At 37.2% G+C, this 144179-nt stretch overlaps 5 protein-coding genes across 7 annotated transcripts; 2 read left to right on the top strand and 3 right to left on the bottom strand.

Annotated features, from left to right (window-relative positions):
- Positions 1–13559: 13559 nt before the first annotated feature.
- On the bottom strand, positions 13560–20355 carry LOC129762237 (uncharacterized). Its single transcript, XM_055760311.1, has 4 exons — positions 20257–20355; positions 15272–15380; positions 15072–15216; positions 13560–14894 (listed from the first exon to the last, which is right to left on the bottom strand). Exons 2-4 carry the CDS (start codon positions 15289–15291, stop codon positions 13695–13697), a joined length of 1365 nt encoding a protein of 454 aa, XP_055616286.1. The 5' UTR covers positions 15292–15380; positions 20257–20355; the 3' UTR covers positions 13560–13694.
- LOC129762227 (uncharacterized) lies at positions 20330–40432 on the top strand. Of its 2 annotated transcripts, XR_008740585.1 has the most exons (10): positions 20330–21291; positions 21399–21674; positions 29618–29710; positions 29796–30933; positions 31002–32345; positions 35675–36867; positions 36930–38365; positions 38440–40046; positions 40113–40242; positions 40317–40432. XR_008740585.1 is itself a non-coding variant. In XM_055760296.1 (9 exons), the coding sequence occupies exons 1-9, from the start codon at positions 21112–21114 to the stop codon at positions 40166–40168; spliced, it is 7323 nt and encodes a 2440-aa protein (XP_055616271.1). In that variant the 5' UTR covers positions 20330–21111; the 3' UTR covers positions 40169–40355. The 2 variants fall into 2 exon arrangements, 1 of the variants encoding a protein (XP_055616271.1); XM_055760296.1 differs by having other exon boundaries at positions 40113–40355.
- Positions 40433–45737: 5305 nt separating this feature from the next.
- Positions 45738–57086, bottom strand: LOC129761897 (ER membrane protein complex subunit 1). Of its 2 annotated transcripts, XM_055759733.1 has the most exons (7): positions 56540–57086; positions 55361–56478; positions 55241–55258; positions 46997–47806; positions 46785–46937; positions 46548–46718; positions 45738–46489 (listed from the first exon to the last, which is right to left on the bottom strand). In XM_055759733.1, exons 1-7 carry the CDS (start codon positions 56653–56655, stop codon positions 46095–46097), a joined length of 2781 nt encoding a protein of 926 aa, XP_055615708.1. In that variant the 5' UTR covers positions 56656–57086; the 3' UTR covers positions 45738–46094. The 2 variants fall into 2 exon arrangements, with proteins under 2 accessions (XP_055615708.1, XP_055615709.1); XM_055759734.1 differs by lacking the exon at positions 55241–55258 and having other exon boundaries at positions 56540–57082.
- A 2920-nt stretch (positions 57087–60006) lies between these two features.
- Positions 60007–67217, bottom strand: LOC129762623 (transcription factor grauzone-like). The gene is made up of 5 exons (XM_055761073.1): positions 66247–67217; positions 66089–66139; positions 65892–66029; positions 65630–65833; positions 60007–65578 (listed from the first exon to the last, which is right to left on the bottom strand). The coding sequence occupies exons 1-5, from the start codon at positions 67155–67157 to the stop codon at positions 64846–64848; spliced, it is 2037 nt and encodes a 678-aa protein (XP_055617048.1). The 5' UTR covers positions 67158–67217; the 3' UTR covers positions 60007–64845.
- An 8908-nt stretch (positions 67218–76125) lies between these two features.
- Positions 76126–89508, top strand: LOC129762414 (5'-3' exoribonuclease 2 homolog). Its single transcript, XM_055760648.1, has 4 exons — positions 76126–76360; positions 76516–78463; positions 88107–88559; positions 88625–89508. Exons 1-4 carry the CDS (start codon positions 76286–76288, stop codon positions 89143–89145), a joined length of 2997 nt encoding a protein of 998 aa, XP_055616623.1. The 5' UTR covers positions 76126–76285; the 3' UTR covers positions 89146–89508.
- The last annotated feature ends 54671 nt before the right edge of the window (positions 89509–144179 follow it).

A 144179-nucleotide genomic window follows, 5' to 3' on the forward strand; every position in this document is an offset into this window, starting at 1 on the left:
CTCAGCTATCTTTGGATGTGCGACGGTTAGCTTCTTGTGCCAGAAGTTCTGAACACCATCGGGGCCCGGTGCTGCCCAGTTCTTCAGGTACCGCGAGGCTTCGCGGACATCGTTTTCTTCGACGATGATAGCTGGCATCTCTCCAATTTCACCACAACTCTTCTCCTCCCGTCTTAACCACATTTGCCCGTCGCGATGTTGTACTGGGGTCTCCCAAATACCAGCCCAGAAGTTCGTCACATCGCTAATATCTGGCAAACCTTCGCGGTAGTCGGGCTTCTCGTCGCTAATGTGGTCGTAGAACGCCTTTTCGTTATCTCTGAACATCCGATTTTGTTCCTGGCGCTTTGTAGAGTCAGAGTAACGTTTCAGCCGTTTAGTTAGGACGCTCAATTGCTGTACCAGTGTGTCGAGTTTTTCCGTCAGCTGGTGAGCTCCCAGCTGGCGAAGTTCAGTAGGCCGCACGATCACAGCAACTTGGCGACATAATTTCGCCGATCTGCTGCCTCTTTTGTACGCCATCAGTCTTCCAATTGCGGCGCGCTTGTTTAGGATCCGTTGCTCCAATCTCCTTCGCCATGGAGGCTCACGCCTTTCACGGAGATGTTGGAGCAGTTCGCCTCTTGGCCTAATACGGTATCCTAAACTTTTGGCGGTCGCCACAACAGCACAGTAAACTTTCAGTTGCAGCTCCTCCATGTTCTCAGCATAAACCAAGTGCAGCGGAAGAACGTGCTCGTTCATGAGCTTTACTGCACTTGTCAGCCTGCGGGAATGCTGCAACTTCGGGATCCTGGGGCGCGACAATGGGTCTGTGTCGCGGAACTGTGAGATCGCCTCGTCGTAGTGGAAGACCAGATCGCGTAGTAGTTATTGATCTGGATGTGGGTCTTCCGGCTCAGGGGGTTGTTGTACTGTGGCCTCCACTGGTGCTGATTCGCGTGCCCCACTCGCGAATGAATTGCTCAGCCGTACAGAACTTCGTCTCGACACATCGCTTGCTCTATTGTTCCTGGAGCTTATTTCTCTCTGCACCTGCTGCTTGATCTCGTCGATTTGCGTTTGGGAGAGCATGTTGTTGCGTACTATCGCTCTACGCCTCGCGTTCATCGCTTTCTGATCAAGCCTCCCGACGAACTCTGGATACGCTTCCTCGAACATTGTTAGTATTCGAGGGCGACCGCTCATGTCCGTCTCCAAAGCAGTGCAGATGTAATAGGCGCGGATCACGAATTCGTTCATTTCGTGTGTCCACATGATCCGGCGCCTAGTGGTACCCACGAGTGTGGACGACTGCCGTCTGGCAGTCACAACACGCCTCGTAGGCGCAGCGTTTCTTGGGTGATGTCGATGGCTGCTGTTTCCGTGTGGCGGTAGCTCTTCGGGTTGAACCCGGCTGGTGGCCCGCTCTTGCACCTCGCCCTCCAGCCGCTGGCCGCTCGCTCTTACGCCCGTTCCAGGACCAGCTCCAGTTCGGGGACCCTCCTCGGGCGATCGCATTGTAAGTATTCTTCGTGAACGTAGCTCCATTTTCTGAGTGTATCTCCTTTGCCCGGGAGACAGCGGGTTGGCAAGGCCTCCATGACCCGGGAGGCCTTCCCCGGGAGAGATATAGCCCGATTTAAAAATGTCGTCATATGATCTTCGTGGAGGCGTGAGATAGGAACATTTGAGACCAACGGGCAGGCTCCTACCCTAGTGTTGATCCCCATTTGAGAACCTTTTTTTTTTTTTCTTTCGGCGAACATGGTAGTTTGTATGCCTCAGGATAGCAACCGTAGCTGCTTGTGTTGTGTTTTGTGTATTGTTGTATTGTTTTTTTTTCATCCGCTTTAGCCATTGCTGCCGCACGGGGCCTACTCGAGATGAGCGAGTGTAAGGCGTGTGACGGCAAAATAATGATTAGCGATGATCCTGTCGCTTGTGTAGGTAAGTGCGGTGTTCGATTCCATCGGCGCTGTACTTCACTTACAAAGGAAACAGCGAAACTGATTGCAGATAATGCGAATATTCAGTTTGTATGTGACGAATGTTTGTCGAACCAGAAATGTGGCGTGCGAGATGATGGTTTAGATGTTGTGGGATTGCAAAGAGAGATGGAAAAGGTCTCGCTTTCTCTCACTAGCATTCAAGAAAACATCATCGAGCAAATAAACATTGCGATTGAGAAGGAAAGGGATAAGCTTGTTAAATCTTTCGACGAGCTTTCCAAAGAGAAGCTTGCAAGCTTGGAAACCAGTGTTGCCAAAAAGTTTGAAAATATAAAAAGTTTATTCTCTGAAAAAAATTATGTAGATAGGGACACAGCTGTTATGAACAGGAAGCGACATGTTAGTCCAAGCACAATTAGTGCCAATTTGGACACACAGAGTAAAAAAATTATGTTGATGAATAACAATAATGATTTCATGCAAAAAGGTAATTTGAAAGAAAAGGTGATGCTGAATAATAATAGCAAGAACATTGTAAGTTATGCGAATGTCGTTGCTCGTAAGGCTCGTCCGGTGATTGTGGTGAAAGCAGTTGAGTCTAATAAAAAGAGTGAAGAAACAAGAAAAATTTTAAAAACTAAATTAGATCCCAAAATACACAAAATAGCCAATTTCAAGAACGGGAAAGATGGCTCGATTATTGTTGAATGTGCGGAAGGGGATAATGTAGAAAATGTAAAACAAAGAATTGAAAGCAATCTTGGAGAGAGGTTTAATACGTTTATACCAAAACCAATCAAACCAAAATTGAAAATTATTGGGATGAGTGATCAATATTGGTTTTTATCGATAATTTAAAAAGTCAGAATGATAACATTTCTATCACTGAAAGTTGTTGCGAAGTATGAAAATCCACGCTTGAAATATAATAAATATAACACGATTATTGAAGTTGATCATGACACTTATGGCCACCTGATGACTGCTGGTAAAGTAAGTGTTGGGTGGGATAAATGTAATGTGATTGAAGCCTTTAATGTTCTGCGATGTTTCAAATGTGGAGATTTTGGACATAAGAGCACCGACTGCAAAAAAGAACAAACATGTTCAAGATGTAATGGAAAACATAAAACATCTGAGTGTTCATCAACAGAATGGAAATGTATAAATTGCTTGAAAGTTAAAAAGGAACAAAAAATGAATTTGGATGAAAATCATCCAACTTATAGTACACAGTGTCCTGTGTATCGGAGATTGCTGGAGAAGAAAAAAAGCAACATTTTTCAAACTAAATAGCAATTTCGGAAAACTACATGTGAAAGTAAGTTGGCAATAATCTATTTGAATATAGCTGGGCTTTGTACAAATTACGCAGAAATGCGATTACTTGTAGAAAACGTGCGTCCTCAGACGGTTCTCGAAGCTACTAGAATTTCTAAACATAGTAGAACTCTGATTGATCACGTCCTTTCAAATTTTGCTACTGTTCATTCTTCGACCGAGGCCAAATTTAAAATAACTGACCATGAGACAATTTTTGTTTACATTGAGAATGGACAGCATGACAGTGATGGAAATAAAGTAAAGATCAAATGTTGGAAACGATATTCTAAAGAATCCATGTCTCAGCTTGTGTCGGCAAGCCTGGATTTTGTGGCAATGACTGGACATCTGAATGATAAAGTAGCTGTTCTAACTAATATTTTGAGAGAGTGTACGAATAAATTAGTAGTTGAAAAACATATTGATTTGAGCAATTCGAACAGCTGGTACTCTTTGGATCTGATGCGCCTCAAACGCAAAAGAGACAAAAAGTACAAAAAGTTTTTGAGAACTAATTCAGAAAACCATTGGAACATGTACACCTTAGCGCGGAACATATATTCACGGGCCTTGAAAAAGACTAGATGTGAATATATACAGAGGAAAATCGATGAACATCAAAATAATAGTAAAGGACTATGGAGAATATTAAAAACATTATTAAATTCGAAAAATAGTATACCGCGTTCCATAGTTTTCGGAGGGTCAGAAGAACAGTCAGACCAAATTATTGCAGATAAATTTAACAGTTATTTCGTTAATAGTGTTCTGCTGATCAACCAAAGTATTGCGTTGGTCAGAGAACCTGACGAAATAATACAGCCGAATACTATCAATAGCAGACTATTTGCTCCATTTGTTTTTCACCTATCACTTTTGTTGAATTGAAAGGTATCTGTTTTTCATTGCAAAAATCGGCTGGTACCGATAATGTCAACGCGAAAGTGCTTCAAGATTGCTTTCACATCATTGGACACGATCTGCTGGACCTGCTAAATGGCTCTTTACGAACTGGGCACGTGCCAAAGGTTTGGAAGGAATCCCTTGTGATTCCAATTCCCAAAGTTAATGGGACGGATAAAGCCGAAGAGTACCGCCCTATTAACATGCTGCACATATTAGAGAAACTGTTAGAACTTGTTGTGAAAGGTCAGCTGATACATTTTATAGATAACTAGTTAACCCGGCAAACTTCGTTGCGCCCATTTACTTGATTAATTCTCGAGTAATGCAGAAATTTGTGTTTTATTTGTATGGCAGCCACCCCTAAGAGAGGGGGGAGCGGTATCTAACCACCATAGAAACATTCATTGCACCCTAAAGTTTCCATATGCCTAATTTGGTTTAATTTGCTTGATTAATTCTCGGGTAATGCAAAAATTTGTGTTTCATTTGTACGGCAGCCCCCTCTAAGAGAGGGGGAAGGAGTATCTTAACACCATAGAAACATTTATTGCATCCTAAAACCTCCACATGCCAAATTTGGTTTCATTTGCTTGATTAATTCTCGAGTAATGCAGAAATTTGTGTTTCATTTGTATGGCAGCCCCCCCTTTGAGTGGGGGAAGGACTGTCTAACCATCATAGAAACATTTATTGCACCCTAAAACTTTCACATGCCAACTTTGGTTTCGTTTGATTGATTAATTTCCGAGTAATTAAAAAAATTGTGTTTCATTTGTATGGCAGCCCCCTCTAAGAGAGGGGAAGGAGTATCTTATCACCATAGAAACATTTATTGCATCCTAAAACCTCCACATGCCAAAGTTGGTTTCATTTGCTTGATTAATTCTCGAGTAATGCAGAAATTTGTGTTTCATTTGAAGAAAATGTGTATTTCACACGTAAAATCTGTTTTGTAAACAGGTTTTATATTTTTTTTCCTAAAACATTCATTTATGTTTTCAATTGATAAAAATTAATAAAATTTATTTACAGGTTAAACTACCATGTTCGTACTGATGATGATGATTTTTTTTTGTTTTGTTTATGTATATTGTAAAAAAAAAGTAATAAGTGTTGTCTACGAGAGTTTGAGCCTCGCGCGCGTTTGGTCGGCCTGGACTATGTTAATGGAACACTGGCAGAACACTGATACATAATGAAATTTTTATGTGGGTCTGAAGTGGAAACTGGAATGGGGATAGCTCATTCAGAATTGTCGTAAACTATCTTATCATTAGATGGTTATATCGAGTATTTGTGAATGTGGCAGATCTCTATCATGTTCTAAGTAGACACTTTTAGATATTGGGTTCTCTTCCCAATCTGTCAAGGATCTTCCCGGGTTGGAAATTTTCTTGACATGCCTTAAAAAAACTTTGGGTCTGAAGTTGGGATTATCATTATGATAATGTCGATAAGGATAGGACCATTGTTTTTCTTTTAAAGTTTTTGCCTATTTATGATGGTCGATTAATAGAAATTCATGCCTGCAACAGAGTCAGTTCGCTGTTTTGTTTTATAATACTGATATCTTAATTTGGTTAAATATAAATATTATCTATTAGATAAATCGGCCAGTTCAAACCTTTGTAGGGGTATGAGGTGGGTCATCATCATCATATTAAGGCTACGATGGATGGAATACAATGATTCGTGCGAATATCGGGTGGATTATCTGATTCATTTGAGTCCCGCAGGGGGCTTCGACAAGGTGACGGTTTCTCTTGCCCACTGTTCAACATTGAGCTAGAGGGTATCACGAGCGGTGATTAACTTGCGTGGTACGATTTTCAATAGTGACTGGATCTTCATCTGCTTCGCTGATGATGTAGACATTGTCGGCAGAACATTTGAGATGGTAGCTAAACATTACACCAGGCTTAAGCACGAAGCAGAAAGAGTTGGACTGAGAATCAATGCGTCTGAAACCAAATACATGCTGGCTTCCGGATCCGAACCCGACAGGACTTTATTAAGTTACCCGTAGGACCATCCTCAGAGATGAACAGCGATTGAATGAAACCTAGGGCAAATTACGACATTCCATACAATGTAATCGAACCTTCTCGTTCAGTATAATGGGTCGAAAATGAGAATCAGAACAGATGCCGAAGTGTATGGTCCCAGAACAAAAATCTCGTGGCTATGGGAAACTAGCCAACAGTTAAACAATGTCCACGTGGACAGCCAGGTGGAGGGGTATAATCAATGTCCACGCAGGGTGTAGTATGATTTCAAATCCCATTTCCAAATCTCATTTCAAATCCCATATTTCATAGGCCATATATCATTCCATAACCCATTTTTTAAATCCATCCCCAAAACCCATCCTCATAAGCAGTTGATTGTTTCTTAATAAATGACTCATGCGTAGTCACTTCGATTTACAATTCCCATGAAACATTCCTCAAGCACAACTGCATTATTTAGTTAATTGCTTTTCCCCACATTCATTCATAGAAACAAGCCAACGTGCGCTGACGATATGAATGTACTCTTACATCATATCGCGCGCAGCTAAAGGCAATAAACCAGTAGCCAAAACAAACCTAGTTCTATTCTGATGAAATACGCGACCATATACAAAGTCGTCGTGACACTTTACGATTTCCCATGAAATCGATATGCGCGCTTACGAGTGCAGTAAGCATTATTATTTCTTGACCCCATTCACATCGAACACTGCATTCGATTGATTGGCTATTCCCCTTTGAAATCAACTTGGCTCCTCCCAGTGAAACTCTACACAAATTGTTGTAACTACTAGCTTAGGACTTTAGTAACCAGTGTTAAGGGAGTTCTAGAGACTCACGCCACGCGATAGGTCGTGTTGAGTTTTCTTCAGATAATTTAATATAAAGAGTATCGTGTCTTTGGTAAAAAAAAAAAGAGAAATAAAGTGTATAGAAGTTATTTGATGTTGACCGTGTTTGTGAACTAAAAACAGTTGATGACAACCGTGAGTTGAGCATGGGTAGAAAAACATTTGATGGCGACCGTGTTTTAAAAAGAATTCATGCAATCTTCGGATGCGAGTGCGATATGATAGTGCTCGACACGTAAAACGAGCCACAGGAAAAGCGATCCGATGTAACAGCTCTAGATGTGCGACGGTATTTGAATTCATCGGAAAATCGGCGGAATTCCAGGAGATCCAGTGCAATATTATTGAGGATGAAAGTGAGCAAGAGTACTGCGGTGCAAGAGTGAAATGAAGTTCGCTGATAAGAATTAGTAATCGAAATTCTTGGTGTGGCTGAGTGAAACAAAGCAAGAAAAAGTGTGTGCAAAACCAACCAGCCGTATCACAACAATGTACTAAACTGTGATAGTAAATGTGAACCCAAAAATTGGAGTGAACAAAGCATGGACGTTACTGATTATCACTTCAGAACTTTTTTATCGCAGTGCGAAACGGTGCCAGAGAAAAAAAAAAAGCAGCTAACTGAGTAGTGAGAGAAACAGTGCCAGAAGAAAGACTAACTGTATCGCAGTGCGAAAGGGCCATGTAAAAAAAAAAAAAAAAAAAAAAAAAGTCAGATAACGGACTGTAACAACAATTACCGAAGTGTCCAGTGAACAACGACCTGTGCAATGAACATGGAAAAAAGCTGCCTAAGAGTTGGCTCGCAAGTGCTCCTTGGAAGGCGAGACCACTGCCAGCAGTAAGGAACTGGCAGGCGGGTAGATAGAAAACCAAAAGAGGCGCAGAAGAAAATTCCCGGCGAAGGCCATCAACTAGCAGCAGCAGCGTGAGCAGCAAACAGATGAGCAGCAAATCAACCTAGACGGTGGTCCAAAGGAAGTTTTCAAGTAAATGATTAAATCTGTTTTTTTTATCGATTACGTCTGTAGATTATATACGATGAAAGTTCACTTCAGAAATTTTTTTTTAATCAAAATGATATGATGAAACAAGAGTGAGTTATTTGAAAAAAAAAAAGAAGACTAAATAAATGAAATGCAAGTAGATATTATACAATTAAATAATTTTTATCATTCAAATATCATCAAAGAATTAATGAAATAAATTAATGAAATAAATTAATGAATCACGAATGTAACACGAATAATAATGAAACTTTAAGGAATTCGAATATGAACTAACATGGGATTGTTTAGCTCTAAAAAGGTAACGAATACTGGAGATCCACAGGTCACAGTTCTAAATTACCTTGAGCAGCATTCTCGATTCCATGAAACTAATGAAGTTATATTGTGTGTGATTTTAATCATCACACTATTGCTTGCATTAAACAAAGTTTACAAACTGTATAAAAATTGTACGCGGACAGAAGCTTTGAGAGCCGCTCGAACTATCGCTGGTCTACAGGAGATAGCATAAAAACACATATGCGTATATACATTTTTTTTTTCTCTTCCTCTCTCCTCCTATTTAAAAATAAATTTAATCTTTTTCTCATCAATAATTAAATACAAATAACATACAAAATGATTTCGGAAGTCGAGCTCAAAGAATTTCTAGAATTCCTAGATGAAGTAGGAAAAGGTAAAGGAACGGGACCATTTGCTCCATTACAAACGAGCGAAGTATTCAATTCTTGGGAAGAATTGTTAACTCGAATACGTGAATTGCCTGGAGATGATCCAATTACCTGGATAGATTATGAAACTGGCAAGAGATTACACCAACAAAATGAGAAGTAGGGTGTACAAATTAAACGAACAAGTTCTCTTCAATGGATCGACTTAGAGAAATCGAATTCCATTTAAAGAAAGAATTTCAAAACCTAACCAAAAATAAACTTCGACCTAGGACCTTACAAAATATTGAAATAAAAAGACAGCAAATACAAGAAAACTTGGAGGAATATAGAATAGTTTTAAAAACATTCGAATTCAGAATCAATGCATCTAAGTGGAATGAAGAAGTAGAAACCTACGGAGCATTGAAGGTAATATACCAAAAGTGTATAAAATTACTTGACAATTCTCAAGTTATACAACGAGAATATGACAGTGAGCCGGAAACAAGCGAAAAACCTCCTGGCTTACTCCAATATTTGAAACCAGACACTGAAGACTCATTGTTAAGAGTGCGCAGTGAAATAAATCTGGTCAAGAGAAAATTTAAGCTCAAAATACTAGCAAAAATTGTAGTTTGGTATCTAAGAGCAAACAACAAAAAGATAATGGCGTTAAGTATTAAGACAGCTGCTGAACTAGCAACACTTATACCCACCTATGATGGAAGTCCAGGTGGAGTAAAATCCTTTATTGATGCAGTTAATCTGACTAGTACAATAGTACCAGATGTAAATAAAGCTGCAGCGATTCAAGTAATATTGACAAAGTTGAGTGGAAAAGCAAGAAACTTATTTTCCACAACTCCCATCGAATACGACGAGATCACAACCAAGATAAAGTCAAATTGTGAAGAAAAAGGAAATTCAGATTTAGCATTAGCTAATTTGAAAAATTTAAAATTGAAAAACGCCAATGAAATCGAGAATTTTATTAAACAACTCGATGTTTTAGCAGACAAATTGAAAGACACTTATATTAGAGAACAAATTCCTGACAATGTAGCGAGGAAAATGTCTCAAAAGGCAGCAATCCAAACACTTATCGACGAGACATCAAATAAAGAAACGAAAATGATGTTAAGAATTGGAAAATTTGATAATCTCCAAGAAGCCATCAATGTCATGGTGGAGAACGAGAAGACGGGAAATAGAGACACAAATGCAGTAGTACTGCATTCGATAAAAAACAGGCAACCAAACAATTCTGGACAGAATAATAACAAGTACTTAAACCACAATATTAACCATAGAAATTCAATGATGACCGATCGATTCAACCAGAGAAATTATTCTCAATGCGGATATCAGAATAGATACCCAAATAACAACAGAAATTTCAATCGGAATTGGCAACAATATCCCATTAACAGAAATTTCAACCAAGGGTCACAACAATATCCTACTCAAAGAAATTTCTACCAGAATAACAATAGAAATCCTAACGGAACTTACAATAGAAATAACATTCCAGCTAGGATGTACGCTGTAAATCATCAAAATATTCCTCGACGGAACGCACATACTAACAATAATCAATTTTATCCACAAATTGAATCGGATAATAATTGCCAAGCTTTGGTACCATTCAATAACAACAATACAGTACCTAACCCCAACAATCAAACGACGCAATCAGGAAATTACAATTCTGATTATTTTTTAGTCAACCAGTAACAATTGAACGCAGATGTCGACTAACTGGACAATTGTTACGGTCAGACTCACCGATTTTGACAATAAATTTAAATGCATCAAACTTTATTCAGGTCAAAGTGCACATGACTGGAAATAAAGTATGCAACCTAATCATTGACACCGGTGCAGATATTTCGTTGTTTAAAGCACGAAATATTCTCCCAACTCAACCTGTAAATAGTAACAATAAAATTAAATTAACCGGAATTACGGAAAACAGTGTAGAAACTTTAGGTATAACAAATACAGCTATGTGTTTTAATAATACTTTAACTTTAAATCATGATTTTCATCTAGTTACCGCAGACCTACCAATACAAGCAGACGGTATACTAGGAAGGGATTTTTTAATAAATTATAAGTGTTTAATAGACTATGAATATTGGCTACTTACCTTTAATATAGCTAATGTACAGATTTCAATACCAATAGAAGATAATTTAAAAGAAGGCTTCATGTTACCAAGCCGTAGTGAAGTAGTTAGAAGGATACCATATTTAAATATTATAGAAGATATGGTAGTTCATTCGGAAGAAATTTATCCAGGAGTTTTCTGTGGAAATACTATAATTTCACCAGCAAAACCCTATGTAAAATTTGTAAATACCACAAACAAACCTTTGTATATACACTATTCAGAATTTAAACCTACATTAAGTATTTTAAATAATTATACAATACTTAATAGTAATAACAAAAATAATAAGAGATTCGATGAAATTTTTAAAATCATAGATACAGAAAAAATCCCCATATATGCTAAAGACAAGTTTAAAAATTTAATTGCTAGATATCAAGATATATTTTGTCTCCCAGAGGAGGATGTGACTAGAAAGAATTTCTATTCACAGAATATTGTTCTTAACGACAAAGTACCTGTATATATTCCTAATTACAAGACGATTCATGCTCAACATAATGAAATAAATAGACAAGTGAATAAAATGTTAGAGAGTAATATAATCGAACCCTCGGTTTCACCATATAATTCACCAATTCTTCTTGTACCAAAAAAATCTTGTGACAATGACAAGAAATGGCGTTTAGTTGTCGATTTCAGACAACTGAACAAGAAAATTTTAGCAGACAAATTTCCTCTACCAAGAATTGATGATATTTTAGACCAACTTGGAAGAGCAAAATATTTTTCAACTTTAGATCTCATGTCAGGTTTTCATCAAATACCTTTGGACAATGAGTCTAGAAAATTTACAGCATTTTCAACACAAAATGGACATTATCAGTTTACGAGATTACCGTTTGGATTAAATATAAGCCCAAACAGTTTTCAACGCATGATGACCATTGCAATGGCTGGTTTAACTCCAGAAATATCCTTTATTTATATTGACGATATTATCGTCACGGGATGTTCAGTTAATCATCATATTTCAAATTTGACTCAAGTTTTTGAACGATTAAGATTTTATAATTTGAAACTTAATGCTCAGAAATGCAAATTTTTTAGCACTGAAGTTACCTTTCTAGGTCATAAAATAACAGAGCATGGCATGTTACCAGATGATTCTAAATTTTCAGTAATTCAAAATTACCCAATCCCAAAAAATGCAGATGAAGTCAGAAGATTCGTTGCATTTTGTAATTATTATCGAAAATTTGTACCAAATTTTGCATTGATTGCAAATCCACTTAACCAACTTCTAAAAAAGGATTCAAAATTCAGATGGACAGATAATTGCCAAAACGCATTCAACATATTACGAAATTCATTAATGTCACCTAGATTACTCCAATATCCAGATTTTACGAAGCAATTTATATTAACAACAGATGCTTCAGACATTGGCTGTGGAACTGTATTGTCACAACAAACACTAAACGGAAATTTACCAATAGCATTTGCAAGTAAAACTTTTACACCTGGCGAGAAAAATAAACCAGTTATTCTGAAGGAATTAACAGCCATACATTGGGCTATTAATTATTTCAAACCTTACCTATACGGTAGAAAATTTTTAGTACAAACAGACCATAGACCATTAGTTTATCTGTTCGGAATGAAAAATCCAACATCAAAATTAACCAGAATGCGTCTTGATTTAGAAGAATATGATTTTTCAATTGAATATATATCAGGAAAATCGAATGTAGGAGCAGATGCTTTGTCGAGAATAATAACAACTTCTGACGAACTAAAAAATTTAAACATATTAGGAGTAAGCACGAGAGCAATGACTCGTAACATAAAAAATGATGACAGAATAGTAACATCAACAGATAAAGAGATTTCTGTACCAAGAGAACTTGATCACTTCTCTACGTACATGACAAATAATCCATCAGAAACCAACAAATTAATTAAACTTGAAACAAAAGTTGACAAAAATGAAATAAAATTTATATTAAAGAAAAACAATAAAATTATTGCGCAAGTGCATTGCATTCGATTGATTGGCTATTCCCCTTTGAAATCAACTTGGCTCCTCCCAGTGAAACTCTACACAAATTGTTGTAACTACTAGCTTAGGACTTTAGTAACCAGTGTTAAGGGAGTTCTAGAGACTCACGCCACGCGATAGGTCGTGTTGAGTTTTCTTCAGATAATTTAATATAAAGAGTATCGTGTCTTTGGTAAAAAAAAAAATGAGAAATAAAGTGTATAGAAGTTATTTGATGTTGACCGTGTTTGTGAACTAAAAACAGTTGATGACAACCGTGAGTTGAGCATGGGTAGAAAAACATTTGAGGGGGGTATTCATAACGGTACATTTTCTGTCCACGTGGTTTGTGGACAGCCTCTTAATTATTCATTATTCATTTGTCTATACATTTCCTGTATTTTCCACAGACTATAAAAAAAATATATAGTTATCATTAGACACAGTTTTCGTTTAAATATGTTTTCGTAACTTTCGTAAGATAGTAACTAATAGTACTTGGTTGCCAATTTTCCGAATATGTAGTTGTAGTTTTTCAAGTATCCACAAACAATGTATTGGAAGAAATAAGGTAGCTAGTGTGAAATACAGTATTTTATGTTATGTGGACAGAATAATGCACTGGGTTAAATATTACCAGGGAGCATCATGGTACCTGGTTTGAAAAAGTTTTTCACACATGAAATATGAAAAAAAATGTGCGCATGTTACTTAACAACGGAAGTAGCGGCGCTCATATAAAACCGAAGTTGAGTTCATTTTTTGTACTGTAAAAAAAGGGATGTATATATCATTGATCAATTCTTTTTGTTCTAAATGAGAAAAGTATACGTCTTAAGCACATTTATTCGTGTTCAAAGTGCATCAGACGACTTCAAATGATTGTGTGTTGTTTCTCCTAGAACCACTACCGATTCGTCAGCTAGCTGATAAATCATCGCCTGACATACCTTCGATACGGTACATCTCCAAACAATCCATCCATTTGTTTTTCTGTAGTAGAAGCTGTATCTGTCGCCTTGATATATGAGTACATTTCGCTTGTTGGCGTTCTTTATTATTTTATAGTTGAATGTGCCCGAAGGATTCGGATAAACTTCCTCTACGTTGGCCGATATATCGCTCAAGCTTTGTCCCCTATTTATCGAACGTTCACGTTTCGACTGTATTTTATCCTTTGAATGTACGCTATCTGCTAGTTTGAAAATCCGTCCATCGATACATAGATAGATGGAAACGGTACAACTCCGATGAGAATTACATTTCCATATGCGACATCCGTCTTTACGGCTGTGTGAATATGTGTACCTATCACCGCCATATAAAAGCACATCACCACCAGTTCTATTCTTTATTATTTCGTACGGTTCGTTCAAATATACGTTATCTACTTCTCGAAAAGCATGAATGAGAACTGTTTTTGGTTCTTTGTTCTCGAAAGGCTCTGGTGGATGGTTGTGTTGTGGCAGAATGCTACCAAGTATTTGACCGTTGGCTTTCGTACCGATAGTTCCTTTACATTCTTTTAACTTTCGCCAGCAACAGCTCCACGTTATGGAGTCAAATTTGGGTCGCGAAGACAACAGTTGATATGCGTACCCTTCATAGAGTAAAACTTTTCTAAATCGTTTCTTTTTTTCATGCAACTTTTGGTGTTGGTTGATGCTTTCGTTAGTTGGTGATTTTCCCTGGATTTTCCCATGACCATTGCTTCTTTGTAAGCTAAGCGAGCAAGAATTATCTTCATCGTTGTATGTTTTCTTGAAAGCCATGGCCAATCCTGAATTAGATTGCCGCGAATCTTCACCTTCAATTCTTTCAATACTATTTTGATAATTGTTTTCTAATGGATCATCAACGATTTCGTCCAGTTGCTTGAACGATTTTTGATCGTCACCTAAAGGCGAACATATTCTTGAGATAATCCTACGCTTTCGTGGATACTTAAGTTTTTTATCGTTTCTCAAACACTGCAACCGATATTCACAAAAATCGTTCACTTTCTGGATACATTCCTGACAAACTTGGGCGGTTGAATCTTCGTTGAATGTAATCTGCAATCGAATTGGATTACGAAATTATTTCGCCCGGAATGCGAAGAGTAATCTACTGATTTTTAAATCCGAAGTATTCATATATGTACCAACTAACTTTTGTAGATGGATTAAGTTACATATCAAAAGGGCTACATTTTAAACAACGCATCATTAGTAGTATCTATATATAATTACCCTTAAAGTCGTACATTCGAGGATCATCCACAGCAGATCCCGGTTTGGAGCCTTATTTTCCGGAAATAACTTCGTCATATTGTCTGTGTGACCGCAACATAAACGGCAAATATTATCTTGCGAAGCTGAAGCTTTGTGGAGATGACTGGAAATGTATTGTTTATGAAAAATTGCACAACATAACACACCTCACTAATTACCTGTCTATTACGCTACTCATTTGTATTTTTGTATTACAGGCTTCAGCCTTCGATATTCGCACAAATTTGATTATGTTATGATCCAAGGCGCGTAGAAGTATAGACCCGTCTTGGTTATGATCATTATTCGTAAATATGTAAAGATAAACAAACTGGGGGGTCACGCAAAGTTTTGTTTCGCTGGATGTAATATTTCGATGCTTTTTAATTCAATTCATTTGGCCACACTGTACCACTAAGGGTGCTCATACACTGTTTGACCAAAGCCAAATATTTGACTCTTTTTGACAGATAAAATTTGGTCAACGTGTACTGATCAAATATATTCTACACAAAACACGACAAGCAAATATCCAATTATTGGATGCCTAAAATATTTTTTCAGTCTGTTCTTCGATCCATGTCGGTACATGGTTAGGTTACCTTGAATATTTCAGTTGATTTTTTCCATGTTCGGTGTTTGATATTGTTTACTACTGTTGAAAATTGAAGAGTGGCAAACAAAATAGTGTTTGTACAAATATCAAATCAAACCTTATCTGTCAAAAATATCAAATATTTGACCTCCGGGCAAACAGTGTACGGCCACCTTAACGTAATATAATTATTCCACCCAAGTTGTATATAATATAGATGATGGTTGTTTACCTCACATGATAATACATGATAATAGAAAAACAGATTGTTGATAACCATACACAAGTGTTTTGTAATTTGTTCACGAAATAAACTATAAATCTATCGTCGTTACCCAAAAAATGCGTACACATTATTTACAAACGATGTACTATATGATTGCTCTTGAGAACCCACAAAACTTATTTACTAAAATACGCGGCGGCGGAATTTGTTTTGGTGACGCAATAATAGCGAATTCGTTTTTGTTGAGTTTCAACCCCAGTTACAACATAACTGCTGTCGAAAAGTTTCAAACTATTTCGCACTAGGTTCGACCCGAAAGCTGTTGGGTTCACACTGAAATGTTTCACAGGTTCGCACTCGGGTTCACCAATACAACTATACTGAACCGTGAAGTTCCGAGTATTGTTTTGGAAAATCTAAAAATATAAAAATGACTAAAAATATGACTATGAAAATGGAAAGCCTGCTGCTTTTGCTTTTGTGTTATTGGAATCGTAATCCAAATCGGGTTCTGATTCATATATTCGCGTAAACCGCATTAAGCTTCGTGTGGCTTTCATTGAGAGGCAAAATAATTATGGATTTTCAGGTGGAATAAACATGCTTTTAAAATAAAAATCATGAATAAAAATTTACTTTTAGGTATCAAATATGTATTCTATGTGATGAAATAAGAGTGTTTTTTTTCTCGAAATTGCAAAACCATATTAAACCTAAACTGTGTCTGATGATGATTTTATATTATAATGGAAATTATATGTGGAACAAACTGAAAATGTATCGATAAATGGTTAAGTAAGTGTCAGAACTTCATGTGTTAGGTAAACAAACAACATGAAGCAGAAATTGTTATCCAAACTATTATAATTTTACACTGCACTTGGTCCTTCTGATCTGATAGATAATATTTTACCTCCCAAGCATTAATATCGCCACCAGACGTCATTTCAAATACAAACAAATTAGACCCGAAAACGTTTTTTTTTATTACTGAGTCAGTTTGGAACGCAGTTTCAAAACCGAGTTCACTATAAGTTAACTGATAGAATAATTTACATCCGATATCGTAATTTATTATTAACTCAACATATCAGTAAATTATCACATCCTTATTAACGAATCTACATTAGATTTACAACCAGATGGCCAGCAAACATTAAATCGTATAACAAGCGTATATACAGCATCATACAACCCATATTTAGGGTGGCATATGATGCACCTAACTGGCATATACATGCAAAATGGGAGGCGATATATATACATGACAATTGGATGAATACACGTGAAGTAATGAAGTTAAAATTTTCATTCAAATTTTAACAATGTAAATCTGCTTTCGGACCCGCTGATCTGGTTGAGATAAATTTGCCTCCACCTCCTCACCAGACGTCGTCACTTTACATACGGCATCGCGGATCTTGATATGTCACATTCCCAATATGATGTAAAATGTCCTCAATTACGATATAATATGATTTACTGTTGAACAATTTTCCACAGTATGTAGTACAATTTTTCTCAGAACTTCATGGGTTCGATGATTACGTTCATGCGACTCACTAGCTGCATCAGTCTGTGATGCATATATGATTTCGTTTAGATTGATTTTACGATAGCGTCTATCATGAAACCGACGATTGCTATACCGAATTACGACTTAATCTGTAGTGATAGATAAAATCGAGGCTTTTGCATTTTATATGATTTTAGATAAACACAATGTATACCCAGTAAACATTAAATCGAATAAAATGCCACAATTGAAGCCGATGTAAATACATCCAAGCCACATTTGGGTGATATATGATGCGTATAACAAAAAAGTAGAGGCGATATACGAATATGGCATATTCTATTTGTATATAAAGCCGTACTTTGGTGCGTCAAGGTCATGCACGGTGTTCATGTCTTCATCCGGAGAAAAACGTTAGTATACTCAGGTTGTTCTCCTGAATGCGATCGAAGCTTGCAGCGTGCAGAGGTGGTGAAGCTGAGTTGTACACCGACTGGGAGAAGCTCGCAAACAGATTAGCGTCATCGCCTGGAGAACTGACAGTGATTCCGTTGAACTCCATTGTATCCGGGATGCGATTGCATAAGCGATGGGATTTCACATACTCCCAAAATGCCGATGGATTTTGCTAAGGATTTACATGAGTTTGTTGAATGTATTCTGCGTACTTGGATCTCAATAGTGCGTTGTAGTTCGTTTTCATTAATCTGATACTATTCCTATCGTCCGTTAATCTTTTGCTATTCTATAACGTTTGCGCGCCTTCCGCAGTATGTTCGTAAGTTGCGCAAACCGTCGGAATTGGCTTTACGACACGTCGTTGGACGAGAATTTGTGCGTAGAGGATCTCATACAATTTGCCGTGCACGATTTTAGGGGTGCATAATGAACCGAATTTATATGAAGGAATTGGATAAATATGATTTCTGACGGAGGTGGGGGTGCAAATCGACTCTTCTGCCTCGGATTCGACGCAGATTCTTCCCTGTGTGCAAATGTTTCTACTTTTCTGGCGGAAGCTGGGGTGCAAATAAACTCTTCCGCCCCGGGTGCAAAAAATTCACTCGACGCCACTGCGTTCAGCTATAAGAACGCACCTCCGCGTAGTATGGCTTTACCTCCATCCAGAAGGTAAAGCAATACAATAGAGGACAGTACATTGTTCAACGAGTAAAAGTTGCACAACCTGAAATTTAATACAGGTGGAAAAGACACATCGTCACAAACGTTGGCAGAACTATAGAGGGCGTCTAGGTTTGAGACGAGGGGCCTATGATGATCATCGGCTGTCAATAACGGACCCGGAGAATCAAGAAGATTCGCAATGTCCGGTTCACTAATGAACGCCAAAACGAGGAATCTGTCATTAGAATTTGAAAGCAAATTCACTTGAGTTAATCAAGTCAGTATCGGTGAGTATTCGTATCCAACTATGTAAAACTATATTCTGAAAAAAAATAAGAGCACAAATTGTTCTCGGACAATTGAACAAAAAAGAGATCGTTCCTATGAACTTCCTGAGTTATCGATTCAAATAAACTAAACTAAGTACAGTAAGCTACCTCTAATTCGACATCTAGCTAATTGGACAGACCTGTAGTGAATAATTGACCACTTTCGCTTCTAATTGGACTTTTTTTTCGTGAACATCGTGTTTTGAACCCAAATTATGACTCCAGATTGAGAGTCATCACCAAACGTCGACATCGTCATCGCGAATGTTCAATTACAGGTCACAATCGCCTCTAATGCGACACTGAGTGGTGCCCCGAGTACTAACGCATTAGCGTCACCGGTGCCGAAATTCAATTGATAGCAGTTTTTTTGTTCACACGTGCACTCATTTATCTTTTGTATTGTTGTTGCCTTGTTATTTGCAGTGTTCTATTATTTTATAGTGTTACGAAAGTGCAGATTTGCGGTAATTACGCATGAACGCCACCGGAGCGCAATTTTCATTATGAATTTACTTTTTTGTAATGGAATTTATTCTAGGGTCAATGTAATGATGACGAAGTCTCCATCTATCGCGGATAAGAAACCGAGGCGGCCCCAAGCCGCCGGGGTCACGCAATCCGAGTGGACCGCCGACCCACCGTCGGAGGTGGTGGTCTCTCGCAAGGAAACCTGTGTTCCACCGATTGCCCGGTTTGTTTGAAACAAAGGAGAGGATCCTTCAGTTTGGCCCGACCGACCGTTAGTGAGTACATTACGTTTTCCCGGTTAATTTTTGCTTTGAAATATGAGTGACGCTCCAGTGGCTTTCATTCGTAAATACCGCAAATCCCAAATACACATTTTCGTAGTATTAAAAAATTACAAAACAGTGCAAACAACAATACAAAAAATAACCGTGCGAACAATAAAATTGCTATCTATTGAATTTCGGCTCCGGAGACGCTAATGTGTAAGTACCGTGCCTCAGTATGCTGAGTTAGAGGTAGCTTACTGTACTTAGTTTCGTTTATTTGAAATGATAACTCAAGGAAATGATGGAATGAAATGATAACACAGTTCATTGTTCATCGTAACCAGGTCGTTCCGAACTATGTATATAGTTCATACGAACTGTTGTCCAGTAAAAAAGAACGACGGTTCGTTCACTCTTTTCGCTGAACTAGTTTTTCTAAACAGTTCTTGAACGGCTTGCCCATCTCTAAACCATATGTCCGAATAGATTTACAGGTGCTTGTGATCGACAATCACACTCTGGTTTCAAGTAAATAATTCCTCTTTTCTTTTTTGTGTTACTGCTCAAACAGACCTCGCCTCTAAACTTACTGTCGTAATTGTCCCACCTTACTTGTTTATACAGATCTTGACGTACCTGTTTAATAATTCAGCACAGAGACATTCAGCAATGATGCGAAAATTGTATTTCCAAATGTTCTTATTAGTTGTTCTACGTGATTCTATTTTGGTAAACGGAACAGCAGCATAAGAAATATGACAGCAACATAACAATGTTGTTTATTCGGTTTATTCTAGTAGTGTGACGATCCTAATTTAGAAGTAAATCACCAATACATGACTTTTGTTTGTTTATCCTATGATTGAGAGAGCGAAAGAGAAAATCAGTGAGCAAAAGAAGGCAGGGACGCGATTTGATCCATGGCATTCTCTCTCTGTTGTGTAGTGTATCAGAAATGGTATTTGGATTCCCTGTGAAAATTACCGAAAACTGTCGAAGAAAGTGATCAAAGTAGTCAAATGTTGTTTAATTGGTGAAATAAAATATTCCAGATTGCTTTTCACGAAGAAGCGATAGAGTTTTAGCAGTGATTAATGGTCTAAGACTGAATTTAAGGGTGGTTGAAGTTTCTCAGTGTTGTTCAGGATATTGAACGCCTGTCTATTTTGTTCTGTATCTTGTTCTTCGTGCACACATGCTCAGCAGCAGGTACGAGGCGATGGTCGACGCAGGCTGCCAATGATTCGGTTGTCGCTGTTCGACATTACCGTACTCAGCGTCAGAGTGAATGGACTATGTATTACCTGAGTTACGCTGCAGTAGTGCGAAAACAGAGGTTTCTTCAAAAACGAACCTGGTGGACGTTGCAGGTCTTACTCGTATGTGGTAGTTTTGTCTTCTCTTCCGTGTGTGTTTCTGCTGTATGATTTCTGTTCACGTTCCGCCGCAGATGTTGTGTAGTGCGAGATTTTGAACGATCAAGACAACAAAATGGATACTGCTCAAGTGGGTGAAGAAAGTGTCGCAGTATACGACCAAACGGAGTTGAAAATTTGTCGGCTCTGTTGCAGCGATGATCAACAAGAATTGATTTTGATTTTTTCGGATAGTTGTTCATACGAAGCTAATAAGTTGCTGCTTAAGAAGATCTTTGAATGTACTACGGTTCAGGTAAGGCATAGACGCCATCGAAAATATCGATCCGATTTCAAGCGGATGTACAAGTAGAAAAATCAACCCAATACTCCCTCTCTTATCTTTTCGCCTCACATATACAGATCACCAGCGAAGGGGACGATCAAAACGCCCTGATTTGTCAGCTATGCATCGCTAAAATTGATGACTTCTATGCGTATCGGGAACAATGTAAAGCAAATGATGACCGTATTCGACAGCGAATACACAATTTACCACAAATATGCATCAAACAGGAGAAAGACCTGCATTTTGACATTAGCATCAGTGAACCGATTTCGACCTGTGAGGGTGGTTTTCAACAGGAAGAATCTTCACAGCCTAGGATTTCTTCCCATTCAACGACGGCAGCGAACGAGGTAAGTTACAGCGCAGGTCCATTTTTACGTCATGCACTATACAACAACAGCACCAATAACAAAAACAAGAACTCTTCAAGCGACGTGAAATGAGGTACTGCTGCTCTGTTGTACACGATGCTGAACTCGGCCTTATAAGTGGACCGAAACCGAATGATGACGAGAGGAGTGCTGGTTTGCAAAGAATGTTCAAACACTTGGCTTCCATAGCAGAAAACGAAGATGAAACTTTTTCGCCCCTCGTGTGTCTTTTCTTTCGCGTTCTGTCTAACAACGTCGAAGGCAGCAGCAGTTTCATCAAGCTTCGCGGATGATTATTATTTTCGATTAACTTGGCGTTGCTGCTCGTAGAAATGTCTATTTAAATGGTCGAAGTATCAACCATTATCATTGTTATCATATTGATATTTTACCTAAAATTCCAATGCAGTTTTATGGTAACAGGTTTCACCGCAACTGGAAGAACATCTACTGCGCTGGATTATAACTTTTCAGAAATTTCTTGACCGATCAACATTTTGACAATTGATTATATTTTTTCGTATATTGTGTTTATGCGTATGTGTAGTATCAAATACACATTTGTAATATAGTACACCCTCATTAGAATTGTGCAACATGCAAACTAAATTTATATTGGTTGAATAATTTTTGAATTTTCTACCGATGTTTGTCTTATGAACGCTACCGTGTGAATATTCGACGTAGTGTCTAAATAATTATTTGTTCAAATTGAAGGAAATGAGACATCCGGTTAGGATATCCGGAGCGGGTATTTGAAAGACATAGGCATTCAAAATAATTTCTTTCCTGTGACTTTCGGTCAAAACGAAAAAAAGGAGAAGCCTATCGAACCGCGAATACTACTCTTCAAGGCCAAAACTGAAGACAAATGCTGTCACGTAATCGAGGCGACCATCCTTTTGTATTAATTTTTGGAATATTCAATATTGATGTTCATCTATCGTTTCTAGTTGCTCTAAAACGACTTTGTACAACTGCGACCGAATTCCTACGCCGGGTTATGAATCGGAATAGATATGGCGAGGTTTACGAAGACATGAACATTTTAGGGCAAGTTGTAACCATCAGCAATACTGATATCTGTCTGAGAATTCAACGTTTCTGCGGGTTTCTGTCTACGTTCTGAATTTCGAACTGAATCGTCGTGTAAACAATTTTGAAAATGTACAATATCCAAATTAATAGTTTTATGTGTAAAACTATCATTGAAATGTTTCTAGTAAAAGGACATGCAGTTCCTACAACAAAACTTTCATACATTAACAAAATTTGAAAATAGGATGAATTTAGATATGTAAGTATGCTTTAAAGAAATCACAATGAGTTTTGTGTCAGATGTTTGTAGAATCCACAAATAATCATCAATTTATGGATCAAAGTTTATGATGTCACTTCATCTTCAAATTAACATTTTTATCGCTGTACGAGTAACTAAAATTATTATCCGAAATGCAGTACCGGCAGTACGGGAGTCTGCATTTTCATGACAGTTTCGATTTTTCGATAATCAGTTACTGATTTTATATTTGATATAAGGTAGATAGGGGCAATATGGTCTCCCTGAGAACGAAACGTCCTAAATCGTGTAGGAACATTTGTAAATTAAGCTACATGTTAAAATCTCACAATTTGAAAACTTATTGATCGATGTACATTGTATGAATTTGATTTATGTGAGAAATTCACACTTTCAGAAATGTGTTGACCATGTTAGTTGATTCAATCATTTAATCATGTTTCCGCTAGAAAATAACGTAACAAGCTCATAAAACGAAAGTTTATTTTGCACATTTATCACGTATATTTTATTGGAATTCATTCAGTTTGCATGTACAGAAAATAACAATGTGATCAAAGTAATTGGACTGCAATTTTACGTTACAGCAGGAACAGAGCATATCTGTGCAGTTATGTACCCGCGAGTGGCATCGATAGCATTGGTTCCATCCATCGCCTGCCCGTAGAGGAACTGAATCGTGTTGTTATTCCGTGCTCAGCACTCAGCGCTCATCTGCCTTTTTCCCCGCATTGCTAGGATTTTAGAATTTTTGGTCTGCACCTGTTGAATGAAGACAATAATTTTTAGTTTACTTGCCTTGTTGGAAATTTATTGTATCTTTTTTTCAGAGTTTAAAAAAACATTTTTAAGAAAAATGAAAAATGAATTATTTTTTTCAGTCACGTTTTTATTATGTTAACTTCAAGCTGAAATTTTGTTTTTAATTAGATTTAATCCGTTCACAAATACAATTTTAACTCACAATTCTTAGTCCAATTCGTGTATAAATTTTGTTTTCTTTCAAATTATAACTTCATAAACTATCTAATCCAATCGTGAAATAGGATTGGGCGATCTTTATAAAAAGATAGATCTTGTCGAATCGATTTTCCAAATGGCGTAGGAATCGATCCACTGATTAAATCGGTACAAAAGAGTCGATCTTTGAAAAATCGAAAACATTTTTTTTCCAATTTATCTACTTATTCTTTTATTGAAACAGGGAGTAAAATGACACATCAAAAGCAAAAGTTGAAGATGCGATCCAAATGTTGACATTATGTTTGAAAAAAATGCTAGGTAGTCTTTGGTGAGATTGAAGTCGATGTATACTGAAAAAAAAATTACAAAAAGGTCGAAATCTAAAATCGAAAAAATCGAAAGCAAAAAAAATCGATTTTCTCGAGTGAAAAAGATCGATCCAAATAATCGGAAATCGGAATGGAAAAGATCGATCTTCTGAAAATCGATCCATGATCGCCCAATCCAAGTGTAAAATGAGTAATTGTTGTGTATAGTGTATTGTTCTGTCTTCTGTCAAATTCGACTCCAGTTGGCGAATTTTAGTGTTTCCACCTGTGGTTACTGTCAGCAACAGATAAAAAAAAAGTTAAAAAAAACTTTAAATTTAAAAAAATAACTCAAAAAACTATGAGACCTACAAAATGTTAGTTAGAGAATGAAATGTAGGAAATTATTTAAGTTTTCATTGAAGAATATCAAACAATTTAAAACATAAACAATAAAAAAACACATTTTGAAAATTACACTTCATTTTTCTCAAAAATATATATTTTTAAAATTCTGTGAAAATTGATATGAATAGCCATTATAGTTTCCAACAAGTCATCCATATATAGGAAGATGGGCCTTTTGATAGGAAAAGAGTTTTTCCAACAACTATTTTTCATGTATCCTTTGAAACATTACTACAGTAATCGTTAGATAACTGGTCCTGGTTTAACTGGGCGAACGTTAACTGGTCCTTGGACAATCGACGCCATATTCAAATGGAATATTTGCTGTGAGGGGCATTCGAATGTAATTTGAAATGTTGTGCAAATTGACATTATTTTCGCATGACAAAAACATTGATTGAATTACAGAAAAATAATTTCCTTAAATTATATTTCATACCTTTGCCGCACTCAATGCGAAACTTCAAATAAAATCGAGGGGAACTTCAAAGAGCTGTTTGATTCGCGTTGATCAAGAAATTGGATAAACAAAAGGATTCTAACTTTTGTTTATCCAATTTCTTGATCAACGCGAATCAAACAGCTCTTTGAAGTTCCCCTCGATTTTATTTGACGTTTAACATGCCGAACCAGTTAAAACGCGAATGTCGATAACTGGTTTTCCCTTTTCGCTCAGTTTGTGAATGTTTACTAGGGTGGCAATGGATGTATGGGAAAATTTTTATCATCGAATTTCAAAAACCGTTATTCTTAGTTATGATTCTTTCATCCTCGAAAATCTTCCAAAGGGGGAGTAAAGGAAATTTGGAAAATCGAAATTTTTTTTCGATATCAAGTGACATAAAAATGCATGAAACGTCGAGATCTGGTGTCATCTCGGAAAAAAAATTCTTGGTCGAAAATCGACCGTTTGGGACTTAGCCTGAGAGGCAATGAAGGTATGAAAAAAAAATATCGAATTTAATGAACCGACCATGTACATTTTCTTTATTGACCCAAAAAATGACCTGTGCAAAATTTCAGATCAATCGGACATGATTTAGGGGTACCTCAAAGCACTCATAGTTTTGATTTTTTGGCCGCTCATGCTGTCCCAAAAAGTCGATTTTCGGTCAAAAATTTTATGTATTTTTAAGTCACTTGGCATCGAAAAAAAAATTTGATTTTCCAAATTTCCTTTATTTATCCCTTGGAAGATTTTCGAGGATCGGAAAATGAAAACTTTGAGGCACCCCTAAATCATGTCCGATTGAGCTGAAATTTTGCACAGGTCGTTTTTGGGCCAACAAATAAAATGTACAGTTCTTTAGTTTAGATAATTATTTTTTTTCCATACCTTCATTGCTAAGTTCCAAAAGTTCGATTTTCGGCCAAATTTTTTTTTCGATATGACACCAAATCTCGACGGTTTATGCATTTTCAAGTCATTTGGCATCGAAAAAAAATTCAATTTTCCAAATTTCCTTTACTCCTCCCTTGGAAGATTTTCGAGGATGAAAAAATCATAACTTTGAGCGCTTTGAGGCACCCCTAAATCATTTCCGATTGAACTGAAACTTTGCACAGATCATTTTTTTGGGCCAATAAACAAAATGTACATGGTCGGTTTTTGAAATTTGGCCCAGGCCAGAGCGATATGGCGGTTCTCAGATTTTCGTTAAAATTGGTAGTTTTGTTTTTATTGCATAATATTAGACCCGTATTTTTCATTTTTTCAGTTGGGTGGTCCGAATAATCAATTTTTACCCCTATTCGTAGAATTTCGGGTCTAATATTTTGCGATAAGGAACAAAATTACATATTTCAACAAAATGAAAAAAAAAATGGGTTTTTGGTTTTTTTGGCTTACGTGTCCCGTTTCTAGTCCGGAACTATTTGGTCAGCCTAACCAGAAACTACAAAAGAAAGAAAGTTAATGTCTTCGACAAAAGTTCATATTTTAATAAACTCTAAAACTTTGACGAATACGTTATATCGCTATCTTGACTTTGAACGAAATAAGGATTAGCTGTAGTTTTTTTCAAAGAACACATGTTTTTGTTAAAAAATCTTTTTCCCTGTAAAAGTGCCCATTTTTCGATGTATGAGTGACTTTCGAAATTGTAAGAGCTATTCACATATTTTGTTTTGAGAATTTAAAAAAATACGTTTTTGAGAATAATAAATTTCAATTTTAAAAATTTTTTTTTTCGGTGTAATTTTAGTTTGAATTTTTTTTTTGTATATTTTTCTAACATAAATTAATACAAATTCAATTGGAGCAATCCCAAATTTGTTAAATATTTAACATGATTTATCGTTCAAAATGCATTTATAAAATTTATTTCATTTAAATCAATAATACATAAATAAGAAGTACATATATTTGAACATAAAATAATAACAGACTCCAAAAACCAACAATAATCTAAAAACAAAAAAGAAACAACTTTATGTTACATAAAATATGTGTATGTATACATACATAATTTTTTAAATGGCTTCAATCTGAAGACGATGAAGAAATTGTAATCTGCTGATCCCTGTCGTCATCATTTTCGCTGGTAAGGATAGGCCTGGCTTAAAAAAAGTCCAACGTTGTTTGCCTTGCCTTCTTATCTATTCCATTCATCTGTGATTTATAACAGCTAATGGCTGAGTTAATTCATAGAGAAACTTTAGCGCTACGTTCGATGTTAGGATGTCTGAAGGATGCTTATAAGCAAAGCCCTGTTTCTTAAATTATTGTCTCGCAAATATTTTTTTCACATCTGTACAAAAGTGATTTTTGAACCAATCCTCAAAAGTAGTTTCAGTCATCCAAATTTTCTTGTTGGATCTCTATATGACGGGTAATTGATTTTTATTTAGTCCTTTAACCCTTGCGTCGCCCCGTCACCCAGATATGGGTGACACTTTCCTCGTTCACGAGGAAACGAGGAATTTGACAGCATAGGCATGTAACTATAGGATATGTAGAAAAATAATAAAATCATAATCATATTAATATAATGTTTATACTATACTTTTTATCAATTTATGGTACAGAAGGTTTGTACTGGAGTTTTTTGCGAAATTTCACTAGATCATGTAAAAGTTGTCTACAAACTACGTTTGGTGTTCATTTAATAAATCATCCGCAATTTGAGCCTCGTGAGAAACTCAAAAACAGCGCATTGGGCGACGAACGTCTTAACACGCCTTGGATTTTCGGATGAATAGATGAAAAGTGCTTTTAGCTTAAAATCACCCGCGGAATTTGCATCAAGAAGCAAAGTTAATCGTTCTTTAGACACCTTATAACCAGGCGCAGATTTTTCGATTCTTGAAATGTAAGTGCGATCGGGTATTCGCTTCCAATAAAGCCCTGTTTCGTTAAACACTTGTTCGTGTTTCTAACGATCCTTCAATAATTCCCTTAAACTGAAAACGTGCCTTAATTTAAGACAAAATGCCTTTGTAGCGAAATGCTTATAAAGAGCGGCTGTATAGCGAGGTATGGCTGTATTATAGTGTTTAAGTTATAAGTTTTTCTAAAAAATAGCGAAGAAAAATTTTGGCCATTTTCAAAAAGTTGTCTAATTCTTTTTCGAAAATTTCAAGTATGCAAAGTTGCTTAACCCATTAACAACCAAGCTGTAAAAAATATTTTTTTTAACAAAAGCCATTCGTGTATTTATGATCATCGGCGTTACAGAAACCCCAATCTTCAAGAATTTTTTTTCCGTTCTTCCGTTATTCTGAAAATGATAATAGCGCCAAACGAAATAAAATGGGCAAAACCTATATTTTTGTTCTTGTAGGAAAATCAATCCAATGATTTTTATCCTACAACACAATGTGTGCTCTTTTATCAAGGTAATATTGTAGAGAAGTTTACAAATTTTGTAAGGTTTTGTTTTTTGTTAGGTTGTGTGAGGTTACGTACTTTCAGCACATAGTTGCCGTGAGAACTAGGCAAGTGATCGACTTCAACTTCAGAGAACATAATCCTTACATGAGAAAAAACACATATTTACCATTGAAAATTTTTTAACTATTGAAACAGTTGAAAACATTGGTGGCAATATAGTTGCCGCTGCCCGTTAACCCCAAAAACACTTCACTTTATTGCGCCTTTGGTTATGCAAGAATCGAAACAATTTTTTTAGTGCAGCGATACCGATTATTTCAGCGTTTTACAATATTTCTAGTGCAGCGAAAAAAACTGTGTTTTTATATAGAGTTTCAAAGAAAAAAAATAAAATTTGAATTTTTCCTCGAATACACCATTTATTTAATTGAAAAATTGCATCATCTTGTACAGTAGATCCTAATTAGTACGTTTACAGTAAAAAAAACTTTTCAACTTGTTGCATTTTCAACGAATTAAAACAGAATTTTCTGCCGGCGCTCTGAAATCGTGGTTTTGTTACATAAAAATGACTTCTTAATTAATATCGTGCATTTTTAGCAGTCCAAAAAAATGGGGTATTGCCAGATACCTTTAGAAGGTTTTGACTAAGTGAAATATTGAAAGAATATTCTAAGTGCAGCAAAAGAATATTTTTTGTTGGTGGCAACATAGTTGCCAGTACCCGTTAAAGGGTTAAACCGATTTTCATGCCCATCAAAGTGATACAAATTCGAATGAAATTGATAATAGGTGGTAGCTAATAAACTAGGCTTTCATTTAATGCAAACCCTTACCATATGGTTGCTTTCCAAAGCCATGAAAAATTAACGAAGTTGCTGTTTGATTTTTCGAATGCTTGACATAAAACGGGTTAAATGCCCAATGTCCTTACGCCCACAATGTTTAACTACAGTCTGAGATGTTGCTGCCAATGGCCAGTCAAGTTGGCATGAAAGTCGTCATTTTCAAAGTTCAGTTACACAAATCAATCTCATTTACATTTGAGGCTCCCAATGCAAAGTTCATTTTTCCGTAATGTCTAACGTAACTTATATGCATTTTGTTGCAGTTCGTTCCTGAACTCGAGAATGATGCAACCAGTAAAGATGCTGACGACAGTTTGCTCCAGCCAATGTCTTCAGTGACACACACAGAAGAGGAGGTAGGTCTGATACACATTGTAGAATAACTTCAAGTGCCGATGCAGCTCCACTTTCAATATCTGTTTTCCGCTCCGCTTGCCACAGATTACTATCAAACGTGAAACTATAGAGGATGACGACGTGTACTATAACAGCGATGGAGAGGTGGCTGATGTGTCATTGCCGCCGAATCAGCCGTCATCGTCATCCACCGCCGGTCAGAAAACGAAATATCGTATCATAATGGCGGCAAATAATCGGGAACGACTGGTGTATCAAGGCTATCTTTACTGTAGGCATTCAACGCGCCGCGATGGTTCTATCCATTGGAGATGTCGATTGGGTGGTTGTCAGGCTGCTGTTAATTTACTGCTGGATGAAACGATTGCACCAGCGAATGGAAATAAACATTGCCACCCAAGGAATGTGCCGGAAGACACAGAGAATGGAACAGAGGAAACAGAGGATGACGATTCCAACGTTCTGGATAATGATGATGCCTCATATGAGCCATTCGATGAAGATGACACCACTCAGGACGATGTGGGTACTGATTTAGAACCAGTGGCAGTTAGCCCAGACAGTCTGGTGATTGTGCCTAACAAGAAGAAAGGCGAAACTCTAGTTCACTTGGGTTTCAAGTACTGCAAACGGTATAACAAAATGGACGGATCAACTTTCTGGAAATGTCGATCGAACAACAATAAATGTTCAGCAGGCGTTTATGTTCACCCAGATTCGAGAGTGAAGTATCATGGTACTCATAATCACGAGAAGGTAGTGAATGAGGGTGAGGTGCAAGAGCAGGACGCGGATAACACAGCAGAGGAAGATGTGCATCAACCATATACCATCGTAGAAGACGTAGAGGAGGACGATGGAGCTGGAGGTGGCGAGTTCACGGATGATATGGTAGTTTTGCTGAACAACAGCGTAGAAGTGATGATGCCCGAAGACCAGAAACAAATCAAGAAGGAATTTGAAATAACCACCAACGTTAAAGGGCGTGAGTGTTTGATTTACGAGGGACATCAGTACAGCAAGGATCGAGAAAGATCAGATGGAGCGGTGCTTTGGCGTTGTCGCAGAAATTACGACAAATGTCGCTCGGTAGCTGTCGTTTATAAGAACAACCGGGTTGAAAAGTTTGGCGAACATCACCATGAGACTGATAAGCGTTATCTCGAGCGACAAGAGCAAGGTCATGGTAGTCGGTACTACCGCATAACAAAAAATCAGCGAGGTAAAAATAATTTATTTCCATCTTTATGAATCAAATGACATAAGGAAACATTTTGTTCTATTTTCTAGGGAACGACGCGCTCGTGTTCGAGGGTAATCGTTTCAGCAAGGAATGGTCGCGAGTTGACGGTTCTATCATCTGGCGTTGCTCGTATAAGAGTGGAATTTGTAGGGTGAAGGTGGTACTGAATTCCGACGGTATGGTACATCGTATGGGCGGTGAGCATGAACACGATCATGAACAAACTGAAGCTGAAGTAACAGAAGAGTTCTTCGACGAGGATGTCGAGATAGTCGACGAGTCTTTGCTGGTGACTCCGACCCGTAACCAACTCAAAACAGCAGCCAAATCTCCTATACATACGCCAAACTTCACCCCAGAACCGCAGCCTGGTAACTATCGAATTGTGAAGAATCGCAAAGGATTTGAAGCGCTGGTCTATGATGGGTACCGTTATTGCAAGGTTCGTGTCAAACAGGACGGGTCAGTCAAGTGGCTTTGCAAAATGAATAAAAAGACTTGCAGAGCGGCGGTTGATCTCTATCCGGATGGTACCATCATCAAAGCAACCGATTTCGAACATAACCATGAGCGACCGACGGATATGGAAGCACCAGACGAGGATGATGAACCTGAAATTCCTGGCCAAGAGGTGACTTATCCCATCGACCCTGATGTGTTTGGAAATAGTCAATGGTATTACGTTAAAAACAGTAAGAACGGCATGAGTATGATGCATGCTGGCTATCGATACACCAAAAAGTGTGATCGTGTCGATGGCACCTCTCTTTGGCGATGCTCGGCTTCTCAAAGAGGTTGTAAGGCAGGCGTCATTTTGTTCCCCAATGATACTCTAGCAATGGTTGAAAATGCTGAACATTCTCATAGACCATACGACGTTAACAAGACAGCGGACGGTGAGAAAGATGCCAGCGATATGCAGAAGTCTGACGTGATAGAAATTGACGAAGCAGATCAATCGGCGAATGAATCAGACATAAATATGCATTCTCTGTTGCAAACCGTGCTGGGCGGGGATGAAGTTCCCTGGATGGGAGGTGAATCAGACAAAGAGCAGCTGTCGGAATCGGTGTGGTTCAATAGTGCGACTGATCGGCCATATCCACGACCTACTGGACCACCAGATTTTAAGATTATAAAAAATCGTCGTAATACGGATAGTTTGGTACACCGCGGCTATCGGTACTGCAAAATACGTGACCGGGTAGATGGTTCAATATTATGGGCATGCCAGATGAACAAAAAGACGTGTAGAGCTTCGGTGAATCTTGCCGTTGATGGTAGCGTAGAAGTCATCAACGGCAAACACAATCACCAGAAAACCGATTTCGATGATGGTGAGGGTCCTGAACAAATTGTTGTGCAACCGAAGGAGCCAATCCCCGACGTAGGTTAGTAATCATCAGTTATGCACGAACAAAAAAAACTAGAAGTGGGTTATATCTGTGGTATAAACGCAAGGATGACGTAGAACTACCGTTGATTCAGTGGTCACTGGTTTGAAGTTGCATCTGAATCAATTCTCAATAATGGATGAATAAATATTTGGGAGGGGGAGGGGGAGGAGGATTAATGATACACTGAAGGCAGAATGTTTTGAGCAACAAAGCAAGATTGTCGTTCGCTTTGTGCAGAACGTCGTCGAACAACTTGTATGTAGAGAAGGCAAAATATGTATTGAAAATCGAAAAAAAATATTCATCCCTTTGTAACAGCTCATGGATCAACATATTATTCAAATGGTCCAACTTCAAGCAAACGCTTATGCGTGAGCAAAAGCTTAGCATTCAAGAGCCAAGGAGAATCTGATGATATGGTTAAGCGAATCATATGGTTGTCAAGTCATGTAAAATGCTGATATCCCGTTGGCGGCATACTTCCGATTCTGCAGAAATTGATTGACCAGGACAATACCGTGCTCGACGAGGACGTGGAGTTTGAGGCTCTGAACGACGATGACATAGTCAACATTGTTTTGCATCCAATTTCGACTACCGAGGGAACGAATGCTTCATCAGTTTTGGAACTGCGTTAGGTTGATGAAGATGAAGAGTCCGAAAATTGGGTTTCAAATGAAACAGCCTTATGTGGAATCGAAAAAGCTATTACTTGTACTAAGGAAAATGAATTGCCATTGGAAAGACAATTCCTGCTGCAAGAATTACGTAAAAATATTTTGGAGAAAAATGTTAATTTTAAATTTTTGCTTTGTTGCATATTATGCATACCACCAAACGTCGACACTGTACATACGACATCGCGGATCCTTCTATGTAATATTCCTAACATGATGTAATATGGCCTCAAATAGGATCTGATATGATTTACTATTGAACGATTCTCCGCAGCATGTAATACATTTTTTCGCAGTACTGCGTTGATTCAATTTCTATGTTCATGCGACTAACAAACCGCATCAGTCTCATATGCATATATTATTTCGTATAGATTAATTTTACGATAGTGTATATCATAAAATTGATGCTTGTTACATCGAATTAAGACTTAGTCTGCAGTGATAAAAAAACTGAGATTTTCACATTTTGTACGATTTTAGATGTACACAATGTATCCTTTGATCGTCATTATATATTACTAGCTGCCCCGGCAAACTTCGTCCCGCCCAAAATTCGTGTTTTGTTATCAATACCTTCAAATATCCACGATTTCTTACTTTGAGCAAGTTCATGGTTCCAATCACAGAACTGTTCATTGATTGATCTTCTAATCGACCCCGTTGAATTTACCTTTTACTATAAAATTCCTAGTATTTCTAACAAAACTCATCATTATAATATCAGATTATTTTCAGACACAATTCTCGATCAAGATTTTTCAACCACTTGCAAATAACATGTTTCTCCGTTACATGGAATAAATGGAATTTATGCAGAAAATATGATAGAATAAAGACAGCCCTAAATCGTTAAATTCCTTCCTCGAGTTCTGCTTTTATCAACACATCCGGCGATCTTTGTTTTTGGTATCGATAGAAGAAAATATAGGAGTGCGTTTCATCACATTAAAATCCATTTCCATTTTCGAACAAAGATCAATTTTACTACCATAAATACCAAATGGACTAACAGCCCTTGTCACTATGTAATTGTAGAACATATGGGAATTTAATTTTCCGAATTTTTCCTTCTTCCTTCAGAGTTTTCCGAAAATTTCCAATTGTCATGTTTGGTTGGAATATTTTCGGTTGAAATATGTCTAATATTTTTATGGGACCCTATATGGGACCATTCCAGAGGAGGGAGGAGTGTAGTAACATTATAGAAACATTTATTGCACCCTAAAACCTTCACATGACAAATTTGGCTCCATTTGCTTCATTATTTTTCGAATTAAGCAGAAATTTGTCTTTCATTTGTATGGCAGCTCCCCCTTAGAGATGGAGGTGGAGTGTCTTATCACCGTAAAACATTTATTGCGCCCTAAAACCTCCATATGCCAAATTTGGTTTCATTTGCTTGATTAATTCTCGAGTTTTGCCGAAATTTGTGTTTAATTTTTGTGGCAGCTCCACCGAACTTGAACACGGGTGACGATGTGACAACTAGGGACGCTGCAGTGAATCAAAATAGGTGACCAAATTCTAACTGAAACACACCTACTCAAAACAATTGACCTACATCAACCTAGTATCAACGTGATTGAAGGTCTCATCTATCGGTTATCTTTCTGGACAATTTATTCATTCATGGAAAATATAAGCGTTTTCAAAAAAAAAACATTTTAATGAAGAAGAATGAACCTGCAGGATCACTTGTCCAGAGATTCGGTGCTTGCATCTATGAAAAAAATTACGCCCAACCGTGTTCCGTTTACACAAATCCATGAGAGTTCTCGGAAAATAGGAATAGAGTGGGAGCTGAATCGAAACCCGTATTCGAGCAAACAATATCGTGCATTTTTGATATTATAAAACTAGCTAACATTATGTGGTGATGTCTTCACCTTGGCGGAATGAATGATGCTGTACTGCCAATGGAGACAATCTCTATTCGCTCTCTATTTATGTGGCTTACTTTCAGAATACATTTTTCAGTGAAGAAGTTTCAAAATATAACAAAATTATGGATCTTCGACCGTACAGCGATTTCAGGAAGCTGAACCTTTTCATTCATAAATACGGAATACATATTCGAAATGGGTGGAAAGATTTAAAATTATGAAAATATGTCTCTCATTCTAGCATATACCGTAACTCTACCATAATCTGCGAAGTTAAGACATTTCAATGTTCAAACCATTCTGTAACCAAAATATATGCACAATATCACAAAACAGTTAATGCGGTCTTCGAACTATATCATTAGTAGTAACATTGAAAATAAGAACCGTAAACACTGCTTCATAAAACTATTTAAAATATATTTTTGAAAACATGATGTGTGCCTAATTCTGAGCGGTTATTTTACTTATTGGCAAACCAGCTTTACGTGCCATCCAGCTTGAGTCATTTCTATTCACTGACCAACCATCGGGAGCGCTATTTGCAATTTCCGCAGGCGCTGTTTATACAGGAAAAATACCAATACACCAGCCGCACTATCTGAAAACCGCACTTCTTCTCCGAGTTCGTGTTTGAAGTATGGACAAATTTTTCGCCAGCTGGGGCCAAAACCACTTCCTTTGTTGTAATAAGTGTTCTAGGAGGATTCGTCCATGTTTAACCCTTGTAAGCCCCTAATACCCTTTTTTTTACTTTTAGAACTCGCAACGGATAGTTCCAACAAGATCAAGCAACACACAGGCAAACCGGTGAAACATCCTGACTATTACTATAGTCTGAATAAAAGCAATCGCGAATGTTTAATCCACAAGGGTTATCGCTTTTGCAAGCGGTCCGACCGCCCGGACGGTTCAACAACATGGCGTTGTTCGATGGGTGGAAATACCTGTATGGTCGTGGTGACAATTCATGCCGATGGAACGCCGGAGGAAAATTCAGTCAAACACAATCATCATCCTTTGGCCGATCTTCCACCAGAGATAGAGCGAGAAGTTAAACCTAAGGTCGAACCGATGTCCGAAACTAAAAAGGCGCCATACAACAGAAAAGGTGACATATTGGAGTGGAATGGATTCAACTATCGCAAGATAAAAGAACTCCCAGACGGTTGTATTATTTGGATTTGTCAAATAGACAGCTGCAGAGTGGCGGTAAAGATGCTTCCGAATGGTCAGCTAAAAATGTTAAGTGAATCTGAACACAATCATACAGCCACTGGCCAGTTGCCTTCAGCACCATCTACCGTTGCACCTGCCAAATCGACAACCTCAGCAGGGAGTACTACTACTGAAAACAAAACTCGCTGCTACAGACTTTTCAAAAACCAAAGAGGTCAGATGACACTGCTGTACAAGGGATATCGATACTCGATACGTAACCGTAACCAAGACGGTAGTTCCTCCTGGAAGTGTCGTGCCAACAGTAGCTGTCGCGTTATTATTTATTTAATGGCCGACGATCGAATTGTACATGGTATCAACAATGCGGAACACAATCATGAACCCAACTGGGAATCCACCAAGAAACTAGAGGCAGTTATGCCAACCCGGGTGAATCCTCTGTACGATTATCTGAACATTGTCCCAGGTGCAACTCCTAATTCTGACCAACAAACGGATAAACCAACTAACTCGTCCGAAGTTGCCAAATCCGAGAATGTTAACTTCGGTAAAAACGTTATCGAGCACAAAGGATATTACTATCGTTTGGTTGTGCGGAAGAAAAACGGGCGCGAATACTGGCGCTGTGTGCATTTCCGAAACCGAACATGTCGCGCGGCCCTATTTTGCAGAGACAACGGCACAATAATCACATCCAGCAACGGGAAGGAACACAGTCACGGCAAAGGAGCAGAAAGTAAACCAACGTTCCCGGCTCATGCACATGCAGGGGTAAGTTACATCGATAGTGGCCTGAAGCATACATAAATAATTGTATATTTTGTTTATTGTAGAGCAAACAAACGTCGAATCTATCTCGAATGCTGCAGGGAAGATCGAGCGCCCAACCGTCACCTCCTGACGAGGTTCAGCTAACCTCGAGGGATGACGAGCGGTACATTGATCATGGTGATTATGTGATAGCTAAAAATCGTAAAGATCAGAACACTTTGATCTTCAAAGATCGCCGATACTATTTGTCCTATAGTCGAAGCGATGGATCGGCTGTATGGCGCTGCGCCCATCGGAAGCGCTATAAATGTTACGCATATGTAAGACTACGGCCAGATGGACGGCTGCTAAGCACGGGAGAGCAAGAGCATTCGCACTCACTGAACACAGAGGAAAATCCACCGCCTTCGGGAGCTAAAGAAACTAGAAATTATAAAATTGTGAAGAACCGTGTGGGGAACGACATTCTAATTCACGACAGTCATCGATTCCGATTGAATTACCAAAGAAATGATGGCACAACACACTGGAGGTGCATTTGGGCCAGAAGTAATCATTGTTCGGCCGGGGTTTACTTGTTCGTGAATGGTGTGTTGAAGAATGCCGCTAATGAGTCAGCGATCACCCACAATCATCCACCGCCAAGCCAAATGAGAAAAGTTGTTGTTAAACCACCAGCAGCTCAACTACTTCAAGATCAATCAGAAACGCAAGATGGGACTGATAAGCCGCAAAATCGCACGAATATTGAAGATGATGGAACCACTGATTTCAAGTTCGTCGAAGATGGTAACTCTAAAACTCTCATATGTCGTGGATACCGATATTGGTACGCATGGGTGCGCAAAAATGGTAGCATATACTATCGATGCGTAGAAAACAAGAAATTGCAGTGTCCTAGCGGAGTCGTACTGTTGTCGAATGGAAAGCTCGCGCAAGCAAGCCCTGACTGCCATAACCACGATCCTAGTCGAGACGAAGCCGAGGAAGAATTCCTAGGATTCCCGGCGGAATTGCAGCTCGCAGATGCTTCGCAACAAGAGGAAACACTCGAACAGTTTCCACCACTTGACGTGGCGCCAGGAGGAGATACGGACTTTAAGATTGTAAAAACATCCCGCGGTGAATCGTTGATTTACAAAGGCTATCGATACTGGGCGAAAAACCGTTTGGCGAATGGAATTGTTTCGCTTTGTTGTACCAGAAAGAAAATGAAAAAATGTCCCGCTATGCTTAGGTTACTTACCAACGGGCGAATCATGGATCCCGTTGGAGCCGGCCACACTCATCCGCCAAATATTGAGGGCGGAGGAAATCCGGCTGATTCTAGGGTACAACCGGTAGCAGCAAAGCCCACTCCACAGAAACCAGTGCTCGCTGATGAACCTGTAAAAATCAAAGTTGCGCCACAGACCGCCAAATTGCCAGCGTTATCTTTCAATGAAGAATCGGACGATGATGCGGAACAAGGCGACGAGTCGCTTATTGGTTCGAGAAGGTGCGTTTCCGGAAAGCCGTCGCAAGGAAAAATATATTTTCTAAACACTAATTATATATCTTTATCTTCAACAGGTATGCTTTCATGAAGAGCAGTGCACAACGAAATTTTATTGTATACAAAGGTTTCGTCTATGATTTTGAACACAAGCAACACGATGGATGTGTTTTTTACCGATGCAAGTCAAGTGATGCTTGTCCAGCGTCGCTAATGTTATTATCGAATGGTCGTGTGATGAATATGGACGATTCACTGCATATTCACGAGAAGCCCGATCTGTCCAGCTTGCGACAAGTTGGTCGCGGATCGAAAGAGTTCAAGATTGTTCAGAACAAAAACGGTAGCAACATCTTAGTTCACCGGGGTCACAGATACACCACTCCTCGGGCAAAAACGGACGGTGCTGGAATATGGTACTGCCACACGTACGTCCCGGAAATCAACCGTCGATGTTACGTTCCAATTGAGTTGCTTCCCAACGGTCGGGTGGCACCGGTTGGGGACAAACAACACAACCACACAGCTCCGTTCAAAACCAAACAGGATGCAACAACTGAGTCGAAGGATAATGTCGTTAGCACTGTGAAGCCCGAACTGAATCATGCAGTGGACGATACTGCTGAGAATAAAATGCTCCTCTTGGGAGGCCATCGATACACATATGCCCACACGAGAGAAGATAGAGCCATTTTGTGGAAGTGTGCAAGAAAATCGTGCAATGCTTCGCTGTATCGCTTATCGGATGGTCATATCGTCAAAGGGCCCGATCATAATCACGAGAAACTAGAAGCATTCGACGCCACGAAGAGTTTTAAGCGAAAATATTCGGATGTTGAGACCAAAGTTAAAAGTTCTAGTCCGGTCGTCCGCGAGGGAGATTCAAAGTCACAATGGACGCCCAGACCCGGACAGATCTGTGGAAACCCGTACATCGGACAGTCGATCATAAACGATGGTTATCGTTACATATATTATTTGACTCGAAAAGATGGCTCCGAACACTGGCGTTGCTGTCGAAGGATCCCGTTGAAATGCCGTGGAGGCCTCTATAAACAACCGGATGGAACACTGAGTTGTTCAAACGATGAAGGACACACACATCCTCCCGACCATACACACCTTGAAGATATGATTCCTATGACTTACACCAGAGCCGAGCATGCTCATTCTAACTCTAATGACGCGGTCGATGTGGGAGAACCGCCAGAGCCTTCACCTGATTTACAAGCATCTCACCGTGATGACGAAGGGTCCTATGACTATAAGTTGATCGATGTGAAAGGTAAAAAACGTGGCCAATATCTTGTACACAAAGGCGCGATGTTTGTGGGCGGTCATACGAGGAGAGGACGGGCGAGATATTATCGTTGCCGAACGCCAGATTGCAGGGTAGCAATGCTTCTGCGCAAAAATGGACTTCTTGTGCGTTACAACGAATACACTCACGACTGTAAAAATGTCGTTGATCCCGACAATGTTGAAGACGACGACGACGACGATGACGATAACGACAACGATGGCGGCATTCACAATGACGATGACAATGAGTATGAGGAACAACACCCCGAACCAGCCAATAAAAAACAATGCTTGGTAAACCAAGATGAAGATGAGACCTCCAGTACCGAACCAGTGGCGGCTGTCGGCAATCCAGATGACGAACAGATCACGAACGGCAGTGGTAATTGTTGCTTTTCGAAGTATTTGTCAGCATGAAATGTACAAAAAAAATTTCTCTCTTTTTCAGAACCAACCGTCGATGAGGTTGTTGAAGTCAAACAGGAACCTATTGATACATTCTAGGCTCGTAAGTACTGTCGCCGTAGCGCATTTGGTTCATTGCACGTAGAACAGTACTCTTCCCCTTTGATAGTCTCGTAAGTATTTATCTATTTAATGTATATCTTATCGGCAAAATTGATGTAATTCATGTACTTGGACCTGAAAACAGCAATAGCCAGAATGGACGAATAAAACATTTCGAAAAATGCAACATGTGTTGTGTTCCGAAGGAACTTAAAAGAACATCGGAGCTGTGGGCTGTAATTTTTCACACGAAAAACAAAAACTTTGAGAACCCGTGCATTTTTTTCATAATTCGTTTATTCTTACAGGCTCGGGCAAATCAATGTTTTCAAGGAGTCGAGGAGTCGAGAATTCTTAACTATATTTTAATTACTATGTACAGGGCAACTTCGATATAACGTTCATTTCACTTTCAAAATTTTACGTTGTATCGAATTGTACATTATATCGAAGCATAATATAGAACCCACAAACGTAGCCTATAATACATTATTGTGTTGCTGTTTTAGTAAAGTTAATGAATAAATTCAATTAGAAAACGAAGCCAGCCTTTCTCACGATGTTTCCCTTCGTACTGTTGATTAAATCTTGATTTATTTAGAATCCAGAATCACAAAACCAGCTATGTTTCGGGATTGATGAAAGATACAAAACATGTTTTAGCATCACAATACAGATAATTCATTGTTCTTCCAGAAAAAAATAATATTCAAAAAAAATTTCCTTTGCACTTTGGAAATGTGTACGTTATATCGAGGTAAAATGTATGTTAGGAGGTTGTCCACATACCACGTGGACAACTTTAGCAGGGGGTAGGGGATACGAAAATGTCCACGCTTGTGCACGTTGATTGGGGAGGGGGTACAGGAAATGTACACGTGGACGCGTTCAATATTTTTTTTATGAAGAACTAGCTGACCTGGCAAACTTCGTCTCGCCCAAAATTTATTTTTCGTTATCACATTCACGTTTTTTTACTAGGCGCACGTTCGTAGGTCCAATCGCAGAACTGATTATTGATTGATTTTCTAATCTACCCTTTAAAATTACCTTTTACTATAAAATTCGTAGTACTTGTACCAAAACTCGTCATTATAATACCAAAACCAAAACTCGTCATTATAATATCAAATTATTTTCAGACACAATCCTCGTTCAAGATTTTTCAACCACTTGCAAATAACATGTTTCTCCGTTACATGGAATAAATGTTTGATACAGAAAATATGATAGAATAAAGACAGCCCTAAATCGGGCAATTCCTTTCTCGAGTTTTGCTCTTATCAACACATTTGGTGATCCATTTTTATTTATATAGATAGAAGAAGATATAGGAGTGCGTTTTATCACATTTAAAAAAATTCAGTTGTCATGTTTGGTTGGAATATGTTTGGTTGAAATATGTGTATTATTTTCACGGGACCCCCTCTCTATTTCAGAGGAGGGAGGGGTGTCATATCATCATAGGAACATTTCTCATATTCAAAAACCTTCACATGCCAAATTTGGCTCCATTTGATTGATTAGTTTCCGAGTTATGCATAAATGTGTGTTTCATTTGTATGGGGGAGGGCTGCCAATCTATCATAAGAACCTTCACCGACTCCAAAAACCCCTACATAGATGAATGTATTCTATCTATTTCCAAAAATAAATTTAAAAAATATAAAACAAATCAATCTGATGTGTTTTTGAGAATGTTTAAACTTTCCGCACATTCATATTTCTTCCGTATCGTTGAACTTCTTCACTGAAACCTGTATTTTAAAATAACTCACATAAATTGTTAGCGATCAACCCATTTGTAGTAGAGGATCATTGTATCCAACTTCGAGTGATGATGATTCCTGAGCTACGTCATGGTGCACGTCAATATTGCAATAATCTTAATGAACTGATGCAATATACGAAAAAATTGTAGGATTTTCCAGAGTTCGAGAAGGACTGTGTGCGAAACGCACATTACTATGATGCACAGGTTTCACAATATCCGCTACGGATCCAGTTTGCTCGAATTTACGCACTACATTAGCGATTGTGTGCTCTGTAGGCCGTCCATGACGACCAACATCCGTCCGTAATGCTCGAAAAACATTTGCCGGTTTTTCATCATTTTTATAGTATAACAAAATTAACACGTTGTGCGATGCTAAAACGATCCATATTGTAAAATGGCAGACATTCAACTAACGATATGACGCTTTGGTTGACAGCTATGTCAAACGGTTGTCAGCGCAGGGCTGTATACTTTCGGAAGCCCGAAATGGAAAACCCTGTAGAATATAAAGTCGTTCGAATTCATTCTACAGGTTTTCCTTCTCAGGATACTTAAAGACAATTTCTGCCACGTGTTATAACACGAGATTTTAGAGTTTTCGTTTCGTCGAGTAGTTGATAGTTCTCCTTTACACAATCACATCACTTACCTCAGTGAATCCTGATTATTATCTCTCCCTACTAACAACTATCCTATCCATGATATTCACTAGGAAACCACGCTATAGAGGCGATCATTCTGGCCTTCGGGTGGCGAATATCATACTAACATTCCCTCACTTCGCCTGGTGACTGTAGGGACGTGGCCGGCGTCGTTATTGACTAGTTAAAGCACGAATCACCGAAGCTTGCACAATGAGAATGATTTGCTAGTTCCAAGCGTCATTTAGTGTGTTCTTTGCGCAATTTCACGGGTTCTGGTCAATCCCGGAGAGCAACGAAGAATTGTACAATCTACCCAAGCTCAAGCTCAAGCTGCTCTCGCACAGGCTAGAAAGAATCGCTGCTTCTTGAACTGCTGCCAAGAGATAATGAGTAACCCTTTTCATGCTCACCGAAACTTTCTAATAAAGAGTGATTTATGATTCTTTTTTGCATTTATGAAAGGTATCCGAAATAATAAACAAGTAAATTAAAAAGAACGAATACAACCCTATATTTTTTTTCTCTGTTTGAGCCCCAACCGGACTGCCGATGAAATCGTTGCGGTGACTTCTAGTAAAGGGTGTGTCACATCAAATTGCATCACGGAAAAAACGCTGTAGAAATTCGCTCAGTAGACCGATCCTTTTGAAAATTTTAGACAGTAAAATAAAAACTATTAAACAACTTTTGGCATTTTCTTTTTATTCATACTTCGAGCCCAAGCCCGTATGCTCGCACCTTCCTCTTTACCCCGTCCATAAGGTTCTGTACAACGTCAGGTTGTAGTTTTGTTTGAACAGAAATCCATTTTCTCTTGAAGTCCGCCTCCGATTTGACAACTTTTGGGTTCTTCCGGAGGGCCTGCTTCATAATCGCCCAATATTTCTCTATTGGGCGAAGCTCCGGCGCGTTGGGCGGGTTCATTTTCTTTGGCACGAAGGTGACCCCGTTGGCTTCGTACCACTCCAACACGTCCTTTGAATAGTGGCACGAAGCGAGATCCGGCCAGAAGATGGTCGGGCCCTCGTGCTGCTTCAATAGTGGTAGTAAGCGCTTCTGTAGGCACTCCTTAAGGTAAACCTGCCCGTTTACCGTGTCGGTCATCACGAAGGGGGCGCTCCGCTTTCCGCAAGAGCAGATCGCTTGCCACACCATGTACTTTTTGGCAAACTTGGATAGTTTCTGCTTGCGAATCTCCTCCAGAACGCTGAATTTGTCCTCTGCGGAGAAGAACAACAGGCCCGGCAGCTGATGAAAGTCTGCTTTGACGTAGGTTTCGTCGTCCATTACCAGGCAATGCGGCTTCGTCAGCATTTCGGTGTACAGCTTCCGGGCTCGCATCTTCCCCACCATGTTTTGCCTTTCGTCGCGGTTAGGAGCCTTCTGAACCTTGTATGTACGCAGGCCCTCCCGCTGCTTGGTCCGCTGGACGAATGAACTTGACAAATTCAGCTTATTGGCGACATCCCGGTCCGAACTTCTCGGATCACGTCTAAACTGCTTAACTACGTACTTGTGATCTTTTTCACTGACGGAGCATCATTTTTCACATACGGAGTTCTTCACCTTCCGGTCGACGGTTAGGTTCTCGAAGTATCGTTTTAGTACTCTGCTGACCGTGGATTGGACGATTTCCAGCATCTTACCGATGTCCCGATGTGACAACTCCGGATTCACGAAATGAGTGCACAGGATTAATTCACGACGCTCTTTTTCGTTCGATGACATTTTTCCAAATTTACGAAAAATTGACAGTGAAGCATGTCCAACGTGATCTATACACTCTTATCTGATTATAAGCGAAAGCTGAAGATATAATTCCTAAAAATTAAATTTCTACAGCGTTTTTTCCGTGATGCAATTTGATGTGACACACCCTTTATTTCTTTCAACGATTCTCCAATCAATTCGATTTTTACGTTTGTTTACTAACTAACTAACTAACTCAGGGAGTTTCGACAATACAATTGCCAATAGTCTTGAAACGGCTCTCCACCATTGTTTTTGCAACCTGTGCGTGGTACATACCTTCGTTGTTGGCACAATCGAAAGTTTAATTGAAGCCACCATTTTTTAATCTTAAAAAAGTGAACAAACATAATTTTACAACATGGCTGTGGACTGGCTTTAACTTTTTTTTTAAATAACAAATTTCAACCAAAAATTGTCACAAGTGTTGCTGGTATACGTCAAACGAAATGTTTTTTGGTATGCTTATGAACTTACCACAATTTATGAATCGCGATAACAATATGGATGTTTGTTTATGGAACTGTAACGCACGACTCTTGGAGCTTGTCATGGTTCGATTCTTTATGTAAAATTAATAAGATATTATTTCAAATAATTTGGAATCGATTCGGTATTAATCAATAGGAAGAAGGAATAATGTAGCCGTTTCGGTACGTTTCGGATTTTTCACAAAAAAAAGTAGACAGGTAATAGTCGACGTCTGTCACATGAGTCGCCTCAATCTTTATTTTCATTTTGCTTAAATACTGGCTTAAACTCTACACAGCTTACAATCATAAACACGCGGTCACGCGTGGCTCAAACTTAAAACATTCTATGTAAAGGGAGAGAGAGCAAGCGTGGCTGTAGCTTCAAGTGGGTTATGTTTTAATTACTTTTCCGCATTGCTATGCGCAACGCTCGGAAAGTAATAAACATACATTCGAGCTGGGTGACTAATGTTATTTATTATTTTGGGACAGCGATATTTGGTTGCACTTGACATGCATTGAAATTTATGATGTGTGGGGAAATTGATGTGTGGGAAAGGATAGATGTGTGGGAAAGGAGAACGTGAACGAGGATAATAAGTTATCTCGTTACAATAATTAGTAAACCTAGAAAAGTTCTTATTCAATTTAATGATATATTAAAGGTTGTTGTTGAAGGGTCAAACACGGAAAATAAGTTAGTTTTCATTTTCAATTTCATTTTGATTCATTACATGCAAAATATCGATTGACTGGAGCGTCGAAACTGGAGAATGTACTTGTTGGTACATTTGTTATTTTATTGTTAAAGTGCTTCGTTATATTTTCAACAGCGTCCATATTATTTTATTCTGATATTCCAGCTTTTGCAATTTTATAAATTTGTTGGGAGTTGGAATTTCGGATGACGATGTAATCATTAGTTAGAATATTGTGGTACGTGCATACCCATTTGTATATTTTGGTTCGTAATAATGATTCCAAACAAAAATACCCCTAGCTACCCCAGGATGAAACTCTGACTTTCTGCCGGCATTCGTACTGTAAAACTACACTCAAAGAAATTGACTAAATGAGACCATGGAATCGTGTGGTGGGTTGATAAATAATCTACACAAGATGTTCAATACACTCTTACTCATTATTACAACGTAGAAAAATGCGATAATGGTGATCAACGATGATTCCATTGAGAATAATAGTGACCTCGTCATTGAATTACAAAAACCAAATTAAACTAGAACATAGAAATTCACATAGTGACATATTTTGGATAGCATCTATTTCCAGGCTTGTTTAATAGCCTTCTTCGAAGCTAGATGTTTAACAACATATGAGGTACTAGTTAACAATACCAAAACTACCGTAATGAGGAAATAATCGAAATCCTCCTTCAGCAAATCGAATGTTTTTGACGGCGCTACACGAGTAACAAAAATATCTAGACCATGTGCAAACACTAAGCAAGTGCTCTCCAAACCCGATGGAGCGGTATGGATACCCTTGAGGTTAGCAATTGTTTGGTTGTAGTTGATGAGAATTTCATGTGGCATGGGGAGCTCGGGCATATACGGTATGATACCTTCTTCTCTTGCCTTTTCCGGTGATGTAACAGGTCGGCGTGGATCCAATAATGCCCACGACATTTCCGCTACGACACCGGTGCTGAGACCAACTGAAAATCATTTACGATTAGGGTTGCAAGACAAGAAGGCGAAGCGATCAAAACTTACTCAGAATGTGTTTGTTTGTGATGCCCTTTTCGGTTATTGTCTCCTTCATAGCGGCAACGCTAACGGGTAAAATATACGACTGCCTTTCGACTAATGGCAAAGGGGGAGTATCCAGTGAACTCCAAACTGTACTGTTGGTTTGTGATTTACCTTCGTACAGTTCAATGGATGCTGTAAATTGAATATTTGTTTTAACCGATCATTTTTTGTAATAAGGAACTAGTCATTTATACGTACTGATTTCCGTCCGGCGTACTTTGTCGTTGTAATATGAGTATATGAGCCAATTCTCAGAATGGACCATGTGAAGCGGAGGTTGAACTCGTTTGTGCGACATAGAGAATACAATTGACCCAGAAACGACGTCCAGGAGATGAACGTTCAAGATATCTGAAAACACACACACTTTATTTTACTCTTGCACGTAATACAATTGAAACGCCGCTTACATTTGTGAATGTTATCAAGTCCGTGGGTGGCAACAGCTATTAAATTTGGGTTGATATATTTATATAACACAGATCGATCAGCCAACACACGTCCCTGCGAATGGACATGCTCGATTGGATTTTTGCCCTCCATCGCAACGATTTTCTGTTCTTTTCCAGCACCTCCAAGATTCACTGTCCACGTAGGAATGGTGCTCAATTTTCCATTTCTAAACTCTATCAAATGGCCTTCCAAGACTGCAGACTCTCGATTCGCGCTGAACATGTAGAAATTGTGAGCGAATTTCGCTGAACTTTCGGGCAGAACGTGGGCTTTTTTTTCTTCGTCCAGAATAAGAAGTGCTCGCAAAAAGTCGGGACCGGTTTCATGAAGCAGTGAAACTTGGCGAATTTTATACGGCAAATGGATAATGCCTCCGTTGATGGGCTGCCCAGTGATTGGATTGAATTGATAAATCAATCCATTCTTTGTATCCTTGTGTCTACCGAGAATGATGCACTGTGCCGTCAATGGATAGAAACGAGAGGTCCTTTGCACCAACAGTTTCATACTTTGCCCATTAGCGAAACCAGCTATCTCCGGAAGATATCGAACCCAGTGGTGTTTGCCGCTGATGTTATCAATGCCGAAAATTTTACCGCTCTTAGTGATCACGACAATCATTTTATGCAGTCCAAAATCATCGCGAACAAGGCCAGCCTTCTGGGCTTTGGATGGGGCAGGACCGAGGCCGAGGACGTGCAACGCGAGGTTCTTCACGTGACTGATCTGGTTGTATATGCGACGCTGCAAAGCACCGAAGACATCCCCTGGATACAAACGAATGTGTATGCGTTATTGAGTGTGATGGAAATTATTTCAAATAGTTGTTCCTAGGGTTGGTTTTGGAGCCAAATAAATACCATGCATCAAAGAGGGGTTTAAATCTAATTCTAATCAATCATAAGCTACAGACGTTCAAATTGAATTTGGCTCCTTTAAACTTGTGTAACTGAGCCTGTACAAAAAAAACGATTCATAAATTCGTCTCGTCCGTATGTGCACCTCGTGCACTGCACAATCTAGTAAAGAAAAAAAAATGCGAATCGCCCCTACTATGTTTATTAGCATAGATCATACTTCAAAGAATAATTCGTATGAAGAGTATGAAAATCACTTTAGCAGTCCGCGTACTTTCGCTAGTGCACAAGAATTACGTATATTGTTTTCTCTTTCTACCATTTACTCTACGATCTCCCCAGTCCGAGCACTTTGGTTAGTGCACCAGAAATACGTATATCTACACACAGATTGATAAAATTGTGTTGAAGCTCTGGTTAACTAATCTACCAATGTGTTGACAACAATTTCGTGTATTGGAAATTGTGCACAAGAGAAAAAAACGGGGAACTGTCTAGGGTGTGTTGAGATGAGCAACGGGCGTTGCTAGTCCCCAAGAAAAGTAATAAAAACCCGGAAACAGCTACTCTAAGCGAATTGATACCGCTGTGCTATAAGTGCTGGAATGTTGGCCCCACCAAGCTTCGATGCACAAGGGAGGAACCGTTTTGCGGCACTAGTGGCGAAGAGTGTGCCATTGACGCAATTAAATACAAAAACGATTTTTGATTGAGAAGAAAAAAATCTAACTCCTTTAACACAAAAATGTCAGATTTACCAGGACGAGAAAGAAGCCAAAAATCTCACATTGTTAAGAAGCTTTTATTCGATGAAGCACGCAAAACCGTAAAATGTGGTAACACCATCTACGCAGGAGTAGCGCAACAGAGACATACTCAAAATAAGGCTGAAGAAGTACTCAAGAAATTTTGCTAACTTGACAAAAAAGTTAATATGCTTTTTTGTCATGAAAGTGAAAAAGAAACCCAAAATGAAAATAAATTGGAACAACCAGAAGAACATACTATTTGCATAACAAAGAAACGAAACTAAAAAAAAAACACAACAGACAACAGATAACAACAACCTGAAAAAGTTATTACAAAAGAACTTGTAAAAACCCCACCAAAAAGATAGAAACAAACAGAGAACAAATACACTGCGTTTCACAACTATAGAACCACTCATATTTTCAGAGTTTCCAGAGATATGTAAGAAGTCGGTTGAATTTAAGTATATAGTGTAGAATACAATAACTATCTTCATTTATAAGACTGGCCACTTTATTGTTGTGCTGAGGCACGAAACATTTAAAAAACTAAAATTCTAGTGTTTCATAACTATAGAACTAGATGGAAAAACTCTCACTCCTTTACAAAATAAACGCCAATTTAACATGAATTACAATAAGTTTCTAATTCGTAGGCCATCTTTAGTTCTCAATCAGTTCAAATAACCCATTCGGGGTGCTTTCGACCAAGCTGCGCCATGTTGTAGTGTATATCTTGTTCTACGCAGAAGACACTGCTCGTTTAAGCTCTTCAAATCACTCATTGTAAGCTGCATCTGCGATTCGTCCGATCACTCCTCATAAGTTCCTTTTTGATTTCGTAAACAAGCTGACCAGTCCAGAATCTGAAGCCCCCATTCATTAAACCATGCCATAACATTTCGGATTTTATGAATTGATGCCAAATTACCCAATTATAACTTTTTTTTATGCAGAAACATTCGTGTTGATGGTAAGCTATGTAAACCAGGCCGTTTTGAGAAAATTCTTCCCAAACCATTAAAATCCCATCTTCAAAACTGCGGTTCCAAAAACTAATGTGAAAGCTAATCCCAAGGGTTTCACCATCTCAGGAGAACTTCTCTGAGAGAAAGAAATCCAACTTGAATAGAATTTCTTCATACTGGAAGGATTTACGGAACGTGTCATTTAATTTTTCAACTCGTAACTTTACGGGTGGCAGTTTGATGGTTTGGGAAGAATTTTCTCAAAAAGACCTGGTTTAGATAGCTTACCATCAACACGAATAAACAAAGTACTTCAGAATCATTTACTATTTACTACTGTTTTTCTATCAAAAACATCGTGATAATTGGGTAATTTGTCATCAATTCATAAAATCTGGAAGGTCATGGTATGGTTTAATAAATAGGGGCTTCAGATTCAGGACTGGTCAGCTTGTTTACCAGATCAAAACCTTGTCAGGAACATATGAGGAGTGATCGGACGAATAGTAGATGCAGCCTTCAAGCAGTATGAGTGATTTGAAGAGCTTAAACGAGCAGTATCTTCTGCCTAGAACGAGATACACACTGTAACATGGCGCAGCTTGGTCGTAACCAAAATTTAAATTGACGTTAATTTTTTGAAGGAGTGAGAGTTTCTCCATCTGGTTCTATAGATATGAAACACTGGAATTTTAATTTTTTGAATGTTTCGTGCCTGGACACAACAAGAAAGTTCAAATGCCCAGTCTTATAAATGAAGATAGTTATGTATTATGTCCTACACTATATATTTCAATTCAATCGACTTCTTACATATCGCTGGAAACTCAGAGAAAATGAGTGGTTCTATAGTTTTAAAACGCAGTGCAGTAATTGAACCCAGCAATACACAAACGAGAATGGAAATTGAACAATGGAGCGGTAATTGAAGATTTCACTTCAGAATGCTCCCTTCAAATTTTAAATAATGGTCAACATACCAGATAACACTCTTCTAGTGGTTATACTACCGCCATTGATCTGACTATTGCAACTTGTCTACTTGTTTAGAAGCTATTATGGAATGATTATGAAGACTACTGTAATAATGATCACTTCTCCATTATTATTTCCCTTGGTCAGTCTTCCCCGGAAGTCCTCACTAGGTCACTGTGGAAATTTGAATATGCAGATTGGACTAGTTATCAGTTGGATACTGAAAACCGCCTCTTAGCCAGACAGGATTGCGGTATTTACCCAGTCTTGATGTTACTAGTAAAACGACGTAAACGATGGTTTTCCTGCGAGATAGTGGGGTTGATCGCAGGCCTTGCGGCTAAAACACCAAGCAACGAACGATACACAAGAAGAATTAAACCGGACTAATCGACATAGACCCAGGCAACGAAAACGGACTAACGATTGAAAATTCGGCACGTGGAACTGTCAATCCCTCAGTTTCATCGGAAGTACTCCTGTGCTCTCCGAACTATTGAAGAACCGCAAGTTTGACATCGTAGCGCTGCAGGAAGTGTATTGGATATATCTACAGAACGTACGTTTCGCGATTGTCATACCATATACCAGAGCTGCGGTATACAAACGAACCATTTACTGCTTTCATTGTAATGGGCAATATGCAGAAGCGTGGGATTGATTGATGGCCAATCAACCCGCGAATGCGTAGATTGAGGATTAAGGGCCGTTAAGTTAACAAATGAAAACGGCCTAAAACTCATCGATTTCGCCACATCTTAAAATATAGCCGTACGCAGTACCTTCTTTCAACACAAATTCTTCCACCAATACACCAAATCAAATAGAATATCAGATCGACCATGTTCTTATAGAGGGTCGGCATTTCTCGGACATTACTGACGTCAGAATCCATTGCGGCACTAACATCGATTCGGACCACTACCTAGTGATGGTTAAGATGCGTCCAAATCTCTCCGTTGGGAACAACATTCGGTACCGATGCCCGCGACGGTACAATCTCACGCGACTAAAACTAGCAGATGTCACGGAAAACTGGGCGGGAGCTAATGCTGCGTCGAGCTACCCGTGAGAACGTGGAACGATATAGACAGTAGCCGAGACAGCAAACCCAACTCTTCAGGGAAAAGAAGCGCCGCCAGGAACAGGAGGAGTGTGAAGAACTCGAACAGCTGCACCGTTCTCATGAGACGCGAAAGTTCTATGAGCATCATCAAACACATGAATGATTTGTAAATGTAAATATAGTAATTGTGGTAAATAAATGAGTATTTGTTCATGTTAATGAAATAGATTTTAGCTGTTTCGTTTGCTTGTTGCATTCCCGATATTTTGCCTTGGAAAATATGTTGGCAACATTTCAAAATACGCAATTCGCAACTCATGACGTTCGAAAAAGAACTCGATTCGATAAGATTCCATCGATTTAAAAAATGCAAAAATTTGCTCGGTGTGATAGTAATAGGGATCGAACTGATAATTTACATAATAAGAACCAATATTTCCGATAGAGAACTATCTATCTATTTAGTGATGAAATGGATAGTAGTTTTGCTGAATACTAGATATCGAATTTCTGGCAAGCTTCGAGGCCGGATGACCGTAAATTCGGCTCTTTATTTGCAAATACGAAACTGGGAGAAGCTGCATGTGTGCATGAAGCAAATAAAGGTTTACATTTTAAGGAGTAGTAAATGTATGTTTACTTGAAAATAATGAACTATGATCAAATTTTCCGTATAGAATAATTATTCCCTAATAGAGTATCAAGTTTCCTGCAAGGAATATTGAACAGATTTTGGAACTTGGAACGGTCTTCAGTAATGATAATCTGAGAGAGCGTACACTTACTTCATCACAAATCAAATTAAACGAAGCAAAAGTGAGGAGACTGAATTGAATTTACACGCGAAGCTCATGACATTTTTTGGGGCAGTTTCAACGAAAGTGACAAATGAAAATGGTAGTCAGTTTCCATTAAAAAAAATCCATCCCTAACGAAATTGACTGTTATGCGAAAACATTTCGAATCGATCGCAATCACGTTCCTTGCGTTTGGTGGTCATCAAACTCTAAACAGTACCATCAATTAGCAAGGTTTGCTAGAGTGTATCTTTCAACTCTTTGCAGTTGTGTTCACAGTGCAAGACTGTTCTTCGAAACTGGCCTGGGGTACGACGCGAACCGTAATTAGTTGGTTAAAAAATATATAATAAAAGTAATAGTGTTATTGTTGTGTTGTGAATCAATGTTATGAGTTGATATGAACTTCATTTTGAAAAAGAGATATATTTTATTTTGTGTTAATGAGAAATTATGGATTTTTTTTCCAATATCCGATATCCGGCCATGTAGTTACCGGATATCCGTTTCATCTCTAGTTCTTATAGCTCTAAGTGATTGAGGAATATAATAATCATCCTCGGTGTATTTTTATGGAAATAAATGCTTTGTATGTTCATGAATGACCAGTATTTGGGTTTCGATCAATATCGAATGATACACAATGTGTCATGCAAGTAACCTCTCACGAATATATAACCAAACATGAGTGGATCGTTCAGATACTTGTATGAATGACAGTAATCACAGGAATAGCAGCAGAATAGTGCACCCGTGGCCGAGTGGTTAGCGTCTCACATTATCATGCCGGGTGTTCGGGTTCGATTCCCGTTCTGGCGGAGGATTTTTCGTCAAAGAAATTTCCTCCGACTTGCACTGTGGTCACGCGTATTCTAGAGCTTGCCCCTCGGAATACATTCAAGGCGTGTTATTTGGCTTAAGAGATCTCAACTAAGTATTAATGAATGACGCTAGTTAATGCATATGTTGAGACGGCAAAAGTTCCACAGGGAACGTTAACGCCATTCAAGAAGAAGAAGCAGCAGTCTTCGAAATTGAACACAGTTCTGATGTGCAACACTTTTTTTGCACCCAGTTGAACTCTCTCTCCATCCGCACACCTGCGCCCGGACGAATCAACGCACACCGAAACAAAGTTCAAATGTTCTGTTGTCAACACGGTTCGCTTTTGAGTTCGAACATCCTCACTGCACCGTATCCATACACCGGCTTATATTCCCAATTTTAAACCGAGCTCGAATCTAGTCTTTCTGCGTTGCTTTCTCTGTTGATGCGGATTGTAGGAGGGTGCGCTGTTGCTTAGCTTAGAACAAGCGAAGACAAAACGGGCGCTAGAATTTTATGTGTGTGTGGGTATAGAATGAGGGCGAATTTAGTATGTGAATTCTGCACCGTGCTGATTTTGGGCTCACTTGTTTTGAGTTCGGTGCGCTTCGTGCCAAGAATGAAGTTTGTTTTCAGCGTGCGTTTGTTTTCAGCGCACGCTGATGAAAATTGAATTCGAGCGCAACACAGCGTAGGTTTTCTGAAGACTGAATAGCAGCGTTAAAAATGGAAAATATAATCCGACTACCCTTCTCTTAGCCTCTTTCTAGCTAAATAATCATATAGTTTGCACTCTCTGAGACTTATGAATCAGAATCTGCTACATTTGTTGAATATGAATCATTCGCGAAGTACGTATGATCCTACTATTTCAAAGAAGAAAATAAACGTTCTGAATGCCGCTGGAAACCGATATTGTGGAAGATCATATTTGAACGAACGATCAATTGGCAAACACAGTGAATGACAGTTTCCTTAAATAAAACAACGATAGTAAAACTGAATGAAGTTGAAGAAAAAATATTTTCTAGAGTTTTTTCCTTTAATTATATCTTTTTTTACTTTGATTATCTAGTACTACATTAATTTGCTAATGATTTTTTTGATACGTTGTTCGACCGCAGCCTAATATTTGAATAATTAGTCGCCGGTAATGCTCAAAAGTTTGGCCACCGCTGACAAATATTAACTACGTACGACTACCAAAAATAGTTCAAAATTAGAATTAGACTCATAAATGTTAAGTCAATCCTTTAGAATTCTTAGAAAAAAAACAACATTAAAGCACTAATTACCAAACCCCCCCTCCCCCCTTTTTTTTTAAATTTACCAAATTTTGGGTTGCTCTCGTTCACCGTATGAGTGCACAACTAGTTAATTTACTCACAAGACGCCTCTGGGTGCACGATTATGTGCTAAACCAAATGTTCCAAGAATGACGCCCCTTCCGATAACCCGATTAGCATCATTCACTATACTAGACTAGATTCTCTTACGTCGGATTAGATTTCTTCGGTCCGTTGCAAGTGAGTCAGTATGTCAACAGAATCATTCAGCGATTCGGACAACGGTATAAACTCTGTAGGGGCAGAGATTACTGACTGAGCAGATAGCAGAGGGATTGGCAGTCACGTCAACTGGAGCCAATATCAGGCTGATGTTCATCCCCCTGCCACGCCACACATGGGAGGCATAATGGGTAAGCCAATCTTTCTCTGATGACTTTGTGCATGTTCTGTATACTGGTAAAACTATTTAGCTAACAATTCTGCGCAAACACATTTCGATTAAACTCAGTCATTAAAGCAAACAAAATGAAAATGGTAAAAATTTTGCACTTCGAATTTTTTTGGTATAATTTAAGCATGGTGAACCAAAATATATTGCCACGTTTGTTGAATAAGCAAGCGCACACAAAAAAAAAGAACACGGAACTTTATAAACTAATTGAACTCGGAACTCACATTCCAAATCGTTCTCCTCTGGCAGTTTCCGAAAAATGTAGTGAATGCACAAATAGAGTTTAATATATATAGTTATTTGAAATGAGGGGTTGCGATGGTATTGTATCATCCGGAACTTACCATTTTTATTATTCAGTTCTTCCTCGATAGCACCTTCGGCATCCGACAGGGTCAAATCCAAAAAGTCAACAGCCTCTACATCGGCCAATGCTTCCTCGCGGGTCCACTTGATATTACCCTGCTGAATGAGAACTATTGTGCCGTCCTCCGTGGAAAGAACGAATCGACAGACCGGTTGGTTTCGAGAGCCACCATCACCGGAAGAGGAAATTTTACATCGCACTGAAACTAATTCCGATGCTCCTAGTGTTTGCGGATAATTATTTATAGTAAAACCGATTGCCTCTATGGGTTCGTTCCCTGTCAGTTTCTTCGCTGACAATTTACATGTATTCTGCTCCCGGTTCATAGATAATTGTAACACGACTTTCTCGCCTTCGAAAATGGTTTCGTCTACCAGAATTGCGTCTCCTGCATCAAGTTGGAAGCTCTTTTCTGAAGATAGCGAATAATATCGATCGTCTTGAATGACAGCTGCCTCTCCGGCTATCGCCTTCAATGGTTCAACTGCTGGGGCGTCTAATTGCTTCATAATAATTTGGATTTTTTCAGATAACAAGTCAATTGCCAGTATTTGTTCATCTATAGCACAAGCAAAGAATGAAGCTGCGAGCGCACATTTTTTATCCTTTATCCATGTTGCTGAAATGCGTGAAGTAGTAGCTTTCGTCTGCTGCCCGGATGTGGCTACGTAACCTGTGAGTTCAAGATGTGACTGCCAAACGGGAACAACATGATACAGTGTCCCCTCATGGATGAACCAAAGTGCACTATCGATTCTCTCAGGCGAGACTGAGTACAGTGACCATTCCCACTCTAGTACCCCGCTATTGGAGTTCCATCCTCGGACTAATGCCGGATTATCTCCCGTTACTGTGATGATATCGAATGCCCTGTTATATCTGCTTCCGGTTGGTTGGATGCCATTGCCTTGGGACGGAATGTGCAGTAGTTTTATATCGCCCCGAGGACCTTTTTCCAACACTTGTCGCCATATAAGCTCCCCGCTTTTTGCACTTATTGCTGCCAGAGCATTACTCTCTGTGGCCACGATTATTCGATCCAAAGAGCTTGAATCGAATGCACCGTATTTCAATTTGCCCACATAATGTTGCCGCCTGTGTCAATCAATATATGAATGATAAATCATAATTGATAAATCCAAATGTGACAACTTACCAGTCAAATTTGCCTATTTGATCTTCATATAAACCGTGTACATTTTTTCCGATCGCAAGTGCTACTATTAATATTTTAATTAGCTTGAAGTTAGAAGAGTGGAAAATACACATCATGTTACTACAAAATTCACGCGACTATGCGGGACACTACATTCAAATGATTTTTTTCCACTCTGTATTTGCCACTTTTTGACGTTAATTGTCTGATAAGGCTCGAAATCAGCGGTGCCAGATGTCTTCATTTAGAAGACATTCAACACCTAATTTTGTGGAATTTGATAAAATATTTATAATATTTATATTTTGTTCAGTTGTGTGAAAAGCGAATGAAATTCGTGGATTCTGATCGTTTATCGCAATGAAAATTTTTAAACATTAAAGTAGATGAGATAAAATACATTATACAACAATATAAATTAGCAAAATGAACTTATATTAATATAATATTTTTGAAACATATTTTAGATATGTTAGTTAAGGTATGAATTATGTATTCTCGTTCAAACATTCGTCAGGATATTGTTTTCTTGTCGCGTATAGATGTGGATGTCCACCGCACTTACCATTATAATAAAAAAACTATCTTAGAATACAATTTTCATATGAGATTTGTCACGACCTGCGAAAAAGTGTTTTTCATTTACATAGAATATAATTTCGATATAGAGCATTTAATTTTCATTCAAACTTTTTATTTAAAAAATGTGTTCATTCCGCCTGAAAATTCATTGTTATCTTTGACCTCCACAAACCTGTAAAACGAAGCTCAATGTTGTCAACGCGAATAATCAACTGGCATCCCTGGCTAGAGGCCCATATAGAGAGCAAGGCGCCTAGAAGTATATTCTAAGGTGGGCCAACTTGCTAAAATCACTCTTCAGCCATCTTGAGAGTCTACTGTGTTTTGTTGGTAAACAAAGCACAATACGCCTGTGCCCAAGCTCGCTCATGATCAGTCTGTCTTATTCACGCTTCAAGCAAATAATTTCCCTTCTGCTTTCTTCCGTACTATTTTCATATACCGCTCCCCTAACCAACTTAGTGACGAAACGGCCTCACCTAGTACCATAGTCCCGTCTTGATAGAGAGAGGAGCGATCAGGCGAAATAAACTATAAATGGTGGGAAAATTCATTTGTTTTCTTTCTGTGAGCAGCAGGATCATATTCACTATCGATTTAGGCAAAGTCCTCTTACATAGACCATGTATAACATGGTCTATGTAAGAGGACTTTGCGGTCATGTATAACATAGGTATAGTGCGTTTTCTCACAAATATGATGCGAAGGATGTAAATAAATTTCGTTTCTTTCAAATTTGGCGTTTGCTAGGGCGTCTTCGTAGCCACGATGGTTACGCGTTCGCTTACTAAACGATCGATCGTGAGTTCAAAACTCAGGGCCCTTTCGGGTTGTTGTGCTATTAATAACACAACGATGATCATATAAATTGTTTCCGCTGACTGGTCCGACTGAACAAGAACAGACGGAATACTCTTAGGCCGAGCACATGGTAAACGCGGTGCGGTGCGATGCGATGCGATGCGGAGCGTTGAATTGGAGTTCATCGCGTGCTATGACATACTTTAGATCGTGCGTTTTTTGATGTTTCATTCCACTTCATTCTACATTCTACAACCCAGCACGAGGATGCCAGATATGATAACATGTCTTCATTTTTGGAACAGTTGAATTTTGAGATCGTTTTTATTTGTGAACATGGTAATTAGAAAGCCCTCAACATAACATTTTCATTATATGTATTTTGTAAATTAGAATAAAGTTATATAATTCATCGAAAAAAAAACGAAAATAATAATTTAACAACTCAATGTTTATTTTCGTTCAATGAGTTCTATTGTGAAGATATTTATGAAAATCATCTGGTAACCACCACTTGCGTTCACCCGCGACAAAACACTCCACACACAGTTTCGCCGCATTGAAATCGCGTTTACTATGTCTGGTCCGTAAACAAAAGGGTTTTCCCGCAAACGATCCCACGCCTGCGCCCACATCGCATCGCATTCACTATGTCCTCGGCCTTACGTCCAAATGGCTACTTTGTAATGTAAAATTTATAGATACGATAAAACATGTAACATGTGCACGATTAAAATCCCGCTCTGTTACAGCTAAAATGCTACTGAGCCTAAATAAACAAATGAGTTAAAAAAGAGCATTGCTAAAGTGGGATGCCATGTAATCAGATGATTAAAACCAGTTTCAGGAAAATGCTGATTTCTCGATAAACGCCTTGGTCGCCCAGCGCGATTCACTCATGTTTTTTTGCGGAGCCAAACCATCGCCAAGCCCATATTGACGGCCAGGAAGGTTTTGCTGAGTGTTTGGTGGGATTGGAAGGGAATCGTCCACTATGAGCTGCTCAACTATGGTCAGATCCTCAACTCGGTTCTCTACTGTGAATAGCTTGACCGTTTGAAACAGGCGATTGACCAGAAGCGGCCAGAAATGATCAATAGGAATGGTGTTGTTTTCCACCAGGACAACGCTCGGCCCAAATCTCTGGTTACGTCTTCCTTCGGAGGGGAAGTAAAAGAAGTTGGCCCGGCTCATGAGTTGTTGAGTATGATAGGTAGGAACAGGTGGAGTCGCCTCCCTGTTGTCGGTGATTGGCACTAAAGTGGCGGAAATAGGCCGACGAAAAATAAGCGAAGATAAAAAAAAAAAACGCTCGGCCTCACACATCTTTGAAGATCCGCTACGGAGGCTCGGATGGGATGTCCTATTGTACCCACCGTATAGTCCGGACCTGGCTTCAAATGATTATCATCTCTTCCGGTCCATGCAAAACGCTCTTGGTGATACTAAGTTGGCCTCAAAAGAGGCTTGCGAAAACTGGCTGTCTGAGTATTTTGCAATTAAGGAGTGGAGGTTTTATAAGGGGGGGGATAATGAAGTTGCCTTCTAAATGGCAACAAGTTTGCGAACAAAACGGCGCATATTTGACTTAAATTGGATAATTTTAAGTATGTTAAATAAAGCGTCAAATTTCGATCAGAAAATATGACATTTCTTTTTCCCCAACCCTATATATGTGATTTATCTAACACATTTGAATTTGCGGGATGGAAAAAATGGATGGGAATAGACAACAGAATGTTCAAATTCTGTACACGAACTATGACTTAGGCCAAATATTTGACTCTTTTTGACAGATAAAATTTGATCGAGGTGTACTGATCAAATATATTCGACACAAAACACGACAAGCAAATATTGAGTTATTGGATGCCTAAAATATTTTTTCGATCTGTTCTTCAAACCTGATAGATGAAGCTGGAATTGGGCGGGTTTGTGCTTCCTAGAAAAGACGACCATAGTCTGAATGATGACTTGAATATAAGAAACGGAATTTGCGGTTCGCTCCCCTAATAAAAAAACAATCGTTTAAAAAATAAGTTATATAATTTCAGAAATTTTCGAAGACAAACATACACAATATCTTATGAGTTTCATATTTATTTACATTCAACATCCCAATCAGATGTTATTCCACTCACCACAATTCATCGGTCAGTTTCCATTGCTTGAATGTATTGATGGATGCGTTTCTTCCCGCTTTCAGTTTGGCCCAGCCTTGGATTGAACAGAAAATTATCAAGCCCTTTTTACATGTTACAATTCGTACAGACGTGATAGCTGATAGTATTGAATCCAATCCTATTTAGTCCCGCTTCCCATTTAAACCTGATTTCTTAGATCCACATTTGCACCGCCAGATGTAAAGATGTACATTTCCAAACCCTTAAATTGCAGTGCTCATTGGAAATCTTCTCCTGAACCTTTGCTCATTCATCATTCTTCACAGTCTACAGCAGTCTTCCGAAAAACACTTACACATGTGCATGCGATGTTCAAGTTCCACGTTTTTTGCTGCAGACGAACATATTCGCTCAACATACGCTGGTGAATGTTATCAAAAAATCTTACAAACGACATTAGCAATGGATACGAAAAATTCTCATCACGCCTTTGGACATCCAACAGCTGGGACCAGGTTATATCTGAGTCACTCAATTTTTGCCCCATTAGATTCGTCTTGAGTAGCCTGAATTCGTTTTCCAAGCCTTGTCTATTACCTGCTTCAACGAATTGAGGAAATTGGCGGATTAAATCATTAACCCATTAACGACCAAGCTGTAAAAATATTTTTTAACAAAAACCATTGGTGTAATTTAGATTATTGACGTTTCAGAAACCCCACTCTTCAAGAATTATTTTTTTTCGTCCTTCCGTTTTCCGGAAAATTACTCGAAAAATAGCCAAACAAAAACATTGCCCAAAACCTACTGTTTTGTTCCTGTAGATGGTTCAATCTAATGGTTTTTTTACATCACAATTTGTGTTCTTTTATCGAAGTAATACTGTAGAAAAGTATACATATTTTTGAATTTCATAAGGTTTTTTTTTTGTTAGGTTATGTGAGGTTATGTACTTTCCTCGCATAGTTGCTTTACACTGAATTAACCCTCTACAGCCCAAGCCCGCCTTTAGACGAGCTTCGCGGATCCGCTTTTCAAATTAATCAGACATTATTTTCAATGTTCACCCCCACTAGATCGTCTTTAGAATATTTTCATCTATCACACATACACATTGTTTTTATGCTGGCAGCTTTCTGCTACGAGTATTTTATGTTGAAAGTCGGAAATTCGAGATAAAAGTGGAGTAGGTTTTTTTTAGATAAATAAAAAACTTGTGCGGTAGAGAGTTAATTGCTTAATAAAATTATACGAAATTGAATGAAATTGATAGTAAGTGATAGCTAATAAACTAAACTATCATTTGATGCCAAAAACCATATGGTTGCTTTCCAAAGCCATGAAAAATTATCAAAGTTGCTGTTTGATTTTTCGAACGCTTGGCCTAAAATGGGTTAAACTTTGGTAGCTTGACGAAATTTGGAGGGTTTATGAAGACCGCAGTTTTGATAACCGGATCGCTGAAATCAAATTGCTTTGAAATCTGTTTCACGAGTTCGATATAGAAGTCATGACAAATCGACTTGAAGGTCAGCTTCCTAGCTGCATCCAATCTTTTTGCAGCTTCTTCTGCATCGATACCAACGTAAACAACCTCAGGCTTCCCTCGGAAAGTCTTCCAAATCTTTCACATTGTGGTCAGCATCAGCGAATCGTTGTACGTAGCTCTCCAAACATAAGTTATCCAACATGATCAACAATAACATTCTTGTCCCACTATAAAGTTCGCATTGTTGAGACTTTTGTGATTGAAAAGTATTGATGAGTTTATGAATAATCGGTTTAGCGTAGGATCATTTAAATGAGTCAATATACGATTGGCGATTGACTTGGAACGGAAGGAATAGATTTCGCTTAACAACTGCCTCCAACGAAAGCCATCTCATTTTAATTGGAAAGTTTTTTTGCATATCTATATCTATATATGTATATAAATAAAAATGATTTGGTGTCCGTTCCTCTCGATTTAACTCAAGAACGGAGCAACGGATTTGAACGTTCAGTATCAGGTTTGAAGTGTCTCAGCCCGCGTCAGGTGTATATGTCAAGAAGAAATTATATACTGCGAATATGGATCACGCACAGAAAAAATGATTTTCGGGGAACGTGAATGTTCGAAATTATTTGAATCAAAACAGCAGCTGTGGACGGGAAGAAGTTTGCCGGGTCAGCTAGTCTGTAATAAAATTAATACTTAAAATTGAATAAAAAAAAACTTGTAACTTCTGTATCTTTGTTGAAAATATGTAATTCTGTGTATACAGATTCTGTATCAGAAATTTGACAAAACATCTGTAAAACACAGAATGTTCTGTACATGTGGTAACCCTAGTGTTGAGCGGTGGTGGTGTGATGTCCAATTCTTCTTCTTCTACTTTACACACTACCGTTGCTTGGGGTGAAAACGCAAGATAAACTGTACACCACGCTTGAACAGCATGTGAAGCATTGGGATCAAACAACCCCCCTTATTCTACGCGGCGAATGACGAGAAATGGCTCAAGTGACTGCATTCCCGTAGGCGAATGGCATGACTAAAGTTCGTAACTAGGTGAGATTTGAAGTCGTGTCCTCATTTGTTATCGACTCGAGCGTCAAATAGGAGCTAAAAAGTAAAGTGGCTTCCAGAATTAAGTAGTGAACTTTGCAATCTCACGTCACTCGCCGCGCGGAATAATGTGCGATTCACATAGCACGTTACGGAGAAGAACGTCTACGTTCCGTCAACGTCTCCACCAATTCACACATGCAGTCAATGCTTCCACCAGTACCGTCACGTCAAATGCCAAACGAATGATTTATTTAATTTTATTCATGGTGTTGCCACCTACAACAATTTTAAATTGCAATGCCCTCTTTCAAATCAGCATGCCTAGAATCAGTTCTAAATTTAGAAAAATTCAATGAGAATCATTGAATTCAATTATTTAAATGCTTAAACCCCGTAGTCCTACCCTTATGTAAAAATAATAATAAATAGAATAATTCTTTCAACTAGTCGCGAATGATTTTCACTCCGAATGACTTAGCTCCAAAGAGATATGTTGGCATAAAAAGTACAGTAAGTTACTTATAAAGCGATATGCTGAGGCACCACTCAGTGTCGCATTGGAGTCAGTTTCGACCAGTAATTGGACATTTGCGACTGGTGGCGACTTTCAATGTGGGGCCATAATTTGGGCCCCGAACTTAATGTTTACAAAAATGTCCAACTAGAGGTAAAAATGTCTAATGAAACGTGTTGCATCACAGATCTGTTCAATTAGCTTAATGTCGATGTAGATGTAAATTACTGTGCAACCAAATCAAAACAAAAGCCGAGACACAAAGCCCAGACAAAAACCAAACGAGCCGTCCGTCTCCGTCAATTATTCTTTTCTACAAACCCTGCCGGTCGTTTTCGTTGAACGTATGCTGACGGGTCGTTACGTTGCTGGTGTATGTGAATGTTTTCATGAGAATTGCATGGTAGAATCATTGACGTATCGTGACGTGACGGGACGTGAACGTGACGTGTATGTTGTATGTGAATCGCACTTAAAGGGGAACGTATATTCAAACATACTACGAATAGAAACATGTCACGTGTTCAAATACAGGTACGGAAAAATAATGTTTGTGTGCGAACACAAAACTGCGAAGGCAGCGTAAACATGTTCATCTCGTACGCAGTTTTTTATGTAGTGATCCCCGATTTTTGAAATTAATCGTTCATCCACTAATCGAATACTTTTCAGCAGTTTGTTATTCGATACAATCGCCCCAAATAATTGATGAGGCGTCACACTGAGAGAAATAATTAGTTAGACTAATATTTCTCATTTGTAAGAAAGCCATTTGAGGGGCTCAGAAGGAAAGGGGTGTAAGTGATTTGATCGATTTCTATTCATCAACTTTTTCTTTAGTTAATACCTCAGCTGCAAAAATGGTTCAATTTGAGTTTGCTATAGAATCCGATAGATGAGGTTCTGACCTAACTTCCACATTGTGAAATACTGCTGGGAATGTGTTTGTAGCTAAGTTATGACCAGAAGAGAGAGTCGATGTAGAGAAATCGATGATGTTACTTACACCCCTTGCATTCTAAGCTCCTCATTTGGAATCAAAAAAGTATTCATTCCGCCTGAAAATCAATTATTCACCCCTATTCTGTATTTCGATCGATTCGAAATATTTCGAACGACTTCATAAAATTCCATTCTGTATTCCGTTCGAGTTGTTTTTGCATTTCGTTCGATCTGTTTCTCTTCGAACATTAAATGGGCAAAACGTTCGGAATAAGGAATGCGAAATTATAACTCGAACGAAATAGCGGTTTGGAACGAAATGGAAATCCGTCGGAATATGGAATTCTACACTTCGCGTCAACGCGAATTGAGCTTCGTTTACGAATTTAGGGGAGCGTCAAATATTTTTAGGATAAAACCACAGCAGCCGTAGGTCTTTTTGCTCTGGGTTTGGATCGATTAATCGACGTGAATTATTCGTTCACTTCGATCATTGGTTGTGTAATGTTCGTTCGATTAATAATAAATTTCTGTAGGAAGTATTCGATGAATCGATTAATCGAACAATTATCGTGGATCACTAGTTTTTGTGCAAACTCGGAAGACTGGTCTACAGTTTTTGTACTTGATCTCTGTTGGGCTACTGTTGGCTCTGCTCCTGAGGTACTGAAATCTGACAGCCGTTTTCGCCAGCGATACAGCTCTCTAAGCTCTGAACTAACGCCATAATCGCACTCTCCACCTAATACTCTACCCCTTGAAAAATCTATCACGAATTCGCGCAAGAATTAACTTATTTGTCACCTTTTTGCATTGACGTTTCATCACTCGTAATATTCAATACTATCATGGTATTCTCAGGTTCAGGATAATCACCACCGCTGATAGTGATAATGCGTGATCCATCTGGATTTATAATAATAGTTGATTCTTGAGAGGGAGAAATATCGTCTAGTTCAATACCAGCCTTTATTCGTTGAAGCTTTTTTTCTTGTTCCAACTGTTCCTTCATCGCTGCCAACTCTTGCGGATGTCTATTCTTTCTATGGGTGTAAAAATTGGTTGAACTTGCAAATGTTCGGTCGCAAAAATTGCATTTATAACTGGTTTTCCCCTCTTTATGTTTTGTGGCGATATGGACAGTAAGCGCTCGCTTATATTTGAAAGTGCTGTTGCATTTGTCACAAGCGAAAGGTCTTTCATCTTGATGATGAGTAATTCTGTGTCGATTTAGGAGGGTCTTTTTCTTTGTCTTATAATCACACTGATCACAGGTTAGCTCATTCGCTGAATGAAGCTGCATATGTACCTTCAAACAACGACTATTCATCAACCACTTGGAACATTGCGGACATTGGAGTTGAGCTCTTTCTCGGGGTTGATGGATCGTGGCTTTATGTTCTTTCAAACCCGAGCTCGTAGCGAAGGTATTTGCACAAATCTCGCATACATGAGAGACTTTGGTGGTACGAGGTTCAGTATGAACATTCTTTTTATGTGCAGAGAGTCCACCCGGTGTATCATAGCTGAAAGTTGTTCATAATTAGTACAAGCTCAAAAGTGACTCCACAACTTACGTTTTGCCACATGGAGGACACACATAAACGGCCCGCTCCGCCGGCGATTTATGCAAGTTCAGATGTACCTGGAGAGCACGTTTCCAGCAAAATCGTTTAGGACAGTGGTCACATGCATATGGTTTTTGATCTTCTGGAAGATGTGTTTGTCTATGCGCACTTAAAAATCGTGGGCGGGTTACCATGTAACCGCATATATCACATCTTAAAGAAAACAATAAATAAAAAGTATGATGGAGCAGGTGGTTACTGAAAATAGTACTTGAATGCTTCCGGTTGAATGTGGCGGGCCATATGCATAATTATTGCTGGATATCGAAACAATTTGGACTGACAGCAAAGTACATATCCTTCCTGTTGATGTGCTGATTTGTAATGCTTGAAAAGCTCTGGGAGGGTCCTTCCATAAATAGAGGAGAAGTTATACTTTGGGGGAAATAAAATTGGAGTTATACTTACTTGAATCGTTTCGTTTGATCCTTGCAGCATTCGCATTGTATGTTATAAAACCTGAAAAATAAATTGGTTCTTTTCTTAATCCCATTTTTGCAATAGTTTTTCATTTTTTATGCAACCAATAATTTAATATCGCGTCCCCATACTCAAAGCATACCTACCTGTTTATCATATTCATTAACCGTTTCCCCTTCACCGTGAGCACACCGTTGCGAATTAAAACTGTAGGGAATTTTTCCATGGTTTCAGCAGCTGGCCATTCCTCGTTGTCGGAATCTCTTGCTGGAAAGTCATCCCCACTGTCGCCTTCACTATCTTCGTCAGAATCTCTATCTCCTTTATTTTTTTGATTCACCGAAGTCTTCGTATCCTTACGTGCTCTTCTAGTTTTAATGTTACTTTCGGTATTTGTGCTGGAATCGTGTCTAACAAACGGTTTTCGTGTGCTGCGAGTTTTGTGCATCAGTTGTATCTCATCGCCACTGTCCTCATCTTGAATTGTCGTCTGCTCAATTTCTATTTTCATGCGCTTTTTCCGGGCACTCTTGCGGATTTCGAAAACTTCAATGTTTGATGTTGAGTTTGCTGTCATCAAAGGGGTATTTTCGTTGCGAGTTCCATCAGACGAGCCAAGCGTTGGAGCAGATTCCGCATTGACTACCATGAATGAATCGTCATCATTAGTTGGAATCAATTCAATGGTGCAGTCATCATGTTCTTGTTGACTTGGCAAAGTTGGGGATATAAGTAAACCATCTTCCAATGAATGCTTCAAAATTCCGATCTGTCTCTCTTCGTATCTATTGTTGATCTTTATGACGTATTCCGAGTAGCGGTCCACTAGTAATCGCTGCTGTATTTCGTTAATTTTCTCATGGAAGCGATGGAAAGAGTCGAGTTGCTGTGAGCACATCCAACAGATTGCCTTGGGAAGATCATCATCTCTTGTTACTAAGAGATATAAATATCGACCTATTTTCATAATGTATTCTGCTGCGACTCCTTGATCACTGTAGAGATCGACTAAATCGGGTGAATTATACCCACAAAGCCTACAGCTTAAACTTGCCATGACTGCTTATTGTACATTTATCCGTTAAAATAATTGAACTTATTTGTGTAGTTCTGTTGTATCGACAATATATATTGTTTGTAAACAAACTTCTCTCTGAATCTCTGAAAGAAGAGTAGGGTAGTAGCAATGAGTACATATCGAGGTGAAGCAGTAGGCGGAGTATACTTGTATTCGCATGCAAAATTTCGTGTCGTAATTATTTTCGTTCTGTATAAAATGTATATGGAAGAAACAAACAATGTTCAACATACTCACGGTTTCATGATTATTTGAGCTCAATTTCTAGTGAAATCTTGCGACGGTTTGTTTCACAGATGGCAATCGTATTGTTACTTATTTCCATTATTTATATGGTAAAACATTTCATACAAATTTTAGCAATTTAAAACTTCTTTAGGTCGACTAATTTAATAGAGAATAGTTTGTCTGCTACAAACTAATGTGGTATCCAGATGTCAACACCGTTCCGCCGTCTTCGCGAATATAATTGTGCAAAAAAAAATAAGGTTTGGTTTTGTTTTGAAATATTCCTGCACCGTTGAACGTATCCCCAAAACCTCGAAAAACGAAATTTCCTATACTATACGTAACGTAAAAATATGTAAAATATCTTTGTTCTCTCGATTTTATCCGCCGCTCGAATTTTTCCACAATGAGAGCTGCGAAATTCTTGTATACAGTTCGTGTTAGCTTACATGATACGGCTTCTTCCTTAGTTATTTATTTTGAAATGTCTTAACCAAATTAAATATCTTCGTAGTGATAGAGTGGACATAAAATAATATCAAAATAAAGGAATGTTTTTAACATTCGACAAAACTCCTCCCACATGCGCGCAATCATAAATTATACGTTTACTACGTTTTACGGGTTAGTGAAGTGTCGAAGATAATAATGAGTTTTCAAGCAGAATGAACACCTTTCAAATAAAAATCATAAATGAAAAATTAACTTTTTCGTATCAAACTGGTGTTCAATGTGAATGGAAAACTTTGTTTTCTTCATGTGGTATAATAATCTCATACACAAATTATATGAAGATAATTTGATCTTATAATGATGAGTTCTAGTGAGAAACTAATTTCGTATCCAGGTGTCGACACCGTACTGTTGGAATCACGGATACATTTCATTTCGTTGCCACCGTGAAGTGTATTCTAGAATCAGGCCCTATGTCATTTGCAAGAGATAAGTGAAGAAATACAAATATCTCGGGTAACTTTTGAAAAGGTCCTATGTAACATTCACATCAACTCGAGAAAAATGAAGTGGAAGACCGGAATATTGTTCCGCGAGTGTTTCAAAAGGAATCGATCTTCATCACTACTTTTACCACTAGCTGTCAATAATAACACTGGAAAACCTACCGTAACTGTTGTTATGTGATTTTAGTTTGAATTTGAAGCTTCCGAGCGAAAAACATTGGACGTTTTGACTGACCGCTTTGTACATTGGACAAATTACGTTGCACGATGAGAATTTGAAAATAGCTACTGAGCAACGATCCAAATGCTTGCACTTCATGCTAAAAGCAACTCATTATTGTTATCACTCGTTGAATTGCACTAAAAACGATATCAACACCCGAAAATAATAAAAACTCAAAATGACCGACTACACAACTACTGACGTCACTATTTGAGAAATAGTTACGGTAGCGTATGCTATGTTGCTCGAAACTCTACCATCTTCATTACCTTTTCTCCAGGACATTGCTTCGGACGTATCGAGCGTCAAAAGAAAGTGGTGTCCGAAGTAACAGTCGAGTGCTTAAAATTCGAATTTGTACATTGGATATTTTTTGTATCAGTGATAAAAAGGTAAAAGGATAGATACTTGAACAATTGTTTTCGCAATGCATTCAATGATTGAGAACTAATAGTGTGCATTCATTAACTCAATTTGTTTACATATGATACTTAGGACCTTTTCAAAAGTTACGCGAGATATCGCCGGCTTGAAGTGTTTTCGTTTACACGCGAGCAACACGCGAAGGGTGGGTTTAGACTAGGGATATATTCTTGTGAAGAAATATGATGAGATTTATAAAAATCGCATCAACCGTTTACACTAACGTGAACTTATATAATGGATATATTCATATTTTCGGTGAATTTATTCACCTGAAGTAGAACTGCATCCAACTTTAGTGATTTCTCACCAATGAGAAATTCACAAGCGTTTACATATGCTGAATTTATTCAAGGTATATATACCTCGAATAAGTGTATCATATTTATTCTCACTCGTTTACATCTATTTTCACGTGAATAAATCCATCCATAGCTGTAGATCTCCCTAATGTAAACCCGCCATAAAACCTCGCTCACGGAATGTCAGCATAGTATGAACCTAGGTAGTGCGGACTGAATCAAAACGGCTGTCAAAAAAGATCCAATTGAAATGTCAAAAGAGATCCAACGATCAGGAGTGTTATTTTTCTTATGATAATCAACACTATAAAAGAGGTATTGTTGTCAAGGGCAAAAATAATTAAAATTATAAAATGAACGAACTACATTTTTCCGTCAATTGTTCAATTAACCATTGCATCTCTGAAAGAGCATCTCAGCCTTTCACTGAGCAACGCATTTTTAATGTCCCCTCTCTTTGACATAACGTTTTTCCGAACGAAATAAAAACAAACGAAGTCAGAGTCACGTAAATGTTTACTCCTGCGATTTAAAAATATTCTATAAAAAGTGGAAGGAAGAGATGCCAGATGATTTTTAAAAAAAGTCTGTAAAAACATGTGAATGTCTGTTAAAAATGTGGAAAAGTCTGTAAAAGTGTGCAGATCTATAGAAATGTCTTTGAACGTTAATTTTCACATATTCATTAATACTTTGTACATCGCGATGCACGTAAGATTGTATTTTGTATATACATACAACCATTCCATGCCAAACCAATATAGTGGTTCTCAGATCTTCGTCAAAAGTTGTAATTTTGTTCTTTATCGCAAAACATTAGACTCGTATTTTATTTATTTTTTCATTAGGGTGCCCATTTCCATTTTATGGTGATCCAAAAAATCATTTTTTCCAATTTTTCCCAAAATGACTTTTTTCAAAAATTTATAACTTTCGAACCACTTAACCTATTCAGATGAAACACATCAAATTGAAGCCAATGAGCTTTAATTGAGAAATATTGAACTTGCAGATAATATGGATCCTATTTTCGTAACTATTGATTCTAGTCGTTTTTTAATGTTTTCATGGTTTTGGAATAGGGGGCACCATATTTTTTTATATTTTTTCTTGAAAGCTTAGAATTTTTTTCATAAAATATCTTGATATCAGATATGCAATTTTTTCATTTTTGAAACATGATTTTTCAAAACTAATCGATGGTTCGAAAAACAATTTTTCCCTCTGCAAAAAGTCATAACTTTTGAACTATTGGACAGATTCATACCATCGGTATATCAAATTGAAGCTTATGAGTTCTTTTTCTTTGAAAAAAATATTCATTTGCGAAAAAAATGAATTTTTGCTTTTGTAATTATTGATTGAGTTAGTTTTTCATAGTTTTCTCGGTTAAAGATAGGAGCGCTATATTTTTTTATATTTTGTATGGAAAGCTGAGGATTATTTACCTTTTTTGAACCACCGGTTAACTTTGAAAAATCATATCTAAAAAGCGAAAAAATAGCATCTCTGATATCGAGATATGTTATATAAAAAATTCTCAGCTTTCAAGAAAAAATATAAAAAATATAGCGCTAAAGTCATAAAAAATAAAAAACGACTGAAATCAATAAATGCTAAAATATAATTATTCTTTTCGCAAGTTGAATATTTTTTAATAAAAGGCTAGGTCATTAGTTTCAATTTTATATGTCGATCATCTAAATCGGTTCAGTGATTCAAAAGTTATTAATTTTCGTTTGTCATTTTTGGGAAAAAGTAGAAAAAAATGATTTTTCGGACCACTTAATAACTTATGTATTGTAAGTGTGTTTAAATGTTTCAACGATCTACACATACATACATACACATACATACGCGTTGTTAATTTTTATAAAAATCAGTATTTCTTCGTTGATATATTGGACATCCACCAAGGCTGGGGGTCTTGTCGTTGATGAAATTTATAAGAAAATGCAGTGTATATTTTCCATCCGCCATGCAAGGCTATACAAGTTTTAGATCACCACACGGCCATGAACCATGTCTGTGGTAACAATATCGAACAGTAACCCATATTTCGTCATAAGCAGACCCGAAAGCGAATGTAAGTTGTTGAAAATAGAATGAAAATTTTTATTCGATGTTGTTCATATACTTAGAAGACATAGTCCTGACCCTAACTTAACTATCTTCTATCTTCTATCTTATATATATAAAAATGGAGTGATGTCTGTCTGTCTGTCTGATTCTTATAGACTCGGAAACTACTGAACCGATCGACATGAAAATTGGTATGTAGGGGTTTTTGGGGGTTTTCGTGATATTTTGAGACCCCTCCCCCCTCTCTAAGGGGGGGGGGACTGATATACAAATGAAACACAAATTTCTGCATTACTCGGAAATTAACCAAGCAAACTAAACCAAAGTTGGCATGTGAAAGTTTTAGGGTGCAATAAATATTTCTATGATGGTTAGACAGTCCTTCCCCCACTCAAAGGGGGGGCAGTCATACAAATGAAACACAAATTTCTGCATTACTCGAGAATTAATCAAGCAAATGAAACCAAATTTGGCATGTGGAGGTTTTAGGATGCAATAAATGTTTCTATGGTGTTAAGATACTCCTTCCCCCTCTCTTAGAGGGGGCTGCCGTACAAATGAAACACAAATTTTTGCATTACCCGAGAATTAATCAAGCAAATTAAACCAAATTAGGCATATGGAAACTTTAGGGTGCAATGAATGTTTCTATGGTGGTTAGATACCCCTCCCCCTTCTCTTAGGGGTGGCTGCCATACAAATAAAACACAAATTTCTGCATTAATCGAGAATTAATCAAGTAAATGGGCGGGACGAAGTTTGCCGGGTTAGCTAGTTTTCAATAAATCTCCTTGCATTTCAGCAAAACAATCTTGTCTAGAACAGAAAATAATTATCAGAGACAATTTTCATTCAAGATTTTACCTTACCTGCATAGAATGCAATTTTTCATTAATTGTGTATAACCGTCTCCTCTCTTTCGTCTGCAATGATGTCAGGGCAAAAGTACTTATGTGTATAAGTTCCAAACTATATACACACCAGATGGGCCAACCAGAAAGACTGCCGGGCCGCAGGTTGAGTATCGCTGGTCTAACGTCATGTGTATTGATATAAACTAAATATAATAACTTTTCTGTATTAAAATTGGGGAAAAATGTCATATGGTGAGTCAAATATCTTTGATGTGATGGATAGAGCCTCTTATTTTTCAAAAACCTGTGAAATATTGTTATATCCAAAAAGTCTACAACAAAAATTGAAAGTGTTTTACAGATATGTCTGTAAATTTACAAACATATTTGTAAATCTGGCATCTCTGGTGGTCTGAGAATTTATTGCAAGAAATCGCTTGAAAACATGCATGAATTTGCTTGAAAATGAAGTGGATTGAGTCCGCACCACTTAGGTATGAACCTAAGTGGTGCGGACTCAATCCACTTCATTCTCAAGCAAATTCTTGCATGTTTTCAAGCGATTTCTTGCAATAAATTCTCAGACCACAGAGATGCCAGATTTACAAATATGTTTGTAAATTTACAGACATATCTGTAAAACATTCATCACATCTATTCATCACATCAAAAATATTTGACTCACCATATGACATTTTTCCATAGTTTTAATACAGAAAAGTTATTATATTTAGTATATATCAATACACATGACGTTAGACCAGCGATACTCAACCTGCGGCCCGGCAGTCCTTCTTGTTGGCCCATCTGGTGTGTATGATGTTTGGAACTCATACACATAAGTACTTTTGCCTTGACATCATTGCAGACGAAAAAGAGGATACGGTTATTCACAATTAATGAACAATTGCATTCTCTGCAGGTAAGGAAAAATCTTGAACGAAAATTGTCTCTGATAATTATTTTCTGTTCTAGACAAGATTGTTTTGCTGAAATGCAAGGAGATTTATTGAAAAATAGTGAAGTTAGGGTCAGGACTATGCAACCTATGTATTTAAACAACATCGAATAAAAATTTTCATTCTATTTTCAACAACTTACATTTGCTTTCGGGTCTGCTTATGACGAAATATGGGTTACTGTTCGATATTGTTACGACAGACATGGTTCATGGCCGTGTGGTGGTCTAAAACTTGTATAGCCTTGCATGGCGGATGGAAAATATACACTGCATTTTTTTTTAAAATAAAAACGACAAGACCGCAAGCCTTGGTGGATGTCCAATATATCAACGGAGAAATACTGTGTTTTATAAAAATTAACAACGCGTATGTTTGTGTATGTATGTGTATGTATGTATGTGTAGATCGTTGAAACATTTAAACACACTTACAGCACATAAGTTATTAAGTGGTCCGAAAAATCATTTTTTTCCACTTTTTCCCAAAAATGACAAATGAAAATTAATAACATTTGAATCACTGAATCGATTTAGATGATCGACATATAAAATTGACCTAGCCTTTTATAAAAAAATATTTAACTTGCGAAAAACATAATTATATTTTAGTAATTATTGATTGTAGTCGTTTTTTATTTTTTTTATGACTTTGGACTAGAGGGCGCTATATATTTTTATATTTTTTCTTGAAAGCTGAGGATTTTTTACACAACATATCTCGATATCAGGGTTGCTATTTTTTCGTTTTTTAGATATGATTTTAAAAAAAAATCATTTTTCCCCATTTGTCCAAAAATAACTTTCTGCAAAAAATCATAACATTTGAACTACTGAACCGATTTAGATGATCGATATATTAAATTGAAGCCAATAAGCAAAACTCACATTTGCGGGAAGATTGGATTCTAGTAGCATAGGTCTAGTTTAGTCACATATGAATATTGATCGAAGACTTAAAACATGTTAAATTTACAAAATTCTAACTTAAAAACAATAATTATAGCATCTCTGATATCGAGATATGTTAAGTAAATACTCCTCAGCTTTCCATAAAAAAATATAAAAAAATATAGCGCTCCTATCTTTAACCGAGAAAACTATGAAAAACTAACTCAATCCATAATTACAAAAACAAAATTCAATTTTTTCGCAAAAGTAATATTTAAAAAAAAAATATATCTCGTAAGCTTCAATTTGATATGTCGATGATATGAATCGGTCCGATAGTTCGAAAGTTATGACTTTTTGTAGTGGGAAAAATGGGGAAAAATTGTTTTTCGAACCATCGATTAGTTTTGCAAAATCATATTTCAAAAACGAAAAAAATAGCATCTCTGATATCGAGATATTTTATGCAAAAGTTCTCAGCTTTCAATCCATATTAAAAATAGGATCCATATTATATGCAAGTTAAATATTTCTCAATTAAAGCTCATTGGCTTAAATTTGATATGTCGATCATCTAAATCGGTTGAGTGGTTCGAAAGTTATAAATTTTTGAAAAAAGTCATTTTGGGAAAAAGTGGAAAAAATGATTTTTGGGATCACCCTAAAATGGAAATGGGCACCCTAATGACAAATTAAAAAAATACGAGTTTAATGTTTTGCGATAAAGAACAAAATTACCACTTTTGACGAAGAGCTGAGAACCACTATATTAGTTTGGCATGGAATGGCTGTATATATATATATACAGAATACAATCTTACGTGCATCGTGATGTACAAAGTATTAATGAATAAGTGAAAATTAACGTTAAAAGACATTTCTATAGATCTGCACACTTTTACAGACTTTTCCACATTTTTAACAGACATTCACATGTTTTTACAGACTTTTTTTTAAAAATCATCTGGCAGCTCTTCCTTCCACTTTTTATCGAATATTTCCAAATCGCAGGAGTAAACATTTACGTGACTCTGACTTTGTTTGTTTTTATTACGTTCGGAAAAACGTTATGACAAAGAGAGGGGACATTAAAAATGCGTTGCTCAGTGAAAGGCTGAGATGGTCTTTTAGAGATGCAATGGTTAATTAAACAATTGACGGAAAAATGTAGTTTGTTCATTTTATAATTTTACTTATTTTTGCCCTTGACAACAATACCTCTTTTATAGTGTTGATTATCATAAGAAAAATAACACTCCTGATCGTTGGATCTCTTTTGACATTTCAATTGGATCTTTTTTGACAGCCGTTTTGATTCAGTCCGCACTACCTAGGTATGAACACATCGGTATGAACACACACGAATTATCGTAAGCGTCACACGCCCCGCACAAACCACGCCCTGCTACAATGAGGACATAGCCTAAATTATTGCAATTGTAAAACTTTAATCATTTTAAAAATTATAGTTATGCGTGTCTACTTGCATAAATCGGTTGAAAAATTATAAATAGCGTAAATGATAAAAAAGCGTATACAAACCATTCAAGGAATTGCAGTCAATTCCTCTCTGTTTATTCCTCACACATTCTTACAAGGGTTAAAGATTCATTTTTGTATGTGTGATAAAAGTGGGTAGCTAATTAACGTGGGTCTATAATTTATTTATCTACCAATCTGTACAAAAATGTTACCTGTTTTAAAAATACCCAAGCATAGCTAATAAAACGAGAGGCTGGTAATCTATATGTTCAGTATTGGGATATTTATCTATCCTGAAGAACACCGGCTGAGTACTTGTTTCTTGGTATTTAATGATTTGAACAAATCACACATGAGTGGAGCCGTTTATATATTTTTCAAGAATAACAAATTGTGGAGCGGAAAAAAAATTGACACCGATTTTTTTTTACTATCCTAAAACTGTGTAATTTACTAACGCGATTGTAGCAATTCATCGTTGAAAGTGTTGTGCGTTGTTTCCTTCATTTTGGCAACCTTGCTTCATCTTCTACCATATCAACGCCACGAACTATCAAGGCGTGTGTGACAGCATTGGGTTTTGGTGCGCGAAAATTTCCAATTTTTTGAAAATACCAACATTTCGTCTGAAAAAATCGTACTATAGTTGCAAATAGTATAGTTAGAGTTGGATAACAATTTAAGTTCAGTGATAATAGTGACAATATGGGAGTACCAGCATTCTTTCGCTGGTTATCACGGAAATATCCGTCCGTCATTGTGGAATGCGTGGAGCAAAAGGTATGAAATGGATCAGCCATTGGAAATGTTTGGTTTACTTTGAGTTCTAAATAATTTCATAAAGAAAAAAGGGGGATGTTTTTGCTCGTTGTCTTATCACAAAATAAACTTTTTTATCCATTGGTTGTTAATGTTTACATTCGTATCCTTTACAGGGCAGTGATGCAGATGGAGAAGACCTTTACGACGATATGACGAAGCCAAACCCCAACAAAGTTGAATTTGATAATCTTTACCTCGATATGAATGGTATAATTCATCCGTGTACGCATCCGGAAGACAAACCTGCTCCAAAAAATGAGGACGAAATGATGGTAGCTATTTTCGAGTGCATTGATCGACTGATGAATATAGTCCGGCCAAGAAAAGTGCTCTATATGGCAATCGACGGAGTTGCTCCCAGAGCAAAAATGAACCAGCAGCGATCCCGTCGATTCCGAGCGTCTAAAGAAGCAGCGGAAAAAACGGCGGAAGTGAAACGAATCAGGGAGGAACTAGCTGCCAAGGGATGTATACTGCCTCCAGAGAAAGAGAAAGGCGAGCATTTCGATTCTAACTGTATCACGCCTGGAACACCATTTATGGATCGACTAAGTAAATGTCTGCAATACTATATTCACGAACGGATGAACAGCAATCCCGGCTGGAAGGGGCTGAAAGTCATTCTGTCGGACGCTAATGTTCCTGGAGAAGGAGAACATAAAATTATGGATTATATAAGGAAACAGAGGGCACAGCCGGACCACGACCCCAATACGCATCATGTTCTGTGCGGTGCTGATGCCGATTTGATTATGCTGGGTTTAGCCACACACGAAACCCACTTTACCATTATAAGGGAAGAGTTTCTGCCGAATAAGGAACGACCTTGCGATATTTGTCAACAGATGGGTCACGAAATGAAGGACTGCACGGGCTTGCAGTCGGCACGTGACGTTGATAGCACACCTCCCCTCCCGGGGAAAGAAACCCAGTATATTTTCGTCAGACTGAATGTGTTGAAGGAATATTTGCAGAAGGAACTTGATATGCCAAATCTTCCGTTTGAGTATGATTTTGAGCGCGTAATTGACGACTGGGTGTTCATGTGCTTTTTTGTTGGTAATGACTTCCTACCGCATTTACCTAGCTTAGAGATTCGGGAAAACGCTATCGATCGGCTGGTCACATTGTACAAGAAGTGCGTCTACAAGACGAAGGGCTATTTAACAGATTCTGGAAGTGTTACTTTGGAGAGTGTCGAGGTGATCATGACTGATCTTGGTTACGCAGAAGATGAAATTTTTAGACAGCGCAAGGTCACCGAAGACCGATTCAAGGAACGTAACAAGCGAATGAAGCTGCAGAAAGAAAGGGAACAGCGGCCCAATTTTGAACGGATTAACAATTCTCAGTTTGCACCGACGCCCCTCGGAAGAGGGGTGACTCCACAGGCTATTGTCAATCCACGCCAGGAGGCGACAAACTTCCGCATGGCAGGTGCGAATCATTCGCAATCCAATTCACAGGCTAGTAATCAAGCCAACGATAATCAGAATCGTCGTGGTCAGAAGCGAAAGGCTGAAGATCCTATAAACCATGAAGAGGAAGAACCGGAAACTCCGGATGAAGTTCGGCTGTGGGAAAATGGCTTCAAGGATCGTTACTATGAATCGAAATTTGATGTTCTGCCGCAAAATATCGAATTCCGTCAGATCGTAGCCTGGGAATACGTGCGTGGGCTATGCTGGGTACTTAAATATTACTATCAAGGATGTGCAAGCTGGGAGTGGTATTTTCCCTATCATTATGCGCCTTTTGCTTCCGATTTTAAAGCGTTATCTAACGTCAATACACGCTTTGAGCGTGGAACTCCATTCAAACCGTTGCAACAGCTTATGGGAGTTTTCCCCGCGGCTAGTAGGAATCACGTTCCGGTCGTGTTCGCGGAGCTTATGGTAGATCCAAAATCACCGATTATCGATTTTTATCCGGTGGATTTTCACATCGATTTGAACGGGAAAAAGTTCGCCTGGCAAGGTGTGGCTTTGCTGCCGTTTGTCGACGAGCAGAGGCTGTTCAAGGCAACCGACCCGAGGGTGCCGGCGCTCACGCATGCAGAGAGTAAGTATGATTCGGGTTTTGAGCAACGTGTTTTAGTTATAGACGAATTTAGACGCATTTCATGCCAACTCGACTGGCCCTTGGCAGGATCATCTTAGATAGCAGTGAAAGGTTGTGAAACGTGTTATACACGTTGTAAACACATTGGTCTTTTAAGCAACTTTCCATACGAAATATTCTAAAAAGAATTAGAAAAAAGGTCAAACAATTGTTCTTGATTATTTATGAAAAACTAGCTGTACCCTGCCACGCTTTGCTGTGGCACATTGTGGTTGCATGGTTGAGTTGAATTTTTCTTTTTTTCATGTTGTAACAACAATCCTAGATGTATTTGGTTGTTTTGTATATTTTATCATAGTTTGAGTTCAGTCGGTTCCGTACTTTTCAAGTTTTTAACGCGCACACAAACGAACAGAAAACTTTTATATATATAAAGATAGATGAGGGGAATCGATAAATTTTAAATCACTTCGAAACACAATTTCAGTTTTCATGATTTTGCCAAACACGTGGAAAAAAGATGTTTCCTTCACATAGAACACATTCATTACTGAATAGTCGATTTTCATTAGAAGCTCAATTTCAGAAACGCACTCTGGTCATATATAAAATCATTTTTCTTACAATTTCCCAATTTTTTATGCCGTAACAACACTCCTTAAAGTGGATTGTATATTCTGTCCAACTTTGAGCTCAATCAGTTCCGCACTTTTCGAGTTTTTGACGCGTACACAAATGAACAGAACATTTTCATATATATAGAGATTATAATTATAAAACTATAATACACCCAGTTTTTTTTACGCGAGGTATACGTACCTCGAAAAAACGGCGTAAAACATGCGTTAATTGGAAAATCCGGGTAAAAAAACAGGTCACCTAAAAACCACTTAGGATTTCGGTGCAGATGCGACCCTAATTTCCCTCATAAGCACTAATTACTAGAGATGCAACGGATATTTGTTATCCAGCCGGATACCGGATACAGTGAACATTTGGTAATTGAACCGGAAACGAAGCCTAGTTATCGACATTCGCTTTTTAACTGGACCGGTAGGTAAAACGTCAAATAAAATCGTGGGGAACTTCAATTAATTGTTCGATCCAATTGGTCGTGAAATTGGATAGACAATAGATTGTTTTGGAAGTTTTGCATTGAGTGCGACAATAGGTATGATATATAATTTGGGGAAATTATTTTTCTGTAAGTTAATCAATGTTTTTGTCATGCGAAAATAATATGAATTTTTATAATATCTCAAATCACATTCGAATGCCCCTCACAGCAAATCTTTAAATTGAAAATGGTGTTAATTGTTTACGCAATTTTACTTTATAACTGGGCTAAGGCCCAGTTGCCCTGTTAACACTTTGCGGACCGCTCACGAGATTTCTCGTTTTCGCGTTCCTTCTTTACGGACTTGTGTGAAATTAGCAGATAAAAGTTGTTGTTGCGTGCAAGTTTCTGTTCAACGTCTTGCTGGATTTAATGAACAATGAATTATTTCAATTGTAATAAATTGATTGTTAATCAAGTAACAACCGTCAAAATCATACTCATTAGATAGAGAATTGAATCATTCATCTTTCCCATAATTCATTTTTTTTCTTGATCGTGACAGAGAAAAGTTATAGACTGAAACGTGAGCATGGGTCAATATAGGAAAATATATAGAATTTTGAATATTGAAAAAAGTTGTTCGAATAGAGTTATCGAAGTTATTTGATAGAGACATATTTTACCTACCATCCAGCCACAATTTTCTTAATCGAAAAAGGGTATGAGAAAAGTTATAAGCCAAGTTGTATGGAAGAAATTAATTATGCTAAAGAAAATTAGAAAAAAATGATTTGAAAGGACCCAAAACACATTCTCGAGATAGTACTTATTCGATATAGAATACTTTTATCTATCTTTAGCTAAATTTCCATTGGTCGGAAAAGGGTCTAAGAAAAGTTATAGCCCAAAACCTATACAACATGTATGGGGAAAATTAATTAATTTAAAGAAAATTCAAAAAAGTTATTTGAAAGGTCCCAAAACACATTTTTGAGATGATACTCATTGGATAGATAATACTTCTAACCATCTTCAGCTAAATTTGCGTTGGCCGGAAAAGATTCTGAGAAAAGGTATGGGCCAAAATGTTTACAAGTTGTAGGAGGGAAATTAATAAATTTATCGAAAATGGAAATAGAACTTTTTCACATTCGAAAAAAAATTAAGGAACAGAGTGCGAAGTCGAATTTTTTGGGCGATTTTTGAACTGCTTTAAAATCGTGAAATATCAACGCATGAAGATGGGATATAAATCTCTTTGAAGCATAACTTACATGGATTTACATGGAATATTTTACAGAGAAATTAGTTTTTCGATGTATGTAGATGTAGTGGACAAAAATATTGGGAAAAAATGAGAAATCGATTTCTTTCTGTTTATTCAAAAATAGCTAATCCAATTAACGTTATCAACTCTCTTTCATTTGATTTCTATAACGTTGTTGTCCTGAGTACTGAGATATTATTGTATGAACGAAAAATTTCGAATTCGTATTTGATAATAAATAGTTCATTAAATAACCATCGAAAAACAGTTTTGAAAACTCTCATAAATTCTATGCACCCAGGATTTTTTTACACGGGGGATAGAATTATGATATAAATTGTCGCGGTACACCATAGTAGATGTAGTTTGAGTATTTTCTCAAATTTTCATTCCCAATCCTATTGAGAATGGGAAAAAACGAAAAACTCATTTTTTCACTATAGCTCTTATAGAAAACCATATAGGAGAATTATCTTATTATTATCAGAAAAAAATCACACATATCTATAAAAGTAGTACTAAATCTCTATATCCTCAAAAAAAATTCAATATTTCAAGATTTTTTTAATGTATTTTAATATTTTAGGAATTAATTTTTTATTATATTTCTCGATATATCATAGTATGCGCTTTCAGTATTTTTTTTTCAATTTTTATCTCGAAGCTATTGCAAATTTGGTGCTAAAAATTGAAAGGTACGTTTTTCACCATAGATCCTATGGTGAATTACATCTTCTTCTTCTTGGATGGCTCTAACGTTCCAGTGGAACTTTTGCCTTCTCAACGTAGCATTACTTGCGTCATTTTTATTAGTAATACTTGTTTGAGATTTCTATGCCGAATAACACGCCTTAAATGTACTCTGGAGTGGCAAGCTCTAGAATACGCGTGACTACAGTGCAAGCCGGAAAAATTTTCTTTGACGAAAAATTCCCCCGGTGAATTACATAGGGATTCGAAAAATAGTAAAAATTTCTATACAATAGAAATTTTTACTTTCATTTTACTTTTTACTTCCATACCCAGCCAGACCCTTTCCCCCGTACAACTCGTGAACGTTTTGGCCAATAACTTTTCTCTTACCCTTTTCGGTCCTTTCAAATAACTCTTATGTGTTTTCGGTCCTTTCAAATAACTTTTTTCAATTTTCTTTAAAATAATTAATTTCTCTCATTTAACTTGGCCTATAACTTTCGTCAGACCCTTTTCGGACCAATGTAAATTTGGCTAAAGATAAATAAAAATATTCTTTATCGGATAAGTACTATCTCGAGAATGTGTTTTCGGTCCTTTCAAATAACTATTTTCAATTTTCTTTAAAATAATATATAACTTTCGTCAGACCCTTTTCGGATTAATAAAATTGTGGCTGAAGTTGTTGTATAGGTTTTGGGTTATAACTTTTCTTAGGCCCTCTTCCGACCAATGGAAATTTAGCTAAAGATAGATAAAAATATTCTTTATCGAATAAGTACTATCTCGAGAATGTGTTTTCGGTCCTTTCAAATAACTTTTTTCAATTTTCTTTAAAATAAATAATTTCTCTCATTTAACTTGGCCTATAACTTTCGTCAGACCCTTTTCGGATTAATAAAATTGTGGCTGAAGATAGGTAAAATATTTCTCTATCGACTTCGATAACTCTATTCGAACAACATTTTTTGATTTTCAAAATTCTGTATATTTTCCTATATTGACCCATGCTCACGTTTCAGTTTATAACTTTTCTCTGTCATGATCAAGAAAAGAAATGAATTATGGGAAAGATGAATGATTCAATTCTCTATCTAATGAGTATGACTTTGAAGGTTGTTACTTGATAAACAATCAATTTATTTCAACCGAAATAATTCATTATTCATTAAATCCAGCAAGACGTTGAACTTGCACTTGCACGCAATAAAAACTTTTAACCGCTGAACTTTCATCCGCTATCTTCATACATAGAGACGAATGAACTGCAAAGTTTAAAGCCCCTTAAAAATTTGCAAGCAAAGCAAGCAACTTCACACAAGCTAAAACGTGCGGTCCCAGCCTTATGTCTTACAGATTTCTTCCCGGTCCTTAGAGTGTTAAAAAGCAGTCCAATTGAACCAGGTTCACTTATCGAATGATTACTGTATTGGAAAATATAAATAATCTCTCATTAACACATCGTTCAGTTTCATATTCGCATTCGGTTATCATATCTATTGAATAATCTGTATTTATACAGATTTTTCATACTTTTTGAAACCAAGAAACTGTAGATACAGATCACAGATTTTTTTTGGTTTTCATACAGATTTACAGATTTTTCAAAATAAAGACAGTGGGGGTAGTATGAACAGGTAATTTATTTGTATAGTTACATTTCGAATTCCAGAATTTCAGCTTTCTACGCGTTATTCAATCATATTTAAACCACCCTCTGGCAATAAATACTGATCAAAAGTGGAAAAGGGAAACAAAAACCGAACATCATACATAATTCCGCGTGTGGGTGTAATTTTAGCTGTTTCGATATTAAGCATTTTGAGTGGTTTAATATCAAAATTCAATTCGCTGGCTATTAAAGTTCGGTTTGTGAGTTAACAGAGAAGCGATATTAGGTATGTACGGAAAAGTAAATTCATTTTTGAGTGTAAAATTTAAATTATTGAAATAATTGTACTGGTGGGGTAAAACGGACAGTTGCCAGTGAGATGGACTACGAAAAGTCTGTTTAATCCATTCATAAGGAATGCCCTGCGTCTATGAATGGAAATCAAATCGCCAAATGTGGACTTTTTAGAAGCTGATTGGAACCAAAAGCAACATAGTTGAGGGTCTGTCCGTTTTTACTGCTGAAAAGCACGATATAACTTCTTGGAGGATTTATTCGATTTTTTCATCATTCAACGGATATTCGTGATGAGTTCAGACTTTAGTTGAATAAAATTATTCCTCTCGCGATCGATATACCTTGACGCTTCATATATTACAAACCTGCCCATATTACCCCCACCCCCACGCATCGAAAAAAATGTTGTACTTTTCGGTCTGTTCTAATTTCAGTAAAAAATATTGAAAAACACGTTTTTGTAAAATATTTGGCCAATTAGGTAAAGAAACAGTATATTGCATTGTAAGTTACTGCATCAAAGTTTTTGTGAAACATCAGTTTCCAAAGATATAATTGAAGTTTTTCTTAACATGTTCGTTTTACCCCCACCTTCCCTACTTCAGGGTGGCCACCCATTCGGGAAAGGCGGGAAAAAGTTGGGAATCAAAATCTATCGGGAAAAAGTCTGAAATTGTTTCATGAAGTCGGGATTTTATTGCCCAGTGTTTTTTTTTGCGCTCTAAAATGTTACTGGTTGTGTTCAAGCGCGTAAGAACGTCGCACGAGATGTAACAACTCTCTTTTTTGGTGTACCAAGATGAAGGACGTCTTGTTCTCACCGAAATTTGTTTCGAAATTTGAAGCGAAGGAGCTTGAGGCTAAAAAAATGATTATGCTGGCTGACTCCCAGACAGATGCAGTTTTGATGGACGAGAAAATTAAAATGATCAAAAATTGTTGAAAGTTGATTTTCATTTCAGGGTTTTTTTTTGTACCTTCTTCATCCACGGAACAACAACACCTTGCAGAACCTTCAAATATACAACATCGACTGTTACCTTTAGTCCTTGATCAAATGAATACGGGGGCATTACATCCCCCTCGTTGGAGACTACGCCTAGAACCATCACATGGGTCGGAAACTTCGTTGACATGACGATAGGAACCTGACTAATATCTGGTGCAAGTCACCTGTCATTCCATCGATTCACCTTTTGATCCTGATTGAAGTATTTTTCATCAGAGAAAAAAATTACAGATTTAGCATGATGAGGATGCTTCAACCGACTTTTTAGCTTTTTCCAATCGTCGTTTGTCACAGCGCTCATGGATTGATCTCTACGTAGCGCATACGACTATTCGCCAAGGTTTTTCGCCATTTCCCGAGCCATGGATCTCCTTGATTTTGCTGGATTCTTTTGATTCATTTTTTCCATTTTTTTTACCCTGCTTTGTTCTGCGGTATTGGAACGGCACTTGTATTTCTTCCGGATAGGTGCGTATGATAGTTTATTACTTTCCCAAGCCTTCTACCGAACTATCTCCTTTACGCTTGCCCAGCGCGAAATAACACGAAATGCCAGATACCTTTAAAAGCTTTTAGTAAAGTAAAATATTGAAATAATATTCCAAGTGCAGCGAATAAAATATTTACTGTTGGTGGCAATATAGTTGCGACGGCCTTATAAAGGGTAAAGCGCTTCAGGTATCAGGTGTTAACCAAGGAACTTATTTCCCTGGATTTTTGTTACATTTCGAATCTTGCGTTAAGGGCTCTCTTATAGGCTAAGCCTTCAGCAAATCCCGATTAGGGCAGCCACTAACCCTTCAGGATCCGACGGCTCCAGAACGGTCCGTCCGAGTGATGTAAGTCTGCTTTTCGGTTTGGGATTTGCTCTGTTATTCTTACTAGTTTTTTCGAGCTCCTTCCCTGTTAGGAATTCTGGCGTTGCAAATATTGGACTCGGCTGGTTGGGTTCGGCTGACATGATCCTGATGGTTAACTTGATGTTGAGAAATAAATACGTCCTGGCTTGCTTCCGAGATTGAACTGTTTATTTCCTTGTTATCATGGACCTTTTGGTTTGTCTTAAAAATACACGAATTCATACTCTAGCTTGAAATTAAAGGGAGAGAAAAGCCGATACCCGAAACCGAATTCATCCCATGGTTTCCATCCTTCGCTAACGCTAAAGGAACTCAATTTGGTGAAGGTTTTACGACCTAACTATTTGCTGATCCCTATTTATATATCCTGTTCTTATTCTTCACTTAGTCCCAAGCGGGGGATCTTAAATTTTTTTTTCTTTGTCCTATTCCTTCTCTGCACTTCGCGTTCATTCCATGCGCGATAAAGGGCGAGACCTAAACAAAACAATTTTTATCACTTCTCGAGTGGCCCATACAGCGTTCTCGCCTTGGGTCTTTTCAAAACATGCTTCCAACGATAAAGGTTAAAGTGGGAAACGTCTAGCTAATTACCGGCAATAAATATTTACTTCTATTCCTTGCGCTATCTCTGGCGCGCTTGTCTTGGAAGCTGTATAGAACAATTGAAGAGAAGGAAATGAAACATGTGGTTTCCTCTTGCTGACATTATTTTGTTTTTCAGATGTGCGTTGCGCTACAAATTTGATATTTGATTATTTTAATTTATTTTTAGCCCTGTTATCTAAGCTAGGTCCGTCACACCAGGTGCATATATTCCAGAAACAATCCCGTCCATCCCTACATCCAACTCAAAATATGTTGCTGAAAAACACACCGTTCAAATTTTTGTCACATGCGGAACTTGGCAGCAATAAAGTAAACGCATTTTCACAATTCCGGTTTCAAAACTCAATTTTTAACTAACGACATAATATTATTAAATTTTCATTTCTGAGAGTCGGGAAAAATGCGGGAATTCAAAAATTTAAATTGAGTGGCCACCCTACTATTTATGGCTTGATGTCAATAATATTACATGTTGTTTATTGTCCCTAAAAATGACCTCTGCAAAGTTTCAGCTCAATCGGACATAATTTAGGGGTGCCTCAAAGCGCTCAAAGTTTTGATTTTTTGATCCTCGAAAATCTTCCAAGGGGGGAGTAAGGGAAATTTGGAAAATTATTTTTTTTTATGCCAAATGACTTAAAAGTGCATAAAAACGCCGAGATCTGGTGTAATCCCGAAAAAAATTTTTTAATTATTTTTTTTTATGTCAAATGACTTAAAAGTGCATAAAAACGCCGAGATCTGGTGTAATCCCGAAAAAATTTTTTTTTGGTGTAATTCTCACGTTTGACATGTTTTTGACGTGTTTCTAAATAGAAAAAGTTAGCAGAGCAAGTAAATCGCGATAATACATAGAAATGCTACGAATTAAACAATAATAGTAATTTTTCAAAGCAAACATAAAAATTCAAAAAACTTTTTCCCTATAAAAGGCCCTTTAAATTCTGATGATTTATTATTTATACGGCCCATCTCTAATCATCAGAATTTAAAGAAACCTGTCTTCGAGAAAAATGAATTTTAATTTTCCATTTTTTTTTTCAAAAAAATTGTTTGATGTTTTTTATGAAAGCATAAATAATTCCCTACATTTCATTCTTTGACTAAAGTTTTGTAGGTTTGATAAATTTTTGTAAGATTTTTTTTTGAAATTTTGAGTTTTTTTTCAAAAACCCGTAACAAAATGTTGGTTGAAGAATAAACTGTAGGAATTTATTTAGGCTTTCATTGAAAATATCAATAAAATTTTAAAAAAAAATATTTTGAAAATTAAAAGTCATTTTTCTCGAAAACATGTGTTTATAAAATTCTGAAAAAACAGATATAAATATCAACGATACTAATTTCCAACAAGTCATCCATACAGCGGATGGTTTCCCCTTTACAGGGAAAAAGTTTTTCTGCCAAACAACTTTTTCGTGTTTTTTTGAAAAATTACTATTAATGTTTAATTTGTAACATTTTTATGTATAAATCATCGCGATTTACATGTTTTGAAAACTTTTTTCTATTTAGAAATATATCAAGAACATGTCAAACCCGAGAATTTACACACAAAAATGTTACGAATGAATATTATTTTTTTCAGGAGTCTTCATACAAGAATGCCTTATATTCCAGACCTTATAAAAGATAGAAAGTTGACGTCTTCGACAAAAGTTCATATTTCAATAAGATCTAAAACTTTCTCAAATTCACTATATCGCTATCTTGACTTTTAACAAATTTAGGATTAGTTGTAATTTTTTCAAAGAAAATATGAAAAAGTTGTCAGAAAAACTTTTTCCCTGTAACAGTGTTTACCTTCCGATGTATGAACGACTTCTTGTAAACTCTCTATTCATATAATGGTTTTTGCGAATTGTAAAAAACATGTTCTTGAAAAAAATTAGTTTTAATTTTTAATATATTTTTTCACAGCGAAATTTTCTAAAAATTTGTTTTGTGTTTTTTTTGAAAATTTAATCAATTTTCTACATTTCATCTCTTGACGAGAATTTTGTAGGTATCATCGTTTTTTGGGCCACAGATTTTTGTAAAAAAATTAGAAAAATTTTTTGGACCTTGGTTTTATTCTTTTTTGTATTTTTCAAGTATGCAAAGTTACTTAAATGACCCGTGTCTTTACACCTACAACGTTTCACTGTTATCTGAGATGGTGCTGCCAACTCCTAAGACGGACTGGCATGAAATTCGTCTATATAGCATCAACTTCTAATCAGATCATTATTTCCAGGGCTACGCAATGAAAACGGCCTCGCTCGATTGTACATATCTGCAGGAACAGACGCATACAGAATGGTGAAAGGCCTCTACAACGATAAGGTGGACTATGAACGTGAAGTACCCATCTTGGCAGGGTGTATGCGTGGATTGATAATTCCTACCAAGGAAAGCGTGCCGCTTGATGGTGTTTTACCTTCGCCAATTCCTGGGCTTTATCCGGTAAGCGAGAACCAAGTGTTGACGATAAAATTTCTCGATCCGAAATATGCGGATGACTTTATCTATCCAGCGCGGAAACTGGAAGGAGCACGCGATCAACCGAAGGTTTTGGGAGCAAACGAGGGTCCAGTAATTGGCTTTGGCCCAAGAACGGATCGTGGTCGCCTGGGTAATGCTGGACACCGAATGGTGAATCACTATGGAGGTCGCGGTGGATTCAGAGGAAATAACAATTTCAACAGAGGTTAGCATATATACAATTCTTGTAGCCAGTCTAGATATCTTCCAATATTTAATTCAACTTTTTAGGTGGAAACAATAGCTACCAGAGCAATAATGATTCTTATTCGTCCAATGCCAATCACAACAGTGGCGAGCACGCCAATACGAATGCTGCGGCGCCTCCGAACCGTGGCGGGATGAGCGTTTTCGAGCAACTGAGTAGTCGTATCAATCATTACCAACAGCAAGTGCTGGGGGAAATTTCACGGAATGCCAACACCACCGGTGGTGTCTTGCCCAATCCGTTTGCCAATCAGTTTCGCTACGATTACAATTCTTCGAACAACGCGAGGCAGAACAGTGGCGACTATCACAATCGGGGAGGATACAATCAGAACCAACAGCGTGGAAGAAATATGGGTAATCATAATCACAACAATCAAGGTGGTGGCCAACATCAGCAAAGATATCAAGGTGGCGGTGGTGGCGGCGGCGGCGGAGGAGGAGGACAGAGATTCAACAACAATTTTAATAATGGAGGCGGAAACCGCTATGGCTCCAATAATTCCGGCGGTAATCGATTTAATAACAATAGGAGAAACTATTAGGACACTTCTAGATTTGAAGTGAGATGGCAGTGGACTTGTTCTGCTGTTTTTAAAACAATATTTTTCTTGAATGATAGTACCTGCCATTAGGAAGATTCAGTGCTTATAGTGCTGCATTGTGTAAATGGCAAATGTCAACCTTTCAATAGCACATGCTAGTTGTTAAAAGATCGTGTAACATTTTTTTTATGGAAATAATTTCATTGTAGAGGAGCATTTCTTTTCTAGACAAGGTCGATGAGGAAAATGTTTAAAAATCTGATGAAATTAGATCTAGCGGACTTTAGTAGACTATTTCTCAATAGTTATAAAAATATATTTATACTTAGGAGTATAAAAAAATAAAACAATAATAGTTTGGAACCGGATGTTTGTCTTATTATTGTTGGTGTGAAACGTCCCTATTGTAAACATTCTCATTTCCTAGGTACACAAACGCCTTGTCAACGACTAGAGTATTCTAGTTTTCGATTTTCGAAATTTTGTTCGTGTTCTAAACAAACAAAACGACGAATATTTTTACCATTCATTATTTCATTATTCGTTCATTTATCTTTTAGCAATACAACAAGAACTAAACGGTGAAAATATTGGTGAAGTGAGTGGACTTAAGAAAAGCCATGCCAAGTGCCATGGCGGACACGATTGGTTGGTTCTTTGTTTTTAAGAGGCTTTAAACTTTGCGGTTCATTCGCCTCTACCTGGCGGACATGACTCCAGTCCTTCCGGTTATCTGAACAAAAAAAAATGGAAAAGATTCTGAATCAGTAAAGATGCCGCTATCGTATGAGCGTATAACGTTTTTTCACATCAAATTTGCAATAAATCGGTTCAGTAGAACTTGGGATATCGTGTACGTGTATGTTCTTTGTAAAATGTACCTTACAATGTCTAAACTTCAGAAATATGTAAAAAATTTTGTTGATTTTTTTAAAATTGCTAGACTTTTAGTCCCTCAAACATAACTATAGAAATTCATTGAACGTATTCATTCGTAACTTGAAATATTCGTGTCATACACCTTGTATAAACTTTTATTTGCGATATAAAAAAAAGGATACAAATGAGTAATTAACGAATTCAGATTAGGTGCCAAATGAAAACTGTAATCGATTTACATCTATACGCATTGTATAAATGCAGGCGCATTCGGAATATTTAACGAAACAAACATAGGGTAAAAGAACAACGCGATTTTAAGGCTTGAAATTTTTTCACTTTTTTTCCAAAAATGCCTTTTTTCAAAAAAAATATAGCTTTTGAACTACTGTACCTATTTAGATGATCGATATATCTAATAAGCTAGCATAAAAAAATATTGATCTAGCAAAAAAAAATGATTTTTTTTCCTAATTACTGATTGTAGTCGTATTTTATTGTTTTCATGGCTTTGGACTAGAGGGCGCTATATTTTTTCTTGAAAGCTGAGGATTTTTCACAAAACATACAATAGATGACAAAAATGTCAAAAATCGACACTCTGGGAGTTGCGGAATACGAAATGAAACGTATGGCTTATGGACTGGTATGGTATAGATTTTTCATTTGCAACTTATTGCGAAATGTTCATTTGCTCGATAATATACCCTATGCAAAATATTAGCTCATTCGAACTTCATTTGTTACAGTTCAAATTTGAGTTTTTTAAAAACCAAAAAAACACTGGAAATCGGGGTTTTCAAAAAAATGTTGATGCCAAATGTCTTAAAATTGCAGGACACATCGAGATTTACACTTATCTCAATCATTTTTTTTTTGTTAAAAATCGACTTTTCAGACGAAAAAACGACCAAGCGCCGAAAAAATTTTTTTTTTCATAGATTTTTTTTCGAGATAAAAGTGAATCCCGACGACTAATGCAATTTTAAGACATTTGGCATTAAACATTTTTTTGAAAACCACGATTTTCGGTGATTTTTCGTTTCTCAAAAAAACTCAAATTTTTACGTCTCTGACGTTAATAAATAAAGTTCGAATGAGCTAATATTTTGCACAGAATATATTATCATGCGAATCAACATTTCGCAGCAAGTTCCGAATGAAAAATCGAGATAACTATTTTAATTGATACCCAAAGCCATACGTTTCGTTTCGTATTCCGCAAGTCCCAGAGTGTCGATTTTTGACAAAAATTTTTTTTTCGTGATGACACTAGATCTCGACGTTTCATGCAATTTTAAGACATTTGGCATACATTTTTTTTCGAAACCCCCCCCCAAACTTGGGTGATTTTTCGATTTTCAAAGAATTCAAACTTTGACCGCTTTGCGCCACTCTCCCTTAAGTCCGATTGAGCTAATATTTGGCATAGAGTGTTTTTTCGAGGTGGTGAACATTTTTTATGAGGTAACTTTTTGAAATTAGAGATGACCATTTTCATTGGCCCTGTTGTCCACATGGAAGTTCTTCTATTTTTTATTTTAAAAAACCAAGAAAGGCGATTGCCCTGACGTGAGAGGTTCATTTTGGAGTAAAATACTCAATGAATTACAAATGGTGCAGTGTTCATTGAAATATATGGCAAAGCTTGTGTTTTTTTGCAAAGGCTCTATGTATTCAATGTGTTTCATGAATATATATTTCTTTTATTTTAAAAATGTTCATTCCTTGTTACAAATATGTACAGGAAATAATTTCGTTCATCTTTATAAATGTTTTCCTCTTATTATAATTGATGAAAAATAATATCACTGGGATAAGAAAACAAATAAAAATATATTTTCAAATCTGTTTTTGCATAGTCCCTTTGCATTAATATGAGTGTATGTTATTTCAATTGTTTTGATTCCGCATTCGTTTTTTGACTTAGTGTCCGGTGCTGATTTTAGCGTAATTATTGCTAAAAGTTTATCGGAAGGTTGACTATTCTTTATAACATTACAGTGAACATTAATTTTATAGTCTCCTCACATAAAAGTCATCAAGGTAAGATATATTTATTATCGCATTTAAATAAATTTAAAAGCTAAATTTTGTTCACAGACAATGAGCCGATAAAAATGATAGACCTGTCAAGGATCTTGTAATTCCACTGTTCGAAACTGCGCTGTTATCGTTTGGATTCTCACTGGATGAGCCCGGTGAGCACGCATCTCGCATCTACCTTATGGTCAAGCTGGGTCTTGAAATGGATAAGGACGAAGCTATGAGCACAGATATACTCCATCCGCAACTACTGATGAAGATGCTCCTCCACTAGTGGATGACACCGAGGATGCCTCACACATGGAAGAAGTTGATTAAACATATACGGTTTTTAACTACTTAAGTAGCTTTTCGTAATTTTTGAAAGTCTGATTTGTGTTTTTGGAGAAAGGAAACAATATGCTGAATTGAGTTTCTCGTATCAGTTAGGGTCAACTATTGTAAACTTTCAATTTAATGTTGTACCGCGTTATAACGGCTGCAGAAGATGTATATTCTTGTCATTAGTACTAGCATACTAAATACTTGAACTGACTACATGTTAATAATAAATATAAATTATTTCAAAATTCACAGTTTAACTGGATTGCATTCGAAATTGCCTATTTTTTCCGAAAATTTTCACAAAGTAGATGATGAATCCATCTTTGAATCTGTAGTAGCAATTGCCCATTTGGAACGGCGAATTATTAGAGATCGTTACATTCCTTTGGTAATGCCTAATCCTATTTTTGGTTACCATTGCTGGTACTAGTCGATAACAAATGAGGATACGACTTCAAAAGTCACAAAATGGTATGTTTTTCCACTGCAATCGCACACGAGAATTGAGTGAGTGTTTATGAAAGTTCATTCAAGGTAAAAATCTCTCCACAGTCGCCTTCGGGAATTGAGTGAGGCAATTTTTCCGAGCTGTCACTTCTCATTCGCGCATCAGAATCAGTCCCAATATATAAGCAATAATAGAGATCAGAAATTGGTACCGAAAGATCAGATATAAATACACTCGACAAAAAAATTATAAGAACAGAATGCGAGATAGGAAATTTTAAGTGATTTTTACATGCTGTAACTCCATGAAAAATCAACTCATATCGATGGGATGCGCATCATTTGAAAGCTACAACTTTCAGCTATTAGAATATTTTACGTAAATATTTTTTATCTTGGTGTGTGTAGGTGTAGTGGGCAACAATCTCGGGAAGAAATGAAAAATCGGTTCTTCTTTGTTTTTTTCAAGGATATTCTGGACTAACACAATTTTTTGCTAACCAACTCAATAGCAAGTCCAATTAACTATTAACCGACTTGATTTGGTCCCAAGAACGTTCCTGTAGGACCTTCCCACAGAGAGATATTTCGGTTTGAATGAAAAATTACCCCTTCATCTTTGATGATGATTAATTCAATAAACAACCATCGCACCGCAAATCGAAAGGCAGTTTTGAAAACTCCAATAAATTCTGAACAAGGATAATTTGTTACTTTGACGAAAGAAAGTTTTTTTGCATTGATTTAAAAAAAGTGCCAAAAACAGGATTTTTATAGTGCTTTACCAAATCCACTTTAATTCTGCAAATATCGCAGTAAGTTCTAATGTTTCCAGGCAAATTTTTAGCCTAGTGTATTCCCTAAACATCTGTGAACGTTTCATATTGATACGTTCAGCTGTTTTTTCTAGCCGATTTTTCAAAGTTTGGAGTAAATTAGACGAGCATATAATCGCAAATCGTATCAGAAGTACAAAATCCTACGCGACACTCAGAATGAACGAGTTACATCATGTTACATCATGAATATTTGAAAACGGTGATTGTGGTATTTGAAATAGTTTTGGTGAGCCTTGCTTGAGTTATTGCACAAAGTCACCTTGCAAGCACTGAAATGCTTATTCCGTTCGCTTCTACAATCCACTGTAAGAGCTGATTCTCAACTCTTGTTCGGATAAAGACCAAACCAATAAACCAACTGGACGATACACGCAAATTAACTTTTCAATACATCGGAGTCAGAATGCAAACATTTGAATGTTCATGAAAATGCAAAACTGATTTCATTTATTTTTCAAAAGATATGGTTCGATCAATAAAAATATTTATTTTACGTGCCCAGGTGGACATCATATTGGGTTGGGGAAAAAGAAATGTCGTATTTCTGATCGAAATTTGACGCTTTATTTAACATACTTAAAATTATCCAATTTAAGTCAAATATTCGCCGTTTTGTTCGCAAACTTGTTGCCATTGAGAAGGCAACTTCATTATCCCCCCCCCCCCTTATAAAACTTCCCTTCCTTATTTGCAAAAAACTCAGACAGCCAGTTTTCGCAAGCCTCTTTTGAGGCCAACTTAGTATCACCAAGAGCGTTTTGTATGGATCGGAAGAGATGATAATCACTTGGAGCCAGGTCCGGACTATACGATGGGTGCAATAGGACATCCCATCCGAGCTCCCGTAGCTTCTGGCGGGTCATCAAAGATGTGTGAGGCCGAGCGTTGTCCTGGTGGAAAAAAACACCATTCCTATTGATCATTTCTGGCCGCTTCTGGTCAATCGCCTGTTTCAAACGGTCAAGCTGCTCACAGTAGAGAACCGAGTTGAGGGTCTGACCATAGTTGAGCAGCTCATAGTGGATGATTCCCTTCCAATTCCACTTCCAATCCCACCAAACGCAAAACCTTCCTGGCCGTCAATCCGGGCTTGGCGATGGTTTAGGCCGGGTCACCGCGCTTCGGTCACTACTTTTTTCGCTTTAGGTTGTCGTACGTAATCCACTTTTCATCACCAGTCACCATCTTCTTCGAAAATGGGTCGAGTTCGTTCCGTTTCAGCAGTGCATCGCAGGCGTTGATTCGGTCTAAAAGATTTTTTTGCGACAAATCGTGTGGCACCCATACATCCGGTTTTTTTTTTTGGAATCCAATCTTCTGCAAAAATTTTAATGTGATAAAACGCACTCCTATAATTTCTTCTATATATATATAAATAAAAATGGATCACCGAATGTGTTAATAAGAGCAAAACTCGAGAAAGGGATTGTCCGATTTAGGGCTGTCTTTATTCTGTCATATTTTCTGTATCAAACATTTGTTCCATGTAACGGTGAAACATGTTATTTACAAGTGGTTGAAAAATCTTGAACGAAAATTGTGTCTGAAAATAATCTGATATTATAATGACGAGTTTTGGTAGACGTACTAGGTATTTTATAGTAAAAGGTAATTTTAAAGGGTAGATGAAAAGATCAATCAATGGGCAGTTCTGCGATTGGACCCATGAACGTGCGCTTAATAAGAAAACGTGGATGTGATCACGAAAAATCAATTTTGGGCGGGACGAAGTTTGCCGGGTCAGCTAGTATCATATAAATTATTAATATTTTTTTAAATTTCCATTTTGTTGTGATTTTTTAGCATTTTTTAAATTTTCGTAAAATCTATTATTATATTGTTTTCGTGTATTTGTAAAAAGAGCCCCAAATCTTATCACCAGCGCTATGAAAAGTATTGTTGCAAACTAGAAAATTAGATATTTTTCTGAATCCCTATATGGTTCAGTATAAGACGACACTCTCAATAGCTTGTAAAATGAATTATGGAAAAAAAAACTCATAGTGTATCATAGTATACTCATAGTACCTTACTATGTTAGAATTACCATCGAAAAGTCAAGTTTTTTGATTTACTGCAAGCTGTTTATGTTATGTTATGCTTATTCTCACATAATTTTCAATGCTCTACTATAACAATTGGACATATTCTATGCTTCGAGTTTTGATTTCCCAACTCTATGTTCACTAAATATTTAATACCTTCTACCAAATTTATACCGGAAATTTGTGTTTTTAAAGAAAATACTTCATTTATCATCTAAATTTATATTATCGCCTTCAAAATATGTCTCTTCTAAATCAAAATACTTTTTCCAACGCAAAATTAATTTTTTATAACTTTATTCAAGAATTTCCTTAAGATAGTACGTTCAATACACGATTCATTATGAAAAAATCATGAACATAAAAAAAACAAGTACGAACACAGCTGTACTGTGTCTCAAAACTTAATTTAATAATTACAAAATTTCAAACCAGTGAACCATACACCCAGGTTTTTTTTACGCGGGGGATACGCACCTCGTAAAAAAAACCGCGTTAATTCGAAAATCCGCGTAAAAAAAACCGCGTTAATTCGAAAATCCGCGTAAAAAAAACCATGTCACCTAATGATAGATATCAAATGGGACTATCTTTACGTAGAACGGTAGTAAAAAGTTGAGTGTTACTCGCTTCCAAAACCCGTAGTTTTTTCCTGCAATTTCGTTGGTTATTGGTAGCTATAGTTCGGTTTTCCTCACGAATGAGGTCATCTGCTAATGCTAGAAGATTCCCTTGTGATTAGTACACTCTTCTGTCGATGCACGTGCTGTACCACTGTTGGACCGTTCAGAGCTAAGTAGAGAGGAAAAGACATTCACGAAAAGCTGCCCGTAAAAACCCCGTCCCGTTGTACCGCCCGGCGAGCTCCCCGTTACCCAACACCTATAATCCACGTAAGAATCGTGATAAGGTGCGGCACTAAGCGCTAAACTCCGTTACAAGCACTAATTACCGTGATTTGCTGTGAGGGAACATGAGAGAAAAATGTGAGCTGAGGGGGAGATGTGATATTGCACTGGTCTTTTTTGACGCGGGTACAGCGTAAAAAAACCGCGTTAATTGGAAATTCCGCGTAAAAAAAACCTCTTAAAAAACCGCGCAAAAAAAACCGCGTAGAAAAAACCTGGGTGTATAGGGATTCAAAAAAATTACTATTTCCTTATTTGATACCTTATACAACATACAACATTTTCCATAACTCTGGTGATAAGATTTCGATGCCCTTTTCACGAACACTTGGATACAATAAAATTATAGATTAAACAAAATATTTTTTTTCATTTATTGGATATTTTCGCGTCGTGTAGTTCTCGAAATTTTCAGAAAATAAAATCACAAATATCAAAAATTACATACGAACATATTTCAGAAGAAATTAAGCCAGTACTAAGTCTTAAAATACTAAAAAAAATAAAAATTTAATAAATATATATTTTTTGTATCGCGCCACACTGTTAAAATTCTGAAAAAATCACACATATCTAGAAAAGACGTAGAAACGCATTCAACACGAATTAGAGTAGTAACGAATCTCTAAATCTTCCAATTTTTTTTCAATAATTCAAGATATATTTTAGTACTCAAATTTTTGATGAAAAATCGACTTACTATGGTGTAGTAAGATGCACTTTCAGCATTTTTTTTCAAATTTTTATCTCGAAGCTATCGAGAATGGCGTGAAAAACATTAAAAAGTATGTTTTTACCATAGATCCTATATTGAACCTCACAGGGGTTCAAAAACAAAAAAATTGTCAATTTTTTCATTTAGTACTCTGTACAAAATTTTTCCATAGAGCGGGTCATTTCGTTTTGGGGCTCTTTTTACTTCCATACCCGGCCAGGCCCTTTGACCCCCTTCCCGCTGACCGATTGATCTGAAATTTGGAACACAGCTTTTCTCTGCAGTAATTATGAAACTGCATATTCCATGATCCTGAAAATCCAAGATGGCGTATTACATATTTTCTCGAAACCCCATCAATATGGGTATCAAAAAAAAAGGAATTGACTAGCAGAACACAGTTATTTATAATACAATGCAAATCCAAAATGACCGCAACCACAAAATGGCACCATACATACATATTTTTTCAAAACCCTATCAATATATGTATCAAATGAAAAGGCTTGACTAGTAGAACACAGTCAGTCTGTTCAGTCGGAGCGGACTAAATGAGGAAATATAAAAAAATTAGTTATTAGTAGCAAACAATCGAGAATTTCCTAACCTTCACCAGACCTTTATCAGATCATACTAATGTTGTAAACAGCCAAGGTTTATGACATAAAATCATTGAAAACTGATAATAGTATGCAGTCAGAGTGGACCATGTGCATACGACCATAGCGACTAGAGAGAAGTCACGGTCTTCTGACAACGAGAAAATGAACGGAATTTCAAATGAAATATTGGATTTCTCCACATCAGAAGAGTCTTCCCTTCGTCCTTCAATGAACACGGAAAAGTAACTCATATTGAAACACAATGCATATGCTTTTCGGACTGTTATTGAAAAGTTGATCGAACCTATTATTGTATCTTGTGCAGACAGAGTGGACCAAGTGTCAGAGAGTAAAAAGTCGTAATTACAGGTCGGACTCGATTATATATGATTCGATTATATACAGTTTGATTTTTTGTATATTTCAAATATGACCTATTTTAAGAAAAAAATTAATATTTCAATTTTATTGTGCAATTTAATTGGTTTTTATAAGTACAGTGGAGTAAAAATCGCGATTGTTGAAGTTTTTAGTTGAATTTTCACCCAATTTCTGGTTTATAACGGTATTGTAGCGAAATTTAGAAAGATAAAAGTTGGTTGTCAAAATACGAATTGTAGAGCGGTTTGAAAATTTTAATTTGGTTGATAGAAACAATCAAGTTCAAGTTGTGAGTTTTTGGGTTAAAATTAATAATAAAACCTTTAAAACCACTATCTTTTATTTTTTTCCACTTCCAAGATGTCACTTAGATCCACTAATTTAAATGTTTCACAAATATAACCTATACTAAATACTCTCATCTTTCAAATGGAAGCGACAAAATCGTCCCATTTAGCGTACTTTTTGAAGTAGAGCCAGTTTAAGTCTGTTTGCGCTGGAACAATAAAGAGGTTCAATAACTCTGTTATTGTTGAAATTCGACCATATACATAGATGGATTTTTCCATCATCTACTTAGAGATTCTGTACATTTTTTTTTTAATTCGAGAAAGGTGTTTTCTGACTAAGGTTTTTCTGAAACCAAGTTCGATAACTCTGTAATGCTTGATAATGGTTCAGCATATGCGTAGAATTATTTTGTGCTCACGTGGACGAGTGGTTAGCGTCACACCTAACATACCGGGGGTTCGGGTTCGATTCCCGTTCTGGTTGGGGGAATTTTTCATCAAAGAAATTTCCTCCGACTTGCACTGTGGTAACGCGTATTCTAGAGCTTGCTACTCAGAATGCATTCAAGGCGTGTTATTTGTCATAGACATCTCAACTAAAATATTAATGAAAATGACGCAAGTAATACTACGTTGAGACGGCGAAGTTCTACTAGGAACGTTATGGCCATTTAAGAAGAAGAAGAAGAAGAACTATTTTTATCATGACGTATAATTTTTTTTATCCCATTTGTTTATTTATTTAGGCTCATTGGACATTTAGCTGGTTTTTAATCGTGTACATGTTACATGTTTCTGGTTTCTATAAATTGTAAATTACACAGTAGCCATTTTTAGGCGTAAGAGTTCCTTCTGTTCCATTACATATGGTAAATTATTTCTTTATTTCGTCAAACTATAGTAGACAACAAATTACATACATTACATTGCAATTACAATATACTTAATGAATAATTTATAGCTATATTTATGAAAATCAATTATAAGAGGTATCATGTCTTTAGTATTAATAATAAATTACGAACTGCAACGCAGCAAACATATATGATAAAACTGTAATTCACGAATACAATGATCTTTCAGTCAATGACTTTTTCAATAATTTCTTCGTCATTGTCACATCAATTACATTACTGTACTTATCATCATTCTATTAAGTGGACCATTCATAGCATATAAAGTTCGAAATGAAGTTGGTTTGAACAAATTCCGTGCTCGCAAGGCTCGTGTTGGTGCATAAAAATTTAGATTTTCAAGTAAGTTTTCTGAGCAAATCCTGTGTGAAACAAAGTCAATTAAACATGAAATTGTGGCATTTTCTCTGCGTTTCTCAAGTGTTTCAATATTTATTAACAAACAACGAGCTTCATATGGGGGAAGGGGAGATGTTGTCCAGCCTAGCTTTCTCAGGGCAAATAATAAAAATTGTTTTTGTACTGATTCTATTCGATTGGGGTGCAGTTCTTGATAGGGTGCCCATACAATACTGCAATATTCTAAAATAGATCTTACAAAACTTATATACAATGTTTTTATTGTGTATGGATCACTGAAATTGTAACTAAATCTTTTTATGAAACCGAGCATACTATTTGCTTTATTGATCATTGTATTGTAATGTTCGCCAAAAGTGAGTTTCGAATCAAGAATTATACCTTAATCTCTAATTTTGACGCATCTCTCTACAGTTTCAAATCCTAGAGAACATATGAAGTCATAAGTTTCATGTTTTCGAGTATACGATATAATATTACATTTTTTCACATTAATATCTAAAAGACTTTTCACGCACCATTCGAAGAAAACATCTACTTCTTGTTGGAAAATCACAAGGTCACTACATTTGGTTACTTCCATGTATAATTTCATATCATCAGCATATATTAGAATGTTGAGGTTAGTTAATACTAGTGACACATCATTTACGAATAGGATGAACCTTGTGGAACTCCGGATGTGACATTCACTGGATTAGAGATTTTTCCTCTATTGGTGAGGTAAGATTCTACCCACTTCAATAAAGTTCCAGTTACTCCCATACGCTGGAGCTTGAAAATAAGCATTGGAATATCTACTCTGTCGAAAGCCTTGCTGAAGTCTGTATAAAGATTCTCGACAACGTTGCCTCTATCCATTACCGCAAGAGAATAGGATACAAATTCTAACAGATTTGTGGTAGTGGATCTTCCTTTATAAAAACCATGTTGATTCGGTGAAATATAATGTTTTAACTGATTGAACATTTTAGTATTGACAATAGATTCAAATAATTTGGGATTACAAGATAATATGGCGATGCCACGATAGTTATTTATGTCAGAACGGTTACCCGATTTGAATATGGGTAGTAGGAATGATTTTTTCCAGACAGAAGGAAATATTTCCAATTTTAGCGATAAATTGAAAATCAAGGACAAAGGATGAACGAAAGCCGATGCCAACTTTTTCAACAACATTGGAGGGATACCATCCGACCCGGGACCTTTAGATGAATCTAGACCCTCCAGCGCGATAAGAAGTTCATTAGCGGTAATATTATTAATTGTGACCGAGTTTGCACACTCTGGTAAAAACGAAAAATAATCGTAATCTCGAACCACGTTATTTGTTGTGTAGTTACCTTGGAAAAAACGGGCGAATTGATTACTAATATCACTATCATTTGATCCAACGTATTCTCCAAATTTCATACTTGATGGAAAATTATTAGATTTCATCTTATCGCTGGCAAAATTAAAAAATTTCTTAGGATGGGATTTAATATTATTTTCTATCCTTGTAATATACCTTTCATATTCTAGTGATATTTTCGCATCAAGGGATTTACAAATATCTTTGTATATGATTAAATTATCCAAACTTTCGCTGGGTTTGTATCTTTTATGAGCTTTTTGTTTTTTGTTTTTGAGATTTTTAATATCACGAGTGAACCATACTGGTGTTTTTGAATTTGTATTAAGTTTTTTCTTTCTTGTTGGAACATGTTTGCTTATGATTCTATACAGATTATCATCAAAAATTTCAACAGCTTTGTGTATGTTCCTTTCATCTTTAAGTAGAAATGACCAATTTATATCATTAAGCTTACAATTAATTTGCTCGTAGTCTGCTTTTTTGAAATCAAAATTTATCTCAAAATCGCAATCGGCGGGGCGTGTACTTGTGCTATCGATAAATAAAGAGTATTCTATAGCGGTTTGGAATTTTTCATTTTTCCAAAGAGGACATTCAGCTTTCGAAACATGGAAATCTTCTGTGCAATTAGTAATCAACAAGTCTAGGAAACAATTTAGTTCATTTGAAATAGGATTGATTTGACAAAGACCTAGTTGGCTTGTTTTATCGAAAATAAGTTGCAATGTCTCATTTTCGCCTACAATCGGGAGTAAGATTGATTCGTTCTCCTCGTCTACAATGAAATCAATTGTATTTTGATTGAAGTCCCCGTAAATATGGATTTTAATATAAGGGTCGAGTTCATCAATAAATGAATCTGCAATATTTAAAAATTTCTCATAAGAATGTTTTTTGGCAAAATTAGGAGGGAAATAGATAGATACAAAAACATGTGTTTGGCCATTAATACATACTTTAACCCATACATCATCAAATTCTTTATGCTGTTCACTAGGAATACGAACTGCGTTTAACAAGGCATTTACAGCAATGAGTACACCACCCACCGATTTTTTATCACACAATGACAAATCCCGATCACACCTAAACACGTTAAAATTGCTACCAAATAATTCTTCACTTTTCACTGTGTCGTTCCAACTAAAAAAGGGTCGTCGTAAAATTACACAGTAGTAATCACTTAGACGTAAGAGTATTCCTTCTGTTCTTCCCATTGTTCAGCAGATCGAATAGCGGAGACAGTTGATATGATTATTGTTGTGTTATTGATAGCATCGGTGGCGACTTCCAATTAGGGGCCATAATTTGGGTCCCAAACTCGTTAGTGTAAGCTCCATCAGATTAAGAGACACGAAGCAAGGTTTCAAATGTTAAAATTTGAATGAAAATTTTCACACTATGTTATTTAATTACTTGAAACACGTATTTCTGAAACACGTTTTTCCATTTGTCTATACATTTTGAACATTGTTACTGATTTTTTTCATTATAATATAAACTTGTCTTCAAAAACAATTTTCGTAAGAGATTTCTTCACCCCCTGCAAAGAAAAAGTGTTTTTCATTTAAATAGAATAGTAATTTGATACGGTTTTTCATTCATAATTTTAATTTGAACGTGTTCATTCCGTCTGAAAATCAATTATTCTTTGACGATCCCCTAAACTAGTTAACTAGTAAACGAAACTCAATGCCGTCAAGGCGGTTTATATTTGATAAAATATATATCCATTACATGCAAAGCGCACTAATGTATCAACTCAAGAAAAAACAAAACAAAACAAATATTAGGACTATTAGGCTCTTTCTGCGAAGCGACAACACAGTACGGGATGTTAATGCGATTGTTTGTGTATTTTCACCTCATGCAGTCCTGTGTTTAATCGCCCACACGACGACCCTTTTTCTCCCAGGATGAGTAGCTGGAACCGAAGTGTTCCCTCTGGGAAATGACAGCAGTAGCAGGAAGACACAGAGCACACACGTATGTTTGGGTTCCAGACAGCGAGGCTACGCAAATCCTCGACAACCCACGTAAGAGAAAAAAAGATTCTCTGGTAGATAATGATAGGTTCAATTAGGTCTCCACAAGTACCTTTATCAGCGCGCACACATCTTCCGATATGCCTTTCATCCTTTTTTTCCAACCATCAGTCCATTGCGCTGCGTTTCAGTTCATTGGCTTAAAAAGAAAGCAAAGAGAAAGGTGTTCTTCTTTTATCGGAGCTGATTTGGGCTACCTTTTTTTTTGTGTATTTCGGCTTTTTTTATTTCTTTTATTAAAGTTGTAAGAGGCATAAAATTGGGTGTTCCGAAATTTCGGTTGTCGAAAGGCGTTTTTGTTTTGGTTTCGGTGAACAAAGGTTAATGTAAACTCAATCGCTTGAATGATATCAAATTACATGTTTTCGGTTCGAAATTATCTGTTTAGATCAATAGTGTTACTGATGCGAATCGACGAATTGCGATGTGAGTGAGTTTTGATGGGTGTTTAAGTTGTAGTTCAGAGTGCAGTTTTAAATAATTATAGGCTTGGTTTAGGATTGTCAACATGGAATTACCCGAAATGGAGCATGAACTTCGATAGAGAACATGCGTTATTCATAAAATCTTGGCAATGATAATGTTTTGAGACATACACTTCAAATTCTCGGATTAAACACGGATATCAAAATGTAACATGATGTGTACACAATATGACACTACGTTTACTCTTTGGAAAAACTGCTGAACGTGAATTTTAAACATGCTTTTCGTTGCGTTTTGTCGAAAAAGGCGAAGACATGTTAGATTTCTCATTGGACCATCTCATTCGAGAAACTCCCGCTAATCATCTAAAAATTGAAAAAGTTAATTTATCTCTGGAACCAACTGTTGAATCACGTTCTCCTTTCTGGGTTTCTGATTCAATCGAACGAAAAAGAAGTCGGAAGGCACGGGGGAAAATACTATCTTGAACGGATCCATATACAATGTTGTGGTGTTTATCGATCAACTTTCCTCTCCTTTCCTTTCAATGTTCCTTTCTTTATTTCCGACTAGCTGACTAGCGAACTTTGTCCCGCGCAAAAAAGATTTTTGTTTATATGAATTCTTTCGAACATTCACGTTTTCTTACTATGCGAACGTACGTCGGTTCAATCGCAAAACTCGCCATTGATTGATTTTTTTTGTCTTTATTTAAGAGACTATCAGCCGCAGGCTGGTTCGTCTCTTTCCATTGATTGATTTTCTAATTGGCCTTTTACAATTTCCTTTTATTATTATTTTACTATTACCAAACCACGACATTATAATATAAATTTATTTTCAGACATAATTTTCGCTCAAGATTCTTTTCACTTTCTCCGTTGCATGGAAGGCATGTCTGTTACAGAAAAACAAATTTTCATTCATAATTTTTATTTTCAAAGCGCGTCGTTCCTCCTGAAAATTTATTGCCATTTACGCTTCACACCAACGGAATACGGAGCTTAAATCCGCAATCACTTTTCAAAGATTTCATGATTTCAACCATAACATAACATTGAACTACAGAGACGAATACAACAAAATAAAGACGGCTCAAACGGTGACCATCCCTTCTTATGGCGTTTACCAACACATTTGGTCTTCCATTTTTATTTATATAGATCCAGTCGTCTGCGACAACTCATGATGATTTCTGAAACGCTATTGTCACCGAAGGACGGCTGTTGCGATCGAAATATTGGTGCCGAAATACTTGCCAACATTCCAAGGTTTGGGGTTTTCGTAGCCACATTGTTTGCGCGTTCGTTTACTAAGCTATCAATTGTGAGTTCAAAACTCAGGGGCATCAATTGACAATATTTGTGTTGTTATAGAATAACCACTTCCACGCAACAATCATCCGCGATGGAGATCGATTCACGGTCGAAATCAGTCGGAGTTCTGGCCTCTATCCATCCATATGCAAGATCTGTTTGCAACAAGAAGAAACATCGGGTTATTGTGCTATTAATAACACAACAATGATCATATCAACTGTCTTTGCTGTCCGGTCTAACTGAATATTGAAACAGAAGGATTACTCTTACGCCAAAATGGAGTGATTTCAGATTTAAAGATACGATAAACATGTAACATGTACACGATCAAATCCGGCTCTGTTGCAGCTAAAATGCTAATGAGCCTAAATAAATAAACAAATGGGAATACTGTATATTCATTTCATTAGATATGAATTCATTGTTGAAATGTCGTCCTTGATACTGTGAATAAACTTGAAGTGGTTTATATTTGTGATATAACCGTTGGACGTAAAACTACCGTAGTCCTAACAATCAATAAGTAACAAACATTCAACTCTTAGACATTTTATGTTTCGAATAAAGTGATTATCATACCACTTCGTAGCCGGAAAAGAACTATTATGCTTAAAGGAGGAATCGATTCCTCCTCGGAAATACCCAGCGCAAATAATACCCCCACCCCGACCCCAACAACTGGAATCATCGGTCGATAGCGGCATTCGTGAGCCTTCGATGCTGCTTTCACCAAACAATGCGGCTCCGATCAGTCCGGCGGCAGAAAAGAAATTGTATTGAGAGAGAAGAGCATAGGACTTGGTGAGTTAGCGAGGCCATTATCATGACACTTCGTAATCGCAACTAAATGAATTTCTTCTTCTTCTTCTTATTCTTCTTCTTCTTCCTCTTGTTAAATTATAAAGACTTTAAATGTTTGCAGTTCATTCGTCTCTAGACCCGAGAAGTGTCCTTCGGGACAACTCAATCCAAACTCCTTCTTCACCTTCCTTGATGAAGACACTTCATAGTCGTTTGACGCTCCTCAGCAGACCTGTCTGCTTCAGCGAAAATCGAACGACATTCTTGAAATGGATTTCCGAGTGGGCACCAGCTTATATACAGGTTGTATGATTTGAATAGCCTGTTTTCAAAGCTATTTTTAGAGCTATTGAAACAAGTTTTCGTTGTGTTGGAAAGTGTTGGAAATACGCAAAATACTATTTCATGGTTTTGTTTTTGATGATTCATTACTTAAACTTAACACTCCTATACCCGCGCATTGGTCTGTCAGACCGAGAAATCAATAATTCGTTCATTTCTCAGAAAATATCAACACTACGACTTTGCGATTCACTCCAGCTTCGTTATTCGTCGTTCGTCATCGTTTAGCGTATCGCATGTGTTGGTACAAAGGGGACGTGTGCCACTTTTTTAACACTTGCGGTCTGACACAAGTGCCTTTTTTCATATTCTAGAATACTGTTGAATGAAATGCATAAATTAATGTTAGTGGCATGGAATATTTATTTAATATCATGCATAAAATCATTACCGAACTATTCTTATTTAATTTCAGTTCCTTTTGTAACTGGATTGAACGGATCCACATATTAACTATTCGACGACATATTCGTCGTTAGATTCATACGTTCGCAAAATATAAATGTTTGACTTTCGTACAGTTATTCGCTAAATATAATGGTCATACATATACACACTTGTGAAAGAATTTCTTTTGTGGAAGAATAGTAAACAGTAAACTATAAACTAATCGGTAGCTTATGGTTATTTTTAACAGTTACAGTTTCGGGGATATTTTTTTTATAATGGACAATATCGACAAGAAAACAAGAAAAAGAAAAGGAAGTTTCTGGAAATCCCTTTATATAATCTTTTTATGCCCCATCTAAAAAAGGCATTAATTCTTAGTTTACCAAGAAAACAGAGACAAAGAATATTAGAAATATGCAAACTTTATATTCCAGAACCTTTATCATCTGGTGATTATCTAGAAGGTCGGTATACATTATTCTCTTCGATAAAAGACCCGAAAAACACGCAACAATTGCATGGAATGTAAAAAACGTGTTTGTTACGAACATGCAGTTATGCTATGTTCTGATTTTCACTCCAATGAAACCACAATCGATTAATACGTTTTTATGTTAATCCATAGCGCTTTATACTTCCATGAATTATATTCAGTTGCTTACTTTTAATTAATAACAGTGAAAAATTCGAATTTCGTTATTTGTGTTGGAGTATCAAACATTTTTTGAGGAGGCTGAATTAGATGACTATAAAACATAATAAAGACGAAGAAAACATATTTTTTGGAGTTTTTTCATTCAATCATACCCTCTTCTTCAAGAAAATGCCAATAAAGTCTGAAAAATACACAATGGCAACATTACAGAGAAGTTCAATTTTCGGTCTGTGACACCGTGCGCGAGTATACGTGTTATGATTTTGCACGCGAGTACAGAAGGGTTAATCTCATCGGTCCAAACAATCTTCTTCCAAAATTCAATAGGGCGAGAAGCATATTTCTCTGCGAAATCTAGGCGCTTTTTGATATTGGCTTTCCGTAGTAATGACTTTCTCATTTTTCGAAGAAACTCTGTACATCTGATTCACGAAGTCGGTTGTGCACAGTTTGTCTAGTTATGTTGAAGCCCAACTCTTCCTGGATCATCCGACAAGATTTGGCGATCTGTGTTTACGAAATGGTTTTACGAGGCCTTCCACTTTCGGATTTCCGCTCTACTGCGTCCAGCGTATTATGGTTTTTCGGCATTTTAGAAATCGCTCCGATCGAAATACCATATTTTCTGTGATTTTCGCTTTCTCTTCGATCAGTTTCCGAATTTCCGACGGATTTTGGCCATCACCTAAGTATCATAAATATGCTTAATATCATCTAATATTCACATAGTTCGCAAATATCTTATGTTTTTACTTTTCTCGCGATTCCGAAAACGAAGCTTGACAAACAAACAACATAATGTTTTGGCATATATTTAAACGGGATCGAATGAACCAGCCTTGTTTACTTTTTATTTTCCGATAGCAAATCGGCAGAGTTTCAGACAAAATTTACTATCGCGTAAATATGCGTGAATAAGCAGTGTAGTTGTATTTGTTGCATCAGGGAATACTGACTAGCTTATGTAGAGATGATCAAATTGCCTATTTTGTTAGTTATATTCGACTAATCATTACTAGTGGCAATAGGTACCAGTTGCTCACTTTTTTATTTCCAATACTGCAACTCTTAGGCATTTCATCTTTCGAATAAACTTCTGTACCTGGAAAAGAATTATCAACGCTCAAAGGAGGAATCGGATTAAAATCATCGATCAATGGTGGCATTCGTCACCAAATGATATTATAATTCTTGCTTTCATCAAATATTGATATGGTGAATATTCTTTACACCATATCAAACATTTCATATTTTCCGCTATTAAATCCGTAGCCAATGTCAGCGTTCGTACATAATCTGTATCGAAATGTCATGGATACTTTGTTTTTCGGTAAAGGCTCCGTTCGGTCCGGCTGCAGAAAAGAAATGGGATTGGAAGAGAAGAACATAGTGTTTAGGTTACCATCTTCTCGTCACCTTGCAATTACTGCTAAATGAATTTCCTTCTTTTTCATCTTCCTGCTCTTCTTCTTGTCGAATTATTGGTTAAATGGATATTTCGAGTCACAGATGATTGATGCCTTGGAAGACAACATTCGCCACGTTATCATTAATATACGTTACCTCCATTGCTGTGAAATCACATTCGAATCGAATACATTCACATTCGAATAAAAATTATCATGGCGACCATTTATCTGTGTTTTATTACCGACTTAACTTTCCATATCACTATAAAAACACCCTGCAATTGTATATGAACGACGATTAGAAAACTAATGTGATGATTATTCTTTGCTCAAAGATGCAGCCATGTACAATACGCCACGAGTATTTTTTTTTCAAATGTATTTATTTGTACACTTGAAAAACTTATTCATTCAAAGTTTCATCCCAGCAATGTAACGTTTCTCGCTGTTCTGTTCATTCCAATTGCATCCACTGCCCAAGTTTTGTTGATCTGAACCTAGTGAAGATCAAGGCGGTATAATAAGGTGGAACGTGATGTCAGAATTGCTGTTCAGCCATTACTTGAGTTCGAATTGACAGCGGCCAAATAAACGGCTAGAGTTTCCGAGAAAAAGGATAACATATGGATAGCTATGTATTTGCATGTTTACGCTGTTGGTATCATTGTTGTGTTTCGGTGACTGCTGCAAGTTATTGTCTTCGTTACTGTTTTACGAGACTTGAGGGTTGTTGCCGTTGCTGCTGGGATTGGTAATTCAGCGATTGTGGGAGCTGTGCTAGTGGGTATATGAAACCGGCGGGCTTGTACCGTACTGCTCTTAGTTCCATTCGCTTTGATCATTTTAATCGTTGACGACCCATTACGATTGAGTGAGCGCAGCGGTACGCTGTGGATATCCAGGCATGTCGTTTCCCGGCGACTGCTGCTTCAGCTATAGACTCAACTGATCGTGCGGGTTGTGAGACACAATAGCTAGTTCGATTGAAACCGGCCCAGCGTAGGTAATTGTGTGCAGGAAACGCTATGTAGCATACAAATTGGACCTGGTTTGTTTATAAACAAAAATAGTTGCTGTCATTTTTCATCCCCTCTCGCATCTTCCATGCCTAATCCTCAGACGGGCGAAAACGAACCACCTGGCAATTCCAGCTCCTTGGTGAAGATGTTGAATATTGCTGTGAGTACGGTAACTCGCCAATTGTTGAACGCTTAAGCTAGGTATGTTCATATTTTATTGATTTCTTCGTGATAGCTCATGACATTACTAAAAACTCTCAAGCAACACTCTATAGCAACCTTTAAACGTCATTTGTTATTATATTTATTACATTCGACCCCTTGCGTTGTTCAAGAAAACACTAAAATGTTGAACACATATTCATCTATTCAACCAAATGTTGAACGATCCTCGCTAGATGTTGAACAGTTGGTTTCTAAACTCAATAACACTCGGTCGTGAGACGACCGGTAGTGTGAACAAAGCTGGATTTAGTCGTTGTGAGTTACTCGGTTGCGAGTAAATGTCAATCGATCCGAAGAAGATCGCTCGTGTAAAAACAAAAAGCTTTGAAGTAGCTCGGCTGCGAGTAGCCCCATACATGCAATTCAAATGTCAAATTTCGTGGTGTGGGTGCGTTCGTAATTTTTCGGACCGATTGAAGTTTACTCGCATCCGAGTAACTCACAACGTCTAATCCCGGCTTAAAGCCAATGACGAAAGAAGGGATGCCATATATGGGTGAATCGAATATTATTTTGCTTTTATTTTTTTGGCAGACTTATCTCACTTCTTAACTAGGCGAACCTAGCCAGAATTTTCACATGCCCCCGGGCTTCTGAATGACAAAGGGAGACTAGGCTCTGTATAGAGTTTGTTTTTATTTGTTTTTTGTTTTTTTTTATTTTCTCAAAAGTTTTTCAATTTGCAAGAATTTCCTAGTAATATGTAAGAATACAGCAATTCCATGCCAAACCGATATAGTGCTTCTCAGATTTTCGTGAAAATTGGTAGTTCTTTTCTTGATGGCAAAATATTTGACCTGTATTTTTTTATTTTTTCATTAGGGTTTCCCTTTTAGGGTTGTCCGAAAAATCAATTTTTCCTCTTTTTTCCAAAAATGATTTTAGTCAGAAATTCATAACTTTCGAACTACTAGACCGATTCAGATGATCAACATGTCAAATTAAATCCAATCACCTGGTATTTATTGAAAAAATATTGTACTTACAGAAAATTTGAATTCTACTCTCGTTATTATTGATTGTATTCGTATTTTATTGTTTTCATATTCTCGGGACTGGAGGCGCTATATTTTTTTATATATTTTTTGGAAGGCTGAGGATTTTTCATATAACATATGTCGAAACCAGAGAGGCGTTTTCTTTCGTTTTTGAGTTATGATTTTTCAAAGTTAACCGATGGTTCGAAAAATCAAATTTTTCCTTTTTTTTCCAAAACAAGAATTAATAACTTTTGATCTACTGGACCGATTCAGATGACACATAAAATTAAAGTCAGTTAGATAGTCTTTTTTCGGAAAATATTAGACTTGCGAAAAAAATGGATTTTGATTTCGTAATCATTGATTGTATTAGTTTTTTATAGTTTACATGGTTTCGGAATCAAGTATGCTATATTTTTTTATATTTTTTCTTGAAAGCTGAAAGCTCGAAAGCTTTACATAACATATTCAAAAATCAGAGATGTGTTATTTTTCGTTTTTAAGTCATGATTTTTCAAAATTACGAAAACATCTCACGTCTTCGTTCAATATTTCTATGCGACTAGACTGGATGTATGCGACTAGAATTCAATTAATTTGCAAATGTGTATTTTTTTTCAAAAAAGGCTTACTAATTGGCTTTCATTTGATATATCGATCATCTGAATTGGTCCAGTAGTTCAAAAGTAATAAATTTTTGAACAAACTAATTTTTGGAAAAAAAATAATTTTTTGGACTTAAAATAACTTTGAAAAATCATAACTTAAAAACGAAGAAAAAAAACGCTTCTCTGGTTTCGACATATGTTATGTGAAAAATTCTCAACTTTACAGAAAAAATATAAAAAAATATAGCGCTCTTGGTCCCGAGACTACGAAAATAATAAAAAACGAATACAATCAATAATAACGAGAACAGTATTCGAATTTTCCGCAGGCGTAGTATTTTTTCAAAAAAGGTGATTAGCTTTAATTTTATATGTCGATCATCTGAATCGGTCTAGTAGTTCAAAAGTTATGAATTTTTGCAAAAAAATCATTTTTGGAAAAAAGCGGAAAAGTTGATTTTTCGAACAACCCTAAAATGGAAAAGGTCACCTTAATGAAAAAATAAAAAAATACGGGTCAAATGTTTCGCGATGAAGAACAAAACTACCAATTTTCACGAGAATCTGATAACCACTCGGTTTGGCATGGAAGGCTGAATAGACAAAAATAAATATAGTCGCATGTTATAAATTATAGAAGAGTAAAAAAAAAAGACGTTACATTATGGGCTTGGAAAATTCCTGGCTCACCTTCTAATGGAAAAATCAGTTTTAGGTTATGAGCAGAAATGTCTGCTTTGAAGACATGTCTTCATTTTTTTACTTTTGTCCTTAGTAATGGAGAATTTTGTCTCGGTGTCATTCACTCGCTATTTTTCCCGATCACTTCACAAATCGAAAGGTTACATACCGCTTCAATAATTAGTTTTATAAATATGGTTTGAGTCACAACCAAAAATTCAAAGCTGAAATAAACAAATTGAGTTTTTTATAAAAGAAAGGATTGACAAATGAGAGTCATTCATTTTTTTAAATGTTCGTACAAGAACACTTTTTATAGTTTCGTTTTTGTGGAAGAATTGGGTCGATATTCACTCAATCAACGGTTTATCAAGTCAATTATCATTTCTAAACTCATAGAACTTAGATCGCAGTTGCTCAATATATTCTTTGTTCACATTTATCGAAATAAACTTGAAAATCTTAAGATAAGTTAAATGAAACGCGATATATAACCTGACACTTGAAAAAATCATCTAGCATCCATGGTTATGAGAGTGTTAAATAAATGGAATATGAGCTGAAAAATAACAGTGTCTGAAAATTTATTATTTATATAATATTTTAGTGTATCAGCAACCCGGATGATTGAAGTTAAAATAATAACTGTTTGAAGTTAAAATAGTAACTGTTAAAATATTTTCCGGCGTGTGGCGTGTGTTTTTTTCATTATGAAGCTTATTTTGAAGATGCACTTTCTGAATTTTATTTTTAAAAAATTCAGTGTCAAATGATCATCGAATATACAATATTTCTAATCACATTTTTCAAAGGATTATGTAAATTTTATCAATTCGGCAACATTACATGTGTAACTTTTGAATGCAGATGTTTTTGAAGATAGTGTTTGGAAAACAATAACTAAAATTAGCTTCTAGCTAGAATTCCTCAAATTGTTGAACATTTGGAAAGTGTACAACAATTAACAAGGTACCCTATATCATGACATTTTAAAATGAAAACTCAGAAATTGAAACGAGAAGCATATATTTACATCATCTCATTTTATGTTGGATTTTACATCATCTCATTTTATATTTGGATTGATAGCGGTACTTTTCTTTTCATGAATGGTGTAGTTGAAACAATGGAAGAATTCTGACTAAGGTAACTGACATCTGGAAAAGTTTTCTACGTATGAAGAACACAGCGAATGATTACTTGGCAAGCCTTGCTCATAATGGTTGGACTAAAGATACACTAAAGAGATACCATTCATCACTTCCTTATAAAAAAAAAATTCTCACATGATACACGCAATTAAGCTCAATGCAGAGACGTAAAAGAGCTGGTGCGATTTTATCTCAGCTTATCGCGGGTGTAATTTTTCTTCGTACAGTGTCCAACTGTGGCAGAAGCTCGCCTGGACTATCGGTCAATGATTAAAACTATTATTTATTGTTTAGTCTTTAATATTGTAAATTGTAAGGACCTTCTTGTAAAGACCATATATGTTATATTCCTTTATATACTTTTAAAAGTTTGTTTACTCATATCGAAGTCGTAAGTCACGCTGATGTTTTTCGTTTAAAGTGTCTCATGGTGAAGATTGATCTCATACATAATACATTCCTTTTTATCTGAATATAAAAAATTAACACTTTAAGCCCCGCGGTGTTTTTGCTGCACTTTCCATTCAGTCCGCATCGATAGCGTTTCAACAATATCAGTGGCTGGCCCAATTTCCAAAGGTGTTTATTGCATAAGAAGAAAATGGTCAGAAATTTTGTAACATATCGGAAAACAAACCGAATATTTTTTATTTTCTAATTTTGGAACTGTCAGTTTCAGTGTTCAACGCTCTCCTAACAGAATGTTCAGTACCGGTCACTAGGGACGTCAGAGAGGCGATTTCACCTGGAGCCTACCAGTCAGACGCCACATGAGTCGGGCAACAACTTAACTTCCTTTCGAAAAAAATACGTAGGGGCAATGGGGGTAAGACGGATATGTTAAGGAGAACTTCAATTGTATCTTTGGAAACTCATGTTTTCAAAAATTTAAAAGCAGTTTCTTACAGTTCAATACACTGGTTTTCGAAATAACTGACCAAATGCTTTATAAAAATGTGTTTTTCCACATTTTTTACTGAAATTAAAACAAGCCGAAAAGTAGAACATTTTTATCGGTGCGGGTATAATGGACATGTAGTGGGGGGAATATGGACAGATTCATAATATACGAAGCGTAGAGGTTTATCGCTCGCGAGAGGAATAATTTCACTCTCTCTCTCTCAGTGTTTGTGCGTCTAGTAACTGAAATAGAACAAAAAGAGAAAGCAATATAAAAAAGAGTTCAATAGTCTTCCCTTCACTTTCCATCATGCATTGGATGTGATTATGGATGTGACTGTCCATTTCAACCCTCCCAGTGCAATTATTTCAACAAATTTAAATTTACCACTTACGAATGAATTTACTTTTCCGTACATACCTAATGTCGCTTCTCTGTCAACTCACGATCTGAAATGTATCCATCAGCGAATTAAATTTTGCAATTAAACCGCTCAAAATGCATAATATCGAAGCCGCAAAAGTTACATCCACACGCGGAATCATGTTCGATTTTCGGTTTTTGTTTCTCTATTCCATTTTTTTTTGTTTCTCTATTTTTGTTTCTAGTATTCATGGTTATAGGATGGTTTCAATATTATAGAATAGCATGTAGAAGGGTTTCCCATCAACATAAATTTGAAATTCATAATGCAACTATACAAATCAACCACCTGTCCATCATACCCCCACTACCCGCGGCTCTCCTAACAGAGATTTTTCGCATCAGAGAATCCCAACGGCGCTTGCTGGACTTGAACTCATGTCTACTGGGGTATGAGGCTGTTATGATAACCACACAACCACCGATACCGTCATATATAGGATACATACGTTGAATCTGTTGAAAAAAATGTCACGTTTTGATGAAATATTCTAAATATTAATAATTCGATTTGTTGCCATCGGATTCTTATGATTCTTACGTATCATAAAATTCTTATTAATTTTCTTGAAGTTAGAAGAGTTTTTTGGCATGCTTTTCTAGTTATTATCAAAAGCAAAATATTCGAAATTGAGTTTATTAAGTTGTATTATGTTCTCCCCAAACACGGACATCGCAATCTGGCATTAAATTAAGGGAAAGTCACAGTTTTTATTTATTCGTATTTATTTTAAGTATCCATGAGTGCCGAAACGCCATTCATCTAATATCATGGTGCTGGAGTGTTTTCGTTTGATAATGAATAGTGCTTTTTCGCAATATTCCGAAGAAAGCCCAAATTATGAATGGACCAATATGACGACAGTAAATTCGAGCAATAAGAAATGCAACATTTTCTTGAAAATTCGAATTTCTACATTCAAAAAATGTGATTTCATAACTCCTATTTGAAGAAAATCGTTAAAAAACATTAAAAAACTATAATTTGAATGACTTATGGTAGTATTGGCAACTAGAGACCTGGGACTTTTCAACAAACCCAAACTCGTCTTGATTGTATGTGCTTTTATGAAGAAAAATCGATTTGCATCTACTGCGTTAGAAACCAACATCATTTACCCTATTCTAAATTTAAATTTAGATGTCTATTCCATCAAAGTCATTTCCAATGCCCTATTCAATTTGAAAGATTAAAATATCACCCATATCTGGGTGACGGGGCGACGAACGTTATATTTTCAAATCAATTGAATAGAATATGATAGGTATTTATCATTGCTATAGTTTAAATTATGTGTGACTATTAAGAAACCGGAAGTAGTCAAATTTTGAGAAGATTTTTTTTTCTTCAAAATATGTATATTTTTGTTAAGGCTCATATGGCGTTAGCCTGACGGGGCCGGGTGTTCAATATTCTGACAATATTTTTTATTAGCTATGTTAGTAATATGTAACCGATTACTCGCGGTTGGCTCGAGGTTAGTCTTACAGTTTGTTGTCATGCTTGGGATGTTTTTCTTGACTCGAGAAATCCAGGATAGAATGGTCACTAGGCGGCACAATCATAAGCTCGGGTAGAGTTGTCATGAGCAGTATAACCTTTAGCTCTTGTTGAATGATCAGTGGAGAGCACAACCTTCGGCCCGTGTATCTGTAAAGAGTGCGTGTATGTATTGCCGCGACTAAGTAAAAGTTTACATCATTACAGGTTGACATCGATGTTTTTGAGGAACAGGTATAGATGAAGCAGAAGATCAGGATCACGGTTACCTAAGATATCCCGGACGGGGATATCCGATTGTCTGCTTTGTGCCCTCAATGCTCTGGAGAGCTGAGAGCGGGCAGCATGGACCCGGATACACGACCAGACAACATGCTCGATGTAGTGGTAACCATCGCCATAATCACAAAGATTGTTTGCTGCGAGCCCAATGCGATAATATGCTTATGCGTTTAGGTTGTAGTGATTGGACATAAGCCGAAATATCACGCGAATAATTTTCCATAAGTAAGAAAGATTTATTTCGCACGCTACTGAACAAACTTTGTGAATAAACTGAGTAGTGAGTTCATTAGTAATCATTATTATATGTATTTTCCTTCCAACGAAGTCACAAATTTGATTATTGTTTTTACTATTTATTGTGTAGTTTGACTCCGTGAACGATGGGTGAATGAATCATTAAAGGACACAGCAATGAAAAATCCTTGACTTTACGTTCAATTCGGACCCGATTTTATCACTGCTCGGTCACTGTTGTTTAAATCCTTCTGCTTCGAAAGGGGACAGAGTGGTGGCAGGGTACCATAATCTTATCCGGCACAACGTTGAACCATTCTACTCTTTTTTCTCCTGCATGTAGCAATTCACACCAGCAGCCATACTCTTGTATACCACGACAAAACATCGGCTTGAATGCGAAAGCCTGTGTGAGATTTTTAATGCGCCTGCATTAAGCCTCTCGAAATCAATTTGCAATTTATTGTCTGGTTTTTAACATTTTCTTTCATTTTTTCCTCTCATTGCAAGCTATTATTCTCTTTCAAGTGTCACTCACTCGTTTCCCTCTTGCCGAGTTCGAAATAACATACATTCCCTCATAGTTTTCGCCACATTGCATCCTAGATTGGGGAGGGAAAAAAACGCCACAACCATCCGGTGCATTTTTTGGCGGAAAGCAATGCCGGAAAAGTACTTATCATTCACCAATGAGCACAAAAAGTCCCATATTGACAGTTGGCGTTCGATACGCGAGGAGCCCATTACACAGTAAATCAATCGGCCATCAATCGATAAGTCCGGTCGGCAGAGGGGAAGCGGTTGTAGCGGTTGCAGCGGTTGCTAGATGCGTGTAATTACACCACCAAACGAAATATTCGACCCGAATGCGAGTTCAATGCAGGAAGAACAATGGCCAACGGAGCAAATACACCAAATGTGTTGGATTTGAGCCGATTAAATGCCTGGTTCGAGTGCTTGCGCGGCGCATCATGACTTTAATCCTAATAATATGTTGCTGTTCGAACGTATTTCGTTTCAGTTTGATTCCTTCTAGATAGTGGACATGTGCATGATGTTCAAAGAGTTCTCATAAAGACAGCTAATCCTCAAACGTTACTGTTCGGTTTGAGTTGGAAGCAACTGCATATCATTCTTCAGGTAGAGTAATAATTGCAATCCATGGGATCATTCAAGGGAGAAAAAATATATCATTGGTTCATACATCAAGGCAGTTTAGGTTTCATGCAGAATATACAGGGTTTTCAAAATAATATTCCAATATTAATAATGATATTTTTCCCATTTCACCAAATATTATTCATATGGCAGTTGAATCAGTCTGAATGAAAGTTATCTTGGCATTCATATGTAGCGTGATATCCTGCTTTCTCGTGTTCGATATAAGGCGAAAGGATGCAAAAGCGTATGTCATCGGCTTGCGTTACAATAAGTAATTAACACTGTTTATCTTTTTCTTACTAAAGCACAACGAGTGCAAATTTCAAAAGTGCGCTCATACCGTCGTCAAAATCCATTTTGCTTAAAAAGTTATTATTTTAAGGATTGAAAATATCTAAAACAATCATTTATACGTTTTTATGTAGGATTACATTTTCGGGTCATATCGGCCATGTCGGTTGTTCATTTTTTTTGTATTTTTGTATAGAAATTCCATTCATGATATTTTTGTACCAATCGAGTTGGACACTTCCTAACTATACCTTGCAATTTATATATATAAAAAATCTCGTGTCACGGTATTTGTTACCGAACTCCTCTGAAACGGCTCGAATGATTTTGATGATATAATGCACAAAAAACTTGTGAATCCTGAGAATAGGTTGTAAACTATATACGATACCGCTAGGATACCGACTACTAAATATTTAATACCGATTAGAGTGCCTCTATGCAGAGAAAAAATATGAATATTTTTTTCTTGAATTTTGCTTCGAACAATACATATAACCGCCAATTAAAACCCTCATACCATATTTTTAATCGCGATTTCAGTAGTTTTGTACAAACAATATTCAAATAATTTAACCGTCGGTCGGTTTTTCAAACAGAACGAATTTATTCATGTTGTTAAACGACAGATGGCGCTAGATCGAACTTTGATCACACATTCACAAGTAACCTTTCTTCGTCTAAAGCCAGGCGTATCGCCAGCGAGCGGGACATTTTTTTGATTGAGCATTACGAATTTTTGAAATAATTCAAATCACACTTGCTTGGTTTACAAAATGACACGAGCACGAGTTGCAAGCGCAAGCGTTACTAACATCATAGAAGGTGTCTGCACAATTACGCGAGAAATTGTGATTCGAAAAAAAAAACAATAATCATCGTTAACGCACAACTCTCTCCATTTTCTTCTTCGCACTAACGTTCCCAACGTTCGCCTTCTCATCGTAGTATTACTTGCATCATTTTTAGTAGTAATTAGTTGAGATTTCTATACCAAACAAAACGCCTTGAATGTATTCTGAGTGGCAAGCTCTAGAATGTGTGTGTGACCACAATGCAAGTCAGAAAAAATATCTTTGACGAAATATGCTCGACCGTTCTGAAAGAACAAGATGAACATTGCACAAACATTAGACAACATGATCCTGCCACAGGTACTCAATTCACTATGAACATCATCACTTATTTTGAAATGATATTTATGAATAGCTATATCAGACGAATAAAATAAAGGAATACGCTCAATGGATTTCATGTGTATGATTTGTATGTCATTATACGATGTCGTGTGCTGTACCAACAAATCATGGTCGACATGTACGCGAGAATAGCGAACGAACGACTGCGATTCTTACGACCTAATCAACATAAGTGGCTTGAGGAAGAATACATTCACTTGGGAGACGCTATCATAGCGTAACGGTGTCAGAGTCAAAATTATCCGAACGGATTGCAATTTTGCATTCTGAAATCCGTTCGGCTCAAGTCCAATCGAGTTGTGCAAATGTGTCAATCTTGCGACACAATTCGACATAGACAACAGAGCTCAATGTTTCATTTCTATGAAGCCAAAATACAAAATCGGTGTTCGGGAGGAATAAACACGCTTTTAAACGATTTTTTTTTAAATGAAAGTTAATTTTACATATAAAAAATGTGTTCGATATGAAAAAACAACAAATTCTCTGCAACTGGGGGATTAATCTTGAACGAAAATTGTGTTCTCAGTTCATGAACGAAACCCAGCAGTTATAAAATTAGCCGTGCATATTGAAAAAGAGAAGCAAAATACGCGCTTCTCTTTTTCAATATGCCTCCAATGGGATAGCATTTGAACGATATGAATATTGATTTTCTTTATTCCATTTTCCAACTTTACGACAGAAATCCGTTACTTTTTTTCTCTTCACATTTGACTTTTGAGAGATCAAACATATCAGTCCCATAATCAAATACATTGCATCATGAAACATCATACCAACTTCCGTTGAAATCGTTTCATTCGATCACATTCGAATAATTTTGTAGATCGTTAAAACATTCAAACACGCTTAAAATACATTAGTTATGTTTTATGTTTATGTTTTATTTACACCCACAATATTCTCTAGAAATTTAAATGGCAGAACAACGTTTGCCGGGTCAGCTAGTATATTTATGAAATTTTCAATAGTTATATGTTTAAATGCATTGCGTCGGTCTAGTCCGTGTTTCGAAAACGCATTGCGGTCTTCACGCTTATAGTTATCTTAAAGTCCAATGTGCCAAAAGTGAACAGCTAAGACTAATTCAATTCAGGGAATATTGGAACTCAAGCCGTTGAAATTACTGATGATGGCTAATGATACTCAAGATGGCTCTTACTGGGATCCGTTGTTAAACGCAATCTAGTCAGATTCAACTACGACCAAAAGGTTTTAGAGATTTTTAACAGCATCTGAAGAAGTCACTTCGGTATTGAAGTTGTAAAGAAAAAAAACTACTGAACTAGGCGAGAGGATAAATCTAAATAAAAACATACTCGATTGAACAAACATTCAAAACATTCAGAATGAGAAAATTCTATTGGAACCCATACGTACCCTAAGCTTATGACTTCAAAGCAACCTTATGACTGTTTTCAATGTTGCGCAATGTAAACAAGTATGCCCTGATAACTGTGTAATCTTTCACTACGCCTCAATGAAGCATTTTATTCTTACTATAGTAGCAGTGAGGTACATATCGAGATGGAGCAGTAGGCGAAGTATATCTGTACTGGAAAGCAAAATATCGTGTCGTAATTATTTGCGTTCAATATGGAATGTATATGGTAGAAACAAAACAATGTTGAAAGTATTCACGGTTGCATGATAATTTCATCCAAAATTCTCATAAAATCATTCAGTTATTTGTTATTTAACATATGACAATTGTATCGAGGCTTATTTCGATTATTCATGTAGTAAACAGGTCCAGAGAGCAGTCGTATACTTTTTTTTTTTATCTGTATTATAGTGATTTTCAACTCATTTGGCTGGTTCATCACTTTTTACTTCCATTTTTTGGAAGAATGTCGGGAGTGAGAATTGAACTCGTGACCTTTAGCGTGAGAGGCATGGATGTTACCACTACGCCAGATCGCCTCCACAGTCGTATACTTAGTTCTCGAAAGCAGTAACATTTTCGGTGAAATTTTGATTAATTAGCTATTATTCTCTCACATCATACACACCGACACTGAGAGCCTTCGAAACATCAACTTCGTAACGTTAAAATAATGAAACTTCGTAACGTTAAAATAATGAAACTTCGTTTGTTTCTATGAACGCGGGGGAGTGAAAATGGCACGTGGAAATATCACTTTTATCCGTCTTTCTCGACGTGATTTCACAAATATTCACTGCACGCTATCACCTTAGCTTCATAGTTTACTTCCTGAAAATAGCATTTTAACATGGATGCGGTGGGCAATCAAAGATAAACACAACGACTGACGTCACTATTTGAGAAATATGTATGGCAGCGCATGCTATGTCACTCGAAACTCTACCATCTTCATTACCCTTTTTCCAGTACATTGCTATAGTAGCATTGAGCTCAGTTCGTAATTACTACTACAGTTCTAAGTATATTCAACATTGTCGAATTCATAATGACTATGCCAATAAATGATATTTGAGCTAAGATTATGCTTCAAAATTGGGCTTACAAATTTGATACAAATCTCAAAACAGATTTTCTTAGAAAAAAATTGTAAGGGGTTGTATCTAGGACACAACCGCACATTTTCGATGTAGAACTATGCAATTATATTATACAATCCACTTGTTACCACTTCGAATATTATTTTATAATGCATCGATTTTTTTTTGTAATAGATTATGTTCTTCGTTACAAGTAACTTTTATGAACGTCCTTATACGTTTGATATGATGCCTAGGAGTACAAAAATATGTGAACGGATGAATTGTCAAACGATCATTGAATTTTACATTCCTCTCTGAAATTATTCACATCTCATGTTTACGTAGTTCTCGAACCGCGAAAGTTCATTCACCTCTAGTATCTGAAATGACGATTTTCTCAGGCTTTTCAGTTTAAAAGTACGTTTTAGGGAAACATATTCCGGTCTGCACAACGACAAGCGAGTACAATAGTACTCAACACCAAAAAATACCCCCGACTTGCATGTATATTTGCAAAGCGGATTTTCACAGGTACATCGATTTTGAAGTCTGTGTTGGGGAAACCGTAAATCGGGCCAATGAAAACTTGGCAGTTAGGGCGTTTGCATAACGCTCGACATTTTACAGTTATTCAATTGTTCATCTCGTGGAAAATAATATTTTATTAATTGTGATAGACGCGAAGAAATATTTCCTGTCAATTGATGCAAACATCTTTCCGATCTATTGAGAAATGTTCGAGTTATAAGCATTCGAAATACGGGCAGGGTTAGCACACAAATCGGCAGAACAAATACATGGGAAAAAGATTTTTTTTTCCAGTTTTCGTGAATTTAAATTGTTTAGAGATTAGCGAATTGTAATGTATAGCATATCAAAACAAATCATAGAGAATTTTCGATTCCATTGATATGCAAATCATGAGAATCCGTTCACAGTGAAAATAGTTATTAACGTTAACTTTATTTTATAAAAACGTGACCTGTTTTCTGATTTGGCACCCTTCCTGAGAGACGTAGTTCTACGTCAAAAAAACTAAGATAGAAACATTTTTTGAGAACAAAAACACAGATTTTATTATGGCAACCCTGACTCTCGCTCCAAATGCTACACTTAGAATAATTCTCGGTAGAAAACTACCAAATACCTTTGGCAATGCAAACATTAGAAGATTGTACAAATTGTTTGTACATATTGCCAACTGTCTCACATCCCCACCAGAGGGTAGTATATTTCATTCGATAACATAAGTAAACTTGAATGTTGTCATATCGGAAAACTTGTGAGAAAAGTGCATATTAACTAACCAATTTTTATTGTTGCCATAAGGCAGTACGGAGGTGAGAGTATTGATATAATTCTAATTCGGAAGACATTGGACTTACGAATCATGCTTCTGCTCGATATATGTTAGTAGATAATGACTATGGATTGGTAGCATTTACCAAAAAAATCGTTATATTTACATATTATTTCTCTCTGTGTTTGTTTTCAGAGCATCAAATTCTATTGTATGTAAGGCACACTGGGGCAAGTTGAAACGGTTTTTCGAAGTCCAACTTGAAGGTTATTTCAAAAAATTACGGAATCACTAAACTTAAATATTTTTGCAGCATATACAAGGTATGGCAGATGACTTTCGATAAAAAATAAAGATTAAAACTGGATGTTCCGAAAAATATTAAATTTCAAAAATTTTAGTTTGCTTATATTAGTTTGGGGAAAAAGTCCATTATTTTCGCGTGAAATTCCAAACTTTTTAAAATATGCTTCGAATTGTTCGATTTGGGTCAAATATGCATCGTTTTGTTGTAAATTCTAAATTCTACAGGTCGAACTTATCAAACAGCTTCCATTTGATTCCTAGAACGTTTCTGTAAGCCGTAAGATATTTCTGAATGAAAAATTACCCCGTCGTCTTTGATGAACAATGCTTCAATGAATAATGACGAAAAAATATTCTAATTTTTTGCATCGATTTAAAAAAGGTACCAAAAATAAGTTTTTGATGGGTTTTAGAAAATCTTCAGTAATTTTGCATCTACATGCGTTGATTTTTCACGATGTTACAGCATTTCAAAAATCACCTCAAACTTTCGACTTCGCACTTTGTTCCTCTTATTTTTTTTCGAGTTTATTACGGCCTTGGCACAAAACTTCAAACGCGTTTTTCTAGAAATAAGTTTTTTCAAGCTGGCGTTCACGATATCTCAAATTCTACTGAACTGACTTATTCTAAATTTCATGCAGGAGAAGGGGGTAAGACGGACATGTTAAGAAGAACTTCAATTGTATCTTTGGAAACTCATGTTTTCCAAAACTTAAAAGCTGTTTTATACAGTTCAATAAACTGGTTTTCGAAATAATTAGCCAAATGTTTTATAAAAATGTGTTTTCCATGTTTTTTACTGAAATTAAAACAAGCCGAAAAATAGAACATTTTTATCGATGCTGGTATAATGGAAACGTAGGAAGGGGTGGGGGAGGAATATTTTTTTTTTCCAAAATATATTTTTTATTAAGGCACATGTGGCGTTAGCCTGACGGGGCCGGGAGTCCAATATTTTGACAATTTTTGTCTTACAACTATGTTAGTAATATGTAACCGATTACTCGCGGTTGGCTCGAGGTTAGTATTACAAGTGTTCTCATAATTGGTATGTTGCAGTCTTCGATGCTCTGTACGTGTGCCCGACACGGGATACCTGCTATTGGGATGCAGCTGACCATTAATCAGCAACGCCCCCCTAGTCTGTACCCCATATCTAGCGTGGTGCGTCTTTCTCGACTTGAGGAATCCAGGATAGAATGGTCACTAGCCGGCGCAATCATCAGCTCGTGTAGAATTGTCATGAGCGGTACAACCTTTGGCTCTTGTTGAATGATCAGTGGACTGCACAACCTTTGGCCCGTGCATCTGTAAAGAGTGTGTGTATGTATTGCCGCGACTAAGTAAAAGTTTATCGATCGGATAGGAGGGATATGAAACGGGGACACAACGAAGGAAACATCATTAAACGTTGACATCGGCGTTTCTGAGGAACAGGTATAGATGAAGCAGAAGATCAGGATCCCGGCTACCTAAGATATCCCGGACGGGGATATCCGATTGTCTGCCTTTTGCTCTCAGTGCTCTAGAGAGCTGAGAGCGAGCAGCATGGAACCGGATACACGACCAGACAACATGCTCGATGTCGTGGTAGCCATCGCCACAATCACAAAGATTGTTTGCTGCGAGCCCAATGCGATAGAGATGCGCGTTTAGGTTGTAGTGATTGGACATAAGCCGAGATATCACGCGAATGAAATCACGACCTACATTCAATCCCTTGAACCATGCACTCGTCGAGACCTTAGGGATAATCGTGTGTAACCAACGACCGAACTCATCTTCACTCCACATGCGCTGCCAACTAACGAGTGTGTCCTGACGAGGAATGTGAAAAAATTCATTATAGGCAATTTGCCTTTCAAAAAGTGTGCCTTCTGAAGCGCCCACCTTAGCTAGCGAGTCCGCTTTCTCATTCCCCGGAATCGAGCAATGAGAGGGAACCCATGCTAAGGTAATCTTGAATAATTTTTCGACCAAAACACTCAATAGATGTCTTATTCTTGTTAGGAAATAAGATGAGCGTTTATCAACTTTCATTGAGCGGATTGCCTCTATTGAGCTGAGACTGTCTGAAAAAATAAAATAATGGTCGATGGGCAGTGTTTCAATGATCCCTAGAGCATAGTATATCGCACCCATTTCTGCGACATACACGGAACAAGGATCTTTGAGTTTGAAAGAGGCACTGGAATTTTCATTGAAGATGCCGAAGCCAGTGGACCAGTTTATGTATGAACCGTCAGTAAAGAACATTTTATCAGATCCAACTTTCCCATATTTTTCCGAAAATATCGACGGAATAACATTGGAGCGTAGGTGATCTGGTATTCCATGGATTTTTTGTCGCATGGACAGATCAAAAATGACAGAGGAATTGCAAAAGTATGGGAAACAAACTTGGTTGGAGATGCCTGGTGAAGGGTGCACGTCGTGGGTAAGGTACTCATGGTATAAAGACATAAAACTTGACTGAGGAGTCAGCTGGAGTAGATTTTCGAAGTTATCAATCACCAATGGAATCATGATCTTGCAACGGATGAGAAATCTGTAGGATAATTCTGCGAACCGAAGAGTAAGCGGGGGTACTCCTGCCAAAACTTCGAGACTCATCGTATGTGTCGAATGCAAACACCCCATGGCTATACGCAAGCAACGATATTGTATCCTCTCCAGCTTGAGAATATGAATCCTGGCAGCTGATCGGAAGCAAAAACTGCCATATTCTAACACTAACAATATCGTTGTTTTGTACAACTGAATGAGGTCTCCTGGATGGGCACCCCACCATGTTCCGGTTATTGTTTGGAGAAAATTGATTCTTTGCTGGCATTTCTGTTTCAAATACGCAATGTGTCTCCCACAGGTACATTTAGAATCAAAATATACACCCAGGTATTTGAGAAACATAGAGTGTTGGATCGTTTTGCCGGATAGGTAAAGCTGGAATTGGGCGGGTTCGTGCTTCCTAGAAAAACCGACCATTTCAGTTTTCTCCGTAGAGAATTCGATACCCAGCTTGAGGGCCCACGTGAACAGATTGTTCATGGTATCTTGCAACGACTTTTGCAGAGCGACGGGATTAGTACCCGTGATGGAAATAACTCCATCGTCTGCAAGTTGTCTCAGCGTGCAGTCTCTAGTGAGACAATCATCCATATCATTGACGTAAAAACTGTACACGAGGGGGCTTAGGCAGGAGCCTTGCGGTAGGCCCATAAAACTGTAACGAGAAGATTTTGAGTTGCCATGAGAGAAATTCATGTGCTTTTCTGATAGTAAATTGTACAGGAAATTATTCAGAACTGGTGAAAGTCCACGATTATGAAGCTTCTCTGAGAGAATTTCCATGGAAACTGAATCAAATGCCCCTTTGATATCGAGAAAAACGGAAGCCATTTGTTCTTTGCGAGCAAATGCGATTTGGATTTCAGAAGATAGCAGCGCGAGACAATCATTCGTCCCTTTACCTCGGCGGAAGCCAAACTGCGTATTTGACAGCAAATTGTTCGTTTCGACCCACTTGTCTAAACGAAGTAGAATCATTTTCTCTAACAATTTGCGAATACAGGATAACATTGCAATCGGCCTATACGAGTTGTGATCGCAAGCCGGCTTGTTGGGTTTTCGTATGGCTATCACTCTCACTTGTCTCTAGTCATGCGGGACAATATTCAGCTCCAGAAACTTGTTGAACAAGTTCAGCAAACGCTGTTTTGCCAAGTCGGGAAGATTCTTCAACAAGTTGAATTTAATCTTGTCCGACCCCGAATTGTTACATGAGAGGAGGGCAATTGAGAATTCTACCATCGAAAAATTCTCATAATCGCATTGGAGCGGAATATCGCGTACGACGCTTTGTGCAGGAACAGAATCGGGACAAACCTTCCTTGCAAATTTGAAAATCCAACGGTCAGAGTATTCCTCACTTTCATTGGTATGGTTCCAGCCACGCATTCTCCTAGCCGTATTCCAAAGAGTACTCATAGCGGTCTCCCTTGACAAACCATTGACGAACTTCCGCCAATATCCACGCTTTTTTGCTTTAATCAGACCTTTTAGTTTGGCTTCTAGAGCTTGGTACTTTCGAAACCATTCCACTAATCCAGTTTTCCTGAATTGTTTGAAAGCGGATGATTTTTCAAGGTAGACCTTTGAACATTCCTTGTCCCACCAAAGTGATGGAGGACGACGTCGGAAAGTGGTAGCCGGTACACGTTTCTTTTGAGCTTGAAGTGCGCTTTCGTAAATCAAACTTGATATAAAATTATACTCTTCAAGGGGAGGAAGTTCATGCATCGAAATGATTGCTTCAGATATTAATTCTGCAAATTTTCTCCAGTCAATATTCTTCGTGAGGTCATACGCAATATCGACTGACTCACTAGATTTTGATTCATTGGCGATCGATAAAATTATTGGTAGGTGATCACTACCGTGGGGATCTTGGATTACCTTCCATGTGCAATCCAGGGATAATGAAGAAGAGCAGAGAGATATGTCTAGCATGCTTGCCCGTGCAGGAGGGTTGGCTATCCTAGTTGCTTCCCCAGTATTTAAAACTGTCATGTTGAAGTTGTCGCACAGATCATAAATCAACGTGGCACGGTTGTCATCGTAGAGTGACCCCCATGCTGTTCCATGGGAGTTGAAGTCACCTAAGATTAACCGCGGCTCCGGCAATGCCTCGATAATATCAAAGAACTGATGGCGGCCTACCGTAGTCCTGGGAGGAATATATATCGAAGCAATGCAGAGTTCTTTGCCATTGATTTGTATCTGGCAAGCGACAACTTCAATGCCTGTAATCGATGGGATAGTGACTCTATAGAAGGAGTGACGTTTTTTGATCCCCAATAGTACGCCACCAAACGAGTCGTTACGATCTAGGCGAATAATGTTGAAATCGTGAAAATTCAGCTCGTCGGCTGAACAAAGCCATGTTTCACAGAGAGAAAATACATCACAGTTAGAACTGTGAACTAAAAATTTAAATTGGTCTAGTTTAGGGATGATGCTTCTGCAATTCCACTGTATGACAGTGGTCAAATCCTTGACCTCTTGCGCTGAATTAGGCATCGAGGGAAATGAACGCTGCTAAAAAGCCACATTTTTCTTTCAAAAATGTTCTCACAACCGGAAGCAAACATAATACTATGCTTTTAAGAGGATCATTTATATTTAAAGCATTTAAAATGTTATCCACAAGGTCTGAAAGCGCAAGCAGGCCAGGTAGTGGCTGTTGCTTCGACCGCGAAAATGGAACAGACGTGTTCGTTGTTGTTCCGGGAAGTGCTGAGGACCCGTGGTTGGTAGCATGACCACGTAAACCGGGAGGTACTTGCTTCGGCCTATTCTCAGCACGTTCAGTTCGAGGCTTCATTCCAACTTGGGAAGTTTCGGTATGCTTTCTGGGGAGTGATGGAAAAGAAGTAATTTTTCTTTTCCTGATGGCACCCTGCGATGTACCGGAACATCCGGCATTGGGAGCGTCAGCAACAGGCTCGTCGTTCTGCAGAATGGAGTAGGGATTGTCCTGTGTCGTTGGCACGGAACTCTTAAGCATTTCTGCAAAAGTCCGCTTGGAACGTTCCTCAATATGGAGGAATATGGACAGGTTAATAATAACGAAGCGTAGAAGTTTATCGAGTTTATCGAAGAATTAATTACGCTCCCTCTCAGTGTTTGTGTGTCCAGTAACTGGAATAGAACAAACAGAGAAAGCAATAGAAAAAGAGTTGAGTATTTTTCTCTTCACTTTCCATCCAAGGCGCCTAGAAGTATATCCTAAGGTGAGGCCGTTTCGTCACAACGTTGGTTAGGGGAGCGGTAGAAAGTGCGGAAGAAAGCAGAAGGGGAATTATTTGCTTGAAGCGTGAAAGAGACAGACTGACCACGAGCGAACTTGGGCACAAGCGTATTGTGTTTTGTTTACAAACAAAACACAGTAGACTTCCAAGATGGCTGAAGAGTGGTTTTAGCAAGTTGGCCCACCTTAGGATATACTTCTAGGCGCCTTGATTCCATCATGCATTGGATGTGATCTTGGATGTGACTGTCCATTTCAACCACACCAGTTCAATTATTACAATTATTTAAATTAACCATTACGTACATACCTAATATCGCATCGCTGTTAACTCACAAACCGAAATATAACCATCAGTCAATTCAATTTAGCAATGAAACCACTCAAAATGCTTAATATCGAAGCCGTAAAAATTTGGTTTAAATATTATAGTGTGTAAATAACAGTGTGTAGAAGGGGTTCCCATCAACAGAAATATAATGCAACTATAGAAGTCAACCACCTGTCCATTATACCCTCACTGTCCGTTATAACCACACCTCTCCTACCTTACTTCATTATGGTGAGGCAGTACGTTAAATATGATATTTTTTCGTTCTTCGAATGCTTAAATTTGGTAAATATATTTGTTTTTTTTTTATTTTCACACAAACGACTTGCCATATATACAAATCGGACGTCAAATTTCGTAGAATGAGTGCGTCATTCGTCCTTCGGTTCAACTGCAGTAGCAGTCATTTTAATTGAATTTTTGCTATGCAGGCAAACCAGTTTTAGGGCGATCCTTTGATGCGTTTTCATTACTAAATCGGAACTTGAATCACACAATTCAAACAAATCGCACAAATGAGCAATCGCACAAAAGCAGGTTTGCCTGTGAATTAAACAAATTCGCTTCCGTTTCATATAAAACGTCGAGTGGTTCAAAAAGTTTAAAAGTAGGAACTTTGATATGAGTAACGGGAACATGGAAAATAACCGAAAGTGTTTGACACGTTGAGCTCAGCGTCGCTTCCTGGAGAGTGACACTGAATGTTTTGCGCCGGTCTTACCGGACAGCCAGTGGACTCTTCGTTCGGAGAGCGTCGACGATAGTAATAAAAATGATTCATACAAAAATCCACTATCATTATGGCAGGGATCAACGTTGACCAGATGGAAAGTTCATTGCCATGGGGGTTCAACTTGTTGAAGACGCCGAAAATTGGTGAAACTGTTTTGAGTTAACGATATCACAACAATTGATCGAATTGAAACGTGCAAGACCGGTCAGGGAAACGGTTGAGCTACTCAACCCATCATGACTCATGGGTATTAAAATTCAAGACAAAATCTTGTGAACAAATGATGCAACCGGTCATTTTGACCGGTCCGTAGTTTGGTAAATCAATAACAATGTACTGATACGTAGAAGCATTTTAATATATCATAAAATATAATATAATATACCATAAAATATAATCCTTTACTTGTATATAGACTGAATTTGCACGAGCAAAAATATATCAATAAACTATTCAAAACTGCTATCATATGAACTCGATCTTATTACCGAACAAATATTTCTCCAGGAAATTTTCTCATCAATCACTTAGCACCAACAATTGAACAATTTGTCAATCAAAGTGGTCCCGTATTGTGCAACAATACAATTATCGCATTGTTCTTCCTGACCACCATCGACGGAAGCAAACATTTCTTGGGGGAAAGAAACAAGGAACCAGCAAGTCGGTTATGATATTTCAATCAATTAACGATTCGTGCTAGTCGACAGTCGGCTCTTTCTCCCATTTCTCAGCAAACTACTGACGCATCGCCTTCGGCATCAAGAGTCCTTAAGAAACAAACGCCTCGCCCGACGGGTGGGTTCGTTCAGGCACATTGTTCCCGGACGCTCCCCTCGCTTTTCTCAAAGAAAGCTAGAACAGCGAAATCTCAGCTGGAAGAGGGCAGCAAATGTCGTGTGACTGCCCAGTGGGACATCATTTTTTCCCCGCGCGCACAATATCGGATCCCCGTCGAATACCCAAAGATATTGATGCTTGAGTATACATTGTCGTCTCGCTATCAAGAACACGGAACCCCTGCACAAATGGTAACGATCGCTGCAGGTGGCGATTTTGGAGGTTCCTCAGAAGCACGTCTACGCCCGATGTATTTCGCGGTGTAGACGAACAATGCTATGAGGATTGTCAGAACAAGGAAACACTCCGGGGGAGCCCAGCTCTGCACAACATGCATAACATACCTACGAGGAGCGTTGGCAAATTAGTGATGAAAACGGGAAGTAACAATCGGCAATCGTCAAATGCGCAGCGCACAAAATACGATCGTCGATTTGATATTTCGACAATTGGTGTATAATGGAAAGAATAAAATTTGAAATGCAAGCATAATTTGTTCGTATATGAGACAACGATGCGAACAAACGATGTGTACAACCCCTAACAACAACAGAAAATCTTGATGACATAAATCATTCAGCAGTAGGCTTCGATGATTCGATCGCCCCTACAATCACTATATATTCAAACGGCGTTTTCCCCACCTCTAATCGGCGAGTAATACTAGGTTATGTAGCAAAATGCGATTATAGCCTATTAGGAGATTTTCAACAGCCAGATTATAACAAAGCCAAAGCCAAAGCCAATAGTGGTTAATATGATACACAACTTGTGTCTCATTACACAGCATAGAGAATCATATGAGTAAATTGATTATTTTCAATCGCCGCACTTGTTAAATGAGGATCAACTTTGGATTACCCTTTTATCCTTGGTAACAACAAACATGTTTTCTAATCGTAATGGTAAATGAATCATTTTGAGGATGCAATTTTTCTGTTCTGTGTTCTGACAGCTGACAGCTGACATTTACGCATATTTTCATAACGATTGCAATGCTGCTCAACGAGTGCATAACAAATGGTAATCGTAAGGAGCCAAGCCTGGTGAACGAAACGCATGCGGTAGTAAATCCCAATTATCCCATTATCTCTCAGCGTATAAAATTCCACACGCAAACTTCACACTCCTTTTTGTAAACCTCTTAAATTCTGAAACACGAGATTCCGACATTGATATTAAGGTGAAGGTGGAAGGAAGCCACGAATGGTTGTCTCAATGGTGGTAATTTCTTTCATCTCCCTCCCTCATCTCTCGCCCGAAAATCAATAATTTTGCGAAACAGTGTGAAGAAAATGATCGTTTTCGTACACTTCCCATTAAGTAATATCAACCAAACTCTAATTGATTACTCACAAGATGTTAAATTTTCATCTGCTGTCGCACTTTATAATGAAAAACGTCGGAAAACTCGAGCTAGTGCTCTGAAAGTTAAATTTTCATTTTTCAATTTTCCGCAATGGTTTTGTTTGAATTGGTGAAAGTTATATATTTTTTCGACACTGATGCCAGACAACATCATCGAAACAGCTATAAAAACCACTCAACAAAATGTTATTCTTGAGTCATAGCGTTTCATGTCATGAAAATCAATAAAATAAAATTGTGTTGATAGCAATACAATTATTATGTTTACGTTTAATGGGTCTGTAATGTAAGTTTTGGCAACTTCAACATTGGTTAAGAAAACTCTCCAACGTAAATATGTGAAAAAAATACGATCAACGAAGGAAAATATTAAGGAATTATCAACATCGAGTTACTGTGCGGAAGAACTTGTTAATACCATAGAGCCCCAATTCGCATGTGTTATAAATTTGCTCATGTTACGCTCGTGTATAATCAGAATTTTACATCATATGCAAATACACCTTCTATATATATATATTTATATTTGCAATTGCTCATCGGATCACATCGTTCTTACATTTTACTTTAGCATTGAATTGTTATTCTTTCCAAATGTATTCTAAGACTCGTGTCAGTGAAGCGCCACACAGTCTGATAAGTGAATTGATCTATTTACGTACACAAATCAACACAAACGAAACAAATTGCTCTTTTCTCACAAACACTATCACCCAATTTCTACAAGTAATTTTACCTATACTACTACAATGGCTTCCTTCCACCTTCACCTTAAACTACAAGAACAATCACACTTTCAAATCGATATCCGATATTTTTTATTAGTGTTATAACTTTTTCTAAAGATAGATATATGTTTTGACAACTAAATATCACACTGTTCACAATGACCGGTTTGATAGAAATAGGTATATAAAAACTGTCGGTAGTTCTAGTGTTAAAACTGTTACTCAATTCAGATATAAAATTACAGATAGTGTTTGAAGCCGCTTTCGCTATTTTTCTCCAAAAATAAATATACATCATTTGTTTGTTCTTAATCTTTCATAACAATGTTTTGTCCTACCACGTTATTCCTTTTAAACAGTCTTGGTAATGGTTACCATCATATCACTAATTACGGAGACGTATGTGCTGTGTCATTAATGAACATCGTAACATGATCAGTCAAAGTACCGTCGACCTAAAAATGTCATACGACATTTCGGTTTTTTTCCGTATTATTCATTAGCTGTTCATCGTCCCGTAATTAAACAACAGTGTTCACGAGGAACGCTCACCGCTTGAAACGTTCATTCAACACATTCGCACTTGATAGGGAATAGTTTGTCGGTTGCTTTGATCTAAACAATCCGTTTAATAGCATCCATCGTGTATGGATGTGTGAGTGAAAAGGTGGATGTATGTGTGCAGCTACGCTTGAACCAGAATAAAGAGAGAAGAAGAATGCATACCACTGCAGTTTTAATGTCAAATGACATTAAAACTACAGTCAAAGTAGCCGGAATTAAAGGATGATTATGAGCACGTATGGTAGAATGGAAATAGCATATTTTCACCGCTCTTCTGGGTACGTTCGACAGAAAGAGAGAATATATAAACGTTCAATTGATTGTCGTGTTTGCTGCTGTGCGTTTATTTCAGAGGTGACTGTGGGAACCAAGCAATGCTTTCTTGGTCACATTCGCAATACATATTGAGCTGTGACTGTCGCGCAAGAGCAGTATGCGATGGTTGAGAGAAATGTCGACCGTTTACAACACTGCTTTTAAACCACTTTGTTTTTTGACACCAAAGTACTATCTCTTTCACTTCAGCAGTATTAGAACTGTGTGTAATTTTTAGATTAGAATGAGTTTGAAGATATACAGATATCATAATTAATTAAATCAGAAGTTTAGGTAATTTTGAATATTATGTTCAATTTGGGTCAGGTTCGACGAGTAAAAGAGGTTGTCCGGAAAGTTCGTGCTGATATTGTTCAGAACATGTTTCCTTTCCAGTCGAAAGCTGTTCAAGATACTTTTAATTGTGTCCATAAAGTCGAAGTCATTGCCCTTGAGAGAATTTTGCGGGAATCTGTGATAATCCGAAGGTGCTATATCCGATTAGTTTAGCTGGTACATTTCAGCCAGACTCCAAAATGATTTGTCGTGTTGTCAGAGAGACATAAAGTTTAGCGTTGCCTTTATGGAACATGACGCCCAACACATTGACTACTTTTGGAAGTATGTTCTGGATCGCTGCCTTCAATTCGTCTAATTGCAAACAGTACTTGTGAGAATTTGTCGACTGGTTGCTTGGTAGAAGCTCAAAATACAGAACTCCTCTCCAATCCCATCAGACACAGAGCCTAACATTCTACGGGTGAAGAGTGGCTTTAAGGTTTGCACCAACATTGAACGTTGAAAATATCCCATTTTCATCGCCCATCACGATTTGCTTCTATTCAAATTCTCAATATATGTGAATAATAATCTTCTATATATAGGGTTGGGGAAAAAGAAATGTCGTATTTCTGATCGAAATTTGACGCTTTATTTAACATACTTAAAATTATCCATTCGACTTGCACTGTGGTCACGCGTATTCAAGAGCTTGCCCCTCGGAATACACTCAAGGCGTGTTATTTGACTTAAGAAATCTCAACTAAGTATTAATGAATGACGCTAGTTAATGCATACGTTGAAACGGCAAAAGTTCCACAGGGAACGTTAATGCCATTCAAGAAGAAGAAAATTATCCAATTTAAGTCAAATATGCGCCGTTTTGTTCGCAAACTTGTTGCCATTTAGAAGGCAACTTCATTATCCCTCCTTATAAATTTGTATGGACCGGAAGAGATGATAATCACTTGGAGCAGGTCCGGACTATATGGTGGGTGCAATAGGACATCCCATCCGAGCTTCATAGCTTCTGGCGGGTCATAAAAGATGTGTTAGGCTGAGCGTTGTCCTGGTGGAAAACAACATCATTCCTATTGATCATTTCTGGCCGCTTCTGGTCAATCGCCAGCTTCAAACGGTCAAGCTGCTCACAGTAGAGAACCGAGTTGAGGGTCTGGCCATAGTTGAGCAGCTCATAGTGGATGATTCCCTTCCAATCCCACTAAACACACAGCGAAATCTTCCTGGCCAGTACAGTATCGTACAGCATTGGGCTCATAAACTTCACGAATTTTATAGGTGAACTGCACAGTCACCTATTAAAAAAAAAAAATAGTTGACTTTGCAGCGTCGCGCGAAAAATTGTGATTCGAAGAAGAAACAATAATATGGAGTGCAACGCCGATCCACACCGTTCATCCGTTCCACTCCATTATCTTCTTCGATGGTACTCACGTTCCTAATGTTCCTGATGTTCGTCATCTCAACGTAGAATTACTTGCGTCATTCTTATTGCTACCTAGTTGAAATTTCTATGCCAAGAAACACGCTTTGAGCGTATTCTGAGTGACAAGCTCCACAATATTTGTGACCACATACATGTCAGAAAAAAATTATTTGACGAAAAATTTCTCGGTCGCTCTGAAGGGGCAACACGGATATTGCATGAACATTGAAGAACAAGATCTCGCCACAAGTTCTTCTTTCTTTAAGAACATCATTCCTCATTCTGGATTAATATTTTTGAACACGTGGTTGGAGGAGACGAAACAAATAGGAGAGTGCGATAGATCGATTCTATTGATGTCGTATTCATTATTCGACGCAGTCAGGACAACATCACTCTACGATGTCTTGAGCTGTGTCAATAATCCATGGTCGACATATACGTAAAGATAGATAGCGAACGACTGCGATTCCTGCGACACAATCAAGTGTCGCAGGTTAGTGCGTATTCCATATCTGTGAAGCAAAAATAGTGATGAATGTTCGATTGCAATAAACACACTTCCAGAACAACAATTATAAATGGAAATAGGCTCTACCGTATCAAATGTGTGTTCTGGGTAACAGAGTTACGGTCAAGAGAGTAATCTTGAATGAAAATTGTCGATGATAATGATTTTATACCATTATTGGAGAATTAAGTTTCGGCGGAAATGCAAGAAGATTCAAAGAAAAATAGTTAAGTTAGAGTCCGGACCATGTCTTCTAATTATCCAACCAACATCTAGTGATAATTATCATTCAAATTCTAACAATTTATAATCTTTCAGATCTGTTAATATAATAGAAAGTAAATTGTTTCACAAATACGGATGAATTATTTTGACGTTCATTTTTCGCCAGGGCATAATTGCCACATTTCATAGCACGATTGATAGAACCAGCACATTCATTATAAATAATTTATATGACAGAACAACGTTTTCCGGGTCAGCTAGTAATAGACCCACCGTCAGGTATACTACAATAGAAGCAATACCCATTTCCCCATTTCAGCGTGACGTGACAACGTTTTGACTCACCAAAAACAGGTTTTTCTCGTTTTCATGTATAAATCACACGAATTCCAAATAGTAAACGATGTCAAAGTGAAATTGAGAAAATTTCTTACAACAATCCTCAATTGGAGAATATTTTATAGTTGGCTTGTTGCCAGTCAAATACTTTTGTCAAATTACAACACCTAACTTTTTGCATGTTTCGGACTGTTGAACATTAATGATTCATTACATAAATTCAGTTCCGTTTCATAGTCTTTTATAGCCGTCCATATTGAAAATGAGAAGCGTGTATTTTCCTCCAACGAGACAGCATTTGAACGGAATGAATGTTGATTTTCTTTATTTCATTTTTCTACTTTACGACAAAACTATATTACCTTTTTTGAAGAGATCAAACACGTCAGTTATGTTAGTAAAATATATTGAATAAAGAAACATCATATAAACTTCCGTTCAAATCGTTTCATTCGTTCTTTTCTATCGGTCACTTTCGACCAATTTCATAGATCGTTAAAACATTCAAACACACTTACAATACATTAGTTATGTTTTATTTAACACCCAAGATATCCATAGAAATAGTTTATATGGCATATAAATATAATTATGTAGTTTTCAAAACACGACCTTCTGAAACACGAATGGTGAAGCATAAAAATTAAATTCGTTCCGAAGAATTCATGTTATAACTAGTTTTTAGTCGGATAACGTTTTATATTTTCTCCTAAAACTAGATCTAAAATTGTCTTCCTTGATACATAACCTCATGAAATGGGTCACTTGTGTTGTTGAATAGGAATTACAAGAAATAGAGTAAGCTCGAATTTAATTATAATTGCATTTTGCTAGCCTCGTGGCTTTATGGAGCGAACACGGGAAATCAACAGGGTTATCACCACATCACATCACTTTACTTTCCACCTCACGGAGTTCATATTGTCATGTGAAGATAGATTAGAAAAGATTACGAGTCGTGTAAGTGAATGTGTAAACAAAAAAAAAACAAATTGAAAACTCTAGTTTTTGAATCTTTTGTGCAAATATTCGTGCTTTGATGTGCCTATTTGTGATGGACAAAAATAGTAAGGAAGATTTTTCTTGCTCTTTGTATACCTAGACAATACTTTCATAACTGAATCAATTATCAGTCAAATTACCCCAATCATGTAGCTTTCAATTGCTACCTGGAACGTTTTACCAAGACCTTCTACTACACGATGGGCAGTTTGGTCGAATCATTGCTTCGCCGAAAAATAGTTATTAATATTTATTCAATCAATTCCAAGAAAGTGCCAGAAACAGCTAGGTACAGGGTTGCCAACTATAATTCAAAAAAATCACGAAGAATGAAAATAAAAATCAGGATAGCTGATTTTGGTTTGTCCGGAAACCTTATGTCGCATTATAACTCAATTTTATATCCACAGTTTTGTATCACAATTTTTTGCGCTTTTACGCTGCTAAAATTTTCTATCCTCACTGAACATGTTTGCTTCCTCATCGAAAACTGTATTTACATTACTTAGCTTCACATATTTCTTACCGACTAATATTCCTCCCATTGTTTCTTTTCCAAATCTATTTCTAATGTTTGTTTTATTAAGATTGAATTAACAAAGTCATTTTATCGATGCTGAGGAATGTAAAAGAATTAATGAGCGTGGTATAAACTCTCACATGAGTGAGAAAGCTACAGCATCACTACAGCAATCAATCCATCGTTCATGGCTTGAAACGAATCTTTACTCAACAAATGAGAAAATCATATCAGCAGTGGATGACTTGTTGGATTGTCCTTATGTTGATGACATTTGATTTGGTTATAAATAGATTTACTATAGTCGTACCATTAATCTTTATTCTACTCTAAACCAGACGGACAAATAATATATATTAAATCTTTTTTATTGACAATGGATTTTTTCTATTGAGTAATTTCACACTCCGAAATGTACCCCTACATTAATACCTCGGGGCTACATCTAAATACACATTATCCTCAACAAAGCAATGGTGTTCCTCAAACTTAATCTCGTTACAATTTCATTAGTTCGTTAGACAATCTGGTCTCAAGATATTTTCTAGCACTGTTTTTGAAAAGCCCCGAAACATTTGATAAAAGTGTTACGTACAGCTTTGCATCAAGAGAATTTAACCTTATGTAAAATATATACAAGTGCGGGCCGTAGAGCTATTATAACAGTTCTCATTTCCAACTAATAAAACTTTGGCATGGAAATCAGTATATTTATCACGGATAATTTTCATTCTGATTAAGAAAAATCAGGAACATTTAAAAAAATCTGGCAGAAGTGAGTGTATGTCAGGATATCAGGGAACATGCTAAAAAGTCTGGGAAATCCTGAAAAATCAGGAAGGTTGCTATCTCTGGCTAGGAAGGAGATTTCTAAATAAGTAACTTGTAGCTTTAAAACCATTTCCTGTTAACCTGTTCGTGTTCATTTATCGCCCATGATATTATATATAATTATCAGTAAGCTACAATCTTTCAAAAAATCAAAACTTATCGTGGAACCCGGTAAGGTTTCATTTTCGCTGATTGATTGGAAGTTACATGTGTTTTCGTTTTCATAGCCACCCTGACGACTCTTTGGCTATGCGAATATATTTGCTGCTCAGAATTTCACATAACTTTCATAGAATTTTTACCATTTCTGTAAGGCATCATCTGGACGTTGACTGCGAATGAAGGGCTTTTAGCTAGTTTCAATATGACGGATAAACTGAAAATATCGGTCTTATGAGCTGGTTAAAAATACACAATGAAAAAATCCCAGTAACACTGATTGAAACGAATCGAAATTCCCGTTGGACAGAGTTAGGAACGGCGGCACATATATCGCCGTAGTGGATGAACAAAATATTGTTTGGAACAAAAATAAGGAAGAAAAAAAAATAAGAACAGGCAGCAGAAGAATGGAAAAATCTCCTTGAAAAACAAAATCTCGAGTGCCACTTATGATCGAACAATCAATGAAGGAAAACAATTGATAAGAGTATGTGCTGGCTGCGGCTGCTGCTGCTACTGATTTTTTTCCTACTACACATAAATATGTACGAATATGCTTCACAACTGGCGGTGGTGGGCTTTCCTCGTCTTTCAATTATTACACATCCACATCCGAGTGAATATGCAGGTATGTGCGTCACGGTTGGTCCCTTTTGTTTGTACAAACTTCATTCACCTCCATGCCTGCACATATGTATGCCGAGCGAGTCGCTGCGGATACCCCATTTTAGACGTGTTCTTGATGATGCGCACTCAGGAGAACAGCACGCTCCTCGGTAGTCTACGAGAGCGCTAAGGGTACATGATGGAATTATGGGCTATTCGGCTCGCCGGAACTCGCATTCCAATGATCTTTTTTTTTTATTTAGATTATGCAAAAAATTCCCAATTTTCAAGAAAAAATATAGAAAAATATATCGCCATTGGTCCTGAGACCATGTAAACCATAAAAAAACAAATACAATAAATAATTTCGAAAACAGAATTCAAATTTTCTGCAAGTATAGTATTTGTTTGAAAAAAAAAACAACTAATTGACGTTAATTTGAGATGTCGATTATCTGAAACGGTCTAATAGTTGGAAAGAATTTTTAAAAAAGGGCATTTTTCGGAAAAAATGGAAAAAAAGATTATTCGGACCACCCTAAATATCGAAATGGTCACGCTAACGTAGAAATAAAAAATACAGGTGTAATCTTTTGCAATAAACAACAAAACTTTAAATTTTCACAATAATCTGAGGACCAGTATATCGGTTTGGCATGGAATTGCTGTATAGGTCGCACTCGATTATCCTGAATTCGATTATCCGGAGTATTTTATTTTTATTTTTTTTTATTTTTAGATCAGAAATTTTGAATAATTTGTCAATCTATCTATCTATCTATATATATATAAAAATCTCGTGTCACGGTGTTTGTTACCGAACTCCTCCGAAACGGCTCGACCGATTTTGATGAAATTATACTCAAAATACTTGGTAGGTATGAGAACTATATATGGTATATATTGGTAGGTTGTAAACTATATATGATACCGGTAGGATACCGATAACCATACATTTAATACCGAATAGGGTGGCTCTATGCAGAAAAAAAGATGTGGATAATTTTTTTTCAAAAATTTGACTTCATACCATACATATAACCTTAAATTTTGACCATAATTTTTAATTGCAATTTTATTATTTTTGTGTCAAAAATATTCTAATAATTTAACCGTTGTTCGTTTTTTCAGCAGAACGAATTCATTTAAGTTGTTCAATGACTGATGGCGTAACGCCCACTTCATTGAACATCCACAAATGCACAAGTAACATCAATTCATCTAAAGCAGGGAGCATCTCCGATGAGCTGGAAGCCTTTTTGAATGAGCACAATGAGTTATCGAAATTCTTCAATACATTAGTGTGTTTTATTCAACACACATCATTTGAATAAAATTGAAGGTAGCTAGGTAGAGGAGGGGGCTGGAATAGGGGTTGTTCCATACATTGTTAGTTTCGATTACTGCCCATGTTTGCATAGGAGACGTAACACCAACACCATTAGTGTTGGGAAAACGCAATTTTGTTGTTTTTTTGACAACAAGCGAACCATGTAAATTTCCAATGAAATAATCTGTCCAGTTGAAGGATATTATCGGGAAAAAGAGGGCCTAGTAGATTTTGCGGATTAAAACATATTTTTGACGTAGAACTACGTTTTGCATTAAGGGTGCCAAATCAGAAAACAGGTCACGTTTTTATGAAATAAAGTTAAAGTTAATAACTTTTTTTGCGAGGAGGCGATCTGGCGTAGTGGTAACATCCATACCTCTCACGCTCAAGGTCACGAGTTCAATTCTCACTCCCGACATTCTTCCCAAAATGGAAGTTAAAAGTGACGAACCAGCCAAAATGTGTTGAAAATCACTATAATACAGAAAATAAAACTATTTTTGCCGCGAACGGATTTTGGCGATTTACATACTAAAAGAATCGGAAATTCCGTAAGATTTGTTTAATATGCTAAACATTAGAATCCCCTGGTTTGTAAATGGTTAAAATTCATGAAAACTTTAAGCGTTTCCATTTTTCCATACATTTGTTCTGTCCATTTGTGTGCTTTCCCGAACACAGCTGGCAATAACGAGCAACTTATCGACGACCAACGGAGGGGAAATTGTAGGATCTAAAGTCTCTGTGAACAAAGGAAAACTAGAAGAATGAAGGGGAATACTTGCCTAGAGTATAAACAGTGGATCTCGCTGAGGCAAACTTTCATAGGGCATCGGACTGTTAAGCAATCTAGTTCACTTTGATTTCCCTGCGCTTCGATTTAAGATTGGACACCACCAGTGGTAATCCAACTTGGATATCGTCGTTTGGTTTTTCTGTTCGTTTTCCGCGATATTCGTATCGAGTGTTTTTCTTCCCGCGCCATAAATTGAACGCTTCGCGTAGTGTGTGATGAGCAAGAAGAAGAGGAAGGCAGGCTCGAGCCCTGCAAAAAAACGAACGCATTGCCAGGGGCAATAAAATTTCGAGGCAAGCCTCATCTAATGATGCACGCGATGTTGGTGCAGTGCAAAGCGCTCGCACTGAACCGAGCCTTCGCGAGTGTGACACCGCATCGAACAACAGCGAAGTAGACGATTTCGATGCGTCGGTCGAAAATGTAAACGCCGTTACCCAGGCAGCAACAAAAATCAAGCTTCCCCCGCTGGGGGTGAAGGCGGTCGCTCTTGACAAACTCAGCAGCGAATTCGCATCGATGGCTGTTACAGCAGAGTATAGTGATCCCCGATAATCGTTCGATTAATCGATTAATCGAATACTTCATACAGAAATCGATTATTAATCGAACGAATACTGAACAACCAATAATCGAAGCGAACGAATAGTTTACGTCGATTAATCGATCCAAGCCCAGAGCAAAAAACAGGAAGTGGGTTATATCTATGGTATAACCGCAAGGGTGACGTTGGACTATCGTTGATTTAGAGATCATTTGTTTGAAGTTGAATCTAAATCCATTCTGAATGAATCAATAAATGAATATTTGGGGGACGAGAAAACGAGAGCGTTACGTTGGAGGCACAAGGTGTTATGCATCCAATATAGGATACGAAAAACCTTGTTCTGAAGAATAATCTTTACCAGCTTTCCTGCTAACTGTACTTGATTAACAAATCACAAACCCAAATGTATTATATGGATATTTTATGGATAGAAAACATTAAAATAAACTCTTTCGCTTGAATGTAATTTTCAATTCCAAAGGGAACTGGCAGATTATTTTCCAGCAACGATTAGATATTTCCAAATTTTCCTCGATACTGGAAGCCCACCAGTGGTTAATGCTAATTCGATAACCACCTGTTAATAGCACTTGGTTGAAACATATTTGGTCACAGTGTTACATGGATAGAAAACATTCAAATAAACCCTTTCACATGAATGTATTTTTAAATTCCCAGAGGAACTGATCGATTATTTTCCGGATCTTTCTCGATGCTGAATGGCATCCAAACGGAAAGAATTCCGTGCGTGTATGTGTGTGTGTAGCGGCTGCTTCGATGGTCATCTTCTCTTCTCCTGAAGGATCGGCTTCTCTGTGCTCCCTCACAGTTTCAAACAAACTGTTTGCGTTTCAGGGCAGATCTCGATCCTTCGCTGTCCAGCACCCTCAGCAACAATGTTGTCTTGTCGATGTCCTCACGAAAAATGAATGCGTCTCACCACCAGAATATCGCTTAAGTATGCTTTTTGTGCGTGATTGAATCGAGAGAAGGCGTGGTTTACGATGGCAATTTGGAAGGCAAACTAGAGGGGAATGAACTCTCTGAGCTCGAAACTTTCGGCGACTGAGCAATAATCGATTGCGTACGCATACAATATTGGATACGGAAATATCCTACTGATGGGGAAGAATAATCTTCAGAAGCTTTCCTGCGAATTACACTTGGTTGAAAAATTACAAAATCAAATGTATTTGATCGCTGTGTTATATGGTTAGAAAACATTAAAATAAACTCTTTCACATGAATGTATTTTTAAATTCCCAGAGGAACTGGCAGATTATTTTCCAGAAATGATTAGATCTTTCTGGAACTTTCTCGATGCTGAATGGCATCCAAACGGAAAGAATTCTGCGCGTGTATGTGTGTGTAGCGATGTCTTCCCGGGGAACCGTTTGTGGCATCACTTTCCTCCTGATGGATTCCCTTCTGGCCTAGGGTGCACAAACAGGCTCTTGGTGACACCGTTCATCCGCGCTTTCATGATAAACGAAGAGTTTCACCACAACAGCGAC

This window comes from Toxorhynchites rutilus, chromosome 1, assembly GCF_029784135.1.
Source record: "Toxorhynchites rutilus septentrionalis strain SRP chromosome 1, ASM2978413v1, whole genome shotgun sequence".
NCBI classification, from domain to species: Eukaryota; Metazoa; Arthropoda; class Insecta; order Diptera; family Culicidae; genus Toxorhynchites; species Toxorhynchites rutilus.

What these genes read in the sequence shown, in the direction of transcription:
- LOC129762414 (XM_055760648.1), top strand. Translation starts at nt 76,286, where the DNA reads ATGGGAGTACCAGCATTCTTTCGCTGGTTATCACGGAAATATCCGTCC. An exon ending in TGGAATGCGTGGAGCAAAAG is followed by an intron (nt 76,361 to 76,515) that starts GTATGAAATGGA and finishes TATCCTTTACAG; the next exon opens with GGCAGTGATGCAGATGGAGA. An exon ending in GGCGCTCACGCATGCAGAGA is followed by an intron (nt 78,464 to 88,106) that starts GTAAGTATGATT and finishes CATTATTTCCAG; the next exon opens with GGCTACGCAATGAAAACGGC.
- LOC129762227 (XM_055760296.1), top strand. Translation starts at nt 21,112, where the DNA reads ATGGATACTGCTCAAGTGGGTGAAGAAAGTGTCGCAGTATACGACCAA. An exon ending in TTGAATGTACTACGGTTCAG is followed by an intron (nt 21,292 to 21,398) that starts GTAAGGCATAGA and finishes TCACATATACAG; the next exon opens with ATCACCAGCGAAGGGGACGA. An exon ending in TGACACACACAGAAGAGGAG is followed by an intron (nt 29,711 to 29,795) that starts GTAGGTCTGATA and finishes CGCTTGCCACAG; the next exon opens with ATTACTATCAAACGTGAAAC.
- LOC129762237 (XM_055760311.1), bottom strand. Translation starts at nt 15,291, where the DNA reads ATGAGTAGCGTAATAGACAG. An exon ending in ATGAGTAGCGTAATAGACAG is followed by an intron (nt 15,217 to 15,271) that starts GTAATTAGTGAG and finishes ATACATTTCCAG; the next exon opens with TCATCTCCACAAAGCTTCAG. An exon ending in TCGAATGTACGACTTTAAGG is followed by an intron (nt 14,895 to 15,071) that starts GTAATTATATAT and finishes ATTCGATTGCAG; the next exon opens with ATTACATTCAACGAAGATTC.
- LOC129761897 (XM_055759733.1), bottom strand. Translation starts at nt 56,655, where the DNA reads ATGATGTGTATTTTCCACTCTTCTAACTTCAAGCTAATTAAAATATTA. An exon ending in CAAATAGGCAAATTTGACTG is followed by an intron (nt 56,479 to 56,539) that starts GTAAGTTGTCAC and finishes TGATTGACACAG; the next exon opens with GCGGCAACATTATGTGGGCA. An exon ending in CACAAACAAACACATTCTGA is followed by an intron (nt 46,490 to 46,547) that starts GTAAGTTTTGAT and finishes AATGATTTTCAG; the next exon opens with TTGGTCTCAGCACCGGTGTC.
- LOC129762623 (XM_055761073.1), bottom strand. Translation starts at nt 67,157, where the DNA reads ATGGCAAGTTTAAGCTGTAGGCTTTGTGGGTATAATTCACCCGATTTA. An exon ending in ATTCAACCGGAAGCATTCAA is followed by an intron (nt 65,834 to 65,891) that starts GTACTATTTTCA and finishes GTTTTCTTTAAG; the next exon opens with ATGTGATATATGCGGTTACA. An exon ending in TGTCCTCCATGTGGCAAAAC is followed by an intron (nt 65,579 to 65,629) that starts GTAAGTTGTGGA and finishes AACAACTTTCAG; the next exon opens with CTATGATACACCGGGTGGAC.